This window comes from Chiloscyllium plagiosum, unplaced genomic scaffold, assembly GCF_037043375.1.
Source record: "Chiloscyllium plagiosum isolate Xiang-an unplaced genomic scaffold, Cpla_swu_hap1 HiC_scaffold_49, whole genome shotgun sequence".
NCBI classification, from domain to species: Eukaryota; Metazoa; Chordata; class Chondrichthyes; order Orectolobiformes; family Hemiscylliidae; genus Chiloscyllium; species Chiloscyllium plagiosum.
The window spans coordinates 19,917,490-20,061,668 of NW_028270187.1; the positions used below are offsets into that span (position 1 = coordinate 19,917,490).

The 144,179-nt window shown below is 42.8% G+C and overlaps 1 long non-coding RNA gene and 1 other non-coding gene across 10 annotated transcripts; one reads left to right on the plus strand and one right to left on the minus strand.

Moving 5' to 3' along the window:
• Positions 1–13,116: 13,116 nt before the first annotated feature.
• Positions 13,117–91,730, plus strand: LOC148135645 (uncharacterized). 9 transcript variants are annotated; one of them, XR_015755316.1, is made up of 16 exons: positions 21,856–21,922; positions 22,544–22,650; positions 25,359–25,441; positions 27,529–27,628; positions 28,605–28,691; positions 32,403–32,525; positions 46,304–46,412; positions 51,410–51,516; positions 57,148–57,716; positions 66,968–67,065; positions 78,592–78,661; positions 79,839–79,882; positions 82,281–82,329; positions 83,507–83,572; positions 85,238–85,320; positions 89,901–91,718. It is a non-coding gene; the product is annotated as an uncharacterized LOC148135645 (long non-coding RNA). The 9 variants fall into 9 exon arrangements; XR_015755313.1 differs by lacking the exon at positions 66,968–67,065 and having other exon boundaries at positions 57,148–61,578; positions 89,901–91,730; XR_015755314.1 differs by lacking the exons at positions 21,856–21,922; positions 66,968–67,065; positions 78,592–78,661; ... (3 more) ...; positions 85,238–85,320; positions 89,901–91,718 and adding exons at positions 13,117–13,244; positions 14,365–14,462; positions 14,578–14,677 and having other exon boundaries at positions 57,148–57,944.
• Positions 91,731–94,036: 2,306 nt separating this feature from the next.
• trnar-ucg (transfer RNA arginine (anticodon UCG)) lies at positions 94,037–94,118 on the minus strand. Its single transcript has one exon. It is a non-coding gene; the product is annotated as a tRNA-Arg (tRNA).
• Positions 94,119–144,179: the final 50,061 nt, after the last annotated feature.

A 144,179-nucleotide genomic window follows, 5' to 3' on the forward strand; every position in this document is an offset into this window, starting at 1 on the left:
GACTGGAGGGTGGCATTGTGGACAGTGAAGAAGGTTTTCTGAGATTACAAAGGGATCCTGATGAAATGTGTGAATGGCTGAAAAACTGTCGATGGAGTTCAATCTGAATAAATGCAAGGTAATGCATTTGGTACAACAAAAATGGGCAGAGCTTATACAATTAATACAAGACCTTCGGTAGTGTTGGAGAACAGAAGAACCTCAGGGTTCAGCTACATAATTCTTTGAAGTTTGCAACATGGAGAGACAGGATAGTTTAAAAAAAGGTGCTTGCCTCACTTGCTTTCATCGCTCAGTCCTTTGGATATAGGAGTTGGGAAGTCAGATTGAGATTATCCAGGCCATTGGTGAGTCCTCTTCTGGAATACTGTGACCAGTTACAGGAAGGATATGATTAAGCTGGAAAGGCTTGGGAGGAGATTTACTGGGATGTGGCTGGGTACGAAAGGCTTCAGTATAAAGAAAGGCTGAATAGGTTGGTATTTTTCACTGAAACCTGAGTGTTGACAGATGACCTCATAGAAGTTTATAAAATCATGAGCGGGATAAATAGAGTTGCCTTTTCCCATTGACATGGGAGTTCAAGACAAGGCACTACATTTTTATGTTTAAAAGGAGAGATATTTTTAAAAAAAGACATGAGAGGCACATTGTTACACAGAGGGCGGGTTGTGTGTGAAATGAACTTCCCAAGGAACGGGTGAAAATGGGGACAATTACAAAGTTTAAAAGACATTTGGATTAGTACAGGAATAGGAGAGGTTTGAAGGGATATGATCCAGGAACAGGCAGGTGGGATGAGATCCGTTTTAAAGTATGTTAGCGCTAAGCGAACAGTGTGGGATGACTCCCTGACTATGATTATAATGTTGCATCATTAATTAAGAAAGGCTGCAAGAGAAAGCCAGGGAACTACAGACTGATGAGCGAGACATCAGGGTGGGTCAGTTGTTGGAGGTCATTCTGAGAGATAGGCCTTACATGCATTTGGAACGATAAGGCCTGTTTACGAAGAGCCAGCATGGCTTTGTGCATGGGAAAACATGTCTCACAAACTTGACTGGAGTTTGCTCAAGATGTGACCAAGAAGATAGATGAAGGCAGAGCAACAGACATTGTTTCTGGCTTCTGCAAACCCTTGTTCAGGGTGTAGCATGATACATTGGTTAGTAACAATAGATAACAAAGGATCAGGAAGAGCTTGCCAACTGGATACAAAATGGGATGACAGTGAGAGGCAGTGGATGGTGGGAGAAGGTTGTTGTTCAGACTGGGGCCTCTGACCAGCAGTGTGCTGTAAGGATTGGTGCTGGGACCACTGTTGTGCACTATTTACATAAACAATCTGAGTGAAAAGATAGCAGTCCCTGTTAGTATGTTTGTGGATACCAAGATTAGTGGAAGAGTGGGCAGGGAATATAGTTATCGAAGGGGATGTTAATCAACTGGGCCAGTGGGCCAAGGAATGAAAGATGGAGTTTAATTCAGATGTTGGATTTAGTTCAGACAAACCAGGGAGGACTAACACGGGTAATGGTTGGGCCCTGGACAGTTTTATAGAAAAGGGAGAGACCAAGGGGTGCAGTTACATTGTTCCTTGGACTGGCATCACAGGGCGACAGGGTGTTGAAAACGACAATTGGCACACTTATCTTCATTGGTCAGAGCATTGAGTGCATGAGTTGGAGATATTGGTAACATTGTTGTCTATATTTCCCCTGGGCAGAGGAGACCACGAGGTGACATTTTAAAGATTTATGAAACTATGTAGGGCCTAAGTAAGGTGAATAGCCAAGGGTAGGTGAGTCCATAGCAGGAGGCATAAACGTGTGGTGAGAGAGCAAGGATTTTAAGAGGGAGCTGAGGGGCAACATTTCCCACAGAGGATGGTGCATGGACGGAATGGACTGCCAGAGGAAATGGGAGAAACAAGTACAATTAAAACATGGAAAAGAAACTTTGGCAGGTACATGGAGAGGAGAAGATTTCAAGGGTTATGGGCCAAACACGTACAAATGCGACTCATTCCATTTTGGAAACCATGGACGAAACTGACCCTATATCCCCAGTTGATGGAGGAGGCGACTATCGAGACAAGGCATGTTGTAGAAACTGAAGCAAATTACATCGATATTGATGGTCGTTTGGACTGGAGATTTCAAATATGTGAAATAATTGGTGAGAGGGGAGGAGATGACAGTGACAGGAACTGTAATAGGATTTAGAATGATTGAAGACACTGGTCCACAAGACAAGACATAGATGCTGTGTTGGTGAGGGAACAGGGAACAGAAAGATCCCAGAACACCCTCTCGTGGGAGGCCTGTTTTCCGCTCTGGTTTCCTGATGCTCACCAAGACAGCACATGTCTGGATTGAAAACTGGGAACTCCCGATGCCGTCTCAGTACAATAAAACTTAAAGTAAGGGCGGTGATTGACCCTGGGGTGTGCCTGTACTGTGCTCCCCCTCCAGCACTGTATCTATATCATGTCTTGTTAGCCGATGTTTGGTGCCCACTTATTGCTCTCTGCTCTGTGCACTGTGAGTATCTTACCTCACTGCAGGATTTATTGAAGGCTCCTGACCTCCCTGACATTTGTCTTTCTGGCTGACCAACCATCTTCCCAACCAGCTGTTGGCAAGTCTATTGAGTCAGGAACTCCCTGAGTACCTGTAGAAGACACAAAAATAGGCAAAATGGGAAACTAGACTGAGGCTGTGAGGGTTACACATGTAGAATGGCACTGAGCCCCACAGAGATCTGGAAATCCCCAGTCTGCATTCCTGGCCTGCGCTGCTGCGTCTCTCTGGAGTGGAGAATTCTGTTGGCTTAGGATCTGGAGTATCTACAAGAGTGAGAGACACTGACAGAGGCAGCAAGTAGATCCACACAGTGAGGGATCCCACATGGAGAGGCATTGAGTGATATCACCAGAATGCAGGACCAAACAATTGTGCAGGAATAAAGGGTTTTGATTCTTGTTGCACTGGGATGCGCAACCTGCGAGCAGGCGAAGTGATGGCCAAGTGGCATTAATGTGATTCAATTTATCCAGAAACTCAGCAAATGTTCTCTAAACACAGGTTCAAATCCCACCATTGCAAATGATTAAACCTGAATTAAATGCTTCAAAAACGATGTAATTAAAAACCTGCAAGTGAGTATTAAACAATTGCTGATGTTAAGAAAAACCCTTCGGGTGCATTCCTGTCTTTAGTGAAGTAATTTAAGGTGGGACTAGGATATCACAGGTATTACAGAAACACAGCTGAGGGACGGACGGGACAGGCAGCTCAATGTTCCAGGGGACAGATGCTGCAGGAAGGACAGAAGGGGAGCTGAGAGAGGAGGAGAGCTGCTGGTTCTGACTGGGTGAACCATCCCAGCAGGACTGAGAGAGGATATTCCTGTAGGACCGCCCAGTGACGCTGTGTCCGTGGGATTAATCAGTAACAATGGGTCTTCCCTTTCCTCTGATTGTTCTACAGACCCCGAGAGCCCCGCCCTCCTGCACCTTGACCTTCTCAAGATGGCGGCCCTCCGCTCCCTCTTCCCTCAAACAAATGGCGGCCGTGACCCTGGGCCCCTTCTCTGATCAGAGACCGCCGCCTCCTTACCCGGGCCTGGAAGGTCTTTATCGAGTTATTTTTAACCTTTATCCGGGATTTGTGAAATCTCTCCGCTCCTTTCTCCCACACACCGGCTCTGAGCACCGCTCTCTGAAGCCGATCGCAGCCGCTGCCGGAGAAAGCAGCTCCATGTCTCTCTCTGTGTCCAAATCAATGTGATACTGCGCATGCTCCACATGGAAACTAAACTGCGCGTGCGTCTGAGATTGTCAGTGAATTTATAGAGAATATTTATATCTGCATAGGATCCTGGGTGAAATATAAGTCATTAACAATTGCTCTGTCGAGTTACAGTCATTGAGATGATTACTATGCAAATAGATTATTCGGTCCAACTTAACCATATTAGCCAGGTAAGTAAATTACCAATTGTTCTGGGAGTTTCAAAGTAAGTTTCTTACTCGAGTTGTGTAAAACGACCTGTGAATTATTCACGCCGACCTATGAATTATTCTCAGCTCGTCCCCTGCAAAATCACCCATGTGTTTATCGAAGGATTGTTTAAATCTCCCTAATGTACGTTATCAGATTTACATCACAACTATTTCTTAAAAATCTCACATTGATTCATGGGAGAGGTTTAATGCTCCACTATGTAGTTAGAATGATCAATCCTGCAAAATAGTTGGCTTTCTGACCAATCCTGAAGCGTTCACTCCCCGAGAATGCGTTGGCCCCGCTCCTCACTCACTCTATTTGACGACCGGCCGCTGCTCAGTCCTCCTGTTCCGCCCCTTCCTCCCAATTGCGGATTCAGGCGCGACTCAGCAGGCTAAGGGACAAGGGAAGTTAGAGTCGATGCCTTGTGATGTGGTGAAAATATCCCGAGTCTTGGATCGAGATGCCTGAGTTCATTTCACAGCTTTATTAAGAAAAAACAAGGGAAGGCAAGAACAGAGTAAAAACAAAAGAATATGCAAACAATGTGGTGGGGCTCTCAATGCTCTGGTCATTTTAGTCTTTACCATGTGTTTCAGGGCCCCAGGGCATCCCAGTACAGACTGTAGCCACTCCTCCTTGTGCACAGCCAGATACCGCGATTGTGGGGCAAAGTGATGTGGTGGGGTACAGATTCTGGATTAGTGGTTCTGGAAGAGCACAGCAGTTCAGGCAGCATCCGAGGAGCAGTAAAATCGACGTTTCGAGCAAAAGCCCTTCATCAGAAATAAAGGCAGAGAGCCTGAAGCGTGGAGAGATAAGCTAGAGGAAGGTGGAGGTGGGGAGAAAGTAGCATAGAGTACAATAGGATGAGTGGGGGAGGGGATGAAGGTGATAGGTCGGGGGCGGTCGGAGGATGGAGTGGATAGTTGGAAAAGAAGATAGGCAGGTAGGACAAGTCAGGACAAATCATGGGGACAGTGCTGAGCTGGAAGTTTGGAACTGAGATGAGGTCGGGGAAGGGGAAATGAGGAAACTGTTGAAGTCCACATTAATGCCCTGGGGTTGAGGTGTTGGGAGGCAGAAGATGAGGCGTTCTTCCTCCAGGCATCTGGTGGTGAGGGGAGCGGTGGTGAAGGAGGCCCAGGACCTCCATGTCCTCAGCAGAGTGGGAGGGAGAGTTGAAATGTTGGTCCACAGGGCGGTGGGGTTGATTGGTGCGGGTGTCCAGGAGATGTTCCGTAAAGCCCTCTGCTAGGAGGTGTTCAGTCTCCCCAACGTAGAGGGGACCTCATCGGGAGCAACGGATACAATAAATGATATTAGTGGATGTGCAGGTAAAACTTTGATGGATGTGGAAGGCTCCTTTAGAGCCTTGGATAGAGGTGAGGGAGGAGGTGTGGGTGCAGGTTTTTCAATTCCTGCGGTGGCAGGGGAAGATGCCAGGTTGGGTTGTGGGGGGCATAGTCACGGAGGGAACGGTCTTTGCGGAAGGCAGAAAGGGGTGGGGAGGGAAATATATCCCTGGTGGTGGGGTCTGTTTGGAGATGGCGGAAAAGTCGGCGGATGATTTGGTTTATGCGAATGTTGGTAGGGTGGACGATGAGCACCGGGGTGTTTAAAATTGGATTAGATTAGATTAGATTAGATTATCTTACTTACAGTGTGGAAACAGGCCCTTCAGGCCAACAAGTCCACACCGCCCGCCGAAGCGCAACCCACCCATACCCCTACATCTACGCCTTACCTAACACTACGGGCAATTTAGCATGGCCAATTCACCTGACCTGCACATCTTTGGACCGTGGGAGGAAACCGGAGCACCCACGCAGACACAGGAAGAATGTGCAAACTCCACACAGTCAGTCGCCTGAGGCGGGAATTGAACCCGGGTCTCTGGCGCTGTGAGGCAGCAGGGCTAACCACTGTGCCGCCGTGTTCTGTCCTTGTTACGGTTGGAGGGATTGGGTCTGAGGGCGGAGGTGCAGAATATGGATGAGATGCATTGCAGGGCATCTTTAACCACGTTGGAAGGGAAATTGTGGTCTCGAAAGAAGGAGGCCACCTGGTGTATTCTGTGGTGGAACTGATCCCCCTGGGAGCAGATACAGCAGAGGCGGAGGAATTGGGAATACGGGATGGCATTTTTGCAAGACGTAGGGTGGGAAGAGTGTAATCCAGGTAGCTGTGGGAGTCGGTGGGTTTGTAAAAAATGTCAGTGTCAGGTCGGTCGTCATTAATGGAGATGGAGAGGTCAAGAAAGGGGAGGGCGGTGTCAGAGATGGTCCAGGTAAATTTAAGGTCAGGGTGGAATGTGTTGGTGAAGGTGATGAATTGCTCAACCTCCCCGCGGGAGCACAAGGTGGCACCAATGCAGTCATCAATGTAGTGGAGGAAGAGGTGGGGTGTGGTGCCAATGTAATTATGGAAGATCAACTGTTCTATGTATCCAACAAAGTGACAAGCATAGCTGGGGCCCTTACGTGTTCCCATGGCTACCATTTTGGTCTGGAGGAAGTGGGAGGATTCAAAGGAGAAATTGTTAAGGGTGAGGACCAGTTTGGCCAAATGAATGAGAGTGTCGGTGGAGGGGTACTGTTGAGGACATCGGGAGAGGAAAAAACAAAGGGCTTGGAAGCCCTGGTCATGGCGGATGGAGGTATAGAGGGATTGGATATCCATGGTGAAGATGAGGCATTGGGGGCTGGAGAAACGGAAGTCTTGGAGGAGATGGAGGGCTTGGGTGGTTTCTCGAACGTATATGGGGAGTTCCTGGACTGGGGGGATAAGACAATGTTATAGTAGGTAGAGATGAGTTCAGTGGGGCAGGAGCATGCTGAGAAAATGGGTCAGTCAGGGTGGTTAGGCATGTGGATCTTGGGAAGGGGGTAGAACTGGGCAGTGTGGGGTTCCCAGACTGTGAGGTTGGAAGCTGTGGGTGGGAGATCTCCTGAGGTGATGAGGTTCTGTATGCCTGTGAGATGATGGTTTGGTGATAGGGGGTGGAGTCATGGTCGAGGGGGCAGTAGGAAGAGGTGTCTTTCAGTTGGCGTTTGGCTTCAGCGGTGTAGAGGTCAGTGCACCAGATTACCACTGCGCCCCCTTTATCTGCTGGCAAAATGGTGAGTTTGGGATTGGAGCAAGCGATTGGAGGGCTGCGCGCTGTGAGGGTGAAAGGTTGAAGTGGGGTAGACAGGTTGAGGCGGTTAATGTCCCAGCGGCAGTATGAAATGAAGAGGTCAAGGTCTGGTAATAGGCCAGCATGGGGTGTCCAGGTGGATGCAGTGTGTTGGAGGTGGGCTAAGGGGTCCTCGGAAGGTGGGCAGGGGTCCTGCTTTTGAAAGTAAGTTTGGAGACGGAGGCGACAGAAGAATTGTTCTACGTCACGGCGTGTATTAAATTCATTGATATGTGGACGGAGGGGGATGAAGGTGAGGCCTTTGTTGAGAACTGACCCTTTGTCCTCAGTGAGGGGAATGTCTGGAGGGATGGTGAAAACTCGGCAGGGCTGAGAGCTGAGATCTGGTGTGAGTGTGGAGCTGGGAGTGGGAGTGGAGCCTGTAACTGGATTGGGGGGAATAGAGGTGGAGTCATGAACAGGGTTCCACCCCCATTCCCCCCACGCTGACATCATCATCCTATGAAAAATACTTCCATTGTCTACCTTTCTAATCCTCTGATCATCTCGTATGTCTCTATCAAATCCCCTCTAGCCTTATTCTTGCCAATGAGAAGAGTTTCAAGTCTCTCAGCCTTTTCTCACAAGACCTTCTCTCCAGACCAGGCAACATTCTGGTAAATCTCCTCTGCACCTTTTCCAATGTTTCCAGATCCTTCCGGAAATATGGGCACCAGAACTGAACACAATATTCCAAGTGTGACTGCACCAGTGTTTTGTATAGTTGCAGTATGGTATTTCAATTTTGGAACTCAATCCCTCCACGAATGAAACCTAACACACTGTTTGCCTTCTGAATAGCACTATCAACCTGGGTGGCAACTTTCAGGGATCTATGTACATGGACTCAAAGATTCCTCTGCACACAACACTGCCAAGAATTTTTCCGTTGAGCCAGTATTCAGCCTTCCTGTTATTCTTCTCAAAGTGCATCACCTCACATTTAGTTGCATTGAACTCTATTTGCCACCTCTCAGCCCAATTCTGCAGTTTATCCAAGTCCCCTTGCAACCTGTAACATTCTTCCACACTGTCCACTACTACACTGACTTTAGTGTCGTCTGAAAATTTCCTAATCCATTCACCTTTACCTGCAGTGGTTCCAAAACAGATCCTGGTGGCACGTGACTAGTAACTGGACTCCAGGCTGAATATTTTCCATTAACCACCACTTGCTGCCTTCTTTCAGAAAGCTAGTTTCTAATCCAAACTGTTAAATCGCCCTCAATTCTATGCCTCTGCATTTTCTCCAACAGCCTACCATGTGGAATCTTGTCAAAGGCTTTACTTTTGTCCATGTGTACCACGTCAAATGTCCTACCCTCATCTACAAGCTTGCTGACCTTCTCAAAAAACTCAATGAGGTTTTTTTTTTAGATTAGATTACTTACAGTGTGGAAACATTTACTTACAGTTTGTGAGACATGACCTGCCCTTGACAAAACCAAGTTGACTATCTGAAATCAAATTGATGTTTGCCAGATGATTATAAATCTTATCTCTTAATCCTTTTCTAAACCTTTCCTCCAACAGAAGTAATGTTTACTGGTGTATAATTACCTGGGTCATTGCCCTTCTTGAACAAGGGCACAACATTTGCAATCTTCCAGTGCTCTGGTATCAAATCTGCAGACAATGACAACTCAAATATCCAAGCTAAAGGCTATGCTACCTTCTCCCTAGCTTCCCAGAAAATCCTCGGATAAATCCCATCCAGCCCAGGGGACTTGTCTATTTTCACTCCTTCCAGCATTGATAACACCTGTTCGTAACTAACCTTGATAATTTCTAGTCTAATATCTCATACCCCATTCTCCTCCTCTACAATATTCTCCTTTTCTTGAGTGAAAACCGATGAGAAATGTTCATTTAGCATCTCTCCGATCTCCACAGGGTCAACACTCATCTTCCCATTCTGTCTGTGATTGGCCCTATTCCTACCCTAATCATCTTTTTATTCCTCACATACCTATAGAAAGCTTTCGGGTTCTCTTTTATTCTATTTGTTAAAGACTACTCGTGTCCTCTCTTTGCTCTTTTCATCTCACTCTTTAAATACTTCTTAGCTGATCTGTAATTCTCCATCTGAACCATCTTCGCTCATCAACATCTAAGCCTCCTTCTTCTTCGTAACAAGAGATGCAGTTTCCGCAGTAAACCACGGTTCCCTTACCTTATCATTTCCTCCTGCCTGACAGGGACATACCTATCAAGGACATGCAATATCTGTTCCTTAAACCAGCTCCACACTTCCATTGTCTGCATCCCTGCATTTTGCTACCCCATTCTGTGCATCTAATTCTTGCCTAATAGCATTATAATTGCCCTTACCCCATCAATAACTCTTGACCTGTGGCATGTCCTTATTCCTTTTCATCGCTAAACTCAACTTAACTGAATTATGGTTACTCTCTCCAAAGAGCTCACCTACAACTAAATCAAACACCTAGTCTGGTTCATTTCCAAGGAGCTGATCCAATGTGGCCTCCCCTCTTGTCGGCCCTTCAATAAACTGTGTCAGGAAACCCTCCTGTACACATTGGATAAAAACCGATTCATCCGACATATTAGAGTTATAGTATTTCCAGTCAATGGGGAAGTTAAAGACTCCATAATGACAACTCTGTTACTTTCACTCTATCCAGAATAATTTTGCCAATCCTCTATTCCCCCTCCCTGGAATTCTGTGGAGGCCTAAAAAAGAAACCCCAAGCAGTGTGACCTCTCCTCTCCTGTTTCTAACCTCAGCCCACACTACCTCAGGAGACTAGTCCTCATCAAAAGTTCTCTCAGCGACCGTTATACTCTCCTCGACTAACGTGACATGCATGGACCCATTGCAGAGCTTCAAACTCCATGAGGCAGCCATACTCTCTGACAGACAGACTCAGTCTGGAGCCCCTTCTGTCCTTAAGACCTTATGCACTGCCTGTGCTCCTTCATTTCCCCTTTGCACGTTCCCTTTCCAACCCACCCCACTTACATCACTCCATGAATGGTGCTGGCAAGGGCAGAAGTCTGTGGAACACCCCCCCTAACCTTCTCTATCCTCTTTTAAGATGTATTTGAAAATCATTCTCTTTAATCAATTCTCTTTGATCATTCATGAAACACCTTAGGCGGTTTCCATACAATGCAAGTAGTTGTTGTTATTGCTGTACATTAGGAGAAACAGGAATGATGCATTCAAAATTCTAACAAGAAAGTCACTGACAGGTGTAGTGTTCAGGCCACCAAATAATAACTTCACATTGGGATGGGCAATAAACAAAGAAATAACTATTGCTTGGAAAAATGATACGGCTATTACCATGGGTGATTTTAATCTACATGTAGATTGGTCAAACCAGCTCAGTCAAGGTAGCCTTGATTTCATTAAGTGTATCCATAATAGTTTTCTTGAACAGTATGAAATGTAACCGACAAGGAGCAATCTATCCAGCATCTGGCCCTGTGCAATGAGACAGGAATAATTAATGACCTCCGAGTTAGTGATCCTCTTGAAAGAAGTGATCACTGTATGGTTGAATTTAGAATACATATGGAGACTGTGAAGATAAAATCTAATACCTGGGTCCTGTGCTTCAACACAGGGAACTACAATAGAATGAGGGAGAACCTGGATAAAATAGACTGGAAACAAAGATTTTATGAGCAGTGGAAGATTTTCAAAGGCACTTTACGAAGTGCTCAGCAATGGTATATTTCAGTGAAAAGGAAGGCATACTCTGCGATGGGTTTCTAAGGAAAGCGATCAAATTGAAAGAGAAGACATGCAAAGTGGCCAAAAACAGCCTGAAACTAGAACTGGGAAAACGTCTCAAACGTTAAAAGTCAACAGAAATCCACAGAAGAGCTATAAAGAAAACTAAGATAGAACATGAGAAAAATAAACTAGCACAGACTATAAAGACAGATAGCAAAATTTTATATTGAATGAGAAAAGTGACTAAAGTAAACGTTGGTCTTTTGGAAAATGAGAAGGACATTTAATTATGGGATATCACAGTGGAGGAAACTAATATCTTGCCAATAATTAGCAAAGAGACAAACATAGGTGAGGATTTGGAAACTAGCATTATTACGGAACAGCTAGTGTTGGATTGTTGGAGTTAATTGAGCTAATGACAGGAAAGTCTTCTGATCATGATGGAATGCATCCCAGGGTACTAAAGGAGATACCAGGAGAAATAGCAAATGCACTGGCAGTAATTTTCCAAAATTCACTGAACTGTGGCAGTCCCAGCAGATTGGAAAGCAGCAAAAGTGATGCCCCTTTTTTAAAAGGAGGTGGACAAAAGGTGGGGAATTATACACAAGTTAGCTTATTCTCTGTAGTGGGAAAGATGCTTGGGTCTATTATCAAGGAAGAAATAGCAGGGAATCTTGATAGAAATTGTCCCATTGGACAGACAAAGCATGGGTTCAAGAAGGGCAGGTCATGCTTCACAAATCTTTTGGAATTCTATGAAGACATTTTGAGCAAATTGGACAACGGGGACCCAGTGGATGCTGTGTACCTGGATTTCCAAAAGGCCCTCAACAAAGTGCTGTGCATGAGGCTGTTGCATAATATAAAGGTGCATGGCGTTAGGAGTAGAATATTAGCATGGAAAAGAATGTTCATAAATGTAAAGTCATACTGTTTGTTTGGAGTAACATTAAAAAAGAGATTATTACTTGAATTTTTAAAAGTTGCATCATTTGCTATGCGGGGGCACCTGAGTAACTTTCTGCATGAAGGTTGGTCACCAGGTACAACAATCAATTCAGAAAGCAAATGGAATTTTGGCCGTCATTGCTGAAGGGATTGTGTTTAAAAGCAGAGGTTATGTTCCAGCTGTATTGGGTGCTGGTGAGGCCACACCTGGAGTACTGCATGCAGTTTCTCTCTCCTCACTTGCTCAAGGATGTACCAGCACCGGGGGGAGGGGGGGGGGGTGCAGAGGAGGTTAACTAGGTCGATTCCGGAGTTGAGGGAGTTGTTTTAACAGAGACTGAGAAGATTGGGATTATATTCATTGGAAATCGGAAGAATGGGAAACATATAAAATAATGAATGGAATGGATAAAACAGAAGTAGCGAGAATGTTTCCACTGGCAGATGAAGCCAGAACAAAAGGGCATCACCTCAAGATTAGAGGCAGCAAATTTAGGACTGAATTGACAAGAAACCTCTTGACCTCTATGGAATTCATTGCCCAGGGAAGTAGCTGATGCTAGTTCAGTAAACGTTTTTAAAGCTAAGGTAGCTTTTTTTAAAAGAAATAACTAATTAATTAAGGGATTAAGGTGAGAACGTTGGTAAATGGTTCTCCGTCCACAAAATGATCAGCCATGGTCTTAATGAATGGCAGAGCAAGCTCAAAGGGCAGGACGGCCTTCTCCTGTTCCTAGGGCTTTTGTTGTTATATTTTGCATTTCTCCCGCACTCTTGACTTTCAGGTGCTGCTGTTGGATTAGGATGGACAAAATTAAAATTCACAGAACACCAGGTTATAGTCCATCAGGTTTACTTGGAAACACTCGCTTTGCAGCTTCTGCAATAGGTGGTTGTGTGATTTTTAACTCTGTCTCTCACTCTTGTAACTGATAAACAGCAACTAAAGCCACGAAGCAGTGCGCATGCTCCAGGCAACAATGGGCCCCTGGTGGTTGATGTCAGCGGAAGACCAATGGAAAGGCAGGGGCAGCGCTGGAGGACCTGGCGGGGCATTTGGTCCTCCGACCAATCAGAGTAAATGAGGGACGGGACTAGACTATACCACGTGATACTCCTCACGGTGGGCGCGGGTGTGTGGGACGTGTGGATGGAGAGCTGTTGGTAAGGAAAGAAATAAACAGCAGGAAGTGGGAGGGAAATGGTGTTGGTATGGGCTGAGAGATTTTACAAACATTTGGTGCATGTCGGAAAATACAAATTTGAAACTTACAGTCCCGTTTTTGCAGTAAACGGGAAAATAACCTCATCGTGTGATCGTCGCCATCTTTATTCGGGGCAAAGATTCAGTGGACACGTGCGTGGCCGCCAGCTTTGTCGGGGGCAAAGTTCAGAGGTGTGTATGTGCAGCCCTCCCTGGTAGAGAGTCATAGGACAGGATTTACCCAGAGCACATTTAAACCCAGAGAAATGGATTGTTTTTTCTGGATTTGTATCTTCATCCATTTAAAGATCTGGATGTGAATAGAGCCGGTACAGTTCGTAAGTTTGCAGATGACACCAAAATTGGAGGTGTTGTGGACAGTGATAAAGTTTGTCTCAGAATACAATGGGATATTGATCAGATGGGCCAATGGGCTGCGGAGTGGCAGATAGGGTTTAATTTAGATAAATGTGAGGTGCTGCATTTTAGAAAAGCAAATCAGAGCAGGACTCACACTAAATTGTAAGGTCTTGGAGAGTCTTGCTAAACAAACAGACCTTGGAGTGCATGTTCATCGTTCCTTGAAAGTAGAGTCACAGGTAGCTAGGATAGTGAAGAAATTGTTTGGGATTCTTCCCTTCGTTGGTCAGAGTATTGAGTAAAGGAGCTGTACAGGATATTCGTTAGGCCACTTTTGGAATATTGTGTGAAATTCTGGTCTCCCTCTCATGAGAAAGAGGCACTGAAACATGGAAGGTTTGAGAATTGATTTTTTAAGGATGTTGCCAGGGTTGAAGGATTTGAGTTGCAGGGAGAGGCGTAATAGACTGGGGCCATTTTCCCTGGAGTGTCATAGGCTGAGGTGTGATGTTGAAGAGGTTGATAAAATCGTGAGGGGCATGGATAGCATAAATAGACAAGGTGTTTACCCTGGAGTGGTGGAGCCCAGAACTAGAGGGTATAGGTTTAGGGTGAGAGGGTAAAATTCAAAAGGAGCCTGAAGGACAATCAAAATGGTAACCTTTAAAAGGCATTTGAATAGGAAGGGTTCAGAGGGATGCCGGTCAAGTGCTGGTAAATGGGAATAGTTTAGGTTAGAATATCTGGTTTGCATAGATGGGCTGGACTGAAGAGTCTGTTTTTGTGCTAGACATCTCTGACTGTGGAATCATAAAACTGAACACTGCTCTGATTCACCTCTGGGCTTCTTGATGTCCACTTGTTTGTTATCTAGCTTCCTCAGTCTCACATGAATGTATTTTTGCCATGTTTTGTATTTTACTACTACGTTCACAGACCTTTTTGTAAATAGATTGTCCACTGCTGCCCGACACCTGACCGTATGCTGCTCCATTATCAAGTTATTTTTTCCACAATATCGTTGACAGTCAAGAATTCTTTTTTCCAAAAGTGAGTGAATTTTTCTTCCACTTCTGACAGTCAAATTCTGCACCATTTTCATTCCCTATAATTCATATTGCACTCCCTGAAATATCATATGTATTTCTCCTTCCACACATACCAGTGATCATTGCCAAAGCCGTATTGCCTGTGGAGAGTGTGAAGTTTGACTTCCTTGTACAGTTGCAGTTTGAATGGTGAAGGTTCTCCCACAACGTGGTTGGGTAAGAGATGTTACAGATTATTCACTCAGTGATAGTGAAAAGTAGAAGATATCTGTACAAATCAACATGTTTTTAATTTCACAAAAAATGTTGAGAACTTTTGACATAAGGACACAGCTGGAAAATATTATGCCCGGTGACCAAAACCATTGCCAAATAAGCAATTTTTCAGGAATGCCTTAAAGGAAGAAAGCAGATCTTAGAGGGTGGGAATTCCAGACTGTGTTGCCTTGGAATCTATAGACACAGTCACACACCTGAACACAAAAATAAACACATCATTGGGAGTCTAAACTAAGATGAGTTGTTGAGATGTGAAAGGGTGTATGGTGCAGGAAGATAGGAATGATTACAACCAGGAATTTAGTCAAGGGTGTGAAAGTAAATTGTTGCTTATAAATGGGAGCCTTTTGATGGATCAGCAAGTTCTGGTACAAGTGAGCACTTGGGCAGTAGACTTTTCAATATTCTGGATATTATAGGGAGGGTGATTGTGGGATGTTGGCCAAGAGTGGGTTTACATAATGAAATCTAGAGTTAACAAAAGGAATGAAGTAGAGTTTCAGTAAATGAGCTGAGGCTGTGGTGAGGTCAGGTGATTTCACTGAAGTCGAAATAGTGGTCTTGGAGTGGGACTGGGATGTCACCCTCAGCTCCTGGGATTCAGCTGTTTGTCAGTTTGTGAATCAAGTCTGTGACAAGCTCAGAAGCTGATTGGCCCTGGAAGAAGCCAAACTGGGTGTCACTGAGCAGGTTATTGTGAGCATGTGCTTGATAGCACTGTTGATGACAACTTCTATCACTTCACTGCTGAGCGAGTGTGGTCTAATGGAGGGAAATTGGCTGGGTTGGATGTGTCCTGCGTTTTTGTGTTGAACAACAATGGGAAACATTTCCCAGGGTCGGTAGGTGCCAGTGCTGGAGCAGTACTTGTTTTGGTGGACAGCAAGTTCTGGAGCACGGCCATCAGTATTATTGCCACAATGCTGGCAGGGCCGACAGCCTTTACACTACTTCTCCATTTCTTGATCTAATTTGAAATGAGTTTTCAACCAATTCGATTCACATCTGTGATGTCATGGACAAATAGAGAAGGCTCATCCACTTGGCACTGCTGGCTGAAGATTGCTGCAAATACTGTTGTCTTGTCTGTTGCATGGATGTGTGAGACCCCTCCATTAGTAAGGGTGGGGATATCTGTGATGCTTCCTGTAGTGAGTGTTTAATTGTCCATCACCATTCCTGACAAGGCGTGGCAGAACAGCAGAGCTCAGATCTGATCCATTGGTTGTTGGATCATATTGTTCTATTTGGTGTTGCTTGCACTGCAGCTTCACCAGGTTGGCACCACATTTTTAAGTGTGCCTGGTATTGCTCCTGGCATGCCCTGCGGAACTCTCCATTGAACTAGGGTTGATCCCCTGGCTTGATGTTAATGGTTGAATGGGGGATATACCAGGCCATGAGATCTCAGATTGGGCTGGAGTACAGTTCTGCTACTGCTGTTGGCCCACAGTGAGACAGAGGTTGCAGGGACAAGAGGGCTGATTGTGTTGTTGTACTTTCCAGTGCATTGGTAGATGTAATGTGGTCCATTCAGTTTCATTCCTTTGTTGAGACTGTGCAGTGATTAATACAATGAGTGATTTGGTGGGACACTGTCAGGAATGCAACTTTTAAAATAAGGCTTGGTGATTGACACATGAAAGAAATGAAACTAGCATGGTATTCGAGCAGATGAAAGACTCAACAGACAATCAAGGTATTTGTCAATGAATAATTTCAGTTACATCACACTATAAATGTTTGCTATAAATTCTCTGCCATAGAATTTTGCCCTTCACAAACACCTGATGAAGCAGCGTCGCTCCGATAGCTAGTGTGCTTCCAGTTAAACCTGATGGATTATAACCTGACGGTGTGTGATTCTTAACATAGAATATTACAGCACTACTAACAGGGCTGCATGTAAACAGGAGAAAGTGAGGTCTGCAGACGCTGGCGATCAAAGCTGAAACTTTATTGCTGGAACAGCACAGCAGGTCAGGCAGCATCTAGGGAACAGGAGATTCGACGTTTCGGGCACATGCCCTTCTTCAGGCCCAATCTGAGATCTCATGGCCTGGTATATCCCTGCTGTGCTGCTCCAGCAATAAAGTTTCAGCTGCATGTAAACAGGTTCAGTCCAGTTAATCAATACATTCGGAAGGATTTCCTCCAGTTTGATGATGCAATATTCGTCAAAACCGTCAACTTCAACCTGCAATGTTGTTATTGACAAAAACGTCAGGCTGACACAAAGCTCTCCACCCCACTGCAATGTGGTAATGGGCCCAGCCCAGGGATTGGAACTGAGACATTTGTGGACTGTGATCTCAAAGGAAGCGAGCAAACACAATTCTGACAGATTAGTTCTCAAAGATGAGTAGCAGGTTTGAGACAAGGCAGGTGGTATGCCTTCTCGCACTTAGCTTAATTTCATTTCTTATTTAGTCGTGTTTTGCAAAGTATAAAGAACCGGTTTGTTTTCCATGGTTGGGGAGTTTTATCCTCGTTGATCACAGTTGCTGCCTCTCACTCCCCAAGTCAAATCATAGGATCGATAACAAAACAATAAACTGCAGGTGCTGGAAATCTGAACCCCAGAAACAAAGTGCTGGAGAAACTCAGCAGTTCTGAGGGCATCGGTGAGGAGAAAAAAGAATGTTACATTTCAAGTTTTTGTCTGAATGGACAAAAGGTCACTGGACTTGGAACTTACAATGTTTTTCCCCCTCAGAGATGTTGCGGGACCTGCGGTTCTCCAGCACTGTGCTTTCTATAGTGAACTTTATTTACAAAATAGATCGGAAATATACTAATCTCCAAAAGTGAAAGGTTCATTGCAAACATGAGCATAGTTTCCACACTTGAGTTACACAAGCCCGCCTCAGATTAAAAACAAGATTTAACTCGAAGTCGTATTCCGTCTCAAAATTAGCCGAGTTACGCCAGTAATAAAGCTCACCACCTAATTAGGCGCTTCAGCACAACATACTGCAGTGTTGCACACAGCCACCTTTTACCAAAGAATGATCACATGTCACAAAATTGAAGGCCAAGAGCATGACTCTTTAAAGGAGCTGAAGTCAAACTCTCAATTTTTGGGAAGATTTTTATTAAACCTGATTGAACATTTACATCGCGGAGCATAATCTTTGCTTTTTTACATCTTGGTAAAGGTTCAGTTCGGCCCGATACATAGAGCCCAATGTCAAGCAAACATTACACTTTCCATTCACTTCTACAAAGGGATGACATCACATTTCTTCAGGATTTAAAGTAGTTTATAAATTGTTTATAAAATCATTTGTCACATTAAAGAACTGGACAATAAATGTCATTGTATGCAATAAGAGTGAAGCCTGTGACAGCAGATTTAGCTTTGGAGGGCAGTGAATGCGCTTTCTAAATTCTGGTAGCACTTTGGGAGACTGCTCCCAGATGGTGATAGTGAGCATATCTGGAATGCACTGTTTAGATTTGGGAATCCATGGGAAACAATCTGTGGTTTCACTAATACTTGGCTTGTGTTGTTGGTGTACGGTAAGCAATTCATAAAGTTACTTATGTATTGTTGTTGACTACCTGAATGATATTCAAATCTGCCAGGTTACCTTCAATAGTGTGAATGCATCTATTGTAAATATTTGGAATATTCCAGAACTGCCCAGTGCTTGGCAAATTCAGGGGGGGCAAAAAATCACATTGATTAATTTGAAATTAAGAATGCAAGAGGACTTAACCACTGAAGTATTCAATTCAAATAGTTAAATGGAGTGCTCACATTTAAAATACCTGTGATCCATAGGAATGGATGGACTGACAGAATTGGGACCAAATTCCTGGCTGGGGAGTGTGAAATGTGCTTTGATAAAGTCACCTGCATTTATCAACAATATTTCGGCAAGCTCGGAAATTTAAAAAAACAATACGAGCTTCATTGCTGCTCCAGTCGTGTCCCAAGCTCTGTGAAAAAATAACAATGTTCAGGTTTATTGCATACACTCTGAAACACGTGTTTCTTCAATAGATCGTGCAAGTTTACCAATGAGCTTGGCAACATCATTTGGATGGACTAACTTTAGTCAACTCATTTCTTTCCTAGCCTCTATAACCTGAAGAGTGACCAGAAACAATTACTCCACATATGTGGGAACATTACCGACGAGGATTTTTTCCTTCAGAATTGATTTCCATATATTCAGTGCCCAGAAAAGATAAAAAGCTTGTCACCTTTTATAGAGCAATGATTCAGTGGGAGTAAAACGCGAACATTTTCTTGCTTAACAATCAAGCTGCCTAAATTTTAAAAATGAACACTTCTTAATAGTTCACGAGATCCTAACGAAATATTTTGTGCAAAACAAATCACATGATACATAGTTATTCAGAGAACAAAACAAGTTTGTTCATTGATGAACCCAGAGGAAAAGGTCATGAAATAATGTGAGTTTGATATACCTCAATCATCATTGCAAGTGCATTCTCTGCATAAATTATCCTTTTCCTCCTCGAAGTATTCAACTTCTTGAATAACTGAGAGAATGAAGTCACAGTTGTACAACACACAATCAGACCCTTCAGTCCAACTTGCCCATGCTGACCAGATGTCCAAAAATATCTAATCCCAACATTTGTTCCATATCCCTCTTAAACTCTTTCTACTGATTATCAGTTTATTTTACTTTATCAGCACTTGAAATACTGACATTGTTTTCTCTAACATTAGTTAAAGAAATCATAAGTTCATTTATCTAAGTTAATTTTGTAATCTTTCACAAAGAAACAATTGAGAACAACATATAGCTGAGTGCAAAACAAAATACTGCAGCAGTGCGATATCTGGGAACATTCTCTAAAGGTGAGGCACTGATACTGTACAAGTTTGTCAGCACGGTTTCAATTACTGACAATAATTTAGTAATGTCTTAGCCTTCACATAGTTAAGGTAAATGTGAGATATCTGAATTTCATGAATTGGTTCATATTGCACTTTAAACCAAGAATATGTTTTGTTGATCAATCTACTCAAAGGAGAAAGTGACGACCAAAGAAGCTGGACATCAGAGTCGAAAAGTGTCATGCTGGAAAAGCACAGCAAGTCAGGCAGCATCTGAGAAGCAGGAGAGTTGATGGTTCGGGCATAAGCCCTTCATCAGCAATCACAGGCTTCAGAAAAATAACTGACATCGACTTATGCCAATACATATGTAGAAGGGTCGAAGCACGTTACTATCAGATTAGAGACTAATTTCAGATTTGGTACCATTCAGTGCAACATTTCAGTATGATATTTAAATATGTACCTAAAAGATAAGTTGTCTAAAGTACAAGCTCTAGAATGATTATAGGATTAAACCTGGAAATAAAGCTGTTGAACAGGAATGGCAAAGTGAAGTGCCATCAGTATGACCTTGTGCAGTGTCAAGTAAGAATTTGAGAGCAGAGTTGCCACTTTGGTGTAATCTTCAGTCTGAACCAAATTGCAGCAAACATCTGTTCAATTTTATCTGCAAACTATTGAATGCAAAATCCTCCTTGCACAATAATGAGGCAGCATTTTGGGATGTCATTTTAAAAATATATTATTTTCAAAGTTACTCACAATTAAGAGTGATCGCTTGGCGCTGTCTGCATAATACAGTACGTAAAGGAATTAACACAAAAAAAAACATTATAACCCAAATTCAGAGTCACTAATATATTGATATTGCATGGGTCCAGCATTGATAAGTAATCGATTTTTTAAAATAAATATGGATATATTTACTAACTACATTGGAGTACAGTCAAGTTTCTGACTGAACAGTGACAGGATTGGACAGAGTCCACATGGATTTAAGAGAGGGGAATCATACTTGCAAATCTACTGAAAGAATCTACAGAGTCAAATATTAAAGTAAGAAATTGCAGGACATTTAGGAAAGCTTATCATTAAACATGGTAGACTGGGTTTTGTGAAAGAGAAACTATATTTGATAAATTTGCGACAGTTCATTGAGGAGATAACAAGCAGGTCTGATAAAGGGCAATCCAATGATGTTCTGTATTTGGATTTGAAAAATGCAAATGATAAGGTGCTACATAAAAGTTAATTGCACAATTTAGGGGCTCATGGTATCGGCGTAATGTATTAGCATGGATTGAGGATTGGTTTACCACACTGGCTGTTGCTGAGTCCTCACTTGCAGTGCTGTATACAATGTTAGCTCCCATATTTAATAAAGGATAAACCAACATCGGAGACCATTCAAAAAAGATTCAATTAGGTGCTTCGAGGACGTTGACCTATCAAGAATAGATAAGCAGGAGTGATCTTATGGAAACAAGATTCTGAGGAGCTGGACAGAGTAGATGTTGACTAGATCTTCTAGCACCAGTGAAGTCTCAAACAAGGGACATTACATAAGGGAACATTAAGTTTAGAAAAATTAAAGAACTTTTTCTCTCAGTGAATGGCTAGAATTTCCGCACCCAAACAATTGTGAAAGTTGTGTGGGAGGGGAATGGTTGGATTACTCTTCGGAGGGTTGTTCTGGCTTGTTGGGCTGAAGGGCCTGTTTCCACACAGTAGGGAATCTATGATTCTATCTCAAATTATTTTAAAAGAGGACAGATGCGGATCAAGCATAAAAGAGGTGTTGAGGTCTGGGTTGGCCAAGCCATGATCTGATAGAATGGGGGAACAAGCTGAAGGGAATGAATGCCCTACTCCTGCTCCGATTCCTGTTTTTTTTTCCAAAGAAGAGCGTGATACAATGTGGTAAAGATCTCAGATGTTGTGAAAAGGAATGAAAATGAGGTGTTTATGTACTGATTCAGGTGGCATTGATTCATCAATCACAGCTGTACAGTCATGAGTAGGAAGACAATTCCCTCCATGAATAAAGGAAATCTACTGCAGATCTCACACAAAGGGAATTCTTACACTCAGTAAACTCTCCCATCACATTACCCAACATATCAGCTGAAGGATGATCAACTGCGCATGGTCGAGCCACCAAAGGGACGCCGGGTGATTGATGTCAGCACCGGACCAATGAAAGGACGATTGGCGGAGCTGGATGACCTAGCGGGATGTTGGTCCTCCAACCAATCAAAGTGAATGAAGGGCGGAGCTAAACTAAGCCATGTGATCACCCTCGCGCGCGGCGCACAGTCGCTGTAATGAATGCTCGGCAAGTTATGGAGAGAAAGGATACGGTAAGGAAAGAAATAAACAGGGAAACGGGAGAAAATCTGTGTTGCTACGAGCGGAGACGTTTTACAAACAAATTGTGCACGTCGGAAAACACAAATTTGAACGCCCCAGTCCCGTGTTTGCAGCAAATGAGGAATGACCTCAGCGCGGCTGCAGGCCTGAGTGAGCGCCGCCATCTTTATTCGGGACAACGATTCACTGGACACGTGCAGCGCCGCCATCGTTGTAGGGGGCAAGGTGCAGCCAGGCGCATGTGCAGCCTTTGGTATAGAGTCATTGTGATGTCAGCAGCCCACACTGCTCTGATTCACCTCTGGGCTCCCTCACCACCACTTTGTCAATATCTAGCTTCCTCAGTCTCGAACCATGGGTGTATTTTTGGTCTGTTTAGTCCTGTATTATTACGTTTATAGACCCTTTGTAAACGGGTCAGCCCCTGACCATGTGCAAATCTGTTATCAGATTACCTTTTTCTTAAATATTTTTGACAGTCAAGAATTCTTATTTTCCAACAAGAAAGTGTATTTTCCTTCCATTTCTGACTATCAAATGCTGCACTATTTTCATTCCCTGTAATCCATTTTGCACTCCCTGAAACATCAACTATGTTTCTCCTTCCACAGATACCAGTGATTAATGCCAAAACCCTGTTGCTTGTGGAGAGGGTGATGTTTGACTTTCTTGTACAGCTGCAGTTTGAGGGGTGAAGGTGCTCCCACAATGTGGTTGGGTAAGTGACATTATAGATTATTCATTCAGCCACAGTGATGATTTGAAAATAATGTCCAAATCAACAACAGTTTGTATTTTTATTATCATGCTTATAATTTCACAAAAATACAATTGAGAACTTTAGATATAAGGCCAGAAATGGAGATATTAGGTCAGATGACCAAATTGCCAAAAAGCAGGTTTTGAGGGATGTCTTAAAGGTGGAAAGCAGACCTGAGAGTTTTTGGCTGCGAATTTCAGACCATGCTGCTTCAGCAACTGTAGAAACAGCCACACAGGTGAAGTAATGAATTCACAAATAGTTGGGAGTCTCGAAGAAAATGGGTTGTCGAGGTCTCAAGTGTGTGTGTGGTGCAGGGAGCCAGGGATTATCACAGCCAGGAATTAAATCAAGTGTGAGAATTTTAAATTGAGGGATATTGGCCAGGTGCTGGCAGGTGAGACTAGATTGGGTTGGGCTATCTGGTCAGCATGGACGGGTTGGACCGAAGGCCCTGTTTCCTTGCTGTACATCCCTATGGTTGTATACTGTTGATTACAATTAGGAGCCTTTTGATGAATCAACAAGCAGAGATTTAGACTTTCTTGAGATTACAGGGAGGTTGAATGTGGGAAGCTGGGCCTGAGTGTGTTTGGAAAATGAAGTCTGGAGATAACACAAAGTGGATGAAAGTGTATGAGCTGAGACAAGGGTGTAATCAGCTAGAAATAGTGGTGTTTACTTGGGACTGAGTTATCACACTCTCCTCACCTCTGGGATTCAGCTGGTTGCCAGGTTGTGAATCAGGGCGGTAACACAATCGGGAGCTGAGTGGTCCTGGTGGAGCCTAAAGTGAGTGTCACTCAGCTGGCTGTTGCTGAGCAGCTGCTGCTTGGTAGCCCTGTTGATAACATCTTCCATCACTTTACTGCTGATCGGGTGTGGACTGATGGATTGAAATTGCCTAGGCTGGATTGCCCTGTATTTTTGTGTTGAACATCTCTGGGCAATGTTCCACATTGTCGGTAGATGCCGGTGCTGGAGCGGTACTTGGCTTGGTGGGTGGCAAGTTCTGGATCACAAACCATCAGTATTATTGCAAGAATATTGGCAGGGCCAGTAGCCTTTGCACTACTTAACAATTTCTTGATGCTATTCAAACTCAACTGAACTGGCTTAAAACTCACATCTGTGATGTTAGAAACCACTGGAGAAGGCTGAGATGGATCATCCCACTTTGCACTTCTGGCTGCAGATTGCTGCAAATGCTGTCATCTTACCTGGTGCATGGGTGTGTGAGGCCCCTCCATCAGTAAGGGTGGGGATATCTGTGATGCTTCCTCCAGTGAGTTCTTTAATTGTCCATCACCGTTCACAACTAGGAGTGGCGGAACTGCGGAGCTCCAATCTGATCTATTGGATATAGGATCACTTAGCTCTATCACTTGCTTCTGATGCTGTTTGAAATGCAGATGGTCCTGCTTGTGAGCTTCACCAGGTTGGCACTTCATTTTTAGGTCTCACTGTCCATTGTGACGGGTGAGAGCAGGATTTACAAACCCATGAGATTACAGATTGTGCTGGAGTACAGTTCTGCTGCTGTTGAAGTCCCACAGTGCCTCATAGATACCCGGTTTGAGATTTATGAAAGTCTGTCCCATTTAGAATGGTGATAGTGCCACTCAACATAATGGAGGTTTTTCTCAATTTTAAGGCAAGACTTTGTCTCCAAAAGGAATGTGTGATGGTCACTGTTAATGATCCTGTCATGGACAGATGTATCTGCAGCTGGTCAATTCATAACAATGAGATCAAGTATGTTTTACACTCTTGTTGGTTCCCTCACCACCCGCTGCAAACTCAGTTGAGCAGCTATATCCTTTAGGACCTGACCAGCTCAGTCAGCAATTCTGTTGCAGAACTAGTCTCGATTGTGGACATTGAAATCCTGTACACAGAGTACGTTTGACACCATTTTACTTCCTCAGTGCTTCCTCCAAATGTTGTTCAGCATGAAGGAGAACTGATCCATCAGCCAAGGGAGGACAGTACGTGGTAATCAGCAGGAGCCATTAGACTTCCTGGTCTCCCGAGCCAATGCTGTGTACTCCCAGGGCAAATCCTCCCTGTCTGTACGCCACTGTGCCACCACCTCTGCCTGGTCTGTCCAGTCGGTGGGACAGGACATATTCAGAGATTTCAGGAGAAAGTGAAGATTGCAGATGCTGGAGATCAGATTCAAGAGTCAGGTGCTGGAAAAGCACAGCAGGTCAGGCTGATGAAGGGCTTAGGCTCGAAACGTCGATTCTCCTGCTCCTCGGATGCTGCCTGACTGTTGTGCTTTTCCAGCACCACACTCTCGATAACTAGGGATGGTGATGGTGGTGTCTGGTCATTGTCTGTAACGGATGATCCTGTGAGTATGACTCTGTCAGGCTGTTCCTTGACTAGTCTGTGAGACAGCTCTCCACATTTTGGCATCAAACACCATATGTTAGTGAGGAGGACGTTGCACCATTGAGAGGGCTGATTCTGTGGTTGTATTTTCTGGTGCCTTGTTAGTTGCCAACTGGTCCATCCAGTTTCATTCCTGTTTTGAGACTTTGCAGTGATTAGTACACTGAGTAGCTGGCTGGGCCGCTGTCAGATTGACAGGATTTTTTTCGCCATTGACAATGGTTTCATGGAGATCAGGAGATTCCTGACATTTTTTTTCTTGAATTCAGATTCCACCATCTGCCAAGACGGGATTCGAACCAGGACTTCAGTCGTTTGTTTTAATATTCTGGATAAAAGCTAAATACATCAGGTTTGTTCACTCATTTTAAATATCACTAACCCTGGCTTTGTTTCTTTGTAAAACACTGTCCATCATCCTGTCTCCTCCATCCTCCCCTCCAACACCAAGTGAGGAGCACATGGAATTTCTCTGAGACTAAGACTGAGATAATCCGATCTGCTGCTTCCCTCCCTCCCACTAGCCCACCGAGCCAAACTGCCTCACGTGGTGTTCCTGGTTTTTGTCCTAAACCTACATCTTTCTCCAGTCTCTTGTCAAGCCTTATCAGAGCTCACCTTGACCCTTTACCCAAACCTCACGAAACTCACTTTCCAACTCTTTTGCTCCGCTGCTGCCTCATCACCCTCCTCGCCAATTCATACATATTGTTCCTTGTTCTGTCTATTGGTCTTTTTTTGGTTATGCCCTTCTCTCCCATTCTGTGAAAAAACTAATATTTGACCTCACCGCTGTTGGAAAATCCTGCTCCATCTCCACTCTCCCTTTCCTTTCTGAATTCCTTGTATTTGGTGTCCCTCGTGGATCTATCCTTGGCCCCTCCTGTATCTCACGGTGACATTGTGCAAAAGTACCATGTTGGGTTTCACATGTACACTGACGATGCCCAGGTCTCCCTCCCCATCATCCCTCTCCATTACTCCACTGTTACTCAGTTATCAAACTGCTTACCACATTCCAACTACTCGATTAGCTGCAATTTCCTCCAATGAAACATTGTCTCGGTTAAACCCATTGCCTTACCTTTAACTTTCTTTTGAGCCCCTCCCTCCCACTGGGAACTCTCTGAGGCCGAACAACACTCTTCACAATATTGCTGTTATATCTGACCCCAAGGTGACCTTCTGATCAGACATCCACACAATCACAACACCAGGAATTCCAATCTCTTAAACGTTGCTTTTCTCCACCTCACCCCAGCTCCATTGCCACTGAAACCCCTTACCCGCATCTGTGTCGCCTTATCTTGATGAATCCAAAACGGAACCCCTGATTCCGTGACTCGGAATCTGGTTTCGGACTCCCCTCTCAGTATTTACCCTCAGACACATCCTCTCAGTATTTATCCTGTCAAACCCCTTAAGAATCCCATCTGTCTCAATGAGATCACCTCTCTTTCTCCAAAATCCAGTGAGTAGAGTCCCAAACTTTTCAGCCTTTATTTAAAAGATAATCCCTCCAAACCAGGGATCGTCTCATTGAATCTTCCCTGAAATGCCTCCAATAAAGTGACACATTTCCTTATCTCAAGGGACCAAAACTGCTCTCATTACTGCAGATATGGTGGTCACATCAGCACTTCCACACGTTACTCTCAGGTATATACTCCAAACTCTAGTACTGAGAACGTTTGAAACAAAACATTCCATTCCCCTTCCTGATTCCCTGTTGTAACTGTGTGGTAGCTTTCTGTGTTTCCTGAACAATTACCCCTGGTCCCTTTGTGGTGCAGTTTTCTACAGATTCTACCATTTAAATAGTACTTTGTTCTTTTATTATCTTCTGCAAAATGAGCAACTTCCCATTTTCCCAAGTTACACCCCATCTGGCAACTTGTTGCCCCCTTCTCCTGTACATCTCTCTCTTTTCATAATCCTCTTAGACCTTTACAGTTATGCCTTTTCTAGGAGATATCCCCCCCCCTTCCCATTCTTCCAAACATTTACTGGGAGCACTGGGCAGTGGGAAGCAGACAGAGTTGCTATCTTTTTAGGGATACGCTTTGGAGTGATTGGGAGGGTCTTTCTACCCATTGGTCAGGATGGAGACAACTTGCCCATCGTTAGGCATTAGCCTTTCACACCCATGTCTTATTGATGAGGCAGAGCGGCAGCACGGAATGAAAGAAAATAAAGCAATTATTGATCCCCATACCTCACTGGAGAAAATGATCCAACCGTCAATGTGTCAAAGAACAGCTGTGTTCAGTCACATGAGATCTCAAGTTGGAATCTCCCAGAAACTCACAGATTTCCCCCTGAGTTGACTGCTGATGTCCTCAAGGGTAATATGTGCAGTCATCCTGGGCCACGAGGAGGGGATGGTGTGGGTTTCTAACTTGAACTGATAGTGATGGATTTTATAAACTTGTATTACAGGATATTACAGGTGGACTTTCAGATGGTAATCTCAGTAAATATTCTGCTAAACTCTGAATTACTCAGTATATCAGGACCTGGATATTCGCATTGTGTGTGTGTGAGTATTGTGTTCCAGGTCAATCCCATTTGCTGCTTAAAAATTCTCCTTTGAATCATTGCATTCTCTCAAAAGGTCTCCCCAAACCTTCAATGTGTCATGTAATCCTTTTATGATGACCTGATGAGTGTAAGGTTTATTATTCGAATGTGTAATTTTTGTATAAGGATGTCTCAGAGGGGGCAGAATATTCTTAAAGGGGAGAATAAACATTTTGAGGGGAGGCTGTTGTTTATTGGTATCAATGACATCGGAATAGAAGAGTTCACATTGTTGGATCATTGGAGTCTCTTGTGGGGTAGAATTGACCTCCATCAGAAGGATGGATTGTACTGGTACTGGAAGGGAACAGTTGCTAGTGCTATTCAGGAGGCATTAAACCAGTGAAGGAATGTGGGTAAACCCAGACAGAGAGTGAGGGAAGAGCGAAGTCTGACGCTGGTACAGTTCAGACGTCACACAGTCAAGGCAGACAAGGGCAAGGCACAGAATAAGCAGTTACACTGCCATTTATTTCAATGCAGGAGGCCCGATAGGTCGGGCAGAGGAGCACAGGGGATGGTTTTGAACATCGCACTGGGATATAATAGCAATTACAGAGGCATGACGTAATAATGGATAGGACCAGCCGCTTAATGTTCCAGTGTATAGATGCTATGGCAAAGATAGAAAGGGGGCAACAGAGCAGGGGGAAGAGGTACTTTTGATTACGGATAACATTGCAGCTGGGCTTCAAGAGGGTATTCCTGGGAGTACATCCAGGCAGGTTATACAGGTGGAACTGAGAAATAAGAAAGGGATGATCTCCTTAATGGGATGGTACTATTGACCGCCCCCCTCCCCCCCGCTCACACCATCACCACACTTCCCCAATAGTCAGCAGGGAGTTGAGAAGCAAATTTACTAAGAGATCACTTCTCTGTAAGAATAGTATGGTTGTATACAAGACTTGACCTTCTTTGTTATTCATTCACAGGATGAGGGTGTCACTGGCTGGGCACAAAGGGCAGTAAAGAGTCAACCACATTGCTGTGGGTCTGGAGTCACATGTAGACCAGACCAGGTAAGGATGGCAGATTCCTTCCCTGAAGGATATTAACGAATCTGATGAGGTTTTATTTTGCAATAATCAACAATGGATTCATGGTCTTTAATAGATTCTTACTTCCAAATTTTTATTGAATTCATATTCCACTGTCTGCCATGACGGGATCCAAACCCTGGGCCCCAGAACGTTATCTGGGTGTCTGGATTATCCATCTAGTGATAATCTCACAAGGCCATTTGGCAGGGTGAGTGACTGAGGTATCCGTAGGGCAGCATATCAGCACCAAAGATCCCATGGTCTCTGCGGAAGAGAGAAAGGGCTGGGGAGGGAGATATATCCCTGGTGGTGAGGTCTGACTGTAGGTAGCGGACATAGCAGAGATTAATGGAGATTAGTGGGTGGCAGGTGAGGACTGGGGGTTTATATTCTTATTGTGGTTGGAGGGTGGGGGGAAGGCGGAGGTACAGGAAGTGGAGGATATGCGTTGGAGCGCATTGTTGATCACATGGAAGGGAAATATGGTCCTTGAAAGAGGAAACCTTTCTGGGATGTCCTGGAGTGGAATTGCTTCTCCTGGGAGCAGATATGGCAGAGGCGGAGGAATTGGCAGCTCAGGATCATGTTTTTACAGGAATATACTCGAGGGGAATCAGGAGAGCAAAAAGGGGACTTGAAATATCTCTAGGAAATAGTTTAAGGAGAATCCAAAGAGATTCTACAAATACATTAAGGATAAAATAATAACCAGACGGAGAATAGGACCCCTTAAAGATCAACAAGGCCATCTATGGAACAACAGGAGGTGGGAGAAATACTATGCTATTCTATTCTAGAGAGTTTGGAGAAATAAATAGTGATAACTTGAAAAGTGTCTAGATTACAGAGGGGGAAGTACTGGATGTCTTAAACAGTAGCAAGGTGGATAAATCCCTGGGACCTGATCAGGTGTATACCAGAAATTTGTGGAAAGCTAGGAAGGTGATGGCAGTGCCCCTCCCTGAAGTATTTATATCATTGTTTGTGACAGGTGAGGTGTTGGAAGTTGGGTGCCATTATTTTAAAAAAGGTAGTAAGGAAAGGCCAGGGAACAAGAGAACAGTCAACCTAACGTCAGTGGTAGGTAAGTTGTTGGAAGGGATTCTGAGGGATAGGATTTACATGTATTTGGAAAGACATGGATTGATTAGGGATAGTTAACGTGGCTTTGTGTGTGGGAAATTCTCTCTCTCTAACTTGACTGAGTTTTTTTGAAGATGTGACAAAGATGATTGATGAAGGCAGACTGGGGACGTTGTCTATATGGACACTGAACGATGTTCCACAAAGCAGACTGGTTAGCAAGGTTAGATAACGTGAAATGTTGGGAGAACTAGCCATTTGGATACAAAACTGACTTGAAGGTAGGAGGCAGAGAGTGGTGATGGAGGGTCGCTTTGCGGACTGGAGGCCTGTGAGCAGCAGTGTGCTGCAGGAATGGATATTGGGTTCTTAAATAAATGACTTGGGTGTGAATATATGAGATATGGTCAGTGGGTTTGTAGAAAACACCAAAATTGGAGGTGTAGTGGACAATGAAGAAGTGGACAAGTTCAGAATGCAACAGTATCTTGACCAGATGGGCCATTGGAGCGAGGAATGGCAGACTGGGTTCACTTTAGACAAATGTAAGCTGTTGGATTTTGGAAAGGCAAATCAGAGCAGGACTTGTACACTTAATGGGAAAGTCCTTGGGAATGTTGCTGAACATAGAGACCATGGAGTGCAGGTTCATTGTTCCTTGAAAGTAGAGTCGCAGGTAGGCAGACTAGTGAAGATGGGGTTTGGTATGCTTATATTTATTGGTCAATGCATTGAGTACAGAAGGTGGGACGTCAAATTGTGGTTGGACAGGACATTGATTAAGACATTTCAGGAATTCTGTTTTAAGTTCGAAATTCCCTGTTCTGGAAAGGATGTTGTGAATCTTGAAAGAGTTCAGACAAGATTTACAATGACTTTGCTAGGGTTGGAGGATTTGGGCTACAGGGGGAGGCTTAATTTCCTTTGAGAGTCAAAGACTGAGAGGTGACTTCATGGAGATTTATAAAATAATGAAGGGCACGGATAAGGTGAACAGCCAGGGTCTTTTCCCCCAGTTAGGTGGGATCAAAATAAGATCACATGGGCTTAAGTTGAGAGGGCAAAGATTAAAAACGGATTTAAGGGGCAATGTTTTCAAGCTGTGTGTGGTGTACGTGTGGAATGAGCTGCCAGATGAAATAGTGGAAGCTGATACAGTTACAACATTTGAAAGGCATCCGATTGGGTACATGTATAGGAAGAGTTTCGAATGATATGGACCTATAGCTGGCAAATGGGGCTCCATTTGTTGAGGATTCCTATTTGGCATGGATAAATTGGACCAAAGGTTTGTTTCTGTGCTGTACATCTATATGACACTAATAAATGAAAATAAGATGTGTTCCTCTTTTGTGGAGAGAAGCACAGATAATTGTCCTTGGAGCTGAGAAGGTTAAGCAGTGATTTTGACCAGGTGCAAATTTGTTTCTAGGATATCTAATTTGCAGAGAGAGTGGAAATGTTAACAATGTCACAATTTTAGTAACTATTTTCAGGTAATTGGCAAATAATGTGAACATTATTTTATTCAGTAAGTTCTGAGTATCTGGCACAGTCTGAATGGCAGCTGGACAGACACAGCAGTTATTCATAAACAGATTTGGAATTTTACTTGTTAAGGGAAGATATGGGGGGCTATGGGCAAATGGGAAGGGAATTTGGACAGATTTGCAGCATCTCCAGAGGGAGAGGGTACATCCCAAATGGACTGAATAGCCCCAGACCCTGTGCTCTGTGATACTGCCCCATTGACTGTGAATGTTGTAGTTCATCCCAGGGCAGGGAGAGGGAGGATCCCACCACTTGCCTCACAATGGGCCCCGATGATTGATGTCAGCGCAGGCCAATAGGGGGCAGAGGGCAGTACTGGAGGATCAGGCCGTACCAGTTTGTCTTCCAACCAATCGGGTATGTGAATGAGGGCATCCTCAAGGCTGGAACTAAAGAAAGGCACATGTCGCAGAGATTTTCGAAACTGGAGGACGTGAGATGGGGAGCGTTCTGTGGCTGGTGAGGAATTATATAAATAAGGAAGAGTTATGAGGCAGGGTGGAGTGACAGTGATCGGGAGAGTTGAGGATGGAGGAATTTAGAGTTAAAGAGGATTAGAGTCATAATGTTATACAGCAAGGAAACAGACCCTGTGGTCCAACCAGTCCATGCCATCCATAATTCCAAACTGAACTAATTGTACCTGCCTCCGCTTAGTCCACATCCATCCAAATATTTCCTATTTATGTACTAATCTGAATGTCTTTTAAATATTGTAATTATATTCACAGCTACCACTTCCTCTGGAAGATCATTTCACACATATATTTTTTTTTATAAAAACCCTAATGTCTTTTCTCAAATCTTTCTAATTTCTTCTCAAAATGAATGCACCCGAGTTTTGAATCCACCTCTCTCCCGGCTATTCACATTATTTATACTCTTTCTGATTTTATAAACCTCTAATAAGGTCACCCCTCAACCTTGTGCACGCCAGTAAAAAATATTCTCAGCCTACTCAGCCTCTCCTTAGAACACAATCCCTCCAGTCATGGCAACATGCTAGTAAATCTCTCCTGAACCTGCTCCAATTTAATAATATCCTTCCTATAACAGCACAACCAGAACTGGACAGAGTATTCCAGAAGAGGCATGCCCAACGTCCTGTACATCCTCAACGTCCTGTACATCCTCAACATAACGTCCCAACTCCTGTACTCAAAGGTCTGAACAATGACGGTAAGTGTGCTAAGCACCTTCTTAACCACCCAGTCTACATGTAACACACACTTCAAAGACGTGAAGCCCTCGGTTTCTTTGTTCCCATATCACTACTCAAGGTCCTACTTTTATTGAGTGTAAGTCCTACCCTCGTTTGTTTTGTCAGGATGTTATATTTTGCATTTATTCCAATCCAAAAAATTTTTGAGTATAAAGGCAGTAGGAGTATAATTAAGAAGGAAATCAGGAGGCCAAAAAGGGATGTGAGATAGCTTTGGCGAATACGGTTAAGGATAATTCAAAGGGCTTTTGTAAATACATGAGGAACAAAAGGCTAACTAGGGAGAAAATAAAAACCCTCAAAGATCAGCAAGGCAGCCATTGTGTGGAGCTGCAGGCGATGGGCCAAGATAGGAAACAAGTATTTTGCATCAGTGTTTACAGTGAAGAAGTACATGGGAGATATAGAATGTGGGGAAATAAATGGTGACATATTGAAAAATGTCCATATTACAAAGGAGGAGGTGGTGCAGGGGGAAAGGGATTCACGTTTTTTGGACCGTTGTGATCTCCTCTGGAGTAGAGTTGATCTGCGTAATTGTAGATTGTACCTGAATTGGAAGGTGTCTAATATCCAGGCAGGGAGACTTGCTGGTGATGCTCGGGAGGCATTAAACCAGTGAGGGAGTAGGTGTAAACCCAAGAAGATAGTGAGGAAAGAGATATGTCTGAGGCTGGTACAGTTCAGAAATCAAATAGTCAAGGCAGGCAAGGGCAAGGCACAGAATGAGGTCAGACTGAGCAGTTGAACTGCATTTACTTCAATAGAAGAGGCCTGACAGGGAAGGCAGAGGAGCTCAGGGTATGGTTCTGAACATGGCACTGGGATATTATAGCAATTACAGAGGCATCACTCAGGGATGGATAGGCCTGGCAGCTTAATGTTCCAGGGTATAGATGCTATAGGAAGCATAGAAAGGGGGACAAGAGAAGAGGGGGAGTGGCATTTTTGATTCGGGATAGCATTATGATTTTGCTTAGGGAAGATATTCCTGAGAGTACGCCCAGTGAAGTTAGTTAGATGGAACTGGGAAATAAGAAAGGGATGATCACCTTATTGGGATTTTCTGCATGAATTTCGTCCGGGTGCTCTGGTTTCCTCCCACAGTCCAAAAATGTGCAGGTTGGGTGGATTGTCCAGGTTGAATTGCCCACAGTATTGAGGGATGTGCAGGTTGGGTGGATTATCCAGGCTGAATTGCCCACAGTGTTGAGGGGATATGCAGGTTGGGTGGATTATCCAGGCTGAATTGCCCACAGTATTGAGGGATGTGCAGGTTGGGTGGATTATCCAGGCTGAATTGCCCACAGTGTTGAGGGATGTGCAGGTTGGGTGGATTATCCAGGCTGAATTGCCCACAGTGTTGAGGGATGTGCAGGTTGGGTGGATTATCCTGGCTGAATTGCCCATAATGTTCAGGGATGTGTCGGTTGGCTGGCCCTGGGAAATGCAATGTTACAGGGGGAGGTTAGGAGGCTCTCCTGGTCAGTATCAATGTGATGGGCTGAATGACCTGCTTCCACACTGTTGGGAGTCTCTGATAATTCTACAAGTTTTAAAATAGTTACAGAAAATAATATACCAGATCTAAAAGTTAAGGTTCTGAATTGGACAAAGGCCAATTTTGATGGCACAAGGCAAGAACTTTCATCTGGCCCCTCAAGCCTGCTCTACCGTTCAATAAGATCAGGGCTGATCTTCTCATGGCCTCAGCTCCACTTTCCTGCTCTCTCAGCATAACCCTTAATTCTTTTCCTGTTCACAAATCTACCTTTTGCCTTAACGGCAATCAAGTTGATAACGTCAAATGCTACACTCGGCAGGGAATTCCACAGATTCACAACCCTTTAGCTGAAGAAGCATCTCCTGAACTCAGTCCTAAATCTGCTCGCCCTTATTTTGAGGTAATGCTCTGTAGATTGACCCACCCCAGTGGAAATAGCTTCCCTGCTTCTATCTTATCTATTCCCTTCATAATTTTATTTTTTCCTATCCAACCTCCCATTCTTCTAAATTACAATGACTATAGAACCAGTTTTCTCAATCTCTCCACATGCACCAATCCTCAACTCCTGACCCAAACTAGTGAACCTCCTCTGTACTCCCTCCAATGCCAGTACACCCTTCCTGAAGTAAGGAGACCAAACCTGTACACAGTACTCCAGGTGTGGCCTCCCCAGCACCCTGTACAGCTGCAGCATAACCATCCCTCTAGCAAGGAAGGACAATATACCCTTCACTGCCTTAATTACCTGCTGCACCTGCAAACCAACTTCCTGTGATTCATGCACAAGGACACCCAGCTCCCTCTGTACAGCAGCATGGTACACATTTTCACCATTTCATCATCCAGTTTGCTGTTAGTCCGACCAAAATGGATGTCCTCACATCCCAACATTGAACTCCATCTGCCAGATCCTTACCCACTCGCGTAACTGATCTGTATCCCTGTGCATACTGACAGTGGCCTCTGCACACAATGCTCTACCTCATCTTTGTATCAAATGTGAACTCTGACACCGTACACTTGGTCCTCAACTCCAAAACATTTGTGTAAGTCGTAAACAGTTGTAGTGCCAACACTAATCCAAACTCACATTTATCCCCATTCTTTACTTTTTGTTGGTTAACCGATCCTGTATCAATGATAATACATTACCCACAATGCTGTGCATCTTTACCTTATTCAGCAGCCTTTTATGTGGCAACTTATCGAATGCCTTCTGGAAATCCAAGTACACCACATCCACCGAGTCCCCCTTGTCCAACGCACGCGTCGTATCCTCAAATAATTCCAGTAAATGCATTAAAAGTGACATGTCTTTCATGAATCCATGCTGTGTCTGCTCAATGAGACAGTTTCTACCCAGATATCCCACCACAACTTCCTTGAGGTTCAAGCATTTTCTCCACAACAGAAGTTAAGCTAACGTTTTGTAAAATAGTGGCACCACATTTGAGCTTCCATTCTTTCAAAACCATCCCAGAATCCAACAAATTTTAGTGAATTATCACAAGATCTATTTGTTATTTACCCTCCCTTCCCTCCCCACTATCTCCTTCAGTCCCTGGGATGCATTCCATCAGGGCCAGGAGACCCATCTACCTTTAGGCTGGTATCTTTCCCAACATTACCTCTTTACTGAGAATGATTGCTTCTGTATCCTCATCTGCCATTGCCTCCATAGGTCTGCGACAATGAGAGTACATAGACAGTATGTTCCTGTTAAGGCCAAGGCTGGTAGGTGTAAAGAATGCTGCCTGACGAAAGAAATTGTGGACCTGGTCAAGAAAATGAAGGAGGCATATGGCAGGTACAGAGAGCTGTGTTTGTGTGAATCCCTAGAGGAGTGTAGGGGCAGTAGGAGGTAAACCATGAGGGTGAAAAGGGGACAGGTGATAGCTTTCAGAAATAGGTTTAAGGAGAATCCACAGTGATTGTACAAATACACTAAGGACAAACGAGTAACCAGGCAGAGAATAGGTACCCGCAAACATCATAAGGGCTGTCTGAGGAACCGCAGGAGATCAGAGAGATTCTGTATGAGCGGAGAGGTTTTACAAACAAAATGTGCACATCGGAAAACACAAAGTTGAACGTTTCAGTCTCGTGTTTTCAGTAAACGGGGAATTGCCTCAGTGTGGCTGCAGGTATGAGTGACCGCCACCATCTTTATTCGGGGCAAGAATTCACTGGACACGTGCGGAGCCGCCAGCTTTGTAGGGGGCAAGGTGCAGCCAGGCGCAGGTGCAGCCTTTCTCTGGTACAGAGTCATTGGGCAGGATTTACACACAGCACATTCAAACTCAGAGAAATGGATGTTTATTTCTGGATTTGTTTCGTCATTCATTTACATGATTTGGAATCATAAATGAGTTTGCAGGTCATACAAAATTGGAGGTATTGGGATAACGAAGAAGGTTACCTCAGATTACAATGAGATATTGATCAGATGGGGTTTAATTTTGATAAATGTGAGGTGAAAAAGCAAATCAGGGCAGGACTTGTACACTGAATGGCAAGGCCCTGGAGACGTTTGCAGAATAGAGACCTTGGATTGCAGATTCATTGTCCTTGCAAGTCAAGTTGCAGGCAGATAGGATGATGAAGAAGGTGTTCAGTATATTTTCCATTATTGGTTAGAGCATTGAGGAGAGGATGTGGGAGGTCATGTTGCTGTACAGGATATTCGTTAAGCCAATTTTGGAATATTGTGTGCAGTTCTGGCCTGCCTCCTATCAGAAGGGTGCTGTGAAACTTGAAAGGTTTCAAAAAAGACTTACAAGGATGTTGTTAGGGTTGGAGGATTTGAGCTTTAGTGTGAGGCGTAAAAGGCTGTGGCTGTTTTCCCTGGAGTGCCGTAGGCTGAGCGGTGATGTTATGGAGGTTTATACAATCATGAGGAGCATGAATAGAGTAAATGAACAAGGTGTTTTCCCTGGAGTAGGAGTGTCTAGAAGTAGAGGGCATTGCTTTAGGGTGAACGGATAAAGGCTCAAAGGGGCCTAAAGGACAACTCTTTCATGCAGTGGGTGGAAAGAGCTGTCAGATGAATTAGTGGAGGCTAGTACAATTAAAACATGTTAAAGGCATCTAAATAGACACATGATATGATGAGGACGCATTTACAGGGATATGGGCCAAGTGCTGGCAAATGGGAATAGATTAGGTTTGGATACCTGGTTTCCATGGATGAGTTAGACCGAAGGGTCTGTGTCGGTGCTATACATCTCTATGACTGTGGGATCATAACAGCTTACACTGTTCTGCTTCATCTCTGGGCTTCCTCATGACCACTTTGTCAATATCTCGCTTCCTCAATCTAGAACAATAGGTGTATTATTGGTCTGTTTAGTATTTTACTATTACTTTTACAGACACTTTTGTAAGTTAATTTTTCACTGCTGCCCAGCCTCAGATCATGTGCTGCTTATTAATTTTTTTCTGGAAAATCTTTGACAGTCAAGAATTCTTTTTTCCAATAAGCAAGTGCATTTTCCTTCCATTTCTAACTATCAAATTCTGCACCATTTTCATTCCCTGTAATCCGTTTTGCACTCCCTGAAACATCAACTGTGTTTCTCCTTCCACAGCCACCAGTGATTAATGCCAAATCCCTGTTGCCTGTGGAGAGGGTAATGTTTGACTTTCTTGTCCAGCTGCAGTTTGTGTGGTGAAGGTGCTCTCACAATGTGGTTGGGTAAGAGACATTACAGAGTATTCATTCAGTAACAGTGATGATTTGAAGGTAATGTCCAAATCAAGAACAGTTTGTAGTTTTATTATCCTGCTTATACTTTCACAAAAATATTATTGGGAACTTTAGACATAAGGCCAGAGACTGATGATATTAGGTCAGATGACCAAAACCATTGCCAAATAAGCAGATTTTGAGGAATGTCTTAAAGGGGGAAAGCAGACCTGTGAGATTTTAGCTGCGAATTTCAGACCTTGTTGCTTTGGCAACTGTAAAAGCAGCCACACAGGTGAAGTAATGAATTAACAGGTCATTGAGACTCTTGAACAGAATGGGTTTTCGAGGTCTCAAAGGGTGTGAGATGCAGCGATCTCGGGATGATCACAACCAGGAATTAAATCATGGGTGAGAGTTTTAAACTGAGGGATGTGTCAGGTGAGACTAGATTGGATTGGGATATCTGGTCGGCATGGACGGGTTGGACTGAAGGATCTGTTTCCATGCTGTACATCGCTGTGGCTCAATGTTGTTGATTATGAATAGGAGCCTTTGACGGATCCACACGTTTTGGTACGAGGGAGCACTTGGGCAGCAGAGATTTAGTTTTTCTTGAGATTACAGTGAGGTTGAATGTGGGAAACTGGCCAGGAGTATGTTTGGATAATGAAGTCTGGAGATAACACAAGATGATTGAAAGTGTATGAGCTGAGACAAGGGTGGAATCAGCTCGAGCTAGTGGTCTTGTAGTGGCACTGGGCAGTCACCTTCACCTCGCCTCTGGGATTCAGCTGGTTGCCAGATTGTGAATCAGGGCGGTAACACCATCGGGAGCTGAGTGGTCCTGGTGGAGACAAAAACAAGTGTCGCTCAGCTGGCTGTTGCTGAGCAGCTGCTGCTTGGTAGCCCTGTTAATGACATCTTCCATCACTTTACTGCTGATCGAGTGTGGACTGACAGAGGGAAATTGCCTGGGTTGGATTGTCCTGTGCTTTTGTGTTGAACATCCCTGGGCAATGTTCCACATTGTCGGTAGATGCCAGTGCTGGAGCAGTACGTGACTTGGTGGGTGGCAAGTTCTGGAGCACAAGCTATCAGTATTATTGCCAGAATATTGGCAGGGCCTGTAGCCTTTGCACTACTTAACCATTTCTTGATTCTATTCAAATTCAGCCGAACTGGCTTAAAACTCACATCTGTGATGTAAGAAACCACTGGAGAAGGCTGAGATGGATCATCCCACTTTGCACTTCTGGCTGCAGATTGCTGCAAATGCTGTCATCTTGTATGATGCATGGATGTGTGAGGCCCCTCCATCAGTAAGGGTGGGGATATCTGTGATGCTTCCTCCAGTGAGTTCTTTAATTGTCCATCACTGTTCACAACTGGGTGTGGCGGAACTGCAGAGCTCCGATCTGTTCCATTGGATGTGGGATCACTTAGCTCTGTTGCTTGCTGCTGATGCTGTTTGATATGCAGGTAGTTCCGTTTGCTAGCTTCACCAGGTTGGCACTTCATTTTTAGATCTGCCTGGTGCTGTTCATGGCATGCCCTCCTTTACTGTCCATTGTGGTGGGTGAGAGCAGGACTTACAAACCCATGAGATTACTGATTGTGCTGGAGTACAGTTCTGCTGCTGTTGATGTCCCACAGAGATACCCAGTTTGAGATCGTACATCTCTTCGAAGTCTGTCCCATTTAGAATGGTGACAGTGTCACTCAACACGATGGAGGTTTTTCTCAACTTTAAGACAAGACTTTGTCTCCAAAAGGAATGTGTGATGGTCACTGTTATGGCAAGATATATCTGCAGCTGGTCAATTCATACAATGAGATCAAGTATGTTTTACACTCTTGTTGGTTCCGTCACCACCCGCTGCAGACTCAGTTGAGCAGCTATGTCCTTTAGGACCTGGCCAGCTCAGTCAGTAATTCTGTTGCAGAGCTAGTCTCGATTGTGGAGATTGAAATCCTGTACCCAGAGTAAGTTTGACACCATTTTATTGCCTGAGTGCTTCCTGCAAATGTTGTTCAACATATAGGAGAAGTGATCCATCAGCCGTGGGAGGACGGGACGTGGTAATCAGCAGGAGCCATGAGACTTCCTGCTCTACGGAGCCAATGCTGTATACACCCAGGGCAAATCCTCCCTGTCTGTACACCACTGTGCCACCACCTCTGCCTGGTCTGTCCTGCCGGTGGGACAGGACATATCCAGAGATTTCAGGAGAAAGTGAAGACTGCAGATGCTGGAGATCAGAGTCAAGAGTCTGGCGCTGGAAAAGCACAGCGGGTCAGGGTGATGAAGGGCTGAGTATTGAAACGTCGGTTCTCCTTCTCCTCAGATGCTGCCTGACCTGTTGTGCTCTTCCATCACCACAATCTCAATATCTTGGGATGATGATGGTGGTGTCTGGTCATTGTCTGTAAACGTTGATTTCATGAGTATGAAATTCAGGCTGTTCCCTGATTGGTCTGTGAGACAGCTCTGCAGACGTTGGCACCAAAATCCAGATGTTAGTCTGGAGGACGTTGCACCATCGAGAGGGCTGATTCTGTGGTTGTATTTTCTGGTGCCTTCTTAAATGCCGAGTGATCCATCCAGTTTCATTCCTTTGATGAGACTTTGCTATGATTAATACAGTGAGTATCTGGCTGGGTCACTGTCAGGTTGGCAGGACTTTTTCTGCCATTGACAATGATTCCATGGAGATCAGGAGATTCCTATTTCCAGTTATTTTTTCTTGAATTCAGATTCCACCAACTGACAAGATGGGATTCGAATCAGGACTTCAGTCATTTGTTTTAATATTTTGGATAAAATTTAAATACATTAGGTTTGTTCACTCACTTTAACTATCACTTACCCATGTTTTGTTTCTTTGTGAAACACTGTCCATCATCCTGTCTCCTCCATCCACAAGAGTTTGGAGCGCATGGATTTTCTCTGTCACTAAGACTGAGACAATCCGATCTGCTGCTTCCCTCCCTCCCAATAGCCCACGGAGTCAAACTGCCTCACGTGGTGTTCCTGGTTTTTGTCCAAACCTACATCTATCTCCCATCTCATCTCATGTCAAGCCTTAGCAGAGCTCATCTTGACCCTTTACCCTATTCTCACTGAACCATAGACTTTCCAACTCTCTTTTCTACTCCTCCTCATCAGTCCCCCTCACCGATTCACAGACATTGTTCCTTGTTCTGTCTTTTTTGGTTATGTCCTTCTCTCCCATTTTGTGAAACTGACATTTGACCTCACGGTTGTTGGAAAATGCTGCTCCATCTCCATTCTCCCTTTCCTTTCTGCATTCCTTGCATTTGGTGTCCCTCGTGGATCTATCCTTGCCCCCTCTTTTATCTCACCTACATACTGCCAGGAGGTGACATTGTGCAAAAGTACCATGTTGGGTTTCACATGTACACTGACACTGCCCAGCTTTCCCTCCCCATCATCCCTCTCCATTACTCCACTGTTACTCAGTTATCAAACTGCTTACCACATTCCCACTCTTCGCTTTGGTGCAGTTTCCTCCAATGAAGCATTGTAATGGTTAAACCCGTTGCCTGACAAATTCCTTTCCCTTACTGCTGAGCCTCTCCCTCTCACTGGGAACTATTCGGCAGAACTAGACTCTTCACAATACTGCTGTTATATCTGACGCGAAACTGACCTTCTGATTAGACATCTACACAATCCCAAACACCAGGAATTCCAATCTCTAAACCGTTGCTTATCTCCTCTTCACCCATGCTCCATTGCTACTGAAACCCCTTACCCATGCCTGTGTTGCCTTAAACTTGACAAACCCAGAGCAGAACCCTTGATTCTGTGACTGGCTCACAATCTGGTTTCAGACTCCCCTCTCAGTATTTACCCTCAGACACATCAGTATTTATTCTGTCAAACCCCTTAAGAATCTGGTGGTGCAGTCTGATTGTAGCTGGTGGAAATGATCGAAGATGATGTGTTGTATGTGGGTGGAAGGTAAGGACTTGGTGGGGGGGTTCTATCCTTGTTGCAGTTGGATGTGTGGGTTTCAAAGGCAGAGGTGCAGGAAGTTGAGGAGATACATTGGATGGTATTGACCACATGGGAGGGGAAATTGCAGTCCTTGAAATACGGGGCCATTTGGTATGTTCTGGCTTGACTGGAACACAACAGTAAGCATGAGATAGGGAACAGGCTCGTGTGTTAAAGTGGCAGGCAGCTGGAAGCTCGGGGTCTGTTTTTGTAGCAGGACATAGATCATCAGCCGCCATTTCTGCCACCTCCACTGGGATGCTGCCAGACACAGGTTCCTGTCCCCTCCATTAACAGCTATGCACCCTCCCGGCCAGATCGTAATCAACTCATTTTTCTTTCCAAATGTTTCAGTCTCTCTTTGGGTTCTGTCCTTCCCTGTTATTTACACTTTAACCCCTATCTCCTGCAGTGCAAATATCTGTAGGTTAGTTGAATTGGCCAAGCTAAATTTCCCATAATATTCAGGGATGTGTAGGTTAGGTGCATTAAACAGGAGAAATATACAGTAGTAGGGTAGGGGAATGGGTCTGGGTGGGGTACCCTTCGGAGGGACGCTGTGGACGTTTTGGACCGATTAGCCTGTTTTCATGCTGTCAAGATTCTAATTTTCCCTGCTCCCATCGGTTCAGAGAAAGGGCCACTGGACAGATTTCTGTTCCCAGATGCTGAGCTTTCCCAGCACCTTCTGCTTGTTGTTCCTGATTGACACCATCCACACACCTTCTGGGTGTGATTCAGACAGGGGGAGGATCCCACCACTGACCTCACAATGGGGTCCAGCTGATTGATGGCAGCTTCGGACCAATAGGAAAACATGGTGGGACTGGTGGACCAAGTGGAACCAGCTGGTCATCCAAACAATGGGAGTGAATGAGGGGCGTGGCCAGTGGGATGACACGTCACCAGTAACCAGCCGATGCAGTGCCACGAGACTCGGCCGTTGTTGAATGTGTGAGACACAAACAGGGAAGGGGAGAGTGGCCTCAGAGACAGGGAGATAATGAGTCACTTTAGACTGGGAAGTTTTAATTGCACTCTGTGCGGTTTGTAAATCTGAATTAGAAACTCTTAGTCTCGAGTTTGCAGCAGATGGGAAACTGGCTGCGGTCTTTAGGTGGTAATAGGCCCTGAGGTATGGCCGCCATTTTTATTGGGGGCAAGGAACAGTGAGGCGTATGTGCATGTCCCCTTCCTCGGATGGGGGGGGTACGAATTGAAGAGAGGCATTTACACATCAAGCACATATGAAGAGAAAAATATGTTTTTATATTTTTCCTATACTGACTGTGAGTTTTGTTTTGTGAATTCATTTCATAGGATATTAAATCAGAATAATGGAGGCTGGGATCTCAAAAGCAAGTTTTTACAGTCATTGGAGTCATCAGGATCTGAATATCATTGGAATTTAACTGTGGAAGGAGAAAGATTTGTCTGTTCTGTTTGTGGGATAATATCTCCAATATTTTTGTCAAGCAGAAAGATGTACAAATTCATGGTTGGATCACCCTTTGGGTATGTGCTCTCTTCTGGCCTCTGCAGCTGAGAAAGGAGATATTGGCCTGAGAGGAAGCACAGATTTATCTAACTTACACGTCATCTCTTTGTGAGAACTCTCAGATTTATACCCAATCACCCACTTCATGATGTTAACCAGTGAACTTCATATTTTCAATTACCTGTAAGCTTCCCATTAAAAGTCCTTTTGGACACAAAATCCAGCGCCTTTTCAGGTGGAATGTTCCAGCTTCTGACAACAGTCTATTCATTCAGAAACTACTGACGTCCATGTTGACTCTGGGGTTACAAAGGTCTGAATTGAAAGATGAGGTGCTGTTCCTGAGCTCCCATTGAGATACACTGGAACAGTACAGGAGGCTGAGGGCTGTGTAGGTGTGAGCAGACAATGAAAATGACAGCGCTGCACTGTGAGGGCTACTTGGCTCAATGAGAGTGTTTTGGAGTTGGGTGTAAACAGTGAGGTGGGACAGGGAGCAGGTGAAGCTGAAACTAGTTTTAGTTCAGGCTGTTCAGAAATTCACAGTCCCAATGGGAACAGCCAGTTTTTAAGTGACACCTGCGGAGTATTTGTTAACAGTTTTTAAAGTACTTTTCCTGAGGGCAGTTGAGAGTTAACCACATTGCTGTGGGTCTGGAGTCACATGTTGGCCAGACCAGGTGAGGATGACCGTTTCCTTCCCTACAGGACATTAGTGAACCTGAAGGGTTTCTAACAATTGACAAAATGGTTTCATGGTCATCATTCGCCATTTCATTATATATTGTATTGAATTCCGATACCACCATCAGCCATGTTGGGATTCTAACCCTAATCCTCGGAACATTGTACACATCACTCATCTGACAGGAATACCATTAATCCATTGCCTCCCTTCATAGCAATGTTTAAAAGAAAGTTCCATCTTTCTACGAGTACAATTTGAGATAAAATACTGCAACGTCCATGTGTCAGCCTCTCCGAAAGGTCAATCAACAGAATGTTTTGGGGGGGCTAAAAATTTCACTTTTTTTTGGGGGGGGGGGTTATTAAAAATGAATCCAAATAAAAATCTTATGCCATGGACATGTAATTTCTGAAGCCGGAGGGGGATTACAGAGACGGGGAGGGTTGTGGGGCCAGAGGGGGATTGTTGTCCAAACATCACTGTGGTGTACATGGACTGCAGCATTTCAGGGAGGCGGTTCACCACCACTTTATCCAAGACAGGTATAGATGGCCAATAAATACTGGTCTGGGCAGCAAAGGCAACCCCCAGTGAATAAAACCAAGCAGTGACCTCTCTAAGCTGACTTGCTGTGAAGTTAAAAACCTCTCTGGAAATGGAGTGGGCAGCGAAGAGAAACAGAGACATTTCACAGCTGCCCTCAGAGAGACCTCACCCTTGGAAGTACTCAGAGCCGGGAATCAGCTCGGTGAGTTTCAGTCTCTTCAAATATCAATCTTAGATTTTATAAAATAAAACCGACTACAATCGTGAATCAGGTAAGTATTTCTTTTTAAAGTCTTATGGTCTCTTGATTAAATGTTTAAGATATGAACCGTAAGCATTAAGTTATTCTCTGGCAGTATTTTTCGAGCAGTAAGCCTGTGCCTTTGTCTTGGTCTGCAGATTGTTAAGGCGGAGAGATGGCCTGTTGTAGATTGGCGTGCTGTTCCTGTCGTATGGGGGAGATTAGGGAGAGTTTCAATGATCCTGATGATTATGTCTGCAGCAAGTGTGATTGCAAATCCTATTGGATCGCATGGATTGGTGGAGGAGTGATTAAAGGCAGTGAGGAATTGACAGGAGCCGGGGGTGTGATAGGTGGCAGTCTCAGGATTGCAGGATACTGCAGATACAGTCAGGTAGATGGGTTACCGCCAGGAAAGCTGGGGGGGGGTCGGTACTGCAGGAGTCTCCTGTGGCTATCCCCATCTCAGGCAAGCATTCTGTTTTGGAAAGTGTAGGTGGTAATAGACTCTCAGGGGAATGTAGCACTGACAGCCAAGTTACTGGTACTGAGACTGACTTCTAACATAATGAGGTATGTCCAGTTCCATACGATCGATGGGGATAGGGGACTCTCCAGTCAGGGGCACAGTCTGCCATTTCTGCAGCTGACAGTGAGACATCAGAATGGGGTGGTTCTACCCTGGTGCCAGTGTCAAGGATGTCTCACAGAGGGAGCAGAATATTCTCAAAACGGAAAATAACCAGTGGGAGGACATTTTACATTGGTACCAATTGCATACGAAGGGGAAAGCATGGGGCCCTGACGAGCAGGGAGATTTTCTAGTGCCACTCGGGAGGCATTAAACCTGTGAGGGAGTCGGGGTACTCCTAAAGAGATAGTGAGAAAAGAGGTGGGCCTGAGGCTGGTAGTGTTCACCAGTCAGACTGTCAAGGCAGGCAAGAGCAAGTCCCAGAAAGAGGTGCGACGGACCAGTAGCACTGCATTTATTTCAGTGCAAGAGACCTGACAGATCAGGCAGGTGGGCTCAGGGTATGGTTTTGAACATGGCATTGGGATATTACAGCAATTACAGAGGCATCACTCAGGGATGGATCGGACTAGCAGCTTAATGTTCCAGGGTATAGATGCTACAGCAAGGATAGAAAGGGGCCAACCGAGAGGTGTTTTTGATTAGGGATAACATTATGCTTCGGCTTCGGGAGGATGTTCCTGGGAGTACATCCAGGCAATTTATTTGGTTGGTACTGAGAAATAAGAAAGGGATGACCATCTTACTGGGATTGTATTATAGACTCTGTCCCAATAGTCAGCGGGGAATTGAGACACAATGTTACCAGGAGACCTCGGTTATCTGTAAGAATAATATGGATACAATGATAAGGGGTTTTAACTTTACCAACATGGCCTCGGAGTGCTGTACTGTTAAGGGCTTGGATGGAAAGGTATTTGTTCAGTGTGTACGAGAACGTTTCAGATTCAGTTTGTAGGATGTACCTACTAGAGAAGGAACAAAACCTGACCTGTTTTCTTTACTCATTCACAGGATGAGGCTGTCACTGGCTCGGCCAGTATTTATTGCTGCGTTTACCCAGAGGGCAGTTAAGAGTCAACCACGTTGCTATAGGTCTGGAGTCCCATGCAGACCAGACCAGGTAAGGATGGTATGTTCCTTCCCTAAAGGTCGTGAGTGAACCACATGGGTTTTTCCAACAATTGACAATGGATTCCGTGTCGTCACTAGATTATTTTTCCAGATATTTATTGAATACACGTTCCAAAATCTGCCGTGATGGGATTCAAACCCGGGTCCCCAGAACGTTATCTGGGTCTCTGGATTAACTGTTTAGCGATAATTTCACTCCGTCATCACTGCCAGTTAGGAAATGAGACAGGGTGAGTGACCGAGGTATCAGTGGGGCAGCACATCATCACCAAAGATCCCACAGTATTGTGGCTCAGTGGTTAGCGCTGCTTCCTCAGCACCAGGGACCTGGGTTTGATTTCAGCCTCGGGAAATTGCCTGTGTTCAAGTTGGCACATTTTCCCCAGTGTTTAAGGGTTTCCTTCGGGTGCTCCAGTTTGTTCCCACAGTCCAAAGATATGTAGGTTAGTTGGATAAACCATGTTAAATTTCCCATAGTGTCCAGATGCAGTATATGAGGTTTTGGGATGTGCAGGCAAATCTCTGCCTGATGTGAAAAGATCCTTTTGAGGTCTTGGACAGAGGTCAGAGGGAGGTGTGGCCGCACATTTTACATTTCCCATGGCGGCAAGGGAGGGTCAAGGGTGTGGAGCATGGGTTGGTGGGACGGTGTGGACCGAACATGGAGGTGCAGTGGGAGTGGTCTCTAGGGAACACATATAGGGTTGGGGAGGGAAATATGTCTCTGGTGGTGGGGTCTGACTTTCTTTATCAGAAATAACAGAGGTTAATGCGCTGTATCTGGAGGTTAGTGGGTGGAAGGTGAAGACCGCAGGGTTATATTCTTTGTTGTGGCTGGAGGGGTGGGGTAAAGGCACAGGTGCTGGAAGTGGAGGGTATGTGTTGGAGGGCATTGTTGATCAAGTCGGAGGAAAATTATGGTCCATGAAGTAGGCCTTTCTGGGATGTCCTGGAATAGAATCCAAAGTGATTAAACAAATATATCACAGACAAAAGATTAACTGGACCAGAGAATAGGTCCCCTTAAAGGTCAACAAGGCTGTCTATGGAACCACAGGGGGTGCGAAAGATATGCAAATATTCCACTTCATTTTTACTGGCGAAGTATATGGAAGCTCAAGAGTTTGGAGAAATAAACAGTGATAACTTGAAAATTGTCCATGTGACAGAAGAGGTGGTACTGGATGTCTTAAATCACATCAAGGTGGATAAAGCCCTGGAACCTGATCAGGTGTATCCTGGAACTTTCTGGAAAACTAGGGAAGTGATTGTTGGGCCTCTCCTGAGATATTTGTATCGTTAATAGCGACGAGTGAGGTGCCATTATTTTTAAAAAGGTGGTAAGGAGAGGCCATGGAAAAAGAGAACAGTGAGCCTGAAGTCAGTGGCAGACAAGTTGTTGGAAGGGATTCTGAGGGACTGGATATCCATCTATTTGGAAAGGTAAGGAATGATGTGGCTTTGGACATGCGCAATTATGTCTCACGAACTTGAGTGAGTGTTTTGAAGTGACAAAGAAAATTGATTAATCCAGGCGGTGAATGTTGGCTATGTGGACATTCAACAAGGTTCCACAAAGCAGACTGGTTAGCAGGGTTAGATAACATGGAATTCAGGGAGAGAAAGTCATTACAAAACTTGAAGGAAGGAGACAGAGGATGATGGAAGGTTGCTTTGCGGACTGGATTTCTGTGAGCAGCAGTGTGCTGCAAGAATGGATATTGGGCCCTTAAATAAATGACTTGGATGTGAATATATGACACATGGTCAGGACGGTTACAGGAGACACGAAAATTGGAGGTGTAGTGAACAGTGAAGAAGTTTAGTTCAGAATACAACGGGATCTTGATCAGATGGACCATTGGAGCAAGGAATGGCAGACGGAGTTCAATTTAGATAAATGTGAGCTGTTGTATTTTGGAAAGGCAAATCAGGACAGGACTTATACACTTAATGTAAATTCCTGGGGAACATTGCTGAACAAAGAGACCTTGGAGTGCAGGTTCCTAGTTCCTTGAAAGTCGAGTCACAGGTGGGCGGGGTAGTGAATGCAGCATTTGGTATGCTCCCCATTATTGGTCAATGCATTGAATGCAGCTGTTGTGACGTCATATTGTGGCTGGACAGGACACTGATTAAGGCCCTTCTAGAATTCTGTTTTCAGTTCCAATCTCCATGTTCTTGGAATAATGTTGAGAAACTTGAAAGGGTTCAGAAAACATTTGCAAGGATTTTGCCAGGGTTGGAAGGTTTGAGCTATTGGGAAAGGCTGAATAGGCTCGGACTATTTTCCCTGGAGTGTTGGAGGCTGAGAGGTGATCTTATAAAATCATGAAGGGCATGGATAAGGTGAGCAGTCAGGGACGTTTTCCCATGTTCGGTGGGTCCAGAACTAGAGGGTACAGGCTTAAGATGAGAGGGAAAAGATTTAAAAGGGATCTGAGGGGCATCTTATTCATGTTGAGGGCATTGCAACTATGGAATTAACTGCCAGAGGAAGTGGTGGAGGCTAGTACAATTGCAGCATTTAAAAGGCATTTGATTGGGTACATAAAGAGAAAGGTTTTAGAGGCTTAAGGGTGAACTGCTGGCAAATGGGACTCCATTAACGCTCTCCGTTATTGGTCAATGCATTGAATACAGAAGCTGGGATGTCATATTGTGGCTGAACAGGACGTTGATTAAGCACCTTCTGGAATTCTGTTTTCAGTTTGAATTTCCCTGTTCTGGGAAGGATGTTGTGAAACTTGGCATGATTTGGGCAACAGGGGGAGGCTGAATAGGCTGTGGTTATTTTCTCTGCAGAGTCAAAGACTGAGAGGTGACTTCTGAGAGATTTATAAAATCACGAGGGGCGTTGATAAGCTGAGCAGCTGGTGTCCTTTTTCCTCAGGCTAGGTGGATCCAAAACTAGAGCACGTGGGTTTAAGTTGAGAGGGCAAAGATTGAAAAGGGATCTAAGTGGCAATGTTTTCAAGCTGAGTGCGGTGTGTGTATGGGAGGAGCTACCAGATGAAGTAGTGGAGGCTGATAAAATCACAACATTTAAAAGGCTTCCAATTGGGTGCATGAATTGGAAGGGTTTTGATGGATGCAGGCCAATAGATGGTAAATGGGAATCCATTAGTTTAGGATTCCTCGTTGGCATGGACAAATTGGACCAAAGGTCTGTTTCTTTGATTTAATAAATTAAGATGCATTCCTCTATTTTGTGGAGAGCTGGGTGAAGCACAGGTAATTATCCTGGGAGCTGAGAAGGTGAAGCAGTGATTTTGATCTGGTACAGATTTGGTTCCAAGGTTTTGAATTTGTAGAGAGAGAGAGAGGAATTGTTAACGATGTCACAATTTTTAGTAACTACTTTCAAGTAATTGGTAAATAATACAAGGTGATAATGTGAACACTATTTTACTCAGTAAGTTCTGAGCATCTGGAACAGTCTGAACGATAGATTCAGCAGGTTTTCTGAAACAGACTTGGAATTTTACTTAAGGAAAGATTTGGGGGGCTATGGGCACATGGGAGGGAACTTGGGACAGATTTGCAGCATCTCCAGTGGGAGAGAGTACAGCCCCAATGGGCTGAATAGCCCCCGGCCCCAGTGCTCTGTGATACTGCCCCATTCACTGTGAATGATGAAGCTCATCCCAGGGCAGAGAGAGGGATGAGCCCTCCACACTCATCACAATAGGGCCCTGTTGATTGATGGCAGCTCCAGACCAATGGGAGGAGAGTCTGTGTGGTCCTGCAGCCAATGGGATTGAATGAGGGGTGTGGCCAGCAAGACAACACCAGTCCATGAGCTGTGTGGGTGCAGTGTCACTGTTTGGGGTTGGGAGAGACAGCAGACTCTGGGACAGAGGCTGTTGGAGCTGAATTACAAACGCCCAGTAAATTAGAACCAAAAGTACTGCGGAAGATAAAAATCAGAAACAACAACCACGAGGTTCTGGAAAAGCTCAGCAGGTCTGGCAGTATCTGTGAAGAGAAATCAGAGTTAAAGTTTATGATCCAGTGTCCCTTCCACAGAACAGATGTTACTCTGAAAAAAAAGTCAGTTTATGTGCAGATAGTGTGGGGGGAGGATAAAAGGAGTAAAGGATAGGTGGGGATAGAGTGAGAGGAACAGTTGGATAAAGGATAACGATCTGGCTGGGGGAGGGTGACTAGTTGTTAATGGAGACTGTTAGTGACTAACCATAGGTAGTGTATAATGGCAGGCTGTGAGAACAAGGACTGGTGTGTGGGGTAGGGGACTGTGACATGAGGTTGTTAACCTATGGTTAGCCACTAACTGTCTCCATTGTAAGCTGTTGCCCACCTATATCACTCCACGATTGGAACCGACGAGGACACAAACCTTTGAAATATCCTCCCGAACCCCCTCTGTCCGCCTTAAAGATGTATCTAAAAATCATTCTCTTGAATCAATGTTTCCAGCATTCGTGAAGCATTTTAGGAGATTTGTCAAAGTGAAAGGCTCCATACAAGGCAGGTAGTTGTTGTTATTGTCTGACATCAGGAGAAACAGGGATGAGCCCTGTCTCTCTCTCTCATACCTGATGAACAGCAGTAAAAGCAGGAAGCACTGAGCATGCTCCAGCACACAATGTGCCTCGGATAATTGATGTCAGCGCATGACCAATAAGAGTGGGGGAACGGGGGCTCGAAGTGCTAGTTTGTCCTTCAACCAATCGGAGTGAATGAGGGGCGGGACAATACTCAACCATGTGATAAACTTCACTGACAGCATAGTGTTGTTGTGGCCAAGGCATTGGTAACGTGTGAAGGTGAAGGGTAGGGGAAAGGAAGGACATATTGACCAGGAAGAGGAGGAAATTTTCATGGTATGGGATGAGAGGTTTTATAGAACTTAGTGCACATGGTAAAACACAAATTTCAAAATCCAAATTCTGCACCATTTCCCCTCCCTATAATGCATTTTGCAATCCCTGAAATATCAACTGTGTGTTTCTCCCTCCACAGATACCATTGATCGGTGCTAAAGCCCCTTTGCCTGGGGGGAAGGTGATGTTTGACTTCGTTGTACAGCTGCAATTCGTGTGGTGAAGGTGCTCCCACAATTTGGTTGGGTAAGAGCTGTTATAGATTATTCACTCAGCGACAGTGAAGGGTTGACAATGTATGTGCAAATCAACAACAGTTTGTTTTTTTTATCATGTTTATAATTCCACAGAAATACTATTGAGAACTTCTGACATAAGGCCAAGATGGGGATATTAGGTCAGGTGATCAACAGTATTGCCAAACAAACTGGTTTTCAGGAATACCTTAAAGGAGGAAAGCAGGTCTGAGGACGTTCGGATGGGAATTCCAGACCGTGTTGCCTTGGCAACAGTAGAAACAGCCAGACAGGTGAAGCAATGAATAAACTCATCGTTGGGAGTCTGAAAGAAAATGAGTTGTCGGGGTCTCACAGGTTGTGTGGTGCAGGGAGACAGGGATGTTCACAGCCAGGAATTACATCATGGGTGAGAATTTTAAATTGTTGATTGTTAATAGGAGCCGTTTGATGGATCAACAAGTTTTGGTACAAGTGAACACTTGGGCAGTAGGATTTGAGATAATCTTGAGATTGCATGTAAGCTGAATGTGGGAGGCTGGCCAGGAGTGTGTTTGGATAATGAAGTCTGGAGATAACACAGGGATGGACGAGTATTTCAGTAAATGAGCTGAGGGTTGGGTGATGTCACTAATGTAGGAATAGTGCTTTTGGAGTTGGGCTGCTCCTCCTCCTCATCACTCCCCCTCACCAAATCACATATTTTTCCTTGTTATATCTGTCTGTCTTTTCTGGTTATGTCCTTCTCTCCCATTCTGCTACAAACTAATATTTGACCCCACCGTTGTTGCAAAAACCTACTCCATCCCGACTCTCCCTTTCCTTTCAGAATTCCTTGTATTTGGTGTCCCTCAAGGATCATTCCTTGGTCCCTCCTGTTTCTCACCTACATATTGCCAGGAGGTGACATTGTCCAAAAGCACCGTGTTAGGTTTCACATGTACACTGACAATGCCCAGCTCTCCCTCCCCATCATCCTTCTCCATTACTCAGTTATCAAACTGCTCATCACACTTCCACTACGTGATTGGCTGCAGTTTCCTTCAGTGGAACGTTGCAATGGTTAAACCCATTGTCTTCAGTTGCTATTACAAATTACTTTCCCTTAATGCAGAGCCCCTCCCTCTCCCTGGAAACTATCTGAGACAGAACCACACTCTTCACAACATTGCTCTCATATCTGACCCCAAGGTGACCTTCTGATCAGATATCTACACAATCACAAACACCAGGAATTTCAAACTCTTAAAATGTTGCTTATCTCCACCTCACCCCAGCTCCATTGTTACTGAAACCCCTGACCCATGTCAGTGTCACCTTAACTTGATGAATCCAAAGCAGAACCCGTGATTCCGCGACTATCCCAGAATCTGGTTCCAGACTCCCTCACGATGGGAAACATCCGCTCAGTATTTACGCTGTCAACTCCTTCAGAATCCTCCATGTTACAATGAGATTCCCTCTCATTCTTCCCAAATCCAGTGAGTAGAGTCTTCTTCAGCCTTTTCTTAAAAAGATGATCCCTGCAAACCAGGGTTCATCCCAGTCAATGTTGTGTGAAATGCCTCTGATGAAATAATGTATTTCCTTAAATAAAGGGACCAAAACCTCTGTCATTACTCCAGATGTGGTCTCACTCACACTTTGTACAGTTACTCTCAGGTATATACTCCAAACAGTCCCGTTAACCTTGCACAGATGCTGTTGGAAATGCTCAGCAGGTCATGCAACATCTGTGAAGAAAAATCAGTTAAAGTTTTGGGTCTGGTCACCCTTCCTCAGATACGTTAACTCTAATTTCTTTTCACAGATGCTGCTAGACCAGCTGAGCTTTTCCAGAAACTTTTGTTTCTCTTCCTGGTTTACAGCATCTTCAGTTGTTTCAGTTTTCATTTCCTTTAAACTTGCCATCTCTCCTCTAGAATTTGTCATTTCCACATTGGAAAAAAGATTCACATTTGTTTGGTCTCCCCTACCCTGGGAAAAAAGAAACCATGACTCGTCACCCTATCATTGCTGCTCATAATTTTATAAAGTTCGATAAAGCCACCTAACCTGTCCAGTGCTGCAGGGAAATAGCCTCAACCTATTCAGCCTCTCCCTACGGTTCAAATGTGCCAATACTGGTAAAAACCTTTCTGAACTCTTGCAAGTTTCCCAACATCTTTCCTATAGCAGGGAGACTGGAATTGAAAGCAGTATGGGGATTCCAAAAGTGGCCGAGCCAATAAACTATACAACCAAAACATGATCTCCCAACTTCTCTACTCAATGCACTGCCCAATAACAGCTAGCATACCAAACACCACCTTCACCGACCTGTCTACCTACAACCACACTTTCAAGGAACTATCCACCCACACTGCATGGTCTGTTTGTCTGTCAACACTTCACAAGAACTTGTCATTAAGAGGTTGAGTCCTATTCTGGTAACATCTTTCTGAAATCAGGGAGAACACAATTGAATGCAGTATTCTAAAACTGGCCTCATCAATGCCCTACTCAGCCACAACTTGACCTCCTAACCCCTATACTCAGTGATAGAATCCCCACAGTGTGGAAGCAGGCCTTTCAGCCCATGAGACCATACCAACCATCGGAACAGTATTCCACCCTAACTCTGTAACCTACCATTACCCAAAGCTAATCCAGCTAACCTGCATGTCTTTGGAATTGTGGTAGGAAATTAAGAGCACCCAGAGGAAGCCCACGCAGACACACGGGGAGAATGTGCAAACACCACACAGAGAGTGGAATCAAACCAGAGTCCACTTTTTGATCAGCACATTCCATTTAATGTTAGTGTCCCAAATGCCACGTTCGGTACCTGATCTCCCTGAAATTCCACTTTCCAAGAACTATACAGTTGCTCTGAACCCTTCAGAGGGAATTAAGGTGAGGAGGAGAAAACAGGAACAGGGTTGAGTTTTAGATGTATAACATAACTCTCCATCTTCCCCCTCTGTTCCCCCCGTCTCCCCCCGCACTGTATGCTCCCCGCGCCCCCCATCTCCCCCACTCTGTCCATTCCCCCTCTATGTCGGCCTGTTCCCCCCCCCCACGTCAGCCTGTCCCCACGCCCGACCCCCCACCCCCGTCGGCCTGTTCCCCCTGCCCCCTCTTCCCTCCCCGCTCCCTGGCCTGTTCCCCCTTTCTGTCAGCCGCAACACCCCGTTCCCCCTGTCTGTTCCCCTCCTCTCTAATCCCCACTTTCTGTCCACACCAATCTCTGTGCCGCCCCCTCTCTGTGCCGCCCCCTCTCTGTGCCGCCCCCTCTCTGTGCCGCCCCCTCTCTGTGCCGCCCCCTCTCTGTGCCGCCCCCTCTCTGTGCCGCCCCCTCTCTGTGCCGCCCCCTCTCTGTGCCGCCCCCCTCTCTGTGCCGCCCCCCTCTCTGTGCCGCCCCCCTCTCTGTGCCGCCCCCCTCTCTGTGCCGCCCCCCTCTCTGTGCCGCCCCCCTCTCTGTGCCGCCCCCCTCTCTGTGCCGCCCCCCTCTCTGTGCCGCCCCCCTCTCTGTGCCGCCGCCCCCCTCTCTCTGTCTCACCCCCCTCTGTCCCCCAGTCTCTCGGTCCACACACATCCTGTCTGCCTACCCTCCCTCCCAGTCCCTTAGTTCTGTACTCCCCCATTACAGGCAAATATCTTCTCTATTTACCGTATCCATGCCCAGCCTGATTTTCCTACAGTCCTCCCTTTTCATTGATATTTACTTTTGCTGAGCACTTCAAAAAATTGTCCGTCAACTTTCCCAAGGTGAAGACTTTGCTTCCAGTTTACATTAGCCAACTCCTGCCTCATCCTATTGTAGTCTCCTTTGTTTAAGCACAAGATCTTGGGATTGGATGTAGTCTTCCAGCTTTCCAGCTGTGTTCTAAGTTCAACCAGATTTATCAGAAGTCTTTTATCAGATTACGAGTTGAGGCGATGTTTCTTGGGCATTTTGCGTTTCATTGTCAAAAACCTTGGCTTTGTAGTAAAGTATAGGATAGATATTCATAACAGAGTATTCTGGACGGTGTGAATGTACTGCACAGTCGAAAACTATAAACCACTGTCTCCCCTCAGTTTAAAATTGCAAAATCATTATCTCCTATGTGCTTCCTCACAACATAAGTTTGGAATGCTAATCCACCTGACTATCCTGAATTTTTCAAAATCTACTTTGGTGAAGGTGGTGAGTTTTGGATTCAGCTTTCCAGTTATTACCATAAGAAGATAAGCACTGAGCACAGGAGAAGCAATGCAGCCCTTCGAACCAGCTCCACCATTTAATACCATGATGATTGAGCTCACCTCGGTCTCAGCTGGATTTTCCCACCTGTTGTCTCTCACCCTTCATCTCATTGCAAAATAAACATCTGCATCACTTCATTAAATCTGCTCATTGTCCTGGCAACCAGTGCATTTTGAATAGGGAATTCCACAGATTCACAACACATTGAGACAAGTTCATTCTTCTTCATGCGAATATAATAGAGTCACTATAGTGCAGAAACAGGATATTCATCTAACGAGTCCACACCAACCTATGATGAGCATCCCAATCAGACCCACCCTATCCCTGTAACCCTGCATTTCCCATGGCTAATGCCTGACCGGTACATAGATGGACACTGTGAGCAATTTAGTATAGACAATCCACCTAACCTACACATCTTTGGCCTGTGGGAGGAAGCTCGAGCATCCTAGGAAACCCACGCAGACATTACGAAAACGTGTAAACTCCACACAGTTGCCTCTGGCTGAAATAAAACCCGAGTCCCTGATGCTGTGAGGCAACAGTGCTAGCCACTGAGCTACATCTGCTTAAAATCTGCTACGCCTTATTAACCTCCCAACCCCACAATTGGCTGAATCTATGTTCCTTACATCAGAAATCAGGTTGTGGAAGCCGATGTCTCCGTAAAATCCAGTAACAGCCCGTGTCTGAATGGGGATCCTATTCACAACACCCTCCAGCCTTCACTTTTCATTCACTATCCAGAAACATGATTCCAGTGGCTTCATGGGGGCTACAACTCCCACAATCCCTGAGGCAGGAACAACGCAAACGCGGGGACACCCAGCGCTACACAAGTACAGAATATGGGCAGATTTTGGAGCATGTGCTTTGGGGTAATTAGCGGAAAGCATTTGACATTGTGATTGGCTGGAGGAGGAACATATCAGCTTGTAGTATTGACGGGTTGGGGGGGGTTAAAGTGTCACCACACCCACATGGGCCCAAGTTCCATCCCCAATGTGTCATAATGCTGGGAATCGACCAATGGGAAACAAGGAAAGATCTCACTCGTTCTCCCAGACTGAAATTTCCTCTTCTGTCCAGGATCTGCCACCTCCCTTTCTATTTCATTTTGATTTATTCTCGTGTAATATTATTGACTTTCAGCAACTGAAGGGAAATGGAGTAAACCCAGAAAGGGTGCAGAGTCTAACCAGGACAGGAAGGGGTGGCATGGATCCGTTTACCAGTAACTCCATGAGAATGGGGGCGGGTAAATTAGGGACAGCAGAGGAAGAGTGGTGGGAGAGAGTAAGTGGGCTGGAGCGTTATAGCTTTGGCATAAGAAAGGGAAAAAGCTATTCCAGAGAAGCTAGAATTGTCTGCTCTGAATTTCTAATCTGTACATATTCGTTTATACAGGCTGCTAGATGGTGAAGATTTGCAGACTGAAATCTCAAACTCGTGCACATCGTGATTAAGTTAACCAGCATTTGAAGAACCGAAGATAGAGAATAACTTGGCCAAAATCCTGCAACACTCTCCCTCTCAGCATTGTCGGTCTATCTGCAACAAATTGACTGCGAATGGTTCAAGACAGCAGCTCACTACCATCTTCACAAGGGTAACTATAGACGGGGAATAATTGCTGGCTAAGTCAGTGATGCCCATATCCTGGAAACGGTTTCTATCTTTAGTTGCTGAAACCCCGTTGATGTTACTGCAGAATGATGAGGGACGCTGAGTGCGTCCTCCAGGAGGCAGAACCATCACATTACCCGTGCCTACACCTACACAATAATACAGCAACACCACTGGAACAAAAGGCAGTGAAGCCAAAGGAGGACGTAGATATAGTTCTTCGCGATAAAGTCATAAAAAGGGATTGGAACACAGCAGGAACAGGAGACTGAGTTGGATGGTCAGCTATTTTCCATTGAGTGGTGGAGCAGGATTGAAAGGCTGAATGGCTTCCTGCTGTAATCTCCCAGGTATGTATATAGCCATGAAGACCGGCTAGGAAGAAGTAGGCAGGGACTCTCCAGGAGATTGCACCTCCACATCAGTTTTCATTGAGGGATGGTTTGATGGATTTTATTTAACATTTGTCTTTAACAAATAGTTTGTGAATTTAGTTTTAAATCATTGTAGCTATATATTCCACAATAAATAAAACTAAAAGAAAAGAAATGAAACTATCTGAATATAATAAGTTTTTAAAATTTTAAATGCCCTGTAAAACAAATCCTGTCTACTCCCGGACACCATCATAGAACATAGAACAATACAGCACAGAAAAGGCCCTTCGGCCCATGATGTTGTGCCGAACTTCTAACCTAGATTAAGTACCCATCCATGTACCTATCCAAATGCCGCTTAAAGGTCGCCAATGATTCTGACTCTACCACTCCCACGGGCAGCGCATTCCATGACCCTACCACTCTCTGGGTAAAGAACCCACCCCTGACATCTCCCCTATACCTTTCACCACTCACCTTAAATTTATGTCCCCTTGTAACACTCTGTTGTACCCGGGGAAAAAGTTTCTGACTGTCTACTCTATCTATTCCTCTGATCATCTTATAAACCTCTATCAAGTCACCCCTCATCCTTCGCCGTTCCAACTAGAAAAGGCCGAGAATTCTCAACCTATCCTCATATGACTTCCTCTCCATTCCAGGCAACATCCTGGTAATTCTTCTCTGCACCCTCTCCAAAGCTTCCACATCTTTCCTAAAGTGAGGCGACCAGAACTGCACACAGTACTCCAACTGTGGCCTAACCAAAGTCCTGTACAGCTGCAACATCACTTCACGACTCTTGAATTCACTCCCTCTGCTAATGAACGATAATACTCCATAGGCATTCTTACAAACTCTATCCACCTGAGTGGCAACCTTCAAAGATCTATGTACATAGACCCCAAGATCCCTCTGTTCCTCCACCTGACTAGGAACCTTACCAATAACCCTGTATTCCGCATTCTTATTTGTTCTTCCAAAATGGACAACCTCACACTTGGCAGGGTTGAACTCCATCTGCCACTCCTCAGCCCAGCTCTGCATCATATCTAAGTCCCTCTGCAGCCGACAACAGCCCTCCTCACTGTCCACAACTCCACCTATCTTCGTATCATCTGCAAATTTACTGACCCACCCTTCGACTCCCTCATCTAAGTCATTAATAAAAATTACAAACAGCAGAGGACCCAGAACTGATCCCTGCGGAACTCCACTTGTAACTGGGCTCCAGGCTGAATATTTACCATCTACCACCACTCTCTGCCTTCGACCGGTTAGCCAGTTTTCTATCCAATTGGCCAAATTTCCCTCTATCCCATGCCTCCTGACTTTCCGCATAAGCCTACCATGGGGAACCTTATCAAATGCCTTACTAAAATCCATGTACTTTCCAGTTACTCAAGCTCCAGGGAAATATTCCCTCCCTGTCTGCACCTTTGGTTTGATTTAACTGATTTTCAGTTCTCATTCTGTGAGCTGTGAAGAGTTCTTTATTCCCCATTTCTCCTACCCAGAAATGTTATCACACACAGCTGAGCAACCTTCCCACCATCAAATTCATCATTACACCATTTTGGTTCACATATAATCACCAGCAGTAAACCACTCATGTAACCAATTGAATATTTATAAACAACGCCCCTTACAGGTAAAACAAACCATTACAAATGACAAATTGGGAAGGGACTAAATCAAATTGGAGTTGTGCGGAGGGGCCAGTGGTGGAGATAAAGCACTATATCCCCTATTGTGCCCATCTCTATCTTAAGGCATCGGGAGAATTGATACACACTACATGCACCTTCTCCATGGACACACTGTTGTGTCGCCTTTATCTTCAATCATAGAATAAAATCCCGACCGTGTGGAAGGAGAGCATTGGCCCATCAAACCCCACCAACCATCCAAAGAGCATCCCATCTGGAGAACGCCATCACTGTAACACTGCATTTCCCATGGCTGATCCACCAAGTCTGCACAATCCTAGACACTGTGGACAATTTAGCACAACTGATCCACCTAACCCGCAAATCTTTGGACTGTGGGAGGAAACCAGAGCACCTGGAGTGGACCCACACTATTCTGGGGAGAATGTGCAAACTCCACACAGGCTGTTGACCAAGGCTGGACTCCAACCTTGTTCCTGGTCTGTGAAGCAGCAGTGCTATAGAGCAATTTAAATCAAAACAGATGACGCCTGCTCTATTGCTGTTTGTGGAGACTTATTGCCCAGAGAGACATCCTGAGATTCAGAAAGAGACAATATAAATTCAGTCAACTCCAGCCGAGTTAATGTGATTAACAACAACATCGATACTCCAACAGTGCACTCAGACCTCGTACCTACTCTATCATTTACGATTTGTAACCCATGGGAAGTTTGTTGCCAGCTTCGATGACAGCCATAATGCTCTGACCACTTTGACAGAGCCACTGCAAGTCAGTTGTAATAGTTATCAATATATTGTATCTAAACAGGATGCCCCACAACAGGAAGTGCTCTGACACTCAATGCCCGTAAGTCAAGGTTATTTTCCTAAAACCACTCACGTCTGCCAATACCATTGAAGATATTTTATACAGTACCCTTTCATTCTCAATTGTCAGTTCCAGTCCGTGAAGCAGCCAGTAACCTGTACCAGTGAATTGAATTCTAACAGCAGCATTGCTCTGGCAGGAGAGATTGAGGAGCTTGAAGCTATATTCTCTGGACTATCTAAACATGAAACACTTCAAATGAACAAAACTCTTCTTCAACAGCTCGATAGGATAGGTACAGGAAGGATGTGCTCCGAGGCTGGAGGGCCTGGAATAAAATCAGCACTAACCCGATGTTGCGCCAACCTGTGGAATCAACCTGAAGCCCATCTCACCCACACAACTCCATTACCATCCATATGTCGAACCAATGACTATGTAAATGTCTTTAAAGTTGGCGAGTCTACAAATATTGCAGGTAGTGCATTCCACACCCCTACTACTGTGCCAGCGTGGTTGGCACTGCTGCCTCACAGCGCCAGAGTCCCGGGTTCAATTCCCGCCTCGGACAACTGTCTCTGTGGAGTTTTCACATTCTCCCCGTTCTGCGTGGGTTTCCTCCGGGTGCTCCGGTTTCCTCCCACAGTCCAAAGATGTGCAGGTTAGATAAACTTGCCATGCTAAATTGTTCGTAGTGTTAGGTGAAAGGGTAAATGTAGGGGAATGGGCCTGAGTGAGTTGCTCTTGGAGGGTTGGTGTGGACTTGTTGGACCGAAGGGCCTGTTTCCACACTGTAAGTAATCTAGTCTAATCTAACTACGGTATTTTTCCCCAGCATTCCCTTTAGCTGCATAAATGTTTAAGTTTTATTTGCTGCTCTAATTCCACTCTCTTGATCACTCCCATTTTTAACTGCTGTAAGGTTGATGACTGTTCAAAAGTATAAAATTTAATTTAATCCATCCCAAAGCCTCTCACTTGTGTTCACCGAGACACTCATTCAATCTGACCTCTTTACAAACCCTGCCCTGATATTTCCTTAGATGGCTTAGAATGAAATATTCACAGAATTGTTACTGCACAAAAGGAGGCTGATTGTCTGATCAGCTCTCCAAAGGATCACCTCACTGAATGCTATTCTTCTGCCTTTACCCCATAAACCTTCCCATTCGTCCCCTTCCAATAACACCGGCAAGTTCACAACTAACCACAGTAATTGGATTTGTTTTGTTTGTTCATGGGATCACGGCATCACTTGCTGGGGCAGCATTTGTCATCCATTCGAACTGCCCAGGAGATGGTTCAGGATCAACCACATTATTCAGGGTCTGGATTCACATGTCGCCTGCACCAGGTCAGAATTAATACAGTTTCCCAGACCCAGTGACATGAAGAGTTGTTTACTGGCCTATTATCATATTTCAGAAATAAAAATGAATAATGTTTGCAGTTGAATTAAAAGTGAAAGACCAAAATGGGTTTTATTCTGGTTGAGCACATCCTCCTGTTTTCTCAGTTGTTACTGACGTCTCCTTCCCCTCGCACCAGAACCTGTTCAGAGAGTGTTACAGAAAAGGCAGAATGGTCAGCTGCAGCTGGTCACCTGATCGGTCACTGGACCCAAAGGTTCACTCTCCACAGATGCTGCCAGACCTCCTGAAAATTATCAGCAATGTTTGGTTTTGTTTCTGATTTCCCAGCATTTGCAGTTGGTTAGTTTTTCAATATTCATCTTGTGTGTTGCAGAGGAGTTTATTGATGAGATTGGAGAGTTTTGGAAATTGCAAGTTAGGCCACAAATTAGCCATGATCTATTGAATAGCAGAGCAGGGTTGAAGGGCTGAACGGTCTCCTCCTGTTCCAATGAAAGTTATCCATCAGCAGCTTGTGGCAACATTTCCCCTCACGGTTCATTTCACCTCCATGTCTAACACACTGGTACTGACTGAGCAAACCTCCTGTGTTTGAATTAAACGTGTTCATGTTCAGTGGCTCCCTCTCCAGCCACCTGCGTTTAACTCTCATCATGGAATGCTGTCTCGTATCACTGCGGGCATGCCCACGAGGACTAATCCTGGAGTCTGTATCCCCTGGTATCCACAAACCCCGTTTATTTCCTCCTTCCTCTTTCATTCTGGCTATTGAACTGTCAGTTTCAATCCATTCTCCTGTCATGCTCTTCAACATGTCCATGTGGATGGACTATAGGCAGCTGGAATTTAATGAAGGGAAGTGGGGATTAGGCAGAAACATTAAGAGAGGTGACAGCAAAGAAAGCTCTCATGATAACAGCAGAGTTTCTCCGTGACCCAGTGAGTGGTGAGGCACCTGAGATTGCAGAGGGAGGGAGAGTCAATGAGGGATTTGGGAAAACACTGAGACAATGACCTATCCATCTGATTGTTAACTCAGACAGATAGGCAGAAAGAAAGATGCACATTTCGATAGCACCTTTGATAACCTGGGACAATGAAACATGGTTCAAATCCAATGATTTCAACCTCAAATCTCTGAAAACACAGACACAAAGCTTCCTACTTGTACCAGGTTGTCTCTCAGCCTCGTCTTTTCTTATGAAAAGAGTTTTAAGCTATTATGCCTTCCCTGGTGATTATGTCTTTTCTGTCAGATTTGTGACAGAACCTTTATTTTCCTCTTCCTGGTGAGTGATGCTAGTTGTAGAAACAGTTTCTGACTTGTGAAGGGTTTCACTTGGAGTATTTTTATTTACAAATGCATTCCCACCCTCACAAATAGTGTGAAAATGATGTAAAACTGAAGGAAAGGATTAAGTGAGCACCCAGAGAAACACAAAACGCAGCATGTGTACCTGAGCTGAATGAACCTGGCATGAGGAAAATGTGACAACAATCACAATTAGTTAGAATCACAGCATCCCTTAGGCACACAAACAGGCTATTCGGTCCATCGAGTCTGCAATGATCTGCTATCCCACCCTACCCCCATAACCCCACATTTACCATGGTTAACCCAACCCACCTAACCTACAAACTACAGGCCAAGTTAGCACCGCCAATCCATTAAACCTGCACATCTGTGGGAGGGTCTCAAATTACGTTTAAGTGCTCAGGATTGTGGATGAAGGATCAAAATACTTGACTCTGATGCAAATCCTCTGTTTTTTTTTTCAAAATAAAATCTAGGGGAAGCTGCAGAAAGAAAGATTTCCGATTATCTCATGAGGAAGAGAATTCAAAACTCGTGCCACTGACCCAGGGGGCGCAGTGAAGTCACAGAGATCTGGGAATCAGAAATGTAACAGGTTATGAGCAAGCTGGAGATGAGACAAGGACAAAAAGACAGTCTGTCACACGGGGGAAGGCAGGAGAGATTAAACAGCAGCAATAGTAATCCCTCAAGGCCACAGGGAATGGAGTTAGGGCTGGGAAAGAAACTAGGTAACAAGGTGTGCAACTGTAAAAGAAATACGTTATAAAAACAGATTATAACAACTTAGAGGGCAGAGTTCAAAGTCTGAAATTGTTGCACTCGTTGGTGAATACAGAAAGCTGTAAAGCCTGGGTCGTTCTATCGCAGCACACACATGCTGGATGCGCCACGTGGCCTCAATCTGTGCTGTAACTTTCTGATAAATTTATTCTGACATTTGGAATTCAGGTCGGATGATGTTCATAAATCCGCAAATTGGACTTGACTTTAATATTCTGGAGAAATGTAAAATAAATCACAATGATCCCATTCTGCAGACTTTGGTCCGCAGCCCTGCGTGGTCCAGCATTTCAGTTACATCCATGTCCTTTTGTTCTAATGTGATGCTGGTTACTGTCTCTGCCACCCCAACAGTGAGTTCCTGCTCCCCACCATCTCCGAGTGAAATGAATTCTTCCCTCCCCTTCTTTCTGAGAATTAGTTTCAATCTAAAACCTTCAGTTTCTGACCTCTGAGTTAATGAATAGCTCCTTCGTATCCACTTGATCTGGATTCCTCAGCATTTTATCACTTCAATTAAATCTCAGCTCATCCTCCTCGGAAATCATCCCCAGCCTATCCAACCTTTCCTCAGATGAGAAATTTTCCAATTGTAGAAACATTCTGATCAATCTCCTATGTAACCTCCCTGGTGTGATCACATCAACCCTGGAATAAGGAGATCAGAAGTGTGTGCAGTACTTTAACCGTGGTCAAATGAGTGTTCCTGACATTTCCCACGTCACCTCCGTGTTCTTGTGGTTATCGCTCACACAAGAAGTGTCCTGGTTTTCCCACATGGAACTGGATGTGCACTCCATGGGGCTGGGATTCCCTACCATGTGTTCATTTGTTCACTAATCCTAAATTAACTTCAGATTAAAACAAGATTATCAGCTACCCACCAATCAACTTCTTCCATTATACTCGTCACCTTACTTTATAAAAATATCTTTAAAATTATTACTATCTCAACACAACAGGCTTTAATTTGCTGATCAAGTATTCAGATGTCTCCACTGTTACAATCACTTGAAGATTATCTTTCCCTTCAGCTACATTTGGTGAATTGAACACTGATTGTAAATAAATGAATATCAAAAGGACTTGAGTTTTATGATAATTAATCCAGTCTGACATTCTTGTTGGTTAATATTTTGAAGAGAACTTGTCTTCAGAACTCCAGCTGTGCTCTGATTTCATTCACAACTGGATTTGGTTGGACTGCAGATCTTAAGTCTGTTCTGTTGTTTCCCGGATTGTGTTACTCTGTCTATCACTTGCTGCTTATGCTGTTTGGCACACAAGTAGTTCTCTTTGAGAACTTCATCAGGTTAACACCTCATTTTTAGGTATTCATGCTGTTGTGACTGACATGCCCTCCTGAATTCTCTCAGTTGAAGGAGGATTGATAATCTGGGTTGATGGTAAGAGGTAAATTGGGGGATATTCTTGGCCGTGATTCTATAAGTTTTGTTGGAGTACAATTCTACTGCTGTTGTTGGAAAGAAAGAGCTAAACTCTTACACTGTTGGCCCCATATACTACATGCAGTATCATGAACACTGATAGGCCAAGACATGAAATACGAGCAATACTGTACAATGAGCAGGATCACAACTGCAGTAAGGGGGGTTTAAGATCCAACTTGACATAGGACTAGGGAAAGAAGCAGCCGATCAGATTGTCTCATTCATAATCATAAAGAGACTCTATGAGATTATTGTACTGTTGGAGGTGAGGATGGAGGAGGTTGGGGAGATGGAGAGTCCTTCTACAAAAACTAATCTGCCTGAGAGTTGTGAGATAGAATTGATTGCCATGCATTTAACAGAAAGCTAATTGAAACTGGTTTTAACCCCAAAGGATAACAAGTATGATGGTGCTTCCTATCATCATCAGAAACAAACCCCAGAATACATGGTTCGGAGATGGACGTCAATAGCCAATCAACACCCAACTCCTGCAATCATTGAGTAAACGTATGTGTGATTACCCAGTTCTGATGAACCAGAAAATTGCTGTTCACTGAGCAGATGGACAGCGATGTGGGGAAGTATTGGCCGATTGGTATTGTCGCAAGACAGTTAATCTAAAACCCCAGATAGTGTTCTGAAGACCTGGGTTCAAAGCCTGCTGCAGCAGATCGGGGGATTTGAATTCAATAAAAAAAAACTTGTGAATTTAGAGTCTAATGATAACCATTAATCGATTGTCAGAAAAAAACCATCTGGTTCATTAATGCCCTTTCAGGTAGGAAGCTGCCATCCTTACCTGGTCTGGCCAACATTGTGACTTCAAACCGACAGCAATGTGGTTGACTCTTACCTACCCCCTGGGCAATTAGGGATAGGCAGTAAATGCTACAGGGCCAGCGACACCCTCATCCCGTGAATGAATAAAGGAAAATAAAAATCTGTACCCAGTGTGAATCTGTGCATGTTCAACAATGTTGTGAACATTTCCAAAGCTATGTGCACAATTTTGTGAGCTGCCAAAACCATTGTTCATTACTTGGCGTGAAAAAGAGAAAAAAATCATTGAACTGTGGCGTGGCGATCAGTAAATTGACGGGTGTCTCAGCAGGATGGATGCCATCCACACACACCCCACCCACACACACAGCAGGTGAACAGCTCCCCAGTTTGACTGGTTTGGCCAGTTTCCAGGTGGGATGGGTAAATAATTCCCTTCTGGCATTCCCCACATTTCCAGAGTCGGTCCCTAGTGTGGCTGCACTGGTGTTTTGCCATTTCAGATAAATGCTCGCAGACTGTTAAACACACCGTTAGCCTGCCCCCCCAACCCCCACAACACCCCCAAAGAACCCAGTATAAAACAGTAAACATTATCTCCTGCTGTGGATGGACAGCCTGTGTTGGTCTGAGTGGGAACACTGAGCAGATTTACCTAAATGACAACTTAATCGGCGACCAGAGCAAGTTAAGGAAGTCCAAATAAAATGCATTATAGCACAGAAAGTGGCCCATCAAATCCAAGCTGGCTCTCTGTAGCAGAATCCAATATTCTCATTCCCATACATACCCCATAATCTGCAAGTTTATTTCCCTCAGAACTGATCTAATTGTTTTTATCAATCATTGATCCTCTCTAATTGCACCATCATAATAGGCAACATGTTCTGCATTTTTCCAGCCAATACAGTCAACAGAAACACTTGCTCATCTCCCGCTGTCTCAAAACCTTACATCTGACCTTAACCCTTGTGCCATCACCTATCGAATACACATATTTTTGTCTGCTAAATCTAGGTTTGTTATTATCTTATACAGCTCTATCAAAAATATATCCAACTTCTTCACTTCAAAGAAAATCGCAATTTCTTCAAATCAATCCAGTGACTGCATTTTCTTCATCTGTGACCACTCCAGTAAGTATGTACGCCACAGTCTGAAGATCTCTCATATCCTTCATTGTTGAGGCCTATTTTGTTCCACAAATGGGCGGCACGGTGGTACAGCAGTTAGCACTGCTACCTCACAGCGCCAGAGACTCGGGTTCAATTCCCGCCTCAGGCGACTGACTGTGTAGAGTTTGCACATTCTCCCCGTGTCTGCGCGGGCCCCCTTTGGGTGCTCCGGTTTCCTCCCACAGTCACAAAGATGTGCAGGTCAGGTGAATTGGCCATGCTAAATTGCCCGTATTGTTAGGTAAGGCGTAAATGTAGCGGTATGGGTGGGTTGCACTTCGGCGGGTCGGTGTGGACATGTTGGGCCGAAGGTCCTGTTTCCACATTGTAAACTAATCTAATCTAAAAAATCCAGACGATGCAAGTTTTCTGCACAACAGCAGTAGCTTAATTATTGGACAGCCGGCGAGAGTTTCAAAGCATCTCTAAAGTAGCCAAGTGTCTACTTGTAGAAACTCTTCTTCACGAATCTCTGCCTTACCCACAGAGACAGTATATTTAATAGGAATTAAACAAAGCATAGCAGTCACATGGGCGATTGTCAACAGATAGTTTAAAGTAGGTAATTTTGACCTTACAAAGCTTGATGAATGACAATGTCCTGTGATAACGTGTGAATGGATTACAGAAATTGATTATCATGTTGTTCATGATTATGTGTTGATGGGAAGAGATTAAGGCAGAAGGGTTCTTCCTTCAGTAAATGGGGGATTCACTTACCTATGCTCATATGGAGGGGAAGTAAGATAATGGGAGTGGGAGGCAGTTTAGCAGGGTTGGGCACAGGGCTCTCAGTCTTGTCTGGAAATGGCAAATTCCTCTGTCTGGGGTTACAGGGAAATCCATACGTGTGGCTGTAAGAGGTTCTATTTTGAGATACTGTCAGCCTCCCCCCTTCTGAGGTGTTCTGTCTGTATTCTAAGAGTACAGGCCTTCAGCTGATGAAATAAGGCCTTTGGCAGGGGACTGTTTAACCCTTGAGTCCCCATGCTGTCTTGAAAGAGAAGCAAAAGGTATGGAACTGGTCCCTCTATGGTATTTTAACTTCCTCATTCTGACCAGGAATCTGTTTTTCAGAATTGAATGCAATGATTGACTGTGACCTAACTAGAGCTTTGTCAAGTGTCAGCATCTTTTCCGTGAGTTTGTTATCATTCCCCCATTAATGAAGCCCAGCATTACATTTGTTTTACTCAAAACACTTTTTGTTTTCTCTCCTTTACTGATTTATACACATTGTTCCCCATTCCTGATGTCCTGCTATCTGTGTCTGTGCCACTCAAATATATGTTCCCTTTCTATATTGCATCTCTCAAAATGCATCAACTTACTGTGTGTTCTAAAGAAGAGACATATTCCACTCAACATATTATTTCTCACTCCACACATTCTACCTCCTGGAAAACAGAACAGGACAGCACCGGAATAATCGGCCCACCATGTTTGAGTGGACCATGATGCTATACCAAACTAATTCCACCTGCCTGGACATGATCCATATCACTGCCAATCCCTTACTGCTTATGTGACTGCCCAAATGCCTCTTAAGCATTGTGATTGTTTCTGCTTTTACTACCTCCCAGGAGAGTACATTCTCGTCATCTACCACCTTTTGCGTAAGAAACTTGCCTGACATAATTCTCTTTAAACATTCACATGTTGTTGGAAATGCTCAGCAGGTCTTGCAGCATCTGAGAAAATACAAATCTGTTAATGTTTCGGGTCCTGCATCAGAAACGTGAACTCTGATTTCTCTTCACAGATGCTTCCAGACTTGTTGAGCATTTCCAGAAACCTCTGTTTTTGTTTCTGATTGACAGCATCTGTTGTTCTCTCGGTTTTTATTTTCTTTAAATTTCCCCCGTCCCCTGAAATCTATGGCCTCTAAAATTTGTCATTTCTACCTGGGAAAATAAATCAGATTATAGAACATAGAACGTAGAACAATACAGTGCAGAACAGGCCCTTCGGCCCTCAATATTGCGCCGACCTGTGAAATTTTCTCAACTCGTCCCCTTACACTATCCTAAAATCATCCATGAGCTTATCTAAGGATTGTTTAAAACTCCCTAATGTGGCTGAGTTGACTACCTTAACTGGTAGGGCATTCCACACACTTACCACTCTCTCTGTGTAAAGAATTTGCCTCTGACATCTGTCTTAAATCTATCACCCCTCAATTTGTAGTTGTGCCCTCTCGTACAAGCTGTCGTCATCATCCTAAGAAAAAGATTTTCACTGTCTACCATATCTAATCCTCTGATCATCGTGTATGTCTCTATCAAATCCCCCCTTAGCCGTTTTCTTTCCAATGAGAACAGATCCAAGTCTCTCAGCCTATCCTCATAAGACCTTCCCTCCACACCAGGCACCATCCCGATAAATCTCCTCTGCACATTTTCCAATGCTTCCACATCCTTTTTGTAATGGGGCGACCAGAACTGTACACAATATTAAAACTGTGGCCGCACCAGCATTTTGTATAGTTGCAGCATGATATTGCGGTTCTAGAACTCAATCTCTCTACCAATGAAACCTAACACGCCGTATGCCGCTTTAACAGCACTATCCATCTGGGTGGCAACTTTCAGGGATCTATGTACATGGACTCCAACATCCCTCTGCACACCCGCACTACCAAGAATCTTTCCATTGACCCAGTACTCTGCCTTCCTGTTGTTCTTCCCAAAGTGCATCACCTCACATTTAGCTGCATTGAACTCCACTTGCACCTCTCAGCCCAATTCTACAGTTTATCTAAATCACCCTGCAACCCGTAACACTCTTCCAAACTGTCTACTACTCCAGAGACTTTAGTGTCATCTGCAAATTTACTAATCCATCCACCTATGCCTGCGTCTAAGTCATTTATCAAAATGACAAACAGCAGTGGTTCCAAAACAGATCTTTGTGGAACACCACAAGTAACTGGGCTCCAGATTGAATATTTTCCATCTACCACCATTCGCTGCCTTCTTTCAGAAATTTCTCATCCATACTGTTAAATCACCCTCAACTCCGTGTCTCTGCATTTTCTCCATCGGCCTACCATGTCGAACCTTATCAAAGGCTTTACTGAAGTCCATGTATACCAAGTCAATTGCCCTAGTCTCATCTAGATGCTTGGTCACCTTCTCAAAAAACTCAATGAGGTTTGTGAAACACGACCTGCCCTTGACGAAACTATGTTGACTATCTATAATCAAATTGTTGCTTGTTGATGATTACCTCTTATAATCCTTTCCATAACCTTTCCTACAATAGAAATAAGGCTCACTGGTCCATAATAACCTGGGTCATCTCTGCTGCCCTTCTTGAACAAGGGCACAACTTTTTGAATCCTCCAGTCCTTGAGAACTAAACCCATAGACAATGGTGACTCAAATATTAAAGCCAAAGTCTCAGCTATCTCCTCCCTAGCTTCCCAAAGAATCCACGGATAAACCCCATCTGGCCTGAGGGCTTGTCTACTTTGACTCCTTCTAGAATTGATAACACCTGTGCGTAACTAACCTCAATCATTTCTAATCTAATATCTCGTACCACATTTTTATCCTCTACATTATTCTCCTTTTCCTGTGTAAACACCGATGAGAAATCTTCATTTAGCACTTCTGCGCTCTCTGCAGGGTCCACACTCAACTTCCCACTTCTGTCTTTGATTAGCCCTATTCCTACCTTAATCATCCTTTTATTCTTCACATACCTACAGAAAGTTTCAGGGTTATCCTTTATTCTGTTTGCTAAAGACTGTTCGTGTCCTCCCTTTGTTTTTCGTAACTGTCTTTTTAAATCCTTCCTAGCTGATCTATAACTCTCTATTGCTTCAGCTGTACCATTTTGCCTCATCAACACATAAGCCTCTTTGTTCTCCTTAACAAGAGATGCAATTTCTGTAGGAAACCATGGTTTACAAACTCTGTCTGTGCCAGTTGGTTCACCCCATTTTCCAAAGAGAACAATTCAAGATTTTCCAACCTCTCCCAATCCAGACAACATCCTGGCAAATCTGTTTCCACCTTCCCAAAAGCCTTCACATTTTACCTGTAATGTGGTGATCAAAACGGCACACAATAACCCAAAGGTGGCGTGATTATAGTTTTATATTCACTCCCCTGACAAAAGAAGCCAAGCCTGCCATTCACCTCCTTCACCACTTTCAGGGACCTTTCAGCTTGCAGCTGAAGATCCCTCTGTATATCAGTGATGCTCAGGGCCCTTCCGTTTATTGTATACATTCCTCTTGCTATGTGTCTTCCAAAACGCATCACCTCACACTTGTCTGAGTTAAAATATATCTGCAATTTCTCCACAAAACTTTCTGACTCATCTCTTTCTTGCTGTATCCTGTCATCATTCTTCACGATTCACAACTTCAACAGTTTGTGCTATCTACAAACTTGCTAATTGAGTCGTTTGCATTTTCAAACTTTTCATTTATATACATTACAAATAACAGATGTCTCAGTTCTGATTCTTGTGGAACAGCACTAGCCATAGACCTCCAGCCAGCAACATGCCACTACACAAGTGTTGCTGGAGGAAATATCAAAAAGGAGCCTTGAGTTCTGCGTTGAGCAGCATGACCAACGTTTATTCAGAGCTCCTTACTAATACATGATGGGAGAGGTCCCTCTCTGGGTCCCCCAGATAAGTCCAGCATTTTGATGTGTTCACTTCATATGTTCCAGTAATATTTTCCCCCTGACCTGAACTCCATGGTTTGGAATGTCAGCTCGGATATTTCTGTGTTCCCTTTCACAGTCTCGGATTCTCTCAGCTCATGCAGCTGCTTTGCCTGTTCTTTCACAAATGGTTTAACCCTATCCTTGTCATTGCACATCTCCAGCCTCCCACTACCACATGTCTCTGGCCCTCTCACTACCATACCCTGTGGCATCTGCATCGTCCATACAGTCACTAGTTCAAAGGGGGACAGCCCCGTCCCCTTTGCTGGGGTTGTCCTCAGTTTCATTAAGCTGGTGGGGATTACCCTAACCCATCGCTGTCAAGTCTCTGAGAGAGCCTTAGTCAGACTAGCTTTCAGTGCCTGCGTCATTCTTTCTACCGTCCCAGAGCTCTGTGGGTGGTATGGGGGGTGGGATTTCTGTTCAGTACCAAACAGGGCACATAGATCTTTAGCTATGTTCCCTATAACATTTGTCTCTTGGTCAGAATCTGCAGGGGAATGCTTCCATCCACTGAGTAAACCTATTAATTAAAACCCAGTAGGGCTTCCTTCCCTGGGATTGGGATGGGTGTGTGTGTAAAATCCACCTGTAACTGTTCCCATGGGCCCCTGGGTCCCTGCTGCTGCCTCCATTTTATCCTGATTGCTTTCCCTGACTCATACTGTGAACAGACTACACACCTTCGACAAAACCTTGCTGTATTTCTCCCTGTTCCAGGCAAGGATTGGAGTGGATCAGCCCATTACATGTTTTTAATAATGTTTGTCTTATACAGTGTAGGGGCACTGCTGGATCATCCAGACTCTGTCGTGTCCTATTACTGCCCCACCCTTTTCCAATTCCTGTTTCTCCTGTTGTGGGACTGTTTCTGGGAATATCTTTTAACCTCCTCTCTCACTTCTGTAGCTACACCCATTGCCATCTCCTCAAATGTCTGCACTGTTTCAGTCAGTATTTCACTTATAAGATTATTAAAGGATTGGACACTCTGGAGACAGGAAGCATGATTCCGCTGATGGGTGAGTCCTGAACCAGAGGAAACAGTTTAAAAATAACGTTTAGGCCACTTAGAACAGAGTTGAGGAGAAACTCCTTCTCCCAGAGAGTGGTGGGTGTATGGAATGCACTGCCCAAGAAGGCTGTGGGGGCCAGGTCTCTGGATACATTCAAGAAAGAGATGGATAGAGCTATTAAGGATAGTGGGATCAAGGTGATGAGGCAGGAACAGGATACTGATTGAGGATGATCAGCCATGATCATAATGATTGGTGGTGCTGGCTCGAAGGGCAGAAGGGCCTACTCCTGCGCCTATTGTCTATTCACCTGCCTTACCCATATACTCACTGCCCTGATGGTGTGAGGTTTCTACTTTCCTGTGAGCTATAATCTTCATTACTGCTGCTTCACTGGTAAGGTTAGCTGCTTCCACAAACTCTCTGACCTGTTCTTCATGCTCTATGTGGCCCCCAGACAAGGTGATGTACCCTCACTGAGCCCATGCCATCACTTGGTCATGAGCTATACCAAAGACATGCTGTCTGTCTGTGTCTATGCTGACTCCCTGACCCCTGGCTAATGTCCCTGCTTCTGTCAGGGCTCGTGATAGTTCTGCCATTTCTGGGTAATTCTCCACAAAAGTCCTCCAATAATTAAACAATCCTAAAGTTTGCCTTATCCCGTTCACGGTTTGCAGGTGGATAGTTTTGAAATCATGGTCTTTCGTTCCACTGGGATTGTCCCCCTCCTTTGCTGATTTGATTTCCCTGATGTGATGTCCCAGGTACATCTCTCCCTAACTTCCCACGCTCTCTGGGTTAATTTTAAGCCCGGCCTGCCTGACCTGACCCAACGAAATGTGTAATATGTGTATTTTCTCTCCAACTGACATATTGAGGTGTTGGTAAGATTAAATTGACGAACTCCATCAGCCATGTATCGGAGGGATATACTGGAATATTATGGGATCCCAGAGGTAACTGGATCCAGGTCTACTGCTTTCCTCAGACAGTAAACACTAGCTTATTCTGCCGTTCCAGGTCCACAGGATCCCATTCACAATATCAAGGGCTGAGTCTGTATCCTGTTGCAATTTTAATCCATTAAATACAGTGGTGTGGTTCACTACTGTAGGATACTCTTTAGTGGCGGATTTGCCGAGGGAGATATAATCAATAGTGAGGTGGGATGAGCCTTTCGGCTTCTGTTAGTTAGTCTGGGATACTGTTGATGAGAAAGTTGAGCAATGTAAGAGTCGATTATCTTTGATAATAAAAAGAGGCAGAGATTGCAGCTCCGATATCCACAGGCATCCACCCTCACTACTACTGATGCTCAGTAGCAGCAGTGCCAATCAAGCAGGCTGCTTTATTCCAGATGGTATCAAGTTTCTTGAGTGTTGTTAGGGCTGCACTCATCCAGCCAAGTGGGGAGTATTACATCACACTCCTGACTTGTGCCTGTTAGCGTTTGGACAGGATTTCAGGAGCCAGGAGTTGCATTACTCTTGTAGCCACAGTGTTTATGTGGTGAGACCAATTCAGTTCCTGATCAATGATTATCCACAGGATAATGTTGATAGTGGGTGTTCAGTCATGGTAACATCATCGAATGTCAAGGGATGGTGGTTAGGTTATGTGTTATACATGATAGCCTGCATTTGTGTGGCATGTATGTTACTTGCCTCCTGTAAGCCCAAGCCTGGATATTGTCCAGATATTTTTGTAGTTGGACTTGGACTGCTTCAGTACCTGAGGAGTCAATTATTTATTAACATTAAATAGTCTTGAGATTATGCAAATTCCTTTTTCTATAAAATGTCATGGACTGTATCTTGTGGTCACTCTCATATTCACTTTCACTATCTTTTTATTTTCTTCTTAATTCTGACACAAATATTTGAACATCGATCAGAATAAAATTACGTAAATTAAAAACACATGTTTCTGCAAGTAAACTAATTGAATGAAAACATTACTTCTGCATTGTCTGCATTTTGACAAAAAATAAATTCTTTTCAATAACTATTGAATGGCTCATTTATTGTCCTCATCCCATAAATCTAGGTATTGTTCATGATATAGAAGTTGGTATCAGCATTGACATTAGCAAATTTGCTGATGATACAAAGCTAGGTGGCAGGGTGAAATGTGATGAGGATGTTAGGAAATTGTAGGGTGACCTGGACAAGTTTGGTGAGTGGGCAGATGCATGGCAGATGCAGTTTAATGTGGATAAATATATGGTTATCCACTTTGGTGGCAAGAACAGGAAGGCAGATTACTACCTCAATGGAATCAATTTAGGTAAAGGGGCAGTACAGAAAGATCTGGGTGTTCTTGTACACTAGTCAATGAAGGCAAGCATGCAAGTACAGCAGGTAGTGAAGAAGGCTAGTAACATGCTGGCCTTCATAACAAGAGGAATTGAGTATAGAAGCGAAGAGGTGCTGCTGCAGCTGTATAGGGCCCTGGTGAGACCACAGCTGGAGGACTGCGTGCAGTTCTGGTCTCCAAATCTGAGGAAAGACATTCTGGCTATTGTGGGAGTGCAGCGTAGGTTCACGAGGTTAATTCCTGGAATGGCGAGATTACCTTACACTGAAAGACTGAAACGACTGGGCTTGTACACCCTTGAGTTTAGAAGACTGAGTGGGGATCTGATTGAGACGTATAAGATTATGAATGGATTGGACACTCTGGCAGCAGGAAACAAGTTTCCGCTGATGGGTGAGTGCCGAACCAGAGGACATAGCTTAAACATATGGGGTAGACCATTTAGGACAGAGATGAGGAGAAAGTTCTTCACCCAGAGAGTGGTGGCTGTGTGGAATGCTCTGTCCCAGAGGGCAGTGGAGGCCCAGTCTTTGGATTCATTTAAGACAGAGTTGGATAGTGCTCTCAAAGATAGTGGAATCAAGGGTAATGGAGATAAGGCAGGAACAGGATACTGATTAAGAATGATCAGCCATGATCATATTGAATGGCGGTGCAGGCTCGAAGGGCTGAATTACCTACTCCTGCACCTATTGTCTATTGTCTATTGTATTATAGTTCAGTCTTCAGTTTACCAATATTAATGTACGAATAATTAACATCAGAGCAAAGTGATTTTAAAATATTGAGTCAATTTATTTGTTCAGAATACAACATTTATTAGGAATTCATTATCCTTATAATAATTGCAGAATAATTTGTTTGTCTTTCTAACATGTATCGTCAGATCCATATATTATTTTTATCCATATTTTAATTTAATCCATTGCAACAATGCTATTGTTTTCAGGTCAACTAACCCACAGTGGAACCAATCATTTTGCATCCAACATTCTTTGCAAACTGACTTTTGCTCATTTGAATAATCACATTAACCTCAGCATTATGAATTCAGAGAACTATAACTACTTTTCACTGCAATAATTCCTGTTCATGTCTGCACATTGCACAGTCATGCAGCAAAATTAAATTTCTCCTTTTTCTAAGTGTACTGATAGATTTTCGAAAATCTAAGTGTTGTTAATATCTAATTATTGTTCAGTTCAGTAGAGGATATAAATCTCTAATAATGGCTCAGTACATGAAGTAATGTGAAGATATTGCAATGTACAAACTCACAATGATTGTGAATATCATTTCTTTTATTTTAACCATGGAAACACAGTTGAATTGATTTAATTATATTTCACTTCAATGCTCACATTCATTGTATTTCTAATCACAATAAGAGCGAACTATTTCATGCGAAAAAATTATTTAAAATTCATGTCACTTTTTTATGGACACCAATCACATTGAAGTTTGAATTGTTGAATGCTAGACCGATACAGCACAGAAACAGGCCAATCAGCCTTATTTGCTATTCTGGCCAGGTTTCCTAAACTAAACTAGTCCCATTTCCCTGTGTTTGTCCCATATCCCTCTGGACGTTTTCTATCCAATAAACTGTCCAACAGTCTTTTAGACGTTGCAATTGTACCAGCCAATGCCCTTCCTCTCATAGCTCATCCCAATATGTGAAACACACTGTGTGGAAAAGTTGCCCCTCAGACCCCTTTTAAATCTTACCCCTCACCTTAAATATTATTTACACCGTAGAATCTTTAAGACTGCAAAGTTATTAAAAGTTGAGAGGTATTTAGAAGCAGCGTAATAACATTCGTACTTTAATCAGTGATGTTAAGCAAATAAATTCAAGATGTTGTGATCATTATAATGAACAACAGTTACAAGTTGAGACAATGTTGGTTGAAAAGCAATTCAATAGACACTTAGATATTTTCTAATCAACACTGAGGTGTTTTGACACATCTCTGTTGAAGGTGGGAATTGAACCCATGGCTCCTGGTCTACTAGTACACACATTACCAGAGTCCTCCATAATATTCCCATGCAGGAAGGTCAGGACTATAATCACATACTTACTGTGTTTATTCACAGGGAAAACTGCTCAGATATTTATTGTTATAATTGGATTAAGATTGTATTAGACTGTTCCAGTGTGTAATGGACTGATAAAAAGAATTAGTAATTTCTAATAGTGATGGAATGAAGCAACAATGGTGTTAAATAAACATAAATCTCATGATAATCAAGTAAGTCAAATTGTTTGAAGCAATTATTCATCTGCATAAATTAAATTTAACATGTTTTGTAATGCACATGAATTGGAAATAACGCATTAGTCATTCAATGTGACTACTCAGTGAAAGACAACTTCCCTCATTTTCAAAAAATTGTGATTTCTAAGAATTCAAGATCTATTGTAAAAGCATAGAACAAACATTTGTTAATTCTGGTTTATTTACATAAGGAATACGTGAAATTTAAATAATGCTTAACATGGAAAATACTTAGCTTTTATTGTAATAATTAGAAATGTAGAAATGTTAGATTTGAAGTGAAATACAATCAATACAAGAATGTAAACAAAACTGTGGATGCGGGAAATCACAAACAACATCAGTAATTGCTGGAAAATAACTCAGCAGGTCTGGCAGCCTCTGTGGAGAGAAATCAGTGTTAATAGTTGGGCCAAGTGACCTTTCTTCAGACTGCACTTTTTCTCACAACCAATTCAATCCAGCTAAGATTCCACACTTAAAATTATTTTTGCTAAGATTAAGAGATTTTAGAGTGCAATATTGCTTGTATTAGTTGATGTACTGAGACATAGTTCCACATCTACAGCTGGAGATATTAGATTTCAACAATGATTACCGGTTAGATTTTGGCAATAATTAGTTTTAAAATAGCTGATAACAAATTTAAGAATGATGAAAAAACCCTTAATGCAATGTAATTGTGCAATATGTTGGAAAAACTGAAATATTGATGTGAAAAATAGTTAGCATCTCTTAATTGATAAGACTGATTAATGATCCTTCCATTAATACGAGAATTCAAATGAAAGAGAATGAGAGAGTTAGAATGATTGTTGGGTGAGAGAACTTTGGTTGATTGCAGGTTTTGACCTGAAAAGAATGTTAATATTTCATTATGATACTGGCTCTAATAAATAATGGATTGAACTAAAATGTAAATCTCATGATAGTGTGATAATTGAAATGACAATTAAATAAAATGTAATGTGAGAACGCAACACTTAAAATGATTCAATATTTTCAAAGCAGTTTGTACTGGATATTCATTAAGATCAGTAAACTCAGAATTAAAATATTGGGTTAATTTTTTTTTTAAAATCACACTTTAGAAGATTATTCAACAGAATTGTTCTGTCATTGAAAAAACCTCATTTCTTCAAGAATTCTGCATTTCCCTAATTTTCTGTCTTTTTTCCACAGGGATCTGTACTGGAAACCTTCTGTTTGCGATACAATTATATAGAAGTGACATAGATTAAAATCTAATTGGGTGAGTTAATAAATTTGCAGATGATATAATGTTCAGTGCAGTTCTGGAAAATGTAGAGGGTTGTCAAATAAATCAGCAGGATAAAGATAAATTGCAGATATGGGCATAGTAATTAAAAGTAAAGTTTAATCCATACAACTGTGAGGTGTTTCACTTTGGAAGCTCAACTGTTAAGGAAAGGTAGATAGTTAATGGCAGGACCCTAACAGCTTTATTATTCAAAGGGACCTTGGCATTCAAGACTATGGCTCCCTGAAAGTGACCATGCAAGTAATTAGGTGGTTAGGAAGGCAAATGGCATACTTGCCTTTATTCGTCAGGGAACTGATTACAAGAGTCAGGATATCATGTTGTAACTTTACAAGACTTTGGTAAAGGCATACTTAAAGTACTGTATTCACTTCTGTTCACCATGTCCCAGGAGGGGTATGGAGGCTTTGGAGAGGGTACAGAGGGCGTTTACCAGGATGCTGCTTGGATTTGGAGAGGCGAGAAAAACTCAGATTGTTTTTTTGTGGAGTGGCGGAGACTGGGGAAAGACTTGATGGAAGTCTGTACAATCATGAGATACATAGATGGGGTTGATGGTCGTAACGTTTTTCCCAGAGTTGAATTATCAAAAACTATGTGACATGCGTTTAAGATTAGGGGGTAAATTCAAGGGGCATGTAAGGGGCAATTTGTTGTGTACACAGGGAGTGGTAGGTGTCTGGAATGAACTTCCAGGGTTGGTGGTGGAAGCAGATACATTAAGGCTCTTTAATGTTCATTTTGATAATTTGGAAGGATATGGACCAAGGGTAGGCAGAATTGATGAGTTTCTTTTGCATAACGTTCAGCACAACGTTATGGGCCAAATGGCCAATTCCTGTGCTGCACGGGTCTTTGAGAGAAAACTAATGTATAACTCATATGATATTTAATCTAATCAATATTTAGACACTGGTGTCAGAAATAGTATCTAAGTAATGAAAATCATTTTATTTAATCAAAATACATCCAAGTGTTATCCATATATTGGGAACAGGATTTTACTTCCAGTCAGCTCAGGAATGTTCAAATATTGTTTATTCTGTGAATATAATTGTGCAGAAGAGTTTCAATAAACATTTAACGCATCATTATTGTGCATTTCAAAACATCACGTACACCAATCCTTATTCTCTTGGTCGAGCAGATGAAGAGATGAAGATCGCCTGATGAAGAGGCAGCACCTTGAAAGTTAGTGCTTCCCAATAAACCAGTTGGACTATAACCTAGTGTCATGTGATTTTTAATTTTGCTCACCCCAGTCCAACTCCGGCATCTCTAAATCATTCTTTCACAAAGGCATTCTCATATTTTTTAAGAAGTAAATATGACTTTAATTAAGAATTTTAACGCGAATATTAATCCCTTCCTGCATAAGCAAAATATCTCAATGTCAATTAAATCAATGCTGACACAATAGGGCACTTACAGCTACACAAATGTCTTCCTGGTCATCTACTTACTGCTCAGGAGAAAAACCGGAGTAAGTATCTTATCGTTCCATAAAACAAGACCCACAATAAACATTTGGTGACCAGTTCCATCCAATAAATGCATTTGATTTCTTACATTTTGAATCAGTGATTGCACACAAAATATTTGGCTAAAACCAATAACCATGCTTTATTACAAATGACCGAGGATGCTACATAAGTAGTCGCTTGCCAATCAAGGTTCCAGTTGAAGTATTGCAAAATAAAATAATTTAATTTCGGCTTAGTACAACTGTAGGTGAAAACATGTTGATTTTAGAACATAGGTCAAAGAACCTAGAAAAATACAGCGCAGTACAGGCCCTTTGGCCCTCGATGTTTCGCTGATCCAAGCCCACCTAACCTACACTAGCCTACTATCCTCCATATGCCTACCAAATGTCCGTTTAAATGCCCATAAAGAGGGAGAGTCCACCACTGCTACTGGCAGGGCATTCCATGAACTCATGACTCGCTGAGTAAAGAATCTACCTCTAACATCTGTCCTATACCTACCACCCTTAGTATAAAGCTATGTCCCCTCGTAATAGCTGACTCCATACGTGGAAAAAGGTTCTCATGGTCAATCCTATCTGAACCCCTAATCATCTTGTACACCTCTATCAAGTCAACCCTAAACCTACGTTTCTCCAATGAAAATAGCTCCAAGTCCCTCAGCCTTTCCTCATACGATCTTCCTACCATACCAGGCAACATCCTGGTAAACCTCCTCTGCACCAGTTCCACATCCTTCCTATGGTATGGCGACCAAAACTGCACACAATACTCCAGATGCGGCCGCACCAGAGTCTTATATAACTGCAACATGACCTCAAGGCTCCGGAACTCAATTTCTTACCAATAAAAGCCAGTGCACCATATGCCTGCTTCACCGCACATTTTACCTGGGATGGCAACTTTCAGAGATCTGTGTACATGGGAACCAAGATCCCTCTGCTCATCCACACTACCAAGTATCTGACCATTAGCCCAGTACCCCATCTTTTTTTTACTCTTACCAAAGTGAATCACCTCACACTTACCTACATTGAACTCTATTTGCCACATTTCTGCCCAGCTCTGCAACTTATCTATATCCCGCTGTAACCTGACACATCCTTCCTCACTGTCAACAACTCCACCGACGTTTGTGTCATCCGCAAACTAAAATTTTGCACATTAAAAACCTTTATCTGCTTATTCAGAGAAAATACTGAAAGATGGCACTGTAAATTTAATTTATTTTGACTTTCTTTCATGAAAACAATAATGTGAATTGCTTCTCATTTTCTTCCTAGTTCTGATACACATGTCAACATATTTACGATATTAACTCTTTGTGAATAATGAAAGATTTTTCTTTGCAAGAACGACATGAAGATGTTCAACGTCCTCTAATTATTGTTGAGCAGAATACTCTTCATAATGGTCTTATTGTCTTAAACAGATGCTTTTAATGACCTTGATTTTATTTCTGACTGGTGTTTTTGTGACTGATGTGTTTTCAAACCATGTGCCACTCATTAGGATTTCTTTCAATTTGCTATAAGAAAAAAACTGCTTTGCATGTTGGTTTCTAATTATTTTTTACTCCCGAGTTATTTGTCGATGTGCAATAATCACAAAATTATGGAAGATCCCTGTATCTTATGTTCACCGCAATATCTACTATCACTATCTACTTATTACCTCTGACGTCTGACATGAATGTCCAAACATTGGTCATGAACAAAGAAAGTTGTAAATTAAAGCTACATCTCATTAAGCAAACCAATGGATGGAAACATGTAATTCTTGTAATCCTGCATTTTTGAACCAAAAACAATTCTGCTGAATAATGACTGAATGACTCATTTTTGTGAATCATAAAGCTAGCTATCATATTATATATCTCAGTTTACCGATCTTAATGATATCCAATCATCATCACAACAAAGTGCTTTTAGAATATTGATTTTTTTTTACATTACAACGTGATTTTCCAGTCACTGCCATGACAATAATTGCACAATTATTGGTGTTAGTCTTTCTAACAAATATAGTGCTATTCGCATTTTAATTGCATCAATTGTTTATTAGTACGAACACTACAGCATAAAAATCAATTTACTGTTCAGGTGAACGATCCCATAATGGAACCAATGACTTCCCATTCGATGCCTCATTGTAAGTATTTGATGATTGCTCATTTGAATGATCGCGGTAATCTCAGCCTGAAGCGTTCAGAGAACTGTAATTACTTTTCATTAGAATAATTCCTGGCCGTTTCTCCACATTGCTCAGTGAAATAATCAACTGAGATTTTTCAGTATTCTGAAATTAAATTATATAACTTTGACAATTCAATTATTGCTATTATCTAATCATTGCTCAATATAGTTCAGGGTATGACTACGAAATTATGGCTCATAAATTAAATAATGTAAAGATTTTGCAGTGGGCATTGTGAATATCAATTTTTATTTTAACCATGGAAACAGTTGAATTGATTTAATTATGTTTAACTTCAATGGTAACATATACTGTATTTATAAACACAATACAAGTTAATCATCTTTCATGGAACAAAATCATTTACATTTTATGACTGTTTGAAGTACAACAAAAGTAACTAACATCTTTATTGTTTCATGAAATAGTCACAGTACATTTTAAACTTTGGGAAGTTGAACATTTCTGAAAAGAAGGGAAGTTGTCTTCAGATGAATAGCCGTATTGAGTGACTAATTCATTTATTTTCCTAATCATTTATGTTGCAAATGCATATTAATTTTCTTTTTATTCTGTGACAAACAGCATTGGACATATGGAACTATTTAATTGATTGAGTTTCGTTCATCAGTGTACACTGATCAAATTATTAGGTTTTTTCTTATCATGAATAATCATGAAATTCATATTTAATTAAAGTCATTATTGCTTTGTTACATTATTACTGTAAATTACTAATTCCTTTTGTCAGTTCATTACACACAGGAAATACGCAATTAATTCCCATTCAAATAATTACAAGAAACATCTCATTAATTTTCATTTGAGTTGCCGCCCTTAAGCATGCGACTATACACCTGCCCTTTCCGGATGGTAACATTATAACGGGTCCTTGTGGAGCTCTGACACAGTCTCTTCGACAAGATCAGGAGGAATGATTTCAATTTCCACTTTCAGCGGAGATGTGTCAGATCAGCTCGGAAATTTCATTAGAAAATATCTGAGTATAGATTGAACTGCTTTTCAAAACATCATTAAATATTCTTCAATCCGTTCTGCATTTCAATCATCAACATATTTTCCATTTATTTTCTTCAGTGCACTAATAAAATGATCCATCTAATTTTGCTAGTTCTACATTCCTTGGAAAAATAGTTGACGATGTTGCAACCTTAAAGTTGGAAGAGTCTACAACATGGTAATAATGATTTGTTTTACTGTTTAAAGGAACCTGTTCAAACGTTTCAAGCACATAAATCCTTATTCTCCGGTATTATAAAGATGAAAATATTAAAAGTCGAAATTTCTCTTCAGCAAAATAACCAAATGCAACTTCATGTTATTCATTGGTCAGCTGATCACCTATATTTATAACTAAACATTGCAATTCATCTAAATACTGGTATGTGCTTTGATCAAATTTATTTTCTAATTATTACTTATTCATGAATTGTCAGGAATTTATTTTTATTTTCCATTCACCCATTCATATTGAATGTAAGATTGATATGCTGTGAAACTATTGGCGTGTTTTCATTTGAACATTTAATTTCTCTCTCTATTTCTCTCTCTCTCTCTCTCTCTCTCTCTCTCTCTCTCTCTCTATCTCTCACTTATCTCACTTCATCCATGATGGCTTCAATGTACTTTGCTAAACTTAAAAGATGTTGTTGACTTTTTTGTAGTATCTTTAGCACTCACTTATCAATTTAATCCAAAATCATATTATCATAGAATCCCTACAGTGTTGAAACAAACCATTTGACCCAACAGTCCACACTGACCATCGAAAGAGTAACCCACCCAGACACTCCCTTACTCTATTACTCGAAATTTCCCCTGACTAATTCACCTAACCTAGGTAAAAACAATGACTGCAGATTCTGGAAACCAGAGTTTAGCTTAGAATGGTGCTGGAAAAGCACAAAGATTCGGGCAGCATCCAAGGAGCAGTAAAATCTACGTTTCGGGCAAAAGCCCTACATCAGAAATACAGGCTGTATTCCTAATGAAGGGCTTTTGCCCGAAATATCGATTTCACTGCTCCTCGGATGCTGCCTGAACTGCTGTGTTTTTCCAGCACCACTCTAACAAAATCTAATGCACCTAACCTGAAACATCCATGCATCATGGGCAATTTAGCATGGCCAACTCACCTCAGCTGCACACTTGTATACTATCACAATGTTATTGAAATCAATGCTCACACAAAGCACAATATATAAAGCCACACAATGGTCTTCATGACCGTCTAATTACTGTTCAGGAAATAATCTGAGTAATTGTCTTATTGTTCCTGAGATTAATCACCACAGTAAGCATCTGGTCATCATTCCCTCCAAAAAGTAGAATGGGTGTCCTCTGAAATTTCTGTTCAGTAATTATCCATGATAATTATTGCTCAAAGCAGTGTTTATTCTTCGTTACGAGTGGCGAATGATTCTAACTGCCATTGGTCTTGATCTTATTATTACTGAGTGCAATAACCACAGGAACCATCTGGTTATTATTCTTGTCAATAAATACAAGAGCTATCCTCTTACTTTTCAGTTCAGTAATTATGCATGATACTTGTTGCTGAAAGTGATATTTATTCTTTTTGACAATTGGCCGAGGACACTGACAGCAAGACATGTTGATAGTCCTGACTTGTTCATGTTTTCAAACAGGATTTTAGGCCATGCATTTCAAAAAGAAGTAACTTGACTTCGTTCAAAATTAAATGTAAACATTTTCAGATATTTCCATTCAAAATGTTTATTTGCTTATTCAGATCAAATTTGAATCTTGCCTCTGTAAAGTGAATTTATTGTGCTTTCCATTCATGGAAATACTCATTAATTGGTCCTCATTTTCATCTTAGATCCGATGGAAATTTGAAATACTGATTACAGTGAAAATTGTATGAATTATACATGAGTGGTCTCTAAAAGAAAATCGCGAAAGGTGAGATAGAATTCTTGAACAGCCTGAATATTTGAATAAAGAAAACATTCCTTCCAAAAAAACAATGTTAAAAATCACGCAACACCAGGGTATAGTCCAACATGTTTATTTGGAAGCACTGGTTTTCTAAGCGGTGCTCCTTCAACCATCTGATGAACGAGCAGCGCTCTGAAAGCTCGTTCTTCAAAATAAACATGTTGGTTAATAACCTACTGGTGTTTGATTTTTAACTTTGTAAAGCCCAGTCCAACACTGGCGCCTCCAAACCATTCCAAAATTAAAACTCTTAAGTCTGTGGTTTAACAATTCAACAATCCTGCAACTAGATTATAATTCTCAGTTTATCTTTCTTCATAAATATTTGATCAATGTCAGTGTAAATTCTTGGAAAACATCAAATCGTTTTGTTTGTTAAAACAAAAACTTTAATTAAAAATTCATTGTTATCACAATATGTGAATGATATTTTAACTCTCCTGTGATGTGAAGAGACCCTTGGACAGAAATTGGATGTTCTAAATTCACCTACAGGCAGAGAAATCGGGTTAAATACAAAATCAATCAAACAGCACCTAGAATCAATCAGCTCCAGGATGAATCAGATTTTCTTACACCTTGACTTCCAGCCAGTGCCTGAGCATTATATACCTCTCTTGGAAATGTCAATAATGAAGGGTTTTATACATCCACATGACCACATGTGGATGTTTGTCAAACAATTATTAATCATTTTACAGATCATGGAAAATATCTCAAAGCTCTTGAAATAAATTAGTCACTGCACATAAAGCCACACGATGGTATTCAAGGCCAACTAATTACTGTTTAGTGCAAAACCTTTTGTCAGTATTGTATTGTTCTCAAGATGAGTAACCACAGCAAACATCACGCTTTCACACCAACCCAAATATATGCAAGAGATGCCTTCTTATAATTTACACACATCTTTCTCACACCATTAAATAGACTTCATTATTTACGACTAAGGATGCTGATAGTAACATGTTTTGAGATGAAGGAATTCCTAAATATAGGCGAGTTTTCTGATAGGTTCCCCCCAGTCATCATGATAAAAATGTAAATACGGCTCAATACATTGTAACAGATACCCATTAAACTTTTTCATATATTCACTCAGAGACAATGTTTAAAAATTTCCTCTATAAATGCTGTTGACTGTTTTTTGCTATGATACCCATGTTCGTTGTCGATTTATTTTCTTTATAATGCTGACACAAATGTCTGAATATTGATGACATGAAAAGTTGCATGGATTATATATTGTATTTCTACAGAAGAAAAGCTAAGATAGCAAGTACAGATTGCAGGAGTATCTGAGAATGTTGAATGATCAACAATGACTCCATATCATTATTTTCTAAAACATCATGCCAGCATTCTAATGTTCAGGTCACTGATACTAATTATTATGTAATCAATATCACAGCAAACCCGTTTCGAAATATTGAATCACTTAATGAATCAGTGTTCTAAAATAGATTACCAATTCATTGTTAGTCCAACAATCACATAGTAATTCAATTTAGGTTTTGTAACAAATATCGTGAGATTCACATTTCAATTTAAATCATTATTTCTTAGTGCAAATTTTACAAAGAAACAAAGTCATTTTATTCCAGGTCAACACAACCACAAACCAAGCAATGATTCCTCATCCAACACTGACAGGAAATATCTGATATCTTCTCATTTAAATGTTCACAGAATTCATTGGATTAATATTCGGCCTTACAAAATGAAGATACGTCTGATTGTTTTAGACTCCAATAATTAATGTTCAATTCTACAAGTTACGGATAGTAATATGACATTTCTAATCATTTTAAGTTAACAGTGACTAGTTTTAACACTAATTGTTACTTATATCTAATATTTAATCATTGATTAAATAAGTAGAGTCGACTTTAAGTGTGGAATTAAGTCTCAGTGACGTAAGCATATTGCAGGGTACTGTTTCCTCATGGTAGCGAATGCTGATTTTTATTTTAGTGCTAAAATCCTTATTGATTTGCTGCTGGAGGGATGGCCCGAGCAGCTTGCCTTGGAATTAAAACACAAAATGTGGAGGAGAGATAAATAAGACTAACAGTCTGTTTCAGTCTTAAATTAAAAAAGAACATTTGTACAATCCTACTCTAAGTCCATTAGTATGCCATTCCAGACAGTGATATTCCAGATAGTTTTAAGAGAATGCCAGCATACAGAAAAATGACCAACCCTGACTTTCATTAATGAAAGAATAATTGTACCAGTGAATGAATAAACATCAACTGCAGGATAGAGCCCAGCTAACTTCCACAGCTGCTATCAGGGAATCAGACAGGTTTGATTGTCAGAAATAGTTACTATTTTAAAGTTGCTTAGAACATTTAAAAAGTTTCTAATTACATATTCTTGAGAATCATAAATAAGGCAGAGTGAAAGGCCCAAAGGATGGCAGCAATTAATTTTGTAATCTGACGAAATAAAATGCACAGAGAGATCCCACGGCCTGGAGATTATAGCACCTGTAAAACATCATGAAGCAATAGGAAGCTCGGGCTATCCATAGCGATATTGATCCAAGGTTAGGTGTTCTACAGGATCGGGTGTCTGTATAAGTGGGGAAGGACTGTAACCACATTGCATGTGGACATTGTAATACAGACTAAAGTGTGTAAAAATACTGCTTTTTACTGTACACGTTACAGTGTGTCATTGACATCCCTTCCAAGATTGGCCTCGGGGGATGATCCCTGCATTAACTGATTGCAGCATGAGTAAACATCTTCCACTTGCCTGAGTTCTGCCTATCTCCTCAGTCTTCATCCCCTGTAAGGGGAAATCACTCCTACAGCTATTGTGACATTTAAATTCAATACAAGCACTTATTATCTGTGAAATTATTACTTGCAGAGCGATATCATTTTCATGTTTTTTATTACTTTTTTTCGTGTGCAAGAAAACAATGTAGGTACATCCGTTTGTTATTTACTTCAACTTATACTAAATTTTAAATTATTGAATATACTACACGTGGGGATGGCGGAGGGAAGAACAATTCTTCAGCTGAAATGTCACATTATTTGACAATTTCCATTTTATAATCATGTGACCTCCAAAATGATATTTATTTTATTTTCATTTTGAGATAGTTTTATTTTCTTCCAATATTAGTTGTCAATGAACAATAATCACACAATTATTAGTCATTTGCTACAAAATTACTTCCTATACGAAATGTCATTAACTCGATGTTTCGTTCACAATAATACTTACTTTCCCAGCCTAATTATTTTCTTCCTAGTTCTCACATTTGTCGAAACATTTATTATGATAAAGTTACATTAATAAAATAGACATGAACCAACCAAAGAAATTGAACTATGTTCAATTGTTGCTGAGATTTTTTTAATTATTAAAGCCACGTTTTATATTTTAATTTTCAGTTTATTAATGTTAATGAATATACAATCGACATCAGAGCAAAGTGCATTCAAAATATTATGTCAATTTATCTATCAGGATTTTAGAAATAATTATCAATTACAATAATTACGCAATACTTTAACTTAGGCTTTACAACAAGTATAATGCGCCTTTAATATCTCCCATATTTTTAGTGTGTGTGCAAAATATTAAAACCTGTTTGATAAGACCAATACACCCACAAAAGTCCAATAATTGCCATTGCAGCATCATTTGTAAATATCTGACTTTTGCTCATTTGAAAAATCACAGTCTTCTCAGCCATTGAAATTCAGAGAACACCAGTTACTTTGCACTGCAATATCTCTCTTCATTTGTGAACATTACTCAGTGGAATAGGAACAGGAGATACCTCATTATTCTTAAATTCATTAATAAAAGTTTTCAAATCGATTTGTTGCCAATACCTAATAATTGTTCATCTCGGTAAGGGGTGTACATGTGAAACTATGTTTGTTATAATAACTAATGCAAGGATATTGTAATGTATAATCTCTAAATCATTCTAAATATTGATTTTCATTTTAAACTTGGAAACACTTTTGAATTGGTTTGATTGGAAATCACTCCAATTGTTAACATTTATTGTGTTTTTTAATCACAATAACAGTTGAATATTTTTCATGTGGAAAATCGTTTCAATCCCCATGAATGTTTTGAACGATACACAAAAAGGGCTGGCATCTCTCTTATTTCATTAAACAACCACAGGAAATGGTGACTTCTTAGAAATCGTACACTTTCAGAAGGAATGAAAGTTGTCTTCAGCTGAATAGGCACATTGACTGATCAACTCATCATTTTGTTCCAATTTACGTGTAGATCAAAATCATTTTAATTTACATTTCAGAAAATGGTAAACTTCTGAACATTTCGAATAATTAAATTCATTTTATTTATAATGCACAGTAATCACACAATTCTATCAAGTTGTCGTACCACAAGTGATTATAATAATTATGTTTAATTAAGACATTTGTTAACTCCCATCATTATTGTGAATTACTGCTAAATTTTCAGTAAATTACAAACAGTATCCAATCATTTAATTCCAATCCAATTCTCATAATAAATATATGATTATTTTTCAGCCCTGCCGAGCCTGGTTGGGAATGTTATGAAGGAATCTAGTGCAACTCTGGTCGTGTCTCTATTACCAGACCCGAGGGTACAAATTTCAATTCAAACCTTGCACAGAGCTGTGACAGAGCAGCTCTGAATGTTGATAAGAAAATATGTAAGAATCGAATGAATTGCCTTTCAATTCGACATTAGATATGTTTTCATTTGTTGTTCATTCCAATAATCACAGTATCTGCTATACATTTTCTTCAGTCCGCTAATAAAAGAATGTATCTATTTCCACTCAATCAATATTCTTTGCAAAACATTTGATAACGTTGCACTCACAAAGACGAAATATGCAAAGTAAAGATATTCCTTATTTTTCATTTGTTCTGAAGAGCTGAGTTCAGACTGCACGTAGTGCTTGATCCTTCAAAGGTATAAATATGAGAAGAAAATCAAGTTCTTCTACAGTTAAATAAACAAATGCTGCTTCCTGCTATATATCAATTTTTAATTATTGATCTGTTTATGAGTTGTCTGAAATTTGTTTTAAGTTTTCCACTCATCTATTTATATTGAATGTAAGATTGAAATGCTGTGAAAATATTGCGAGTTCATTCATTTGAAAATTGAATTTGTATATTTCTCTCTAATCTCGTTTATTGCATAATGACTTAACTGTGTTTTGTTCAGCAAACCTAGTGAATACTAAAATTGCCTAACCTTAAGTAAGGTCTTTCATAGCCAGTTATCAATCTGTTCCTAATTCATGTAAATATCTAAATTTATTGAAATCGATGTTCACACAAAACAGTGCAGATAAAGCGACACAAAGATATTCATCATCAGCTGATTACTATTCAGTGGAATAACCTGAGTTAGTATCTTATTATTCCTAGTACAAATGACAACAGTAAGCATTTATTTACTATTCTATGCAGTTAATGCAATTGATGTGCTATATTTCAGTTCACTCGTTAATGTTGATTTATATTGTTTAAACCAATAATTCTACATTATCACGGATATTGACTGTACTACAACAACGTTGGGAAGCAAATTTTTGTCAATCTAACAATCTTTAAGCTCCTTTTTCGTTGTGTGTGTACAAGAGACAATTCAAATTATAACCATTTTTATTACAAATTGAACAAATACTGCATTTTAAATTTGTGAAATTCCTACGTTTTTTGCAAAAGGGTTAGTCATCACTGTATATGTCTCACTAAAAAACTGCTATATCAAATCATGCGTGCTACAAAATGATTATTGTTTTCATTTCATTGTAAGAAAAGAACTGCTTTGACCATGTTGATTTTTTTGTCATTTCTATTCCAGCATTGTACAAAAATGACAATATTATTACAATCGCGTATATGCCACATGTCATTGACTACATTGTTGTTCAGTTTCAAGCTCACTTTCATGACTTACTAATTCTCTTTCTAATTCTGACACAAATCTATAAACATTGATCATAATATTAATTATATAAATTGATGTAACATATCTCTACAAGGAATCAGGTGGATGGAAATGCACAATTCTTGTATTACGTACATTTTTTACTTAAAAAAAGAAGAATTTTGCTCAATAATCACTGAATGGCTCATTTTTCTTCAATCCATAAAGCAAGGGAGTATGTTTTATTCCTCAGTTTACTGACCTTAATAAATATCCAATCAACATCACAGTAAAGTGCTTTTGAAACATTGAGTCATTTTAATTCTTCAAAAGACAGCATTCATTATCAAGTCATTGCCATTACAATAATGGCACAATTATTTATAAAAAGGTATTTTGAACAAGTATAGAGAGATTCATATTTAGATTTAATCCATTATTTCTGAGCACTAATAGTACAGTATGAAAATGCCTTTATTATTCAAATCACCTACCCATAAACGAACCAATGACTTCCCATACAACGTCATTGCAAATATCTGATGTTTCCTCATTTGAATGATCACGGTAATCTCAAACTTAACATTCAGGAAAATGTAATTACTTTTCACTGAATTAATTCCAGTTCCTTTCCAGACATTGCTCAATCACTTGCAAAAAGAGATTTGTCATTATTCTTTAATGCATTGACAGATTTTCATAATTCAATTGTTGCTAATTCATAATAAAAATAATTATTATTCAATCTGCTAGGTTGCGCAAATGTGGATTTACAGCACAGTACATGAACCACTGTAAAGATATTGCAATGCACAATCTCTCAATCAATGTAAATATCAATTTTTATTTTGCCTATTGAAATATAGTTGAATTCAATTATTATTTGACTTCAATATTCACATCTATTGTATTTGTAATCATAATACGACTCATGGATGTTTCATGCAACAAAATCAAATGAAAATTAATTAGCATCTCTTTATTCTTTCATTCAACAATGGCAATAAATTTTGATTTTTTTAACTTTTGAACATTTTTGGAAAGAGGGGATGTTGTCTTCAGTTGAATGCTTGCATTGACTCACTAATTCTCAGTGTCTTTGGGTCTTTGCGTTCCGATGAAAAGAAAAGAACTAGTTCTTCTGGTTGCAAATTCCTGGAAAATATTTGAAAATGTTGTGGTCTGAAAGGTGACAAAGCTAAGTGATCGCAAGTCATCAGTTATTTTGTTAGAAAGAACTTGATTCAAATATTTCGATCACACACCCGCACACACACACATGTTATTCTGCTATGTAACAAGGGGAAAAACAAGTCGCTTTCTTCGGCGTTAAGTAAATATATGCCACTTCCAATTATTCATTAGTCAGCTAATTACCTATATTTGTTATTAAAAATTGCAATTCGTCGAAATATTGTTGCGATCTTTGATCAAATTAAATTGTTATTGTTGTTGATTCCTGAATTGCCGGGATTTTTATTCGTATTGAATGTAAGATTGACATGCTTTGACAATATCGGAGAGTGTTCATTTGAAACTTGTTTTTTCGTATCTTTTTCTTATTGCATAAGATTACAGGGGACCTCAGTGGTTAGCAATGCTGCCTCACAGCGACAGGGACATCGGTTTGATGCCCCCCTCGGGTGATTGTGGGCACTTTGCACGTTCTCCTCCAATCTATGTGACTACGCTGTGGTGTCCTCCCACAATCCAAACATGTGCAGGTTAGGTGAGCTGGCCATGCTAAATTGCACATTGTGATCTGGGATATGTGCATTAGTCAGCAGTAAATGTGAAGAATTATGATCGGGAAAAGTGTTTGTGTGGGTTACTCTTTAGAGGGTCATTTTATTTCGAATAAATGGCCTCACATCACACTGAAGTAACAGGGGTGCTATCGTAGCATCGCTAGAATTACGGTGCGCCCCGAGATCTAAGTCATGATGGAACTGAAACGGAGGAATCTATGGAGAGGCTACAGAATGACATGGCATCCATTTGATTTCTTTAAATCACTGACGAGCAGGAAAATGTAAACGAGGAGGGCTCAGTGGCATGTAGCACTGAAAGTTTAAGCCGGTCGAAGTTTCATCATTCTGTTTCCAATAGCTCGTTGGTGTCCAGCGTAATCGACATCCTGAAAACGTAAACAAAAAGACACGTGAAATTGATGACGAAATGTAGACAAACATGTCGTCGATGTTTGTACCGTAGGGCGAGGTGGAATAGATTAGAATACAGTGTGGAAACAGGCCCTTCGGCCCAACAAGTCCACACCGACCCACCGAAGCGAAACCCACCCATACCCCTATATTTACACCTTACCTAACACTACGGGCAATTTAGCATAGCCAATTCACCTGACCCTGCACATCTTTGTGACTGTGGGAGGAAACCGGAGCACCCGGAGGAAACCCACGCAGACACGGGGAGAACGTGCAAACTCCACACAGTCAGTCGCCTGAGTCGGGAATTGAACCCGGGTCTCAGGCGCTGTGAGGCAGCAGTGCTAACCACTGTGCCACCGTGCCACCCACAATAGGTTGGGACGACTTTCACAGCAACGTAACAGCTGCGACATGACCTTATTGAAGGGTGGGAAACTGAGCATTTACGTCTTTTACCCAAGTTGGTGTGAGTCGAAAACTCGACGGCATAGTTTTAATGTGACTGAAATTCACTTTTTACTCACAGTGCCAGTGGGCACCGAAACAGCATTTCAACAAGCTGCAGCGTTGCAGTTGATCAGCAGAAATGGCAGTGGTGGGATTCGAACCCACTCCCCTTTCAAGGCTGGAACCGAGATCCAGCGCCTTAGACCGCTCGGCCACACTACCATTCGGCCAGGCCGCCTCATTTTCTTCTATTTCCAATTGTGCTCCTGCATATCAACAGATGCAAAGTCACATGAAAAGTGTTCCATGATTCCTCTCGGACTCGCACAGCTGCTGGAATGTGCCCGGCTACAATGTCAATTTCACAGCAGATATTGATAGCCCGTCAATCCAGACAAAAATCAATGGTAAGCTGAGTCTATCTTCTCAGACTTCTTTCAGCTACAAATGTATCTGTGAGTGCGTGAGAATATGGGTTCGCGTATGATTTGGTCAAATAACCATGAGTTGCTTGACATTACTGGAATTTCAGTTCTTGCTTTGCTAAATGATTTCACCCATTGCTCGAAACAGGACGACATTCACGTTCACACGGAACACGAAACACACCTGACGACAGGGAAAATGCACAAACCTGAGCAGGCCGTGATCCACATCATACCGTGCAGCATAGTTTCAGTCACTGTGTCTGTTTTTTTTTCAGAATAAGAGTCCCAAAGAATGTTCTCCACCCTAAAACCGGAGGTAGCATTACAATCCGAGAACGACAGATCACATGAGAACGACAGATCACATTGTGAGAATGCTCTGACCTCGGAGCCAGTTCGAGATGCCACTTTCCTTGCCTTTTACCTTAACCGTGCAATTTGCTGCTGAGATGTTCACTCCTGGACATGAGCCACATGGATACCAACTGAGTTGGAAACCTGTGTGGGAATCGAGGAGAAGCGACTCAATACATTTTGCTAAATTCCGTGGTGCTTTTTAGAAATGCAGTTTCTGTTCACCTCAAGCTAAAAGCCAGTTTCTGAACATAGGAACAGAAGTCAAAAGGCAATTACCTCACCCCACCCCCCTCTCCAGAAGAGGTGCTAACTGCCCTTGAGTGCTTTTTGTTCTCGATGTGAAGAGCTTTCACGCCTTAGTCACCTTCACGTCTCTGGTTGCTGAGTGAATCACAAAGAAGGAATTTCACCAGAGCTGCAACTGCCTCACTTCTCCACTCGGCCTCCCCGTTTACATTTTCCTGCTCGTCAGTGATTTAAAGAAAACCAAACGAATGCGATGTCATTCTGTAGCCTCTCTGTCGATTCGTCCGTTTCAGTTCCAACATAACTCGGGGCGGAACTTAATACTAGCGACGCTATGAATGCGCAAGTCGAAAGGATCCTCTGAGAGTGTAATTTCTTTCATTGCTGTTCCTGATTGAATGAGCCACTAACGTGCGGATTGCACCAAAACATGATTCAGGATATTTGGTGCCAATTCTCGCACGTTGAATAACGATTGACAGTTTCCAAATGAGGTCTTTCTGAGACGATCTTGGTGTACATTTGACAGACAGACAAGTTCAGGAATTCGTGGTGCGCTGTGACACCAGAGCATCTGCTTCTTTCTTGTCTTTGAACCGAGCCGCTTGCGCAAAGGAAGGCAAATGCGGTACTGCTTTTCGTGGAAGGAACAGATTGGCATATGATCAGAACCAGGTTGGAGAAAAACTTAACAACGCTTTGCTCTGTAATTGAATGGAATTGCATTACATTTCACTACCAGAGCAGATTTGTTCAAGCAAATTCGAAGGCAGGTTTGCAGATGGGAAAGCATGCAAGAAAGCTCAGCTTTTGTCCATATAAAAGCCTGCAGTTGAAGAACAAAGCAGTTTCTGCCCAGTTTCGAACTGGGGACCTTTCTGTGTTGGGCGAACGTGATGACCACTACACTACAGAAACCAGCCGCAGCGGGGCGAGCGGCTGCACAGTGGCATCCGGCAGTGAAAGTTGAATCCGTTCTTCTTTTCACCGTTCTGTTTCCAATAGCTCGTTGGTGTCCAGCGTAATCGACATCCTGAAAACGTAAACAAAAAGACACGTTAAATTGATGACAAAATATAGACAAAGATGTCGTCGATGTTTGTACCGTAGGGCGAGGTGGAATAGGCTGGGACGACTTTCCCAGCAGCGTAACAGCAGCGACATGACCTTATGGAAGGGTGGTAAACTGAATACTTAAGTCTTTTACCCAAGCTGGTGTGAGTTGAAAACTCGACAGCATAGCTTTAATGTGAGTGGGCTGAAAGTGACAAAGGACCTGAGACACATTTCCTGTTAAGAAGGTTGTGCGTGTTTGGAATGATCTACCAGAGGAAGTGGAGGAGGCTATTACACTCAGAAAATTGCAAAGGTAATCGGGTGAGTTTCTGGATAGGATGCGTTTAGAGGGATTGGGGCCAAATGCTGGGGAACGTGACTTGTTTAATTTTGGCTATGTGGTGAGCGTGGACGAGGTCCACCGGAATATCTTTTTTCACGATCTACCCCAATGACGTCACGTTGCTTCCACCGGCTTTAAAGGATTACTTTTTAGCGGAGTTTGCCGTCGCAGTCTGTGGCACAATCATTTAGCCTGTTCGACTGCTCACGGGAAAGGTTGTATTGTGAAACACTGCTGAAACGAACGACTTCCTTACCTTAGCTCCGACTGACCATACTCTGTGAATTTTTCCCAGATCCTCAGCTGAGGATTTTTGCTGCTGGAAGTTACCTCAGAAGTTACCTCGAAATGTATTGAGCGAATCGCAAAACAGAAAACATTTAACACGGAACACAAACAAAACTGGCATACCTCATGCATTTTCAGACACAGCGAAGCATGAATGCTAAATGTGAGACAGTCCGAGGGCATGAGTCATAAAGTAATCTCACAACTAACAACAGGGCATTTCCAAACGACTCTTTCAAACATTCTGCAGCCTTAGTACACCATCACTTTCCAGACAATGCTGAAAAGAGAGAAAGAAAGAACATATTAAGAATTGGCCGTTAAAACTGAATTTCACCACACACAGTCTCGATTAGATTACCTTTCCCTGCCGATGTTTCCAGGACGGAAATGAAGGAAATGGGAGAAATTCAACAAGGTATGACATCGAAATTCATTGGAACGATTTTTCCATCAGCTAGAAATCAAAATAACAACGTGTAGAGTCACCGTAGGACTTGGTTTCACAACAGCGATAAAATAACAGTCTCCATTCAGTTCCAGTAAAAGCTCAACTTGCCTGGGACGGCAGAACAGTTTGCAATTTTCCGAGCGGGAGGCGAACACGAACACGACAGGAGAGACATTTTGAAATATTTGGCAGTATCCCACACCACAGATGGTTCCCTGGGATGCAAACCCATTTTACTTTTGTTTTCAACATCAATATACAGTGGGCACGAAACAGCATTTTAACAATGCTGCAGCTTTGGAGTTGATCAGCCGAAATGGCCCCGTTCGAGACTGAAACCTGGATCCAGCGCCTTAAGTCGGCCGGCCACACTACCATTCGGCCGCGACGCCTCATTTTCTTCTATTTCCAAGTGTGCTCCTGCATATCAACAGATGCAAATTCACATGAAAAGGGTTCCATGATTCCTCTCGGACTCGCACAGCTGCTGGAATGTGCCCGGCTACAATGTCAATTTCGCAGCAGATATTGATATCCCATCAATCCAGACAAAAATCAATGGTCAGCTGAGTCTATCTTCTCAGACTTCTTTCAGCTATAAATGTATCTGTGAGATTTGGTCAAATAACCATGAGTTGCTTGACATTACTGGAATTTCAGTTCTTGCTTTGCTAAATGATTTCACCCATTGCTCGAAACAGGACGACTTTCACGTTTACACGGAACACGAAACACACCGGACTACAGGGAAAATGCACAAACCTGAGCAGGCCGTGATACACATCATACCGTGCAGCATAGTTTCAGTCACTGTGTCTGTTTTTTTTTTCAGAATAAGAGTCCCAAAGAATGTTCTCCACCCTAAAACCGGAGGTAGCATTACAATCCGAGAACGACAGATCACATGAGAACGACAGATCACATTGTGAGGATGCTCTGACCTCGGAGCCAGTTCGAGATGCCACTTTCCTTGCCTTTTACCTTAACCGTGCAATTTGCTGCTGAGATGTTCACTCCTGGACATGAGCCACATGGATACCAACTGAGTTGGAAACCTGTGTGGGAATCGAGGAGAAGCGACTCTATACATTTTGCTAAATTCCGTGGTGCTTTTTAGAAATGCAGTTTCTGTTCACCTCAAGCTAAAAGCCAGTTTCTCAACATAGTAACAGAAGTAAAAAGGCAATTACCTCACCCCACCCCCACTCCAGAAGAGGTGCTAACTGCCCTTGAGTGTTTTTTGTTCACGATGTGAAGAGCTTTCACGCCTGAGTCACCTTCACGTCTATGGTTGATGAGTGAATCACAAAGAAGGAATTTCACCAGAGCTGCAACTGCCTCACTTCCCCACTCGCCCTCCTCGTTTACATTTTCCTGCTCGTCAGTGATTTAAAGAAAACCATACGAATGCGATGTCATTCTGCAGCCTCTCTGTCGATTCCTCCGTTTCAGTTCCAACATGACTTAGATCTCGGGGCGGAACTTAATACTAGCGACGCTATGAATGCGCAAGTCGAAAGGATCCTCTGAGAGTGTAATTTCTTTCATTGCTGTTCCTATTTCAATGAGCCACTAACGTGCGAATTGCACCAAAACATGATTCAGGATATTTGGTGCCAATTCTCGCACGTTGACTAACGATTGACAGTTTCCAAATGAGGTCTTTCTGAGACGACCTTGGTGTACATTTGACAGACAGACAAGTTCAGGAATTCCGGGTTTGCTGTGACACCACAGCATCTGCTTCTTTCTTGTCTTTGAACCGAGCCGCTTGCGCAAAGGAAGGCAAATGCGGTACTGCTTTTCGTAGAAGGAACAGATTGGCATATGATCAGAACCAGCTTGGAGAAAAACTTAACAACGTTTTGCTCTGTAATTAAATGGAATTGCATTACATTTCACGACCAGAGCAGATTTGTTCAAGCAAAGTCGAAGGCAGGTTTGCAGATGGGAAAGCATGCAAGAAAGCTCAGCTTTTGTCCATATAAAAGAGTGCAGTTGAAGAACAAAGCAGTTTCTGCCCAGCTTCGAACTGGGGACTTTTCGCGTGTAAGGCGAACGTGATGACCACTACACTACAGAAACCAGCCGGAGGCGGGCGTGCGGCTGCACAGTGGAATCCGGCACTGAAAGTTGAATCCGTTCTTCTTTTCACCTTTCTGTTTCCAATAGCTCGTTGGTGTCCAGCGTAATCGGCATCCTGAAAACGTTATCAAAAAGACACGTTAAATTGATGACAAAATATAGACAAAGATGTCGTCGATGTTTGTACAGTAGGGCGAGGCGGAATAGGCTGGGACGACTTTCCCAGCAGCGTAAAAGCTGCGACATGACCTGATGGAAGGGTGGTAAACTGAATACTTATGTGTTTTACACAAGTTGTTGTGAGTTGAAAACTCGACAGCACAGCTTTAATGTGAGTGGGGTGGAAGTGACAAAGGATCTGAGGCACATTTCCTGTAAAGAAGGTTGTGCGTGTTTGGAATGATCTACCAGAGGAAGTGGAGGAGGCTATTACACTCAGAAAATTGCAAAGGTAATCGGGTGAGTTTCTGGATAGGATGCGTTTAGAGGGATTGGGGCCAAATGCTGGGGAACGTTACTTGTTTAATTTTGGCTATGTGGTGAGCGTGGACGAGGTCCACAGGAATATATTTTTTCACGACCTACCCCAATAACGTCATGTTGCTTCCACCGGCTGTAAAGGATTACTTTTTAGCGGAGTTTGCCGTCGCAGTCTGTGGCACAATCCTTTAGCCTGTTCGACTGCTCACGGGAAAGGTAGTATTGTGAAACACTGCTGAAACGAACGACTTCCTTACTTTAGCTCCGACTGACTATACTCTGTGAATTTTTCCCAGATCCTCAGCTGAGGATTTTTGCTGCTGGAAGTTACCTCAGAAACCTTGTTTAATCGAAATGTGTTGAGCGAATCGCAAAACAGAAAGCATTTAACACGGAACACAAACAAAACTGGCATACCTCATGCATTTTCAGACACAGAGATGCATGAATGCTAAATGTGATACAATCCGAGGTCATGAGTCATAAAGTAATCTCACAACTAACAACAGGGCATTTCCAAACGACTCTTACAAACATTCTGCAGCCTTAGTACACCATCACTTTCCAGGCAATGCTGAAAAGAGAGAAAGAAAGAACATAATAAGAATTGGCCGTTAAAACTGATTTTCACCACACACAGTCTCGATTAGATTACCTTTCCCTGCCGATGTTTCCAGGACGGAAATGAAGGAAATGGGAGAAATTCAACAAGGTATGACATCGAAATTCATTGGAACGATTTTCCCATCAGCTAGAAATCAAAATAACAACGTGTAGAGTCACCGTAGGACTTGGATTCACAACAGCGATAAAATAACAGTCTCCATTCAGTTCCAGTAAAAGCTCAACTTGCCTGGGACGGCAGAACAGTTTGCAATTTTCCGAGCGGGAGGCGAACACGAACACGACAGGAGAGACATTTTGAAATATTTGGCAGTATCCCACACCACAGATGGTTCCCTGGGATGCAAACCCATTTTACTTTTGTTTTCAACATCAATATAAAGTGGGCACCGAAGCAGCGTTGGAGTTGATCATCACAAATGGCAGTGGCGGGAATCGAACCCACGCCCCTTTCGACACTGGAACCTGGATCCAGCGCCTTTGACCGCTCGGCCATACTCCGACTGACCATACTCGGTGAACTTTTCCCAGATCCTCAGCTGAGGATTTTTGCTGCTGGAAGTTACCTCAGAAACCCTGTTTAATCGAAATGTGTTGAGCGAATCGCAAAAGAGAAAGCATTTAACACGGAACACAAACAAAACTGGCATACCTCATGCATTTTCAGACACAGAGATGCATGAATGCTAAATGTGATACAATCCGAGGTCATGAGTCATAAAGTAATCTCACAACTAACAACAGGGCATTTCCAAACGACTCTTACAAACATTCTGCAGCCTTAGTGCACCATCACTTTCCAGACAATGCTGAAAAGAGAGAAAGAAAGAACATAATAAGAATTGGCCGTTAAAACTGAATTTCACCACACACAGTCTCGATTAGATTACCTTTCCCTGCCGATGTTTCCAGGACGGAAATGAAGGAAATGGGAGAAATTCAACATGGTATGACATCGAAATTCATTGGAACGATTTTCCCATCAGCTAGAAATCAAAATAACAACGTGTAGATTCACCGTAGGACTTGGTTTCACAACAGCGATAAAATAACAGTCTCCATTCAGTTCCAGTAAAAGCTCAACTTGCCTGGGACGGCAGAACAGTTTGCAATTTTCCGAGCGGGAGGCGAACACGAACACGACAGGAGAGACATTTTGAAATATTTGGCAGTATCCCACACCACAGATGGTTCCCTGGGATGCAAACCCATTTTACTTTTGTTTTCAACATCAATATAAGGTGGGCACCGAAGCAGCGTTGGAGTTGATCATCACAAATGGCAGTGGCGGGAATCGAACCCACGACACTTTCGACACTGGAATCTGGATCAAGCGCCTTTAACCGCTCGGCCACACAACCACCCGGTAGCACCGCCTCATTTCCTTCTATTTCGAAGTGTGCTCCTGCATATCAACAGTTGAAAAGTCACATGAAAAGGGTTCCATGATTCCTCTCGGACTCGCACAGCTGCTGGAATGTGCCCGGCTACAATGTCAATTTCGCAGCAGATATTGATATCCCATCAATCCAGACAAAAATCAATGGTCAGCTGAGTCTATCTTCTCAGACTTCTTTCAGCTATAAATGTATCTGTGAGATTTGGTCAAATAACCATGAGTTGCTTGACATTACTGGAATTTCAGTTCTTGCTTTGCTAAATGATTTCACCCATTGCTCGAAACAGGACGACTTTCACGTTTACACGGAACACGAAACACACCGGACTACAGGGAAAATGCACAAACCTGAGCAGGCCGTGATACACATCATACCGTGCAGCATAGTTTCAGTCACTGTGTCTGTTTTTTTTTCAGAATAAGAGTCCCAAAGAATGTTCTCCACCCTAAAACCGGAGGTAGCATTACAATCCGAGAACGACAGATCACATGAGAACGACAGATCACATTGTGAGGATGCTCTGACCTCGGAGCCAGTTCGAGATGCCACTTTCCTTGCCTTTTACCTTAACCGTGCAATTTGCTGCTGAGATGTTCACTCCTGGACATGAGCCACATGGATACCAACTGAGTTGGAAACCTGTGTGGGAATCGAGGAGAAGCGACTCTATACATTTTGCTAAATTCCGTGGTGCTTTTTAGAAATGCAGTTTCTGTTCACCTCAAGCTAAAAGCCAGTTTCTCAACATAGTAACAGAAGTAAAAAGGCAATTACCTCACCCCACCCCCACTCCAGAAGAGGTGCTAACTGCCCTTGAGTGTTTTTTGTTCACGATGTGAAGAGCTTTCACGCCTGAGTCACCTTCACGTCTATGGTTGATGAGTGAATCACAAAGAAGGAATTTCACCAGAGCTGCAACTGCCTCACTTCCCCACTCGCCCTCCTCGTTTACATTTTCCTGCTCGTCAGTGATTTAAAGAAAACCATACGAATGCGATGTCATTCTGCAGCCTCTCTGTCGATTCCTCCGTTTCAGTTCCAACATGACTTAGATCTCGGGGCGGAACTTAATACTAGCGACGCTATGAATGCGCAAGTCGAAAGGATCCTCTGAGAGTGTAATTTCTTTCATTGCTGTTCCTATTTCAATGAGCCACTAACGTGCGAATTGCACCAAAACATGATTCAGGATATTTGGTGCCAATTCTCGCACGTTGACTAACGATTGACAGTTTCCAAATGAGGTCTTTCTGAGACGACCTTGGTGTACATTTGACAGACAGACAAGTTCAGGAATTCCGGGTTTGCTGTGACACCACAGCATCTGCTTCTTTCTTGTCTTTGAACCGAGCCGCTTGCGCAAAGGAAGGCAAATGCGGTACTGCTTTTCGTAGAAGGAACAGATTGGCATATGATCAGAACCAGCTTGGAGAAAAACTTAACAACGTTTTGCTCTGTAATTAAATGGAATTGCATTACATTTCACGACCAGAGCAGATTTGTTCAAGCAAAGTCGAAGGCAGGTTTGCAGATGGGAAAGCATGCAAGAAAGCTCAGCTTTTGTCCATATAAAAGAGTGCAGTTGAAGAACAAAGCAGTTTCTGCCCAGCTTCGAACTGGGGACTTTTCGCGTGTAAGGCGAACGTGATGACCACTACACTACAGAAACCAGCCGGAGGCGGGCGTGCGGCTGCACAGTGGAATCCGGCACTGAAAGTTGAATCCGTTCTTCTTTTCACCTTTCTGTTTCCAATAGCTCGTTGGTGTCCAGCGTAATCGGCATCCTGAAAACGTTATCAAAAAGACACGTTAAATTGATGACAAAATATAGACAAAGATGTCGTCGATGTTTGTACAGTAGGGCGAGGTGGAATAGGCTGGGACGACTTTGCCAGCAGCGTAAAAGCTGCGACATGACCTGATGGAAGGGTGGTAAACTGAATACTTATGTGTTTTACACAAGTTGTTGTGAGTTGAAAACTCGACAGCACAGCTTTCATGTGAGTGGGCTGAAAGTGACAAAGGACCTGAGGGACATTTCCTGTAAAGAAGGTTGTGCGTGTTTGGAATGATCTACCAGAGGAAGTGGAGGAGGCTATTACACTCAGAAAATTGCAAAGGTAATCGGGTGAGTTTCTGGATAGGATGTGTTTAGAGGGATTGGGGCCAAATGCTGGGGAACGTGACTTGTTTAATTTTGGCTATGTGATGAGCGTGGACGAGGTCCACCGGAATATATTTTTTTACGATCTACCCCAATAACGTCATGTTGCTTCCACCGGCTGTAAAGGATTACTTTTTAGCGGAGTTTGCCGTCGCAGTCTGTGGCACAATCATTTAGCCTGCTCGACTGCTCACGGGAAAGGTAGATTTGTGAAACACTGCTGAAACGAACGACTTCCTTACTTTAGCACCGACTGACCATACTCTGTGAATTTTTCCCAGATCCTCAGCTGAGGATTTTTGCTGCTGAAGTTACCTCAGAAACCCTGTTAAATCGAAATGTGTTGAGCGAATCGCAAAACAGAAAGCATTTAACAAGGAAAACAAACAAAACTGGCATACCTCATGCATTTTCAGACACAGAGATGCATGAATGCTAAATGTGATACAATCCGAGGGCATGAGTCATAAAGTAATCTCACAACTAACAACACGGTATTTCCAAACGACTCTGTCAAACATTCTGCAGCCTTAGTGCACCACCACTTTCCAGAAAATGCTGAAAAGAGAGAAAGAAAGAACATAATAAGAATTGGCAGTAAAAAGTGAATTTCACCACACACAGTCTCGATTATATTATCTTTCCCTGCCGATGTTTACAGGACGGAAATGAAGGAAATGGGAGAAATTCAACAAGGTATGACATCGAAATTCATTGGAACGATTTTCCCATCAGCTAGAAATCCAAATAACAACGAGTAGAGTCACCGTAGGACTTGGTTTCACAACAGCGATAAAATAACAGTCTCCATTCAGTTCCAGTAAAAGCTCAACTTGCCTGGGACGGCAGAACTGATTGCAATTTTCCGAGTGGGAGGCGAACACGAACACGACAGGAGAGACATTTTGAAATATTTGGCAGTATCCCACACCACAGATGGTTCCCTGTGATGCAAACCCATTTTACTTTTGTTTTCAACATCAATATAAAGTGGCCACCGAAGCAGCCACTCGCCCTTCCCATTTACATTTTCCTGCTCGTCAGTGATTTAAAGAAAACCAAACGAATGCGATGTCATTCTGTAGCCTCTCTGCCGATTCCTCCGTTTCTGTTCCAACGTGGCTTGGATCTCGGGGTGCACCTTAATACTAGCGACGCTATGAAAGCACAGGTGCAGAGGTTCCCCTGAGAGTGTCATTTCTTTCATTGCTGTTGCTGATTGAATGAGCCACTAATGTGCAAACTGGTCGAAAACATGATTCAGGACTTCTGGTGACAACTCTCGCACGTTGAATAACGACAGACAGCTTCCAAATGATGTCTTTCATAGACGACTTTGGGGGTACATTTGACACACCGATTAGTTCAGGAATCCGTGGTGCGCTGTGACACCTGCGCATCAGCTTCTTCCCTGTCTTGGAAACGGGCCGCCTGCGCAAGCAATGCCAATGCGGTACTGCTTTTAGTGGAAGGACCAGAAGGCCACTACACTCTCAAACAGAATGGCATATGATCACAACCAGGTTGGAGAAATATTTACAGTACTTTGCACAGTAATTAAATGGAGTTGCATTACATTTCACTCCGAGAGCAAATTTGTTCAAGCAAATTCGAAGGCAGTTTGAAGATGGGAAAGCAAGCAAGAAAGCGCCGTTCTTGTCCATGTTAAATGCTGCAGTCGAAAAACAACACAGATTCTGCTGAGTTTCGAACTGACTTTTCGCGTTTTAGATGAACGCGTTGACCACTATACTACCGGAATCAGCGCCTGCCGGCATTCCTGCGGCTTTGTGGCATCCACCACCATTTCCCCGTCAATACTGAAAAGAGACAAAGAAAGAACCTAATAAGAATGGGCCATAAAAAGTGAATTTCACCACTCACAGTCTCGATTAGATCACAGTCTTGACTGTCCCTTCTAGGACGGAAATGAAGGAAATGGGAGAAATTCAATAACATATAACACCGAAATTCATCGGATCGATTTTTCCATTCGCCAGAAAACCAAATTAGGGCGAGTCGAGTCACCACAGGACTTTGTTTCACAACAGCGATGAAATAACAGTCTGCATTCGGTTCCAGTAAAAGCTCAACTTGCCAGGAACGTAATGCAGCTTGAGCCCGCGATTTACCATGTGGGAGGCGAACACGGTCATGACAAGATGGACACTGACCCCGTCTCCATAAAGCAAACTCCCGATCCTCCTTATTATTTCAACACGCCGCAGGCACAGAAATTGCAGTGTGGGGACTCGAGCCGAAGCTTCTTTGATAATTGAGTTCTGAAGCAGGCGCCTCCGGCTCCTTGGCTCCCATTCATCGGGCTGATTTGGTTCGAATAGTGACATTTCCTGTGTCTGATCCGCAGGACATCCTGTAGGATTTTCAGACAGCGCCATCCTCCCTGTGACATTTACGTGCTTGGTAACCTTCTATTGTGTCATGTGTCCTGGATTTGCCAATATCACCGTTTTTTAACTTCCTCATCCTGTTGGTCGAACTGTGATTCCAGTCAGAATCACAAATGTGTAACAAAACACGTTAGCTGTGCTGGCTCTCTACAGAGATAAATGTGCTTCTCTTTTCGTATCATTCTCTTGACTTCTCCCTGTAACTCTACATGAACATTGAATTAGTTTTTCAACAACTCGATTGAAACTGCGTCTTTGTCAATGTCAGAACCTAACTACTCCCGATATGAAAAAATCTCTCCTCATGTACATTTTTCTTCTTTTACTAATATCTTTAAAACTCTGCCGAATCGTTCTCGATCCTTTCAGGCGTAGGGAGCATTTCCCCTTCTTTATTCTCTCGGTCTAACCTACTCATGTCTTGGAAAGGTTGAACAAGGCCAGCTTTTGGCCTTCTGCTCTCCAAGGAGTCCTGTCCCAACTTTCCAAATGACCTTTATTGTTGATATTCCTCATATACCACACTATTTCCATCAACCTGTTCAGCGCTGTTTTCAATCATTTCACGTCCCCACTTCCTAAAGTTTCACACCTAGAACTGTGCGAATATCCAGATGGTGGATTTATTCAGAGTGCGGTTCTGTGGGTGAACATCCTCTAACACTTGTTTGACTTCCACCACATGTGGTACTGTGCCATGCCCACTACAATGACACTTCTGACCCCAAAACTCAAAATTATTTCAAAGGGTGCAACTTAATGATTTACATCTTTTTATCAGACAGTTGATAGGACGACTGAGCAAAAGTGAAGTCAAACAACCAAGGCTCGATGGCAACTTGAAGTAAGACATTCTCCCATGCCAGTATTAACACAAGCTGCTGAGCGAAGATCATGCCCTAGACACTCTTACATTGCCAACACCAAACCAGCTGAGATTCGGTCAGGTCCAACTACATCCCAATTTGTTCTCAGATTTTTAAGCATCAAAGTGTTTTGAGAATACCACCTTGACATTTTGTCTCCTTGTTCACAGAACAGTACTGTTTATCCCTTCTGCTTGGACTAAGTTGTCTCCATCGGCAGAGTATTCAGCTATTTCCCTCCACCGGCAAGCAGTGTGAGGAGAGGCAAGTGTGGCTGCGAATCACCAAATTTGATTGGGAGGTTCCTGCAAATATCATGTATCTGAACCAACGATAAAGATGTTGAGCTGGTGGGTAAGACACAAATGTACCCCGGACTCTCCACCCTCAGGTGAAGTCATGTGAGGGCATTTGTGTGCAGCCTGATTGCTGTTCAAAATCCATCTTCACACAGCAATCCTGCAGAAAGGCTTTTGTAACACTAACATCGGCTTCTTTGCTGCAATCGGGCAGCAGTGAACATCTGAACCCCAACTTTCCGAGATAAAGACAATCCGATTGAAATTCTCACTCACTGAGAACCATCCCCACGTCCCTGAGCTGCGGGCCGCAGACGGTTTAATGCAGAAGACAGGGTTAACAATGAGACAGGAAGAGGGACAGCTTCAATCCGTGGCGTCACTCACGCGCCGATAGAAGCTTTTCAGCCCATCGAGTCCATAGCGAATCTCTGACGCTTATATATCTCTGTGGTTATTCATTGTTGGTGATTTATGTCCTAATAATGTGGAGATGTCCCTGTATCGCAATTCTGCCTCCAACAAATTGATCCAATTGTAATTCACAGCTTTTTATTTCACAGGAAGAACACACACTGAAACATGGAATTGTCAACGAGTAGAGGATGCTTTCAATTCATTAATTTCATGGTTATGAGCCCAATACGCCCCAATGGGCCGCTCTGTGAGCGCTGACCACAGCAGTCTCACACAGTCTTCAGCTTTTCGTCTGGCGCGTGGCTTGTATCTCATAGGATGTTTTCAAAAGGTCTTCACTATTATTGTGTGACACAATGTAGCACAGATGTGTCCCGGCTGTGTCAATATAACCTGTGACTAACTTGCCATATTCTGTTGGTTTAGCTGTGATTTCACTCAGAATCACAAAATATGTCACAGTGCAAAGTGATGCTATGCAGCCCCCAAACAATAACGAAATGTCTATGTCGGTCGATTGATTGACTTTATTTGATTGATTGATTATAACATGAACCTCAGTACAGTGAAAACTTTTGTCTGCGATTGGTAAAGGCAGATCATACTAATCAAGGACGTGCAGATCACAGCATAAGTAAAACAAAATTTTGGACTGATTAAGGCTTTCAGGTTACTCCACACAGGACGTGCTCTTGGCAAAATCCACATTAACCGCATCAGCATCATTTGAAGTTAGGGAATCCATTTCTCAGTCTTGTAACACCTCCAAGATGTTGCTTTTGTGTGTCTTTAAGCTCCGGTGCCTTGTTCTGAACTTGAGCTCATCAAAATTATACATTCTGAGTCAAAAATAGAACCATATGCAAAACTCCAGTGCTCAAGTGTGACTTCTCACACGAACATCACCCACCCGAGGCGATATCACAACCAAGACCAACAAGCCAGAACCGCAACAGAAGCATCACCCATAAAGTAGGTGAGTTTCCTTGTTTAAAAATTAGGGGTTTTCTGGTGCTTCGGAGGGAAGGCTGCACTGAGTTTTAATAGCAGCTCCTTGCCATTCTGACTTCCGGTTCCCCGGAGGCTGTGCTAGCCACTTCCTTTGCAAGCGGTCTCCCATAATTGGCAGCTGGACGAACTCATCTTATATTGGTAATTAGTGTTGTGGGAGAGAAACATGAACACGCTTTTCAGCCCACTTTCAAACATCGGGTTGTGGAGCGCGGGAGGGGTTTAGAGGTAGAGGGAGTTATGGAAATTCAGGAAAGCTGCACAAAAGAGAGATCGCGCATGCTCAGGACTTAATAATCTTTAGGGAACCTTGTGCAATTAACGCCATCTGAGACAGATAGAAATGTGAAGAACTGCACGGAAAGAGAGAATCTCTCCCATTCATCTGTGTCTTTGTCCTTCTCGAAGTCACAGCGAGGGCTCTGCTGTCTGAATCAGCATGGGATGTCACTGCAGCGAGTCCTGTCGCTCAGACATGTTGCACCTGATGTGTAAAAGTTTTATCACGTTACCGACAGCTCAGAGAACAGATTTCACAGCTCACATCATATCACAGTGACAGGGAACAGAAGAAAGCAATTCAGACCATCATCTTACCACCTGTTGGGGAGAAAGCCGATGTGGGAGAGCAAACAGTCTCGACCAGTGCATGTTCCCAGCATTTACAATCTTGGTCTGTGTGACAACAAAAGCAGAACCAGGAACTGTTTATCTTGCTTCTTAAAACAGGCGTGAAAATGTTGCAGAACATAGATACGTCTACGTGCTGTCAGTGAAATGATGAACAGCAGAGTGCAGTTCACAGAGTATTGTCTAATCTCTGGGCTATGGGGTCAGCACGATCCAACTGTGACCCTCCGCTCACCGGACTTGAGCACAAACAAAGAAATGACTCAGTGACAAATTCTGTTGAAACGGATTCTGTGAGGAATTGAAAGCATGGAATGAAAAGCCCCTTGAGAGCGGGATGTAACATGACCTGTGTAGGGATCGTTTTCCAGACTGGAGGAGAGTGCGCAGTGCTGTTTCCATGGGTCAATAACACGATAGATAGATTGAATCAGCGTCGAATGTTATTGTTGGGATCCCTCTCGCTTGGACACACTGCACCTTTTGTACAATGGTACAAAAGCACGGAGGTTTTGTGTAGAGGGGACAACGTCAAAATCGTTACTGAGGCAAAATGCACAAATTAGCAAAACAACAAAGCTACCACAGAATCTGGTGTTACGTGACGGGGTAAACCCCCTCCGCTAATCGAAACCAGCAAAACAGAAAGGAGTCACCCCTTGCTGTATTCTGTTAAAATTCCAGAGGCAAAGAACCAACCCAAAAATCACTACTTAAAGTTAAAAATAACAACATTACTGCTTTTATAACAGAGAATAATCAACCTACAACTCTTTTCTCTAAACCATCTGCTCTACAATACCTTCCCTCACTCCGACCCCAATAACTTTTACAAAAAAGTTTAAATTTACAAACCAGCTAGTTGTCGAATCTTCTCTTTGTATCTTCCTCTGTAGATGTTTTTCTCGAGGTCGGTGTTGATGCCTTTTTTCGATGCAATTTATATCTCCAGATAGGCACCTCTTGGAGATTTTACTAGCATCCTACATCTGTTGTTCTTTTAGCTGCTCTCTTTGCTGTTCTTTGCCGCTCTGGTTAACTGTTTAAAATGTCTGACATTTGTCCCACAAAACGTCGGATCGTTTCATTGGTTTGAACATTGTAAAAATACCAAATTTCAACTTGATTGGGACATAATTTAAACTGATTGGCCGAATTTAAATTTGATTTTTGTATCCATGTAACACGGTTCTTAGTTGTTTTGACCAAATGTTATGTTGTTGCCTTGTTCTGGACTCCTTGTGCTCGCCAGACATTTCAGCACCATTAAAATTACGTTACACCCACAACTTCATAATACTGGCATTTGCCAAGACAGTCTATTTCTCTCAACATCGTTCTCTGTCAATCTCATGTGCCTGAGATTTGAACAATCTCTGGTCTATGTTAATCAAAACTGCCCTATTCTCCTAACCTCAGATTTAACACGCCTCCTTACTTATGTCTAACAATATTAATTTACTGTGTGACTGCGATTTGACCCAATGTTGCTGCAACCAACAGATTCAGCTGTAAGTGAAATAGCCTTCATCTTGCCTGTACCAGTAATGAGATTGCATAGCATAGTGGTAAGTTTTCATGAGTTGAATTAGACCCAGCATCATTTCTCAGGGCGAGATTTACTGATGAAATACACGGGGGTTGGGGGGTTCAATTTGGTTCGGAAGGATATGGTCAGAGTTCCCTTGATACAAAATCGATAGAGACGATGGAAATTAGATTCACTGGGAGGTATAGCCACGATAAAGGAAAAGAAGGATTTAATAAGTTGGTGGAATAGATGAAGATTCACGCGACTTAAATCAGGAATGACTGAGTTGTGTCCTAATGGAGGTTTTCCAGCGGATGTGAGGTTGACAAGGGTAAATAAGAGGGAAATTATCTCGTTCAGGTAAGTGTATAACGAAAGGTTAGAGCTTCAAAACCAGCGAGGAAAGACAACGAAGTTTGCAGCAGGTACTTTTTATTCTGAGATTTTGAAATCGCAGATTACCTTTCAGACAGAAAAAAATTAAAAGATGATTCAAGCATATTTCAAAGGCCAGTTGCAGACACACAAAGAGCGAATTTAATAGGGGCTGGGATTCTGGGCTGCCTGGATGGGGAAGCAAAAGTGACACACTCACAAATTGTTTAGCGTTCATTCGAAAGAAATTGCATCATACCTGCAACTGGACATGTTAAGTGTAAGAAGAGCTGGTGGTGTTGAAAGGTGTAGCAGCTGATTCGACGTGAACTACTACAAATTGTTAACGTACTGAGTTGTTTGTTTTAACTTTGCATTAATTGGAAGCCGGTTACCTCAGTCCACTGGCTAAATGGTTTATGGTATAGAGTGAGACTAAGAACGTGGGATTAATTGTTGCACTGTCTCAGGTTGCCATAATGATCATCATCTCCTCCCCTCACGTGATCTCTAATACAATTGTGACTCTAGTGAGTAGGAATGGACCTGTCAATGTCAAGCACAATTATCTTTGCCATCTGTCGCCTTGAACATTTATTCACAATGACCAGGAACGGGACTGAGACCTTTTAAAACTCACTGATCTCTTCCCAAAAAATCCAGCGATAAGAATTATCCTTACTTCTGTTGGAACCCTCTGTTCTGCACAGCAGCAAAACTATTTGTCATGACTTTACCAGATTCGCTGACAACATTCAATCTACCCTAAGAGATAAATTGAATCCCTTTCGAACGGTTACATGAGCGGTGTGAGTTTTCAGCAAACAGGATGATATGAAACGAGTTTAACAGCCCTTTCAAGAATGTAATCCAGTGCAGTTTCAGAGATTTGAAAAACGTCATCAAGCTAAAATATCACCTCTGTTTCTTGATCCACTGATGGATAGTCACGTGGGGGATATGTGCAATTTTACCGTTAATAATTGTTACCTTTCCCAAAGACAGAAAAATCCCACAAATCAGAAACTGGAGTTTTATAATCATGCTGCTTTATTCGACATTATTCTTCAACTACGCTTCAGTCTGACGCTCCAATAATTCCTGATTAACGTCAGTAAAACCAGCGTTAGATAAGGATTGAAGTTACAACTGCAGCATTTTAACACACTGTTCAGTGCCAGGAGCGGATCAGTTGCTCCACTGGAGCGGCCGGCAGCAAGCCTATAAAGTGCCCTCCTCGTACCTCTGGGACCTTTGACCCGCTTGTTCTACTTTTGCTGTTGTTCTGAAATTAAAGCTAAGGCAGAGGAGGAGGAACTGATATGGACCTGTGACTATTCGATCATCAGGTTCAGGACATGGGACACAGGAAAATGTTGAGCAAAATAGACTTGATTGAACATTGGGTTTCCGTGGGTCGCAGCGTTGTTTATATAGAATGTTATATTATAGCTGTCACAGGGCTTCTCATTCGGTAGGCTTCAATTTAGCACAGAATTCGATTCAACCACACTTCATTCACTTCCTTCTGCAAGTTCCTACTGACAGCATGAAAGATACTGCACTCATCATCAATCTTCACCATGGTTACATTCAAGGACATGTTGCATGGTTTTCCTGAATACTGAAAGTGTAACGTGCTAAGAATCCAGAGTGAGATACTGAATTTCCCAAATTCAGGATTATTACCGGGGCCAGAACTGTCCCTGAATCCCCAATACTCACACTGCCGTTGCTCCATGTGTCCAGTTGGAAACTTGTGTGAAGGAGCATGTAGGTTGACAGAGCACCTGGAAAATCCTCTACTGTCTGATCTAAAGCTACAACAGGAGCTGAGTATTCCAGCTGTAAGAGCAGTGGGATAAAGGGAGGTCCATGGTATTCCGTCGTGTAGATTCACAGGTTCCTCATCATATTATTGTTTAAAACCCTCTGTCAGAAACAGCACAGACAGAGAGGAATAGAAGGGGGGCATTTCGCTTGCCAGCGCTACTCCACCATTTGATGTCACCATGACTGACCAAACACATCAATGTCTTTTCCGAGAACATCCACATCAATATATCGCCCAAAGGGAAAACATGCACAGAATAAGCTGGAAAACTCTGTAACTGTGGGAGGGGGATGTCTTTATAGACAGTGGGCTTCCGCAGTGAGTTTTGCGAATGAGAAGTCGATTCTGGGGTGACCATGTTTCAAGTGATATGATTCCCTTAAAACTCCCCACCCAGAAAGTGAGGAATCTTCTCTGTTCAGTAGCAGGGAGAAGACCTCCAGACGACAGGAACTGATGGTGAATCAGTATTCATTCAGCAGAAATCTGAACTATACTCCGATTCTGTTGTAACTCAAACCCACAAACTTTGAATCGCAATCTTAACAATTCAGTAGAAGTCCAACACGTCTTTTAATGTGCCACAGTGTTGTTCTAGCCTCCATTTTACTGCACCCAAAGTTACAGTGCTCAAGTCTTTCATCAAGCATTTCTTTATTCTCGCCACAGTTTACAGTACTTGGTCCTTATCCGTGTATGGTCTAGCCCCTCAAGTGATCGGCTCAGTACTCCTGAAACATTTTAATGACCATTTGCTTCACCACACCTTCAAATAGTGAGTTCCAGACAAACGACACTCTCAGGATGCAAACGTTCTTCCTAAATCTTCTCTGAACATCCTCTCTCTAGCATTTCATCTATATCCCTGGTTATTGACCCTTCCCATAGAAGTTTATTCATGTATCACATAACTATTCCCTTTCTGTGCACGTTAAACAATTCCTCTCAGCTTTCTTCGCTCTCAGATAAAGAGCTCCATTCGAGCGCATCTATCTTTGCAGTGGCGAGAATGTTTTGCTTTAACAGCACAACAGGTCAGGCAGCATCAGAGGAGCAGGAGAATCGATGTATCGGGCATACGCCCTTCACCGAATTTTGAGTCGGTGTTGAGGGAGAGGAATGGGGTTGTTGGTCAGATTGGTGAAAGCGATAGGTGAATGAAGGTGAGGGAGAAGGTGGTATTTCCGGGCTGGGGGGGAATTGATGGCAGGGTCCAGAGACCGGTGCCTAGTTGGGGGCTATGGACTGGAATAATGGGGGGACGAGGTGAAATGATGAAACTGGGGAAATACACATTTATCCCGTGTGGTTGCAAGATCCGAAGGTGGAATATGATACGTTCTTCCTCCAGGCATCGGCTGGTAATGGATTGGTGATGGATTATGCCTGAAGCAGCGATTCTCTTCTCTTCAGATGCTGTTTGACGTGTTGTGCTTTTCCAACATGACACTCTGGACTCTGAGCTCCAGCACCTGCAGCCCTCACTTTCGCTTATCTTCGCAGGGGGAATAGTCGAGCTCGTGCACCACCTTGGTAAATCTCCTCTGACCACCCTCCCGTGCAAACACACGTTGCCTGTGGTGGCGGTCAGAACAGAACAAAATTATCCAAAGAAAAGCAGAAATATCTGAACAAAACCAGCAGGTCTAGTGGATCTGGGGTGAGATTTTCGAGCCAAACGATCCGCCTTTGGAACGAATGATATGTGTAGGTGGGGAAGGAAGGTGAAAGAAGGTGCACAGGGTCTAAAATGATTGAACTTGATGTTGGATACGAAGATTGCATGGTCTCTCAGTAGGAAATAACGTGCCGCTCTTCCAACTTGCGCTTTCCCATGCGGGAGCTCTGCAGCAGACCAAACTGAAATGGAGGCATGGGAACACAGTGGGATGTTGCAGTGACAGGGACCTTGAAACTCAGTACCTTTTCTTGCTTGCAAAAAGAACGTATACTGTACTCACGTTTGTCACCCGCTCTGTTTTTCTCTCCCCAGTCTAGACGATATCACATTGTGAGCCGGAAATGCAGTTTGCTAAATTGAGTGATGGGAAGATAAATCACTGGAGCATTACTCAGTGAGGAGAACATCGTAATCGAGCAGCATTACACTTTCTGGGATTTCGTGGAATGGTGTCATATGGGAAAGTTCTGGAGGTTCAAGGAGGATTGGTCGAGGGTGTACAGAGAGAAATCGTCCTGCACAGTTCCGGTATTCAGCTGTATGGGTTAGTGAAGAAAAGGCAGTAGAATGCATATCATCCCGAGCTTCCTGTTATAAGAAAACACCTCACAATGGAGCAAAACTGCCAAATGATTTTCATTCCAATGCCGACACTAGGTACAGTGTTCAGAAGTCACGTGTTTGCACTGTCAGTCTGTCTCCCCGGGACCAGTAGTACTCACCCACATTGATTCAGATAGCACAGTTCTTCCTGTGACATTTCCCTTCGAGAATGGAAGGGCAGTTATTTATAACTCTTACTTGGAACGGAATATCTGTGTTGCCAAATAAGAATTGCTTAACTCCTTTTTAAAATCACTTGACCCATAACCTTGTATGTCTCCAGTTTGTCCAATCCCTCTTCTTCAGCCCGTGCAATATCCTGGCAAAACCCCCCTGCATTGTTTCCAGTGCTGTCGCATCCCTGCTATAATGTGAATTGCATAACTACACACAATAGTCTCGCTAGAGCCGAATGAACAAGTGAAATAAATGATGCGGAAGTCCACAGAAACTGGTGCTTTTTGAATAAAGTTTATTTTCCTCAATGTTGCCCTGTGCCCTTTTCCTGAGCCTGATGTTTCAATAATCGCAGGTCCATGTCTGTAAAAGCTGCAACCTGAGGATTGATCTCACAACCGCGGTATCGAAATGGATCAACTGGTTTGAAGGTCCCGATGGTGAGACTTACGCATGGTCACCCAGCAACAGTGAGCGCAGCAACACAGGCTGAACAGGGTCAATGTGAAAGTGATTGTAAGGGAAATGGGAGGGGGAACTTAAAGGTGGTAAGTGATTGCGGGAGGGAGGGAATTCTCTGAGAATGGGTGAGTCTGAATCCTTAAATATGAATCGCAGAAATGTGTGTGAGAGAGTGGCTTTGATGGGGGGAAATTGTAATCTGTGAGAATGCTTTCATGTAAAATCAATTAATTCCTTTCCGTGTTTCTTCAGCATGAGTCACAAGGAGGAAAATGCAGTGACTCGGATTCTAACGAGCTTACTGCAGCCACAATGCAGAATATTTTAACAATTAAACAATCACTGAGTCATGAGGAGACAGGCTTTTAAAACAGTGATAATCACAGTGACAGAGGATATGTTAGAAAGAGTAACAGATGCACAACAGGAATATTAGACGAGCGATAGTAGACATGTGGGAATTCAGAATTAGCTGAATCTTTAAATTCGATATCCCCAAACGCTGTAGTGGTTCCATCGAGGACAGCATGTTGATGACTGAGTTTGATAGATTTCTAGAAACAACAAGGTTCAGGGGGTAGTGCGGGATATTAGTGTAATGTATGTTTAAATAACAGTGTGTTAATAACAGTTTTTTTTCACCAACTTCCCCACACAAGGAGGTACCCATTGCTGTAGTCAGTCACATAACCCCAGTTCTGAGAACCGGTATCAGACAAACTTCGTGGAGGAGCCACGAATACCAAACCGGAAGTGGGGGTGGAAATGAGCACGTGAAGCTATTCTATGGCACCAGTGACATGACTGGTAAAGGTGCAGTCATAGAGTCATAGAGTTATATAGATGTACAGCATGGAAACAGACTCTTTGGTCCAACCCGTCCATGCTGATCAGATATCCCAATCCAACTTGTCCCACCTGCCAGAACCCGGCCGATATCTCTCCAAACCCTTCTTATTCACATACCCATCCAAATTCCTTTGAAATGTTGCAATTGTACCAGCCTCCACCACTTTCTCTGGCCGCTCATTCCATACACGCATCACCCTCTGTGTGAAAAAGAAAACCTTTAGGTTTCTTTAATATGTTTCCATTCTCAACCTAAATCTATGCCCTCTCGTTCTGGACTCCCCTAAACAGGTAAAAGACTTTGTCTATTTATCCAAGCGCGTGAAATGCTAAGGCTGGGAGTGCTTCTGGTTTGCTTCCCAAACTGACTCAATACATTTTGCTAAATTCCGTGGTGCTTTTTAGAAATGCAGTTTCTGTTCACCTCAAGCTAAAAGCAAGTTTCTGAACATAGTAACAGAAGTCAAAAGGCAATTACCTCACCCCACCCCCACTCCGGAAGAGGTGCTAACTGCCCTTGAGTGCTGTTTGTTCTCGATCTGAAGAGCTTTCACGCCTGAGTCACCTTCACGTCTCTGGTTGCTGAGTGAATCACAAAGAAGGAATTTCACCAGAGCTGCAACTGCCTCACTTCTCCACTCGCCACCCCCGTTTACATTTTCCTGCTCGTCAGTGATTTAAAGAAAACCAAACGAATGCGATGTCATTCTGTAGCCTCTCTGTCGATTCCTCCGTTTCAGTTCCAACATGACTTAGATCTCGGGGCGGAACTTAATACTAGCGACGCTATGAATGCGCAAGTGGAAAGGATCCTCTGAGAGTGTAATTTCTTTCATTGCTGTTCCTGATTGAATGAGCCACTAACGTGCGAATTGCACCAAAACATGATTCAGGATATTTGGTGCCAATTCTCGCACGTTGAATAACGATTGACAGTTTCCAAATGAGGTCTTTCTGAGACGACCTTGGTGTACATTTGACAGACAGACAAGTTCAGGAATTCGTGGTGCGCTATGACACCAGAGCATCTGCTTCTTTCTTGTCTTTGAACCGAGCCGCTTGCGCGAAGGAAGGCAAATGCGGTACTGCTTTTCGTGGAAGGAAAAGAATGGCATATGATCAGAATCAAGTTGGAGAAAAACTTAACAATGGAATTGCATGACATTTCACTACGTTTCAGTTCCAACATGACTTAGATCTCGGGGCAGAACTTAATACTAGCGACGCTATGAATGCGCAAGTCGAAAGGATCCTCTGAGAGTGTAATTTCTTTCATTGTTGTTCCTGATTGAATGAGCCACTAACGTGCGAATTGCACCAAAACATGATTCAGGATATCTGGTGCCAATTCTCGCACGTTGAATAACGATTGACAGTTTCCAAACGAGGTCTTTCTGAGACGACCTTGGTGTACATTTGACAGACAGACAAGTTCAGGAATTCGTGGTTCGCTGTGACACCAGAGCATCTGCTTCTTTCTTGTCTTTGAACCGAGCCGCTTGCGCAAAGGAAGGCAAATGCAGTATTGCTTTTCGTGGAAGGAACAGAATGGCATATGATCAGAACCAGGTTGGAGAAAAACTTAACAACGCTTTGCACTGTAATTAAATGGAATTGCATTTCATTTCACTGCCAGAGCAGATTTGTTCAAGCAAATTCGAAGGCAGGTTTGCAGATGGGAAAGCATGCAAGAAAGCTCAGCTTTTGTCCATATAAAAGCCTGCAGTTGAAGAACAAAGCGGTTTCTGCCCAGTTTCGAACTGGGGACCTTTCTGTGTTGGGCGAACGTGACGACCACTACACTACAGAAACCAGCCGCAGCCGGGCGTGCGGCTGCACAGTGGCATCCGGCAGTGAAAGTTGAATCCGTTCTTCTTTTCACATTTCTGTTTCCAATAGCTCGTTGGTGTCCAGCGTAATCGACATCCTGAAAACGTAAACAAAAAGCCACGTTAAATTGATGACAAAATATAGACAAAGATGTCGTCGATGTTTGTACCGTACGGCGAGGTGGAATCGGCTGGGACGACTTTCCCAGCAGCGTAACAGCTGCGACATGACCTTCTGGATGGGTGGTAAACTGAATACTTACGTGTTTTACCCAAGTTGGTGTGAGTTGAAACCTCGACAGCATAGCTTTAATGTGAGTGGGCTGAAAGTGACAAAGGACCTGAGACACATTTCCTGTAAAGAAGGTTGTGCGTGTTTGGAATGATCTACCAGAGGAAGTGGAGGAGGCTATTACACTCAGAAAATTGCAAATGTAATCGGGTGAGTTTCTGGATAGGATGCGTTAAAAGGGATTGGGGCCAAATGCTAGGGAACGCGACTTGTTTAATTTTGGCTATGTGGTGAGCGTGGACGAAGTCCACCGGAATATCTTTTTTCACGATCTACCCCAATAACGTCATGTTGCTTCGACAGGCTTTAAAGGATTACTTTTTAGCGGAGTTTGCCGTCGCAGTCTGTGGCACAATCATTTAGCCTGTTCGACTGCTCACGGGAAAGGTAGTATTGTGAAACACTGCTGAAACGAACGACTTCCTTACTTTAGCTCCGACTGACCATACTCTGTGAATTTTTGCCAGATCCTCAGATGGGGATTTTTGCTGCTAGAAGTTACCTCAGAAACCCAGTTAAATCGAAATGTATTGAGCGAATCGCAAAACAGAAAACATTTAACACGGAACACAAACAAAACTGGCATACCTCATGCATTTTCAGACACAGAGATGCATGAATGCTAAATGTGATACAATCCGAGGGCATGAGTCATAAAGTAATCTCACAACTAACAACAGGGCATTTCCAAACGACTCTTTCAAACATTCTGCAGCCTTAGTGCACCACCACTTTCCAGACAATGCTGAAAAGAGAGAAAGAAATAACATAATAAGAATTGGCTGTAAAAAATGAATTTCACCACACACAGTCTCGATTAGATTACCTTTCCCTGCCGATGATTCCAGGACGGAAATGAAGGAAATGGGAGAAATTCAACAAGGTATGACATCGAAATTCATTGGAACGATTTTCCCATCAGCTAGAAACCCAAATAACAACGAGTAGAGTCACCGTAGGACTTGGTTTCACAACAGCGATAAAATAACAGTCTCCATTCAGTTCCAGTAAAAGCTCAACTTGCCTGGGACGGCAGAACTGATTGCAATTTTCCGAGCGGGAGGCGAACACGAACACGACACGAGAGACATTTTGAAATATTTGGCAGTATCCCACACCAGAGAGGGTTCCCTGGGATGCATACCCATTTTACTTTTGTTTTCAACATCAATGTACAGTGGGCACCGAAACAGCATTTTAACAAGCTGCAGCGTTGGAGTTGATCAGCAGAAATGCCAGTGGTGGGATTCGAACCCACGCCCCTTTCGAGACTGGAACCTGGATCCAGCGCCTTAGACCACTCGGCCACACTACCATTCGGCAGCACCGCCTCATTTTCTTCTATTTCCAATTGTGCTCCTGCATATCAACAGATGCAAAGTCACATGAAAAGTGTTCCATGATTCCGCTCGGACTCGCACAGCTGCTGGAATGTGCCCGGCTACAATGTCAATTTCGCAGCAGATATTGATAGCCCATCAATCCAGACAAAAATCAATGGTAAGCTGAGTCTATCTTCTCAGACTTCTTTCAGCTACAAATGTATCTGTGAGTGCGTGAGAATATGGGTTCGCTTATGATTTGGTCAAATAACCATGAGTTGCTTGACATTACTGGAATTTCAGTTCTTGCTTTGCTAAATGATTTCACCCATTGCTCGAAACAGGACGACTTTCACCTTTACACGGAACACGAAACACACCGGACTACAGGGAAAATGCACAAACCTGAGCAGGCCGTGATCCACATCATACCGTGCAGCATAGTTTCAGTCACTATGTCTGTTTTTTTTTTCAGAATAAGAGTCCCAAAGAATGTTCTCCATCCTAAAACCGGAGGTAGCATTACAATCCGAGAACGACAGATCACATGAGAACGACAGATCACATTGTGAGAATGCTCTGACCTCGGAGCCAGTTCGAGATGCCACTTTCCTTGCCTTTTACCTTAACCGTGCAATTTGCTGCTGAGATGTACACTCCTGGACATGAGCCACATGGATACCAACTGAGTTGGAAACCTGTGTGGGAATCGAGGAGACGCGACTCAATACATTTTGCTGAATTCCGTGGTGCTTTTTAGAAATGCAGTTTCTGTTCACCTCAAGCTAAAAGCCAGTTTCCGAACATAGTAACAGAAGTCAAAAGGCAATTACCTCACCCCACCCCCATTCCAAAAGAGGTGCTAACTGCCCTTGAGTGTTTTTTGTTTTCGATGTGAAGAGCTTTCACGCCTGAGTCACCTTCACGTCTCTGGTTGCTGAGTGAATCACAAAGAAGGAATTTCACCAGAGCTGCAACTACCTCACTTCTCCACTCGCCCTCCCCGTTTACATTTTCCTGCTCGTCAGTGATTTAAAGAAATCCAAACGAATGCGATGTCATTCTGTAGCCTCTCTGTCTATTCCTCCGTTTCAGTTCCAACATGACTTAGATCTCGGGGCGGAACTTAATACTAGCGACGCTATGAATGCGCAAGTCGAAAGGATCCTCTGAGAGTGTAATTTCTTTCATTGCTGTTGCTAATTGAATGAGCCACTAACGTGCGAATTGCACCAAAACATGATTCAGAATATCTGGTGCCAATTCTCGCACGTTGAATAACGATTGACAGTTTCCAAACGAGGTCTTTCTGAGACGACCTTGGTGTACATTTGACAGACAGACAAGTTCAGGAATTCGTGGTGCGCTGTGACACCAGAGCATCTGCTTCTTTCTTGTTTTTGAACCGAGCCGCTTGCGCAAAGGAAGGCAAATGCAGTATTGCTTTTCGTGGACGGAACAGAATGGCATATGATCAGAACCAGGTTGGAGAAAAACTTAACAACGCTTTGCACTGTAATTAAATGGAATTGCATTTCATTTCACTGCCAGAGCAGATTTGTTCAAGCAAATTCGAAGGCAGGTTTGCAGATGGGAAAGCATGCAAGAAAGCTCAGCTTTTGTCCATATAAAAGCCTGCAGTTGAAGAACAAAGCGGTTTCTGCCCAGTTTCGAACTGGGGACCTTTCTGTGTTGGGCGAACGTGATGACCACTACACTACAGAAACCAGCCGCAGCCGGGCGTGCGGCTGCACAGTGGCATCCGGCAGTGAAAGTTGAATCCGTTCTTCTTTTCACATTTCTGTTTCCAATAGCTCGTTGGTGTCCAGCGTAATCGACATCCTGAAAACGGAAACAAAAAGCCACGTTAAATTGATGACAAAATATAGACAAAGATGTCGTCGATGTTTGTACCGTAGGGCGAGGTGGAATAGGCTGGGACGACTTTCCCAGCAGCGTAACAGCTGCGACATGACCTTCTGGATGGGTGGTAAACTGAATACTTACGTGTTTTACCCAAGTTGGTGTGAGTTGAAAACTCGACAGCATAGCTTTAATGTGAGTGGGCTGAAAGTGACAAAGGACCTGAGACACATTTCCTGTAAAGAAGGTTGTGCGTGTTTGGAATGATCTACCAGAGGAAGTGGAGGAGGCTATTACACTCAGAAAATTGCAAAGGTAATCGGGTGAGTTTCTGGATAGGATGCGTTAAAAGGGATTGGGGCCAAATGCTGGGGAACGCGACTTGTTTAATTTTGGCTATGTGGTGAGCGTGGACGAAGTCCACCGGAATATCTTTTTTCACGATCTACCCCAATAACGTCATGTTGATTCGACAGGCTTTAAAGGATTACTTTTTAGCGGAGTTTGCCGTCGCAGTCTGTGGCACAATCATTTAGCCTGTTCGACTGCTCACGGGAAAGGTAGTATTGTGAAACACTGCTGAAACGAACGACTTCCTTACTTTAGCTCCGACTGACCATACTCTGTGAATTTTTGCCAGATCCTCAGATGAGGATTTTTGCTGCTAGAAGTTACCTCAGAAACCCTGTTAAATCGAAATGTATTGAGCGAATCGCAAAACAGAAAACATTTAACACGGAACACAAACAAAACTGGCATACCTCATGCATTTTCAGACACAGAGATGCATGAATGCTAAATGTGATACAATCTGAGGGCATGAGTCATAAAGTAATCTCACAACTAACAACAGGGCATTTCCAAACGACTCTTTCAAACATTCTGCAGCCTTAGTGCACCACCATTTTCCAGACAATGCTGAAAAGAGAGAAAGAAAGAACATAATAAGAATTGGCCGTAAAAAGTGAATTTCACCACACACAGTCTCGATTAGATTACCTTTCCCTGCCGATGCTTCCAGGACGGAAATGAAGGAAATGGGAGAAATTCAACAAGGTATGACATCGAAATTCATTGGAACGATTTTCCCATCAGCTAGAAATCAAAATAACAACGTGTAGAGTCACCGTAGGACTTGGTTTCACAACAGCGATAAAATAACAGTCTCCATTCAGTTCCAGTAAAAGCTCAACTTGCCTGGGACGGCAGAACAGTTTGCAATTTTCCGAGCGGGAGGCGAACACGAACACGACAGGAGAGACATTTTGAAACATTTGGCAGCATCCCACACCACAGAAGGTGCCCTGGGATGCAAACCCATTTTACTTTTGTTTTCAACATCAATATACAGTGGGCACGAAACAGCATTTTAACAATGCTGCAGCGTTGGAATTGATCAGCCGAAATGGCCCCTTTCGAGACTGAAACCTGGATCCAGCGCATTAGACCGCTCGGCCACACTACCATTCGGCCGCAGCGCCTCATTTTCTTCTATTTCCAATTGTTCTCCTGCATATCAACAGATGCAAAGTCACATGAAAAGGGCTCCATGATTCTTCTCGGACTCGCACAGCTGCTGGAATGTGCCCGGCTACAATGTCAATTTCGCAGCAAATATTGATAGCCCATCAATCCAGACAAAATTCAATGGTAAGCTGAGTCTATCTTCTCAGATTTCTTTCAGCTACAAATGTGAGTGCGCGAGAATATGGGTTCGCTTATGATTTGGCCAAATAACCATGAGTTGCTTGACATTACTGGAATTTCAGTTCTTGCTTTGCTAAATGATTTCACCCATTGTTCGAAACAGGACGACTTTCACGTTTACACGGAACACGAAACACACCGGACTACAGGGAAAATGCACAAACCTGAGCAGGCCGTGATACACATCATACCGTGCAGCATAGTTTCAGTCACTGTGTCTGTTTTTTTTTCAGAATAAGAAACCCAAAGAATGTTCTCCACCCTAAAACCGGAGGTAGCATTACAATCCGAGAACGACAGATCACATGAGAACGACAGATCTCATTGTGAGAATGCTCTGACCTCGGAGCCAGTTCGAGATGCCACTTTCCTTGCCTTTTACCTTAACCGTGCAATTTGCTGCTGAGTTGTTCACTCCTGGACATGAGCCACATGGATACCAACTGAGTTGGAAACCTGTGTGGGAATCGAGGAAAAGCGACTCAATACATTTTGCTAAATTCCATGGTGCTTTTTAGAAATGCAGTTTCTGTTCACCTCAATCTAAAAGCCAGTTTCTGAACATAGTAACAGAAGTAAAAAGGCAATTACCTCACCCCACCCCCACTCCAGAAGAGGTGCTAACTGCCCTTGAGTGCTTTTTGTTCACGATGTGAAGAGCTTTCACGCCTGAGTCACCTTCACGTCTCTGGTTGATGAGTGAATCACAAAGAAGGAATTTCACCAGATCTGCAACTGCCTCATTTCTCCACTCGCCCTCCCCGTTTACATTTTCCTGCTCGTCAGTGATTTAAAGAAAACCATACGAATGCGATGTCATTCTGCAGCCTCTCTGTCGATTCCTCCGTTTCAGTTCCAACATGACTTAGATCTCGGGGTGGAACTTAATACTAGCGACGCTATGAATGCGCAAGTCGAAAGGATCCTCTGAGAGTGTAATTTCTTTCATTGCTGTTCCTATTTCAATGAGCCACTAACGTGCGAATTGCACCAAAACATGATTCAGGATATTTGGTGCCAATTCTCGCACGTTGAATAACGATTGACAGTTTCCAAATGAGGTCTTTCTGAGACGACCTTGGTGTACATTTGACAGACAGATAAGTTCAGGAATTCGTGGTGCGCTGTGACACCAGAGCATCTGCTTCTTTCTTGTCTTTGAACCGAGCCGCTTGCGCAAAGGAAGGCAAATGCGGTACTGCTTTTCGTGGAAGCAACAGAATGGCATATGATCAGAACCAGGTTGGAGAAAAACTTAACAACGCTTTGCACTGTAATTAAATGGAATTGCATTACATTTCACTACCAGAGCAGATTTGTTCAAGCAAATTCGAAGGCAGGTTTGCAGATGGGAAAGCATGCAAGAAAGCTCAGCTTTTGTCCATATGAAAGAGTGCAGTTGAAGAACAAAGCAGTTTCTGCCAGGTTTCGAACTGGGGACTTTTCGCGTGTAAGGCGAACGTGATGACCACTACACTACAGAAACCAGCCGGAGCCGAATACCTCTTCCTTGTGAACCTCAATCCCACCTCGTCTAGTAGTCTGTATCTCAATATTCTCCTCGACAAGATGGCCGTTTTCGAGGAGATTAATGTCGGAAGATATTCATTAAGTCAGTGACTGCTCCCGCTGTGAAAAATACATTCTGTAAGTGCATATGAAATGGGTTGAAGAGAATGTTGTGAAGCAAACTAGATAGCAGGTTATTTTGGATTTGGTGTTGTGTGACCCGAAGGATGAATTAATAAACTTGCACTGAATCAGATTTTAAGGAATAGTGACATTAATAAGGTGCATTTTACACGGTGTCTGCATACAATATAGAATGCTTGAACATTCTGTTTAAACATCATGGTAGCCTGGAGGGTCAAGTATGCTCCAGTGAATTGGGAAAGTACAATATAACATTCAGTGGGACACAAGCAATGGTTGTTAGAGTCATAGAGTCCGACAGCACGGAGATAGGCCCTTCGGCCCAAACTGGTCCATTCCGACCAAAATGTCCATCCACGCTAACCCCATTTCCCTGCCATTGCCCTGTGTTTTTCTAATCCTTTCCTGTCCGTGTATTTGTCCAAATGGCTTTTAAATGTTGCAAATGTTCCCGCCTCAACTCTTCCGCGGGCACATCATTCTATATGCGTATCACCCCTGTGTGAAAAGCAGTTGATCCTCAGGTTCCCTTTTATTGTTTCCCCTTTGACCTTAATCTGATGCCCTCTTGTCCGTGATTGCCTAGCCCTGGGGAAACAAAATTGAGTTCACTCTGTCCATCCCTCCCACGATCTTATACACTTCTATCAGATTCCCCCTCAGCCTCATACATCTAAAGTAATAATTCCTACCTTGACCAACCTCTCCTTATATCTGAGACCGTTGAATCCTTTGCAACATCCTTGTAAATTTCTTCTGCACTCTTTCCAGTTTAATAACATCCCTCCCATAGCAAAGTGAACACATCTGAACATAACGCTACCAGTATGGTCTCCTGTATATTTGCAACGTAACTCCCTAATTTACATACTTAGTGATGTACACTGATGAAGGCCAGTGTGCCAAAAGCTTTCTTCACTGCCCTGTCTACCCTTGAATCAACTTTCAGAGGACCATGCAACTGAATTCCAAGGTCCCTCTGTTCAACTACAGCCCTTAGGACACAAACATTCACCAGGAAACTCCAACCTTGATGTGACTTTCTAAAATGTAAGAACTTATAATGATCTATATTAAAATCCATTTGCCATTTCTCAGCCACTTCTCCAGCTGATCAAGATACTGCTGTATTTTCTGAAATTTCTGATAACCTTCCTCACTCCCCATGATGCTGCTTATTTTCATGTCATCTTCAAACTTACAAATCATGCCTATACATTCTCATCTAAATTATAGATATTTATAATATGCAGTGGTCGCAGCACCAAACCGTGAGGCATTCCACTAGTCACAGGCCTCCAGTCTGACAAGCATCCTTCCACTATTACCCTCTGCTTCCTCCCATCAAGACAATTTTGTATCTAATTTGGCAGGTCCTCCTACATTTCATGCAATCTAACCCTCCAGCGCAGCATACCATGTGGAACCCCTTATTGAAGGCCTTACTGGAATTCATATAGACTACGTATACCACCCTGCCCCCCTCAACGTTGCTAGTCACATCATCAACTAATTCGAACGCATTTGTGAGCCATGATCTCCCATGCACAAGGCCGTGCTGAGTTTGATGATGGGCTTTTGCCTAAAAAATTGATTTTCCTGTTCCTCGAATGCTGCTTGACCTGCTGTGCTTTTCTAGCACTACTCTAATCTTACTCCTAATCACACCCTGTCTTTCCAAATGCAAGTATATCTTATCTCTCAGAATCTTTTCCAGTCAGATACCTACTACAGATTTTAGGTTTACTGGTCTATAGTTCTCAGGTTTTTCTTTGTAACCCTTATTGAGTAGAGGGCACAGCTTTCGCTCCCTTTCAGTGCTCCGGGACCTCACCCGTTGATCAGAGATGATGCAAAACTATCAGCCAGGGCTCCCGCAATTCCTTTTCTCTCCTCTTGCAGTGTTCCTGAGCATATCTGGTCAGACCAGGAGATTAATAGAAATACAAAGTCTGAAAAATACCTCTATTTATTTCACTAACAAACACTAAAGAAAGGAAAAGTGACACAATGGTGTTTAACATAACAAATTCGAAAATGTATTAATCATAGGAAGTGGCTTTGGAACAGTTTCAGTCATTGTGGAAACCTGAGAATTCTCAGAAATTCACGATCCAGAAACGAGGACCTTGAAACTGATCAGGAAATCAGAAAGAAACATGAATGTTAACAAAAGGAATAAAAACGCTGCATAAATCTACAATCCGTATTTCAAAGGAAACAAAATAAAAGCAAGGTCAAATATGGAAATCTGTAATTAGGAGAGGAGAGTTTATTGTGAAGAACAGGGAAATCGTCAAGAAAATAATCAGTTACTATGCATCTGTCTTCATGGAGGAAGATCCACAAATCACCCAGTAATACCCAGTGATATTGTGGGACTTCTGCAACTCAAGACGTAAAGTCAATTTATATCAGTAACAAGGTCATATTTGAAAGTGTAACTGGATTGAGCATAGCTAAGTCTGAAAAGCCTGATGTACTACATGTTAAAATGTAAGTCATAAATCAATAATAGAAGTATTAAATGCATTGTCGAGACTGTTTTATTTTCCTGTGCATTCTGCAGAGGCCGGAAACCATTGCGGATAAATGGAAGTTAGGAAAAATGGTCCAAGCACTATAGATTAATGGAAAGGATCCAAGCATCTATAAAAGGAAGAGGACATAGTATGGAGAACTGCCAACCAATTAACTTCACATCTACAGGGAAACTATTGGAATCTATTTTACAGCGTGTGATGCTGGATATTTAGAAATTAACAGCAACAATGGAGAGAATCCGTATGTATTTCTGACAGATGTCTAACTAGGTGTGCTATTGGTTGTTAGACCCCATCTATCACCACCTGAGAAAAGCAACAGCAAGTGACTTCGCCACAGAAAATAATATCACCACAGGAATTGACATCAACAACCCAAAGAAACCCAAACATGCAAATAGAAAGCAGGAAACTTTAGCATTGCTTCGCATGAAGTCCACTGAAGATGTAAGGTAATGAAACGTCTGGAAATTAACCTTCCAAACCTGCATCCATTGTGTACAGTGTTGGTGACCCAATCTGAGAAAGAATATACTGACCACAAAAAAGAAGTGCAATGGACGTTCTCCAGATTAATGCCACAGATGCCGAGGTTGCCTGATGAGGAAACTCGACCAATGTTCTCCAGAGTTTCAAAGAATGAGAGGTCGGTCACAGAGTAATTTGGAAAATTCACAAAACATATGACAATTTGGAAATGAACAGAATTCTTCCCTGGCTGTCTAACCCAAATTCAGGACAAATAATGGCAAGATAATGGATTAGCCACTTAAGACCGTAATAATGAGGAAATTCATCATTCGGTGAGAACTGCCGAAAACAGGAGCATAGAAACCTGCTGTCAGGGTAAGATTAGGGAGAATCCCCAGATGCAAGTGTGTCAAGCAGGAAAGAATAACAAGGGAACAGGTAGGAGACATTACTGACTTGCCAAGTTGCATCCAAATCAATTTAGTGTAAGGAGACAGAGGGTAGTGGTTAAAGGCTGTTAGTGTAACTGGAGACCGGTGTCCAATGGTGTATCACAGGGACCAGTGTATTGTCCATTATTATTTGTGATTCGGAGGTGCTGGTGTTGGACTGGGGTGCACAAACCTAAAAATCACATAACATCAGGTTATACTCCAGCAGGTTTATTCAGAGGCACTTGCTTTCAAAGTACATAACACTTGATGAAAAAGCAGCTCTTCGAAGCTCGAGCCTCCGAATAAACCTATTGGACTATAACCTGGTGTTGTGTGAACTATAACCTTCTTATTTGTGGTACCCATAAATGCTGCAGCTTTGAATACAGACGGGGTTGGCGGGAGTAGACAACTAAGTTTGTGCTTGATACAAAGATTGGCCGGGTGGTTGGCAGTGAGGAGGAAGGCCTTATGTTACAGGAAGATACGGATGGAATGGTCAGATGGACAGATCAATAGCAGATGGAATGTAACCCTGATAAATATGAGATGATACACTTTAGAAGAAGGAACCAGACAAGGGAGTACTCAATGAATGGCAGCACAGGAGGATGCTTAGAGGGTGATTCTCCACACATCCCTGAATGTGACTAATACACAATTTGAGAAAGCATCGGGGATGTAAACATAACCTTTATTCATCAGGGCATAGATTATATGAGCTATATAGAACTTTGGTTTGACCAAGATGGAATACTGTATGTAGTTCTGGGAACCACACTACGGGAACTATCTGATTGTAGTGGAGGGAGGCTCAGAGGAGATTCGCCAGGATGTTCCCAGGGATAGAGCAAATGAGCTATGGAGAGAGTCTGGATAAGTACGGGTTGTTTAGTTTGGAGGAGAAAAGGCTGAGTGGGCCGTGATTTGGAAGGATATTATTCCGAGGGACATGGATATTCAGCAGCTGTTCTTTTCAGTCAAATGACCAAGAATAGTGGAGCATATTTTAAAGTGAAGGGTTTGAGATTTGGAGAGGAATTGAGGATTGTTTTTCACCCAGAGGGTGTTGGGGTCAGGAAAATTGCCATAAGATTCACGGTTACGGGTCTTGTGTTGGAAAGTGGGGCTAATGGAGACCGTGCTGTATTTCTGATGGTACAAATTTTATGCTTCTGTGTTTGCATGTCTGTGGAAGGTCAATCATTGTGTAGCTTAAGATAGGAATTGATGGGCTTCTGAAGAGTATATTAATAGGGGTTTTAAGATTGGACTTGTAATATCTTCTGAATATACGTCAATGGCAAAATTGGGGGAAAAAAGGTGCAGCTTTCTTACAGTCTGATACCAGAGAATTGAGGACAGGGAAAAGGCAGAACTATGGAGCAAATACTTCAGTTATGTCTTCACAGAAGAACAAAAACAAAAAAAGAAAACTTCCCAACAATACTAGCGAACATTAGTCTGTTGAAAAAAAGAGAATACAATGAAATTAGCAACCAAACGGTTTTAGAGGAAGTACCGGATCTGAAAGTAATGAGCACAGACAAAGTCAAAAGATATTTATCAAATGGGAATCATATTTGAGAAAGTGACTTTTAGCATAATTATGGAGAAGCAATCAATACAATACGATTCAATTTTCAGGAAGATTTTTGATAAAGTCCCAAGCCTATTATGCAAATTCAAATCCTATGGGCCTGGGAATAATATGGTTTTAGAATGGGGGAGCTGGCACGAAGCAGTGAGTAGGAATAAACAAGTTTTGTTTCGAGTGAAACCCCTGGCAGATATAGCACGACTGGGGCTTGGGCCCCAGCTATTCCCAATACACATCATATATTTGGTTGAGGAAATCAAATACAATATTTCCAAGCCTTCCGATGGCACTAAACAATATCGGATTGTGAGTGAGTGAGCAGGATGTAAAAAAAAACTGCAAGGTGATTGAGACAAGTGGGGAGTGTCTGGACAAATACATGGCAGATGAAGAGCAATGGGGGGAGCGGGGGATATGTGATGTTGTGACTTTTAATGGGAATAACAGAACGGGGGCCTATCGTTTGATTAGGGATTTTTTGAAAAATGTTGATCTATAAAGGAACTTAAGCTGCAATTTTGTTTCCTTCTGTGCAGCCCTCCGAGGTCAGTGCAGGGCAATGAGATCTGAAACCAGAAGTCAATACTGGGAATGGAATTGGCACGCTGACCAGTGTAGACAGTCCCAACAAGTGGGGAGCTGTAACATTGAAAAGGATCTGGATCTCCCTGCACACCAGTCACTGAAAGCAATATTGCAGGAACCGAAAGCTGTTAGGCAGATAAATTGTGTATTCCCCTTCATTTCAGGGGTACTTGAATCCAGGAGTAAGGGTGTTTTACTGTAGCTGGACAGGGCATTGGTGAGATCTCATTTCGAACATTGCGCAGTATCGTGTGCAGTTTTGGTCTCCTTGCCTTATAATGGACAAACCTGACATTGAGTGAGAGCAGCGAAGGAGACCAGACTGATCTCTGGAATGACGGGTTTGTTGTGGGTGAAGAGTCTGGTGCGCCTGGGCCTGTATTCCAAGGAGTTTAGGAAAATGAGTGGACATCTCTATGAAATACATAAAATATCTGTCAGGACGAGTCAGATTGGAAGCAGGGGTGATAATTTCCCTTGGAGGGACATCAAAAACAAGGGGCTACAATATTAGATACAGACAGGCCACTCTGCATTGAGATGAGAATAAATGTCTCTTCTCAGAGACTGGTGAACCTGGGGAATAGTCTCCCAGATCGGGCTGTGTAAACCAAGGCACTGAATATAAATGAGGATTTCTATACGGTAAAGGGATATGGAGAGAGCAGGGGCATGGTATGAAGACAGAGGATCAGATATCTTTACAGGTTACTCTCCAATATCACGATAGCTGTATACCTGTGCAATATTATATTACAGAAAATCGTGCAATATTAATAATGGGGCTAATGGGAAAAAAACAGGTAAGGGGAGAACCACAAAATATCAGTAAAAACCAAAAATTAAAGTTAGTCTAAGTCAACCTTTAAATCATATATTTTAATGTAATAATGCTCTTAATGTAACACTTTCACAGTACAGTCACTGACTACAGCCGTGTACCTTTCACCAAGCTCTTCACCAGAAGGCATTCAGGGCTGACTGACCACGTGATGCTGATGCGGTATCCCAGTTCTCCCCAAGATTCTCCTCTATTTAAATAAAGTTCTTTCTAAATATAGACTAATACTCCCAGTTTCAAGCTCAGTTTTAAGGCTTGCAGAGCAGATTACATTCCTGTTTTAGATGAACACATTGATTGTGCATTTTGCAGACAGAGGATCCTGACGCTGGGTTTTATTGTTCAGCTGATCCCTTCGGTCCATCAATTTTGCTCCTCGATTCAATATACAGGCAGTTCTCTGGTAGCGCGTGTTCATTAAATACAATTTTGCTGCAATGCGAATCGTGAATTGCGCACCTTTTTCTATAAAGTGAACTCCCGTTCACTGTGACGCGATTCCTTTCAAGGTGCGCAAATCACGAATCGCATTGCAGCTAAATTGTATTTAATGAACACGCGCTACCAGAGAACTGCCTGTATATTGAATCGAGGAGCAAAATTGATGGACTGAAGGGATTACAGCAGTTCTTATTTTACATTTCACAGTGTTTAAACATATTGTGGGATATGAACACTGTGTCGAGAAAATTGCATTGAGGAGATTTTCTCCATGAAATAGAAGAGAGGTTACTCAGTGTGTTGAATGACCTACTCCTTTCCGATGTTTCTGTGCAGTCTGTGGGAAAGCTCTGCAAATGTTGTCACAAGCTCTCAGATGTGAGGTCTCTGCAGGGTCAACTGGTCTGTGTTTCCCAGTCCGTTTTCTTGTAGTAAGGCTGGGGCTGGGTATTCTGTCTGGTTTTATCCTTTAAGACCTCAGGGCAGTTTGATACATTAGTGTCTTGCTTGACCGTTTCAGAGACCATTGAAGAGTTGATCACATGTCTGTTGTCTGGAGTCACTCTTAGGCCAGGCCAGGAACGTCTCCCAGATCGGGCTGTGTAAACCAAGGCACTGAATATAAACTTCCTGAAAGTACGTTGGGGTAGGAGATCGAAGTTTAAAATCAACATTGGTGTAAGGTCACTTTTACTGACACCAGATCCTAGATCTTGAGACTGTATTAATTGTTCATAACTTCCACCAGCTACAAGAGCATTATCCTGTATTGGATTAGTAATCCAGTGGTATTTCCACAACAGCCCCAACTCCACAAAGGAACCGATCCGAAACCACACTGCGCTGGTTATTTCTGTACTTCTTGACAGCCCTGCCAAAAATACCTCCCACCAATTTGATTACTGTGAAGGGACTGAGGGAGTGTTAAATGAAATTATTCATCCATTAGTGACAGGATATAGTTGAGTACTTTTCCACATTGCCACGGACTTGTCAGAGTTGGAGCTGGTATGAAGCAGCTTCCCCAGGGACACAGCTTATTGTGCAGCACAAGTCTTCAGTCCTATTGCAGGAATGGTGTCAGTGCCCATTGCTTTTGTCCTATCTACTGTGTTCAGCTGTTTCTTCATGTCACGTGCAGCGAATCGAATTGGTTGAACACAGCCATCTGTGATTCTGTGAGCATCATGATGAGGGTGAGGTGGATCATCCATTCAACACCTCTGGCTGATGATGGCGCAGATACTCCATCCTTATCTTTTTCACTGATGTGCAGGGCTGTTCCGTTACATAAGATGGAGATATTTCTGAGTCCTCTCCTCCAGTAAGTTGTTTAATAGTACACCGACATTTATGTCTGGATGTGGCAGCACTGCAGAGCTTAGATCTGTTCTGTTGGTCTTGGGATCATTTTGTCCTCTCTATCAGATGTTAGTTCTGCTGTTTGGAATGAGACCACGCAAGTGCGGTAGCTTTAATGGCTTCTCATCAATTTTAGGTACACATGGTTCTGACCTTGGCATGTTCACCCACACACATCACCGAACCATCACTCGGCTTGATGGTATTTATAGACTGATGGAATATCCTGGGGAAAATGTTACAGATTATGTTCGAATACAATCCTACTTCTGTTGCTGCTGTTGTCTACAGCACCACAAGAATGCCCAGGTTGAGCTGCAATATCTGCAATTCAATTGTACTGACTGTCCCCCAGTTCACATCGAGACCCATTCACCCATCAGCCGTGAACTCAGTGACCTCACCTGTTGTCTGATGCAGGAATACGTCCATTTTAATATTCTCATTCTGCTGAGGGTCTCTCCTTGGTGTCATACTTCTAATATGTTACATTACTCAAACCCTTTAACATATTCATCCGAATCTTTTCCTTTCTCGTAATGCCATCTTCTGCGTTTGAATTGAATGTGTTTACCTCTCGTTTTCTCCCTGCCCATGATTAAGAGCTTTGTGGTGTCAGTGATGCCAGCCTTTTGCAATTTCAGAGCCAATGAATGTGTGAACTTTGTGTTATCGTTCAGTTCCCAGTGTAGGGCGCTCCGTGTTGGACAGGGCGTTTGAGCAACTTTCACACACGTCATTGGAACTTGTTCAAAAACAGAAATTGCTGAAGAAATAAAGCAGGTCTGGCGGCATCTTCTGTAGTAAATGTGGAGTTCATTTTTCGGGTCCAGTGACCCTTTTACGAAGCTCTCACTTTCTCCAGAAGTTTTTGTGTTTTTAGTTCCAGTATCCTTCGCTATTTCTTTAATTGAAAATTTGTGCTGTGCCTATTCGTTTCTGGAGAAACTCAGCAGGTCTGGCAGAATATGCAGAGACAGAGAAGCAGAGTGAGCGATACAAGTCCAGTGTGACTTGTTCAGAACTGAAAAAGTTTGGAAACTGGGCTTTTTAATCCCTTGCCAGAGATGGGGGAATGGTTGATTTGGAAAAAAGGGCGTGGCAAAAGATAAACGGGCTATTAACAGTTGTGAACGGGAAGATGATGCAAAATGGGTTTAAATTAAGGTGTCAATGAGGGAAAGGGGTTCCCTCCAACTGGTTTTAAGATAATCAAGACACAACCACACAAGGTCAGAAGGAGAACAGGAGGGAGAATGTTGACCATGTGGTATTAAATAGATCTAGATCTATACGTTTTCACAGTATACATCATCACTGCCTTCACACTAAGAAATTCAGATGCTTGACCACTTATTGGCACTAAAAAAGTTTCATGCTGCCTTAGTTTTGTAACATAGAGCAAAACTAAGAGTATGAAGTTTGGTATGTTTTCTTTACTTGTCATTCTTAATATTCTTTCAAATTTGCAGTGCTTATCGTTAAACGTTTAGTCTCCTATCAGAAGGAGTGTACGAGGTTCAGGGGTGGCATACTAGAAGTTTATAATATCATGGGAGGCATGGACGGGTTGAATAGCCAAGGTCTTTTCTGCAGAACCGGGTAGTTCAAACACAGATGCACAGCTTTAAGTTGAAAGGGGGGAAACTTGAAAGTGACAAAGGGGCAACTTTTTTTACACAGAGGGTGATGTATGTATGGAATGAGCTGCCAGAGGAACATGTACAGCTACAACATTTCAAAGACATTTGGACCAACGTATGAATGGGAAACGTGAATAGGCATATGGACCAAGTGCAAGCAGATGGGATTAATTTAATTGAGAAAATCTGATCAGCATGGACAAGTTGGACGAAATGGTCTGTTTGTGCATGATATGAACATGAATCTAGAAAGCGAGGAAAATGTACGAAAAGATATGATGTAATAAATTGACGTGTAATAAATTGACGTGTAAAAACAAGCATCATGAGCTTTTTCGTCTACATAAGAAAAGCTTTAAGATGTGTGTGTGAGCTGAGTCAGAAGTAAACTGAGGAAAGTACATTGAGGCCATTTGGAGGAGGTGACTGGAGAACTGGCCACAGGTAACAGATAGATAATTTGCAAAAGTATTTCCGCATGGGGAAGGCACTGTAAGCATGTCAATGGAATAAACAAAATGGTAGTAGGAGGGAAGTTCTTGAACTGTCTCTAACAGAAGGAACAAGGTTTATAACTAACAGATAAGAATAAAGATAGACAGGTCAGCAGTAATTCATAGTGAATTTTAAAAGAAGTGGTCACAGAGTGACTTGCGGCACTATGTGAAATATTCCTTAATTCTCTGGATTACAGGAGTGTTCCAGTGAAAATGGAGAACCTCCAATGTGGCGCCTGTCTTCAAGAGAGGAATGAGATAGAAGGCATGAACGATTTACCCTAACCATTATTGCTGGGAATCTGCTAGAGCCTGTTATGAAGGAAGCCATTGCAGTGCACTTAAAAAATCTTAATGCAGAGTTGGCATGGTTTGTGAAGGGGAAACTATTTTTGTCCTGTAAAATTATAAAATTATTTTTTGGAGATCCCTGGGAATGTCAAGATTAGAGCCATGCTGGAAAAGCACAGCATGTCAGCAGCATCCAAGGAGCAGGAAAATTAATGTTTCGGCAGGAGCCCTTCATCAGGAATCCCTGAGAAAGTGTCAGGCAGATTAGATAAAGGGAACTGATCAACATGAGGCTTTCCAGAGATTTTTCACAAGGTATCATAAAATAAACATTCTGACTCGTGACAGAGGCTCGTAGTATGATGAATAATATATTAGCATGGGATGGTAGTTGTCTAATACATAGATTTCGGAGAGTCAGGATTAATGGACTTTAATGATAAAGACATATCTACTGGATTACCACAAATATCAGGCCGATAGCATCAGTTATTTACAATCTATACTGATAGCCTGACGGCGGGAGCTGAGTGCAATATACATCCGAGTTTGTGGATGACACTGAGAACCAAAATACAGGCTGTTATTTCATGAAGAGGACTACCAAATATGGAGCAGTACAAATGGATTGGAGCGTTCCTGTGTATGAATCATAACGTCAGCATGCTGATGCAGCAGATAACTAGGTTGGTTCATGAGGCAGCTTACTGGGATGAAATGAATGAATTATTGAATGCATCTCGAATGGTGAGGCGATTATTCGTTGTGGTTGAATAGAATGAGGGTGATATTACTGAAATGTACAAGATACAGAGGGTACTTGACTAGGTAGATGCTGAGAAGGTGTTTCCCTTTAGTCTCGAACGCGAAGCGGTAGATACTGAATAAGAAACATCGATTTCAATCTGAGGTGAAAAATGATAAACTCTCTCAGAAGGCAGTGAATGTCTGGAATTCCCTAACCCAGAGAGTTGTGGAGGGATACAGGGAAGGAAAGTGGAGATGAGCCCGGACGTACATCAGACATGTCCTTATTGAATGAGAGTTCAGGCCTGCAGGGCCAAATAACCGACTCATGTTCCTACTTCTTAAGTTTTTACGTTATGTTTTTGGAAAGTAATTGGTTATTTTCCTGGAAGTCATGTGTACAATGTTGCATTTGGGAGAGGAGGAAATTTGCCTGAGTTAACCCTGGATGGGATATGGGAGCTGTATTCTGAGCAATTCCAGAGCATAATTTACAGAGTGGGGAAGCCTAGAAAAAGGGGTTGCGGCTCGGGGTCACTTCCTGACGAAGCCTGGAATTTCCAAGTCCACTTCCGAAACTACACCTAACCATCGGCTTGACCTCAATCTGCCTGTGTATAGCAGGTCCGGAGGGCTGAATCGAATATCAGAACTTAGGACTGAGGGACACGAGTCGGCCAATTGGCCCTTTGATACTACTCCACCAGTAAGTAAGGTCATGGCTCATCTCATTGTGCTCCCTTCTGCACTTTTCTCTCGATGCAGCAATATCCCTGATTCACTTGTCTATGTAAAATCAGACAAAGACATAAAAAGATTATATAATATTATATAATGTTAATAAAAAGATTCAGCCATCCCAAACTTCTGAGAAAGAGTATTCCCACTTGAATGGAATCCCACTTTGTGAATTTTTCCTCACTCCGGTTCTGACTGAGGTTGGAGGGTGTCAATGTTTCCTTCTTTAGTCACTCCTCCACTGCTCATAACAAACTTTAAATTTAACCAGGTTGGTGATATGACCGATGTTAAAGGTCTCAGTCTGGTTCAGGTTGAGTGACAGGAACAAGTCAGGCAGATTTCTTTCATCAGCCGCAGGTAACTAATAGGGCTAACGGAGCAGCGTGTTAGATTTGTAGTTAGCACTGCTGCCTCATATCAGCAAGGGGCTGAGCTCAATTCTAACCTCGTCCGACATTCTATGTGGAGCTTGAACATTCTTTCCGTGCATGTGTGGGTTTCTTCTCAGTTCTCCAGTTTCCTCCCACAGTTCAAAGATGTGCAGCATAGTTTGATTGGCCATGCTAAATTACGCAGAGTGACCATGGATGTGTAGGTTAAGTGGGTTATTCATGGGAATTGCAGGGTTACATGGATAGGGTGGGGGGGGGGGGGCAGGTCTGGATGGGATACTGTTCAGTGGGTAAGTGTGGACTCGATGGTTCGAATGTCCAGCTTCCACACTTTTCAGGTTCAATGACAACGGGATCAAGTTTGGGCTATTCAACTCCCAGTCGGTGTTTCGCTGATCCACTTGCCTCAAGGCTTTGTATATTTCAATAAGATCAGCTCTCATTCTAATGGTAACCTGTTAAAGTCTCCATAATATCAGCCTTTGAGGCATGGAATAAATGAAGTGAAACACCTCGGAACTGTTTCCAGTGTTACTCTATCCTTTCTCAGATAAGAATGCAAAACTAAAACTAATCTCACACTCCGATGGGCCGGTTTATCTTTGTTTTCTCAGGGTGTAGTGAGTCTTTTGGACACTCTTCCCAGCAGAACATAGGACGCAGAGATATTGAATATTTTTGAGGCAAGGTTCACGAATCACAAAGGAGTCAAGGATTATCGAGGAGTGGGCAGCAACATGAAGTGTTGGGGAAACTGTAGATAGTGGTACTGAATGACACGGCTCCAGAATATCCAGGAATTAAACGAAATGGATAACATCGATAAAGTTTTAAAGGGGAAACAAGATGACAGAGATCTGAAAGGTCTGCTTTGCTGAGCTCTGCATCACAATGATGCTCAACCCCACCCCAACACAGTCATTTACTTAAAAGTTAACGCTAAAAGTGCTGTAGAATCCTTACGAATCCCATTTTGTCAAGTGGAAATGACAATATGGGAAAGGATCAAGTAAGTCCCAAAAAGCGGTGCACCCATCAGAAGCTTTCAACTTGCCTCTGGCCGCACCAGCAACCCCCTCTGGTCGTTCGATGGCCCAGTTATTCACCAGGTCTTGGTCACCGAGTTCACCAAGTTACGTGAAACGATTGAAGGCACCGTTGAAGAAAGGTTCAGCAGGAGGCTAGAACCACTCTCAGCCCTGCTCCACAAACATGAGCAGCAACTTGAAGGCCTTGGAAACAGAACGGATGAGGTCAAGCGCCAAACTACAGGGGCAGTGACTGTGTTCGATTCCTCTAAGGAGCGGATCCTCGCCCTTGAAAAACAGGTCCGTACCTTAACTGAACAAGGTGACGACCTCGAAACAGGGACAGAATGAAGAATGTTCATATCATCCGTCTGCTGGAGACAAAAGGTGTTCAGCCAGTGAGAATTTATTCGAGGACAGGCTGCCATGATTCCTACACTTTTAAGCTGAAGAGGGACGGGTGAAGAGTGAAACAGTTCATCGAGTTACAGTGCGCAGGCCAGAATCAGGCTCATGCCCTCATCCTGTCCTTGTGCGATTACGTAGTTGCAGAGACAATCAAAGACTTATGGAAGCTTCCAGAACATAGGGAAAAGATCCAACGAGGGCTCCAGGATTATGTTCTTTCAGGTATTTTCAGCGACAGTGATTCAGAAGACTAAGGGAACTTGAGATTCAGTATTCCTCAATGAACGCAGCGGTGCTCCATATGCTTTCAATAGTTCTACGCACTGGTGGATCTTTCAATAGATCCATTGACGCTCCAGAGGACGCGAAAACTTTGTGGACACTATAAAGCAGGCTGGATGCTTTAATGGATATCGATAATTACGTTTCTCTCGTTTTAAAGAACGTCAATTGAATCATTCTGGTATTAAGTCGTGCTAAATTATAATCCTGGATGGGTAGAGTGCACACTTTTAACTTCATTAGTATTACTACTCGTTTTTCTCTTGCTTAGTTTGTATGTCGGGTTCGGCTCAAGCTGGAGTCAGTTATGAAGGTGATCATGATGACTGAATGTCTACCAAAGGGCAGTTCATTCTCTGGATGCAGTATTGATAATGGGACAGAAGATAAAGATCTGTGACGTGCAAATGCCCCCAGTGGGCAGGGGGTAAATGCCCCTCCTGAGTGCCATTGTCACGTTGTATCCTGTTTTTTTTTGTTTTTGTATATAGACTACGCATACCACCCTGACCTCCTCAACGTTGCTGGTCACTTCGTCAAAGAATTCGAACAAATTTGTGAGCTATGGTGTTGGATGCACAAAGCCGTGCTGACTTTGATGATAGACTTTTGCCCGAAATGTTGATTTTCCTGTTCCTTGGATGCTGTTTGCTCTACTGTACTTTTCTATCACCACTTTAATCTTGCTCCGAATCACACTCTGTCTTTCCTAATGCACGCATATCTTATCTCTCAGAACCTTTTCAAGTAAGTTACCTACCACAGACTTTAGTGGTCCGTAGTCCCCAAGTTTTCTTTGTAGCCCTTCGTGAGTAAAGGCACATCATTCGCAACCCTCCAGTCCGCCGGGACCTCACCTGTTGGCCAGCTATGATGCACAATATCAACCAGGGCTCCCGCAATTCCTTCTGTCTTCCTGCAGTGTTCCTGGATATATCTGGTCAGGATCAGGAGATTTATAGGAATAATGCGAAGTCTGAATAATACGTCTATTTATTTCAGGTATAAACACCAAAGAAAGGGAAAGTGACACAATGTTGTTTAACATAACAAATCAGAAAACGTGTTAATCATAGGAAGTGGCTTCATAAGAATTTCAGTCATTGTGGAAACCTGAGAATTCTCAGAAATTCACGATCCAGAAACAAGGGCCATGGAATTGATAAGGAAATTAAAAACAACATGAATGCTAACAAACAAGAACAAAAACACGGCATAAAATCTACAATGTATATTTCAAAGGAAACAAAGTAAACGCAAGGTTAAATATGGAAATTGGTAATCTGGAGAGGAGAGTTTATTGTGACTAACAGGGAAATAGCCAAGAATGACCAGTTACTTTGCATCTGCCTTCATGGAGGAAGATCCACAAAATCACCCAGTAATACCCAGTGATCATGTAGGGTTTGTGCAACTGACGACATAAAGTCAACTTATATCAGTAACACGGTGGTATTTGAGAATGTAACTGGATTGAGCATTGCTAAGTCTGAAAACCTAATGTACTTCATATGAAAATGTCTGACATAAATTGGGAATAGAAATATTAATTGAACTGTCGATGACTGTGTTTCATTTCCCTGTGCATTCTGCAGAGGCTGGAAGCCATTGTGGATAAATAGAAGTTAGCAAACGTGGTCCAAGCACTATAGATTAATGGAAGGAATCCAAGCATCGAAAAAGGGAAGAAGACATATTTTGGAGAACTGCCGAACAATTAACAAGTTGGAAATTGCTGGAATCTATTATACAGCATGTGATATTGTATATTTAGGAATTAACAGTAACAATGGAGAAAATCCATTTGTATTTCTAACAGATGTCTAACTCGATGTGCTATTTGTTTTTCGACCCCATCAATCACCCTCTGAGAAAAGGAACAGGAAGTGACTTCGCCACAGGAAATAGCATCACCAACACAAATAAATCCAAACACATAAATGGAAAGAAGGAATTTTAAGCATTGTTTCGCATGAGGTCCACTGAAGATGTTACTTAGTAAGATAACGAAACGTCTGGAAATGTAGCGAGCAAACCTACATCCATTGCGTAAAGTGTTGGTGACCCAATCTGAGAAAGAATATACTAAGCACACAAAAGTGCAATGGACATTGTCCAGATTAATCACTCAGATGGCGAGATTGCCTGATGAGGAAACTCGACCTGTGTTCTTTGGAGTTTGAAAGAATGAGAGGAGGGTCACAATGAAACTTGGAAACTTCACAAAACATATGCCAAGTTGGAAATAAACAGGACGTTTCCCTGGCCGTCAGTTCCACATTCAAGGCAAATAATTGCAGTTTAAGGGACAGACTATTTAAGACCGTAATAACGAAGAAATTCTTCACTTGGTGAGAACTGCCTAAAACAGGGACATAGACAGCTGCTGGTAGGGCAAGATTAGGGAGAATCCCCAGATGTTCTGCAAGTGTGTCAAGCGGGAAAGAATAACAAAGGAACAGGTCGGAGTCATTTGTGACTTGCAAAGTTGCATCCAAATCACCTTACTGTTAGGAGACAGAGGGTAGTGGTTGAAGGCTGTTACTGTGACTGAGACCGGTGTCCAATGGTGTATCACAGCGTTCAGTACTGTGTCCTTTATTATTTCTGAAACGGAGGTGTTAGTGTTGGACTGGGGTGGACAAACTTAAAAATCACATAACACCAGGTGATAGTCCAGCAGGTTTATTCAGAGGCACGAGATTTCAAAGCGCATAGCCACCTGATGAAGAAGCAGCTCTGCCAAGCTAGTGCCTCCGAATAAACCTGTTGGACTATAACCTGGTGTTGTGTCATCTTTAACCTGATTATTTGTGGTATTCATAAAAGATGCAGTTGTGAATATAGACGGGGTGGTGGTAGTGTGACAATTAAGTTTGTGCTTGATACAAAGATTGGCCGGGTGGTTGGCAGTGAGAAGGAAGGTCTTATGTTACAGGAAGATACAGATGGAATGGTCAGATGGGTGGATCAATGGCAGATGGGGTGTAACCCTGATGAGTATGAAATGATGCACTTTGGAAGAAGGAACTGGACAGGGGAGAACTCAATGAATGGCAGCACACGAGGAAGCTCAGAGGGTGTTTCTCCACAAATCCCTGAATGTGACTAAACTGGTTAATGCACAATTTAAGAAAGCATAGGGGACCGTAGGCATAACTTTTATTCATCAAGGCATAGATAAGAAGAGTTATGCGGATGTTTGCTTTTGCCAAGATGGAATACTGATTGTAGATCAGGGAGCCACATTACAGGAAGAATATGATTGTAGTGGAGAGGGCTCACAGGAGATTCACCAGGATGTTCGCTGGGATGGAGCATATTAGCTACGGAGAGAGGCTGGATAAGCTTGGGCTCTTTAGTTTGGAGGAGAGAATGCTGAGTGGGCCGAGATTCAGAAGGATATGATTACGAGTGACATGGAGAGGAGGGATAGATAGCTGGTGTTCCTTTTAGTGAAAGGGCCAAGATCAATGGAGCACATTTTAAAGTGAAGGATTTGAGATGTGGAGAGGAATTGAGGATTGGTTTTCACTCAGAGGGTGCTGGGGTCAGGAATGCACTTCCTGAGAGAAGAATTGTCATGGTAACTACTCAGTGTTCTTGTTTTCGGAGACGAGGTGTAGAGTAATGACAGCGCAGGCACTGGAATGTTCCTCCTGCAGGATGTTCGAGGTAGGGGTGACTACCGATACTACTGCCGACTTCATCTGCAGGAAATGCAGTCAGATCCTGCTCCTCACAGAACGAGTTAGGGAACTGGAACTGGAGTTGGATGAACTGACGATTATTCGAGAGGCTGAGAGGGTGATAGACAGATGCTACAGGGACATAGCTATGCCAGAGAACAGAGGTAGCTGGGTAACAGCGAGAGGTGGGAAGGGAAGGAAGCAGGCAGTGCAGGGATCCCCTGTGGTCGTTCCCCGAAACAATAGGTATACCGCTTTGGATACTGTTGGGGTAGCAGGGGTAAGCTGCAGTGAGCGGGTCTGTGGCGCGAGGTCTGGCTGTGAAACACAGAAGGGAAAGGGGGAGAGGAGGAGAGCACTAGTTATAGGAGACTCTCTAGTTAGAGGGACGGACAGGCGGTTCTGTGGACATGGGCGAGACTCTCGGATGGTTTGTTGCCTCCTAGGGTGCCAGGGTCCGAGACGTCTCGGACCGTGTCTTCAGAATCCTTAAGGAGGAGGGTGTGCAGCCAGAAGTCATGGTGCACGTTGGCACCAACGACATAGGGAAGAAC